The sequence below is a fragment of the Trichosurus vulpecula genome, chromosome 2, assembly GCF_011100635.1.
Source record: "Trichosurus vulpecula isolate mTriVul1 chromosome 2, mTriVul1.pri, whole genome shotgun sequence".
In the NCBI taxonomy this organism is placed as follows: domain Eukaryota; kingdom Metazoa; phylum Chordata; class Mammalia; order Diprotodontia; family Phalangeridae; genus Trichosurus; species Trichosurus vulpecula.
Window position 1 is genome coordinate 434714636 of NC_050574.1, and position 144179 is coordinate 434858814.

The 144179-nt window shown below is 43.7% G+C and overlaps 1 protein-coding gene across 6 annotated transcripts; it reads right to left on the reverse strand.

The window, feature by feature from the left end:
- Positions 1-32124: 32124 nt before the first annotated feature.
- BCOR (BCL6 corepressor) lies at positions 32125-92516 on the reverse strand. 6 transcript variants are annotated; one of them, XM_036744323.1, is made up of 15 exons: positions 92395-92516; positions 67361-67486; positions 65818-65896; positions 61965-64811; positions 61232-61285; positions 60585-60771; positions 51668-51946; positions 50831-51085; positions 49652-49980; positions 48970-49230; positions 42560-42726; positions 37573-37718; positions 36375-36452; positions 35970-36123; positions 32125-33290 (listed from the first exon to the last, which is right to left on the reverse strand). In XM_036744323.1, the coding sequence occupies exons 2-15, from the start codon at positions 67444-67446 to the stop codon at positions 32996-32998; spliced, it is 5217 nt and encodes a 1738-aa protein (XP_036600218.1). In that variant the 5' UTR covers positions 67447-67486; positions 92395-92516; the 3' UTR covers positions 32125-32995. The 6 variants fall into 6 exon arrangements, with proteins under 6 accessions (XP_036600218.1, XP_036600215.1, XP_036600216.1 ...); XM_036744320.1 differs by having other exon boundaries at positions 50831-51187; XM_036744321.1 differs by lacking the exon at positions 92395-92516 and adding an exon at positions 73820-73871 and having other exon boundaries at positions 50831-51187.
- Positions 92517-144179: the final 51663 nt, after the last annotated feature.

Genomic DNA, 144179 nt, shown 5'->3' on the forward strand with positions numbered 1-144179 from the left:
GCTGGTAAGTGTGTCAAGTGTCTGAGGCTGGATTTGAACTCAGGTCCTCCTGACTCCGGGGCCAGTGCTCTACTCACTGCACCACCTAACTGCCCCAGAATGAGACATTTTTAAAAGAGAAGGAGCCAAAACAGGAATTTTTTTTGATGTTTGTAATAGGGGTTTTTGTTCTTTGTTTCTCAGTTAGTGAGAGAAGATATTAGAGGGAGAGTAGACAGATTTTTGCTGACTGAAAAAAAAAATTTTAATTAAAAAAAATGTAGGCTGGCTCTCTGGGAATAGAAAAGAGGGAGAGAAAAATGTAGGTGATGTAAAAAATTTTCAAATTATTTTTCAAAAATTGGATTTCTCTCCTGCAGCACCATATTTCTATTTGGTGGACCAAAACATCCTTGCATGTAATAGGCTTTTAAGAAATGTTTGTTGAGTGAATGAATGAATGTGTACCAAAGTAAGGTTTGAAAACATACTTGTAGAGCATTTGTCATGGTACTGTGATAAACTGTGAGAGTATAAAAATGTAACTAAACAATTAATCATATTTAAGTATCTACTGAAGCACTGTGTTAGAGTTAAAAAGACAAAAGAAAATAGTCCCTAAAACTCAAGGGATTTACATTCAATAATTCAATTAAAGAAACATTTTTAAGTGCTAGGTTCTATGCTTGGTGCTAGAAATACAAATACAAAAGCATTCTACTACCAAAGAAGTAGTTGGAGTGGAACAACTTGTATACCTAACGGTAAATAAAAAAAAAAAAGATAATTTAGCAGGCAACATCTGAGCGGAGGATATAAAGATGAATAGCACAGCTGCAGTGCTCAAGGTATAAAACAGAATAAGAAATAGTAATATGAAAGTACAATTAAATAAATAGTACAAAATTTAGTAAAAGATAAGACGTGCATATATAAAATGGAGCATTAATAATACAAGGTGGTATGTAAGTATAATGATTCAATTCAGCAGAACCATGATTCCTAAACTTGTTGGTCTATTAGGAAGGGGGTTAGTCATATTGGAAATTAAAACATCTCTCTTTCTCCCTCTCTCTCTCTCTGTCTCTCTCTCTTTGTCTGTCTCTGTCTCTTTCTCTCTTTCTATCTCTGTCTCTCTGTCTCTGTCTCTCTGTCTCTGTCTCTCTCTCTCTGTCTCTCTCTTTCTCTCTCTCTCTGTCTCTCTCTCTCTCTCTCTGTCTCTCTCTCTCTCTCTGTCTCTCTCTCTCTGTCTCTCTCTCTCTGTCTCTCTCTTTCTGTCTCCCTCTCTCTCTCCCCTCTCTCTCTCTCTCTGTCTCTCTCTCTCTCTCTCTCTCTCTCTGTCTCTCTCTCTCTCTGTCTCTCTCTCTCTCTCTCTCTGTCTCTCTCTCTGTCTCTCTCTCTCTCTGTCTGTCTCTCTCTGTCTCTGTCTCTGTCTCTCTGTCTCTGTCTCTCTCTGTCTCTCTCTCTCTGTCTCTCTCTCCCTCTCTCTCTCTCTCTCTCTCTGTCTCTCTCTCTCTGTCTCTCTCTCTCTGTCTCTCTCTCTTTGTCTGTCTGTCTCTGTCTCTATCTCTCTGTCTCTGTCTCTCTGTCTCTGTCTCTCTCTTTCTCTGTCTGTCTGTCTCTCTCTGTCTCTCTCTCTGTCTCTCTCTCTTTCTGTCTCTCTCTTTCTGTCTCTCTCTCCCGCTCCTTCTCTCTACCAGTATTTACTTTTCATCATATAATAGATGCTCTTCACAATATCTTTTGTGCCACTTTTCACGTGTAACACAAACATCAGAAAACATATTGTTGCATCTTTGTCTATCAACACTCATGACTGAGAACTTTCAGTCTTCTCAAATGCAATGCGTCTATTATAATTTAAATTTTTTTAAAAAGAAAAAAAGATAGTCCCTGCTCTCAAGAAACAATCCTCCATACATAAAAGAAAGGGCACTATCCCTGTTCCATTTGCTACCTAAAGCATAGATAGGTTATCCCTCATGTCTAGAATGATCTCTTTCCTCACCTCTGTCTCTTGGAGTCACTACTAATTGGGGGTATGAGGTTATCCAATGAGGGTTTCGTCCTTAGAGCATACTCAGGTTTGCCCTTCTCCATGGGTTATACAAGGTTCTTGCAGTTATTTTCTGGTCTACTTCCAAGCCAACCAAATGTGGAGGCTTGGTGAGCCTTTTTATGGCTTTGAGTGACTGGGTGGAGGGGGGGGTGGAGGAGGTTAAGGGAGAGGGGGAAGGTAAGTGCCATATGGTGACAAAGAGTCTTTTGTTTAGTTGGTTGCAAGAGTCAGAGGAGCTGATGGTTCAAGAGGGCTGAGCCAGAACTGAATTGGCGTGCAAAAGGATTGATACCCCCTTTCCCCAAGCTTTTTTGGGTGGTTTTCCTTTCTGGTACCCCAAAAGGAAAGAACTACTGTGAGCTTCTCGGTGTCAAAAGGACAGTAATTTTCCTATCTCTAATTCTGGTGCAATTGTCTCTGAATATGGTACCTGTTTATTTTGTATTAATTTCTTCCTGATCATAGTTGAATGAGTATTCCAAAAAAGGAATTCCCAGTCAACTAATGAGATAGTAAGATCCATCAAGGTGATTAAAGGTTCCCACTAGCACTTGGAGATACAAGCAACAGCAGCCAAACAATCTGTTTGATCCAATCCACCAGTGGACTGACCCATCACCAAGATGCTTCATCTCTTGTTTTGCTAAGCTAAACTTCGTAGGTGCTTTAGAAGTGGCTAGATTGCATAGTAGATAGTGCTCTGGACCTGGAATCAGGAAGACCTGAGTTCAAACCTGTTTGAACAATCCGGCTAGCAGCCGCTGTGAGGGGTGTAAAATCAACAATAGCCAGCTCACAGAACGCTACAAGCCCAGGTCCTTTTGATCTGCTTTACTAAGGAAAGCAACGTTAAGAGGTTAACAGGCTTACTTTAATTCACCATACAAACACCATTCACCTCATTCAGGGAAAAAAGCCGGCATCCTGAACTTCAGAGCAAATACAAACAAATTATAAACATCGACAGACAGGCCAAATGCAATTCATAGTTACCCACATCTAAGTTCAGCCCAGGAGCTCATAACAAGGGCTGGCCCAGTGTCATGCGAAACACCACAGCTGTGGGTCAGAGCTCCAAAAAAGAGAAAGCCAGCCCCTGGTTTTATATCTTTTTCAAGGTCGAGGGTGAGTCACACATTCGACTCACGCACATGACCTAAAATCGTCACAAAGATGAGACTTAAGCCCACATGGTCTAAAAGCCTCTGATGTCACAAACATGTCACTCAAACTCATGTGAACTAGGCTTTCCCTTGAGGCAAGGAGGTCATCAAGGACTCCTAATTTAATCAAGGAAATAAAGGCCAAGCTCTTAAAGGGCACTTGGTTGAACTAAGCGCTAAGAGCCCATTTTGATTGCCAACACAAAACCCAGCCTCAGATACTTACTAGTTGTGTGGCCTTAGTTCTTAGTACAGTGCCTGGCACATAGTAGATACTTAATCAATATTATTAATTTAATCTTAGCCTGCCTCAGTTTCTTTATCTGTAAAATGGGGATAATAATGGTGCCACCCAGGGTTGTTGTGAGGATTAAATGAGATAATATTTGTGAAATACTTAGCACAGTGCCTGGCACATAGTAGATGCCTAATAAATGCTTATTTCCTTCCTTCTTACTCCTAAAAGGGAGGAAAGATCTTATAGGGCCAAGAGTCCTAAAAGACCCCTCAGCCCAACTGTTCTCTGGTATGTGCTTACTCATGACCTTTATGCCCTAAAGCCTGCTTTCCTCAGGGACCATGTGTGCAGAGGGGGCAGTGCATCCCCAGTTTGGGGGGTATTTTGTAGCTTTTTGCTATACCCTTTCAATAAATATCCTTTCTGTAAAAGCTAATTGATAATAACTTTTTGATCCATTTTGGGGAAATTACTAGATGAGGGTTCATTCTTGCCTGACTTTAGGTGAATGAGTATTCCAAAAGAGCCTTGCCCAAGCAATGGGTGTGACAAGGAATTTCATCAAAATCATCTGAGGTCTCACTGGCAGCCAGGTCCAACAGCATCCATAACCACATCTGGTGAGGGACCAGCAAAGCAGCCAAGATATCTGCTTGACCCAACCCATCCCCTAACTTCTCAGGGTTACCAGAAGAATCCTAAGGGGAGAAGAAGTAGTGTCCCCTTTGAGAACCTACCCTGCTAATCCAACATGAGTTGGGAGGTGCTATACCCTATCTCACTTCAAGGTCTGGCTCAAGTTTATCTTCTACACAAGGCCTTTCCTGATCTCCACAATTTAAGTTTATTTACTTTTTTCTCTCTTTTCCCTGTAGAGGAATACATCAAGTACCAACTATTTGAATCACTAGACAAATTTAGAGTGAGAACAGCTGACGTTCATATAGATTGTAAGGTTTGCAAAGGGCTTGGGGCAGTGAGGTGGTACAGTGGATAGAGTGCCTGACCTGGAGTCAGGAAGACTCATCTTCCTGAGTTCAAGTCCAGCCTCAGATATTCACGGGCTGTATGTCACTGAACCCTGTTTGCCTCAGTTTTCTCACTTGTAAAATGAACTGGAGAAGGAAATGGCAAACCACTCTAGCATCTTTGCCAAGAAAACCCCAAATTGGGGTCACAGTGAATTGGACACAAAAAATGCACATTGTTACTTCCTTTTTATTTTCACAACAACTTTGGGAGACAGGTGATGTTATCCCAGATCTGCTTCAGGGCAGACAGAATTTAAGTAATCTGACAAGGGTCCCATAGATCACATCCGAATCAGAATTTGGACTGAGGTCTTCCTCACTCCAAGCCAACTGCTCCATCCACTGCACTACTTCCCTGATACAGTAAGATCTTTCTTGCAAGAGAGATGAATGCCCACTATATTTAAGTCCTTGGCTTCCCTTTTCAAGTGGAAAACATCCATAGGGCATCCCTTTTTACACACATCAATTCAATTGAATGCATTAAAAAATAGCACTTTTCTCCCTACCTCCCCCCACCCCTTAGGTGCTGCCCCTATATAGCAACAGAAACCAATGGGGAATGGAACAGTAAGAAATCAAACCACAAACAGAATGTTTGTCCCGCTTTGTGTTGCATTAACTTTGTATATGCTTTGTTTTTTTTTTAATTTGCGAATATGTTGTATCTCCTTATAAAATGTAAACTTCATGAGGTCAGAGACTGTTTCATTTTTTTAAATCTTTGTATCTTCATTGTCCGCTATAGTTTCTACCCCAGAATAAGTATGCCCTTAATAAAGGCTTCTTGGATTGTATTAAGAACATGAACTGTGCTGGGGGCAGAAGTATTCTTGGGCAAAAAAAAAAAAAGACCAAGTATTCTGTTCAATGGGGTTTCAAGCTCCTTCCCTTGGATTCGTTTTTTTAATGTTAATTTTTATCATGTCACATTCATTTCCCAATAAATTCCTCCCTTTCCCCAGGTTAGCAGGCTGTATCTTTTAAAAAGATTTTAAAAGGGGAAAAAGCAGTTCACCAAAACCTGTCAACGTAGATTCAGTGTCAATGCACTATTCCACACTCATAGATTATGACCTTTGCAAAGAAGGACAGGACACACATTTCTCAATTTTTCTCCAATTTTTGTCATTATAACTATTTATCCTTGAGTTTAGGAGTTTATTCCTTCCGATGTATTGTTGTAGACATTGCACCTATTGTTCTCCTAGTTTTATTTCCTTTGTATCTGTTCATCTAAGTCTTTTTATACTTCTTTGAATTCTTCATATTCATTTTTTACAGAGAAGTAACATTCCATTTCATTTTCACACCACAACTTTTTAGATACTCTCCAAACTATGTTCAATTTTTAAGCAAAATTTGTGTTGTTTTTTTATAATTTGGTGCTTTTTTTTAAAGGGAATGAATAGAATGATAAAGAATTAGTAAGGTGAGGTGTTCTGGATATGGAAAAACAAAATGAACAAAAATGTGGAGAAGGTGGGATCAAGCATTCAAACAGATCTGCTTGCCGAAGAGGATGGCTGGAAAGTAATGACAAGTAAGATCACGAAGGATAGTTGTTTGAAGCACGTTAATGATCTAGCAGATGAATTTGGATTTTATAGAATATGCATGGACAAGTTCTTGTGCAGGGGAAGGACGTTATTAACATAGTACTTACTTAGGTCTATGATTTCACCCGTACAGGCAGTCCTTAACCCTAGTCTGGATTGTATTCAATCCTTCTCATACTATGTAACTCCTGATCATGTCCTTTTCATGTGTAGAAAAGTCTACCCAATGCACCAGAGACCTTTCTTTAGTTCTTTTAATATATTGTGACTAACAGTGCCTTGAGTTCAATCTCTCTCATGATCGTTCACCTTGTTTTTTCATCATATATGTCCTTGGTAATGTCTTTTGTGCCATTCTCCACATAGGATGTTGGATCCAGAACATGCAATATGGTAATACGCAGCTTGTTTATAGAGATGGCCAGGTGGTACAATGTATGGAGCATTGGACCTGGAGACAGGAAGACTTGATCAGCTATGTGACTCTGGGAAAGTCATTTAACCTTTGTCTATCTCAGTTTTCTTATCTGTAAAATGGGGATCATAATAGCACCTACCTTTCAGGGTTGTTGTGATGATAAAACAAAGTATTTGTAAAGAGCCATATAAATGGTGGCTATTATTATCATTTTTATTCTAACTATGCATTTCTTTATTGACCTTTTCCCACTAATATTGTAATATCACCTAATCTGCAGCCATATAGAGCACTTGGGGGAGAATATTGATTCTTAAAGAATGACACAAACATGCGTGTGTGTGAGTACACAGGGGCATGCCAAAGAATAGCTTGGGATCATTGAAAGCACTGAAAAATTTCCTGCATATAAATGAGCACACTCCCTGCTATTCACTTGTAGGTCCTGGTTCATTCTCCATTTACATCTTTTGTCCGAGATTTATGTAGTGATAAACTGGGGAGGTCACTGGATGAAGTTTCATTCTTTCCTGACTTTAGGTGAATCTTACTGAGGATGTTCTTTAAAATTCTGGAAAGCAATAGAATTAGTACATTGACATTCTCAAATCAAAACATCTGGAAAACCTTACTATATTTGAAAAATTCCCCTCCCATTTGGATTTCTATTCAGTATGCCCCCTATGATATTATGAACCACCTTTGACAAACTTATATCTCCCTATTTTATACCTTGCTTGATGTTGATACTTGGAGGATAATTAATCGGTTAAATGACAAGCATTTATTAAGTGCAAACCATGTCTCAGGCACTGTGCTAGGTCCTGGGACAGAAACAGAGCAGTCACTGCTCTCAAGAAGCTTACATTCTATCATGAGAGGCAATGTGTGCATATATAAATACTTACAAAATTTATACAAAATATGTAGGAACTGCATTAAGTTTTCCTTAAATTATATTTTTCCTCAATAAAAAAAAGCCTTCCTTTCTTCCCCACCTAACTCTCACCACATTGAGAAAGAAAAAAAAATAAGCATGTATAGTAAAATAAAATGAATTTCTTCATTGGTCATGTCCAAAACAACTTATGTCTCACTCTGTGCTCTGAGTTTTTCACCTCTCTATCAAGAGATGGAGAGCATGTTTCATCATTAGTCCTTGGGAATCATAATTGGTCATTAAGCTGATCAGAGTTCCTAAGTCTTTCGAAGTTGTTTGCCATCAGTTCATACCAGTCTTTCCAAGCTTCTCTAAAAACATCCTTTTCATCATCTCTTACGGTACAATAGTATTCATCACATTTTATACCATAACTTTTTCAGCCATTCCCCAGTTGATGGGCATCTCTTCAGTTTCCCATTCTTTGTCACCACAAAAGGAGCTGATGTAAATATTTTTGTACTTTCTTAGAGCTTATTTTGCCTAAGACTAATCTCTCGCTTAAGCTACCCTACCTCTATTTCTCCCTTCTGTTGAGTGAAATGTGTTTCTGTACCCAACTCTCACAATTTGTATTCTTTACTCCTATAACCAGTTCAGATGATAATGAGATTAAAGTGTCAGCTGATCCTCCCACCCCTTCCTCCATATTTGTATAGATGTCTGCTTTCCCATTCTGATGATGTGAGGTAATTTTCCTTAACCTTCTATCCCTAACTATTCTTCTCTTACCTTTCAATTCTTCTTTTAAGTCCATCAAGACATACCAAAATCACTCCTAGGTCTTCTTTCCAATTATAGTTCTTCCATGACCCCTCTTAAGATAGGGCTCCAGTGGGACATATGCATTATCTCCCCATATTTGGATGTAAGCAGTTTATCCTTATTTAGTCCTATATGGTTGTTCATTCACATTTACTTTTTCATGTTTCTTGTACTTCAAAGTTCTTCTGTAGCTCTGATCTTTTCATCAAGGATGCTTAGAAGTCCTCTATTTCATTGAAAATCCATAGTCCCTGGAGTTGTCATTTTGGGGTTTCTTTCAGGAGGTAGCAGGTGGATTCTTTCTATTTTCACTTTGTCCTATAGTTCTAAGAGATCTGGACAGTTTTAAGATTTTTTGAAATATGATATCTAGGCTCTCTCTCTCTTTTTGTTTTTGGTTGTGGCATTCAGATAGCTCAACGATTCTCAATTTTTTTCCCTCCTCAATCTGTTTTCCAATTCAGTTGTTTCTGCTATAAGATACTTTATTTCTCCTCCCCCTCCTCCTCCTCTTCCTCCTCCTCCTCCTCTTCCTCCTCCTCCTCCTCCTCCTCCTCCTCCTCCTCCTCCTCCTCCTCCTCCTCCTCCTCCTTCTCTTTTAGTCTTGTTGCCACTGGAGTCATTGGCTTCTATTTGGTACATTCTAATTTTCACAGACTTTGTTGCTTGGGCAAGGTTTTGTGCCTCTTGTGCCAAGCTGTTAATTTCCTTTCCAATTCTTTCTTCCATAGCTCTCATTTCTTTTCCAATTTTTTCTTCCAGCACTCTCATTTATAAAAACATTTTAAACTTAAAAAAATTATTGATTAAACTTCTCTTCCAGGAATTCCAAGCTGTGTTTTTCTTTGAGACTTTGCTTATAGATGTTTTGGAGTCATTCTCTTCTGTGTTTGTGTCATGAGCATCCTTGTCACCATAATAGCTTTTTGTAATGAGATTCTTTTTTTTTTGTTTGTTTGTTCACTCTTTCAGCCTACTTCCTGACTTCAGACTTGATTTTAGGGATATACTCTAAGTACTTCTGGATGAAAGATCTGTGCTGGTTCTTCCACTGCTTTCTTGGGGCATTGAGCATTGTGTTATTTCACAATCTCAAGGGCAGCTCAGCCTGAGTACCTGTGAGTGTTTGGTGTTCCCAAAATGGTCTGATCCAGGGCAAACCAGGATTACTGTCCCCCGGTCTGAAATCTGGGAGTTACTCACCTAAGTTTGGGTCTGAACAACCATAAACTGTTGCTAGACAGCCCATCACCCATCTGGGAAGCTCTGCTGGTTCAGAGTCACAGACTGTAGGTTCTCCTTTGGTCCTGAATTCCTGAGCTGGTTATTCCTCGTCTGATTCCGCTTCTGATTGGGCTAGAAGCTAGAACTGAGACTGTGCTCTGCTGTTGAGATTTGAACCACACTGCTGCTGCTTGTTTCTAAACTTGCTTTTTGCTTTTATGCAGCCTAGGGTCAGTGGCTGCTCCTTAATCAAGAACACTGCCCCTGGACTCCAATCCCTTCCTCTGTCTGCTGAGATCTATGATTAGAACTGGGTAGTGGGCAACAAAGCTGCTAGTTGACATTCGTTCCTGCCTGAGTGCCCTGGTATGAGTCTAGGACATTTTGTTGTCCGTAAGACATGCTCCTGACCAGACCCCTTCCTGAATATCCACAGAGCTCTCTGTCTTTTTCCTCATCCTGCCCTGGGCTAGAAAAAATGATTGTGACTTTGACTTGGATTTTCCCATCCTGATCAGCTTTGCTACATTTTGTAGATCTCTTTGGAGGAGTTTGGGAAGGGAAGTTGATGTACTTTTTCCTGTTACTCCACCATATTGTCTCTGCCTCCAAACTGAACTAACTTTTGAGCTCCTCCAGAGAACAAGGTGGTACAGGGGAGATTATCTCTTTGAGCTGATCAGGTGTAGGAAACATTCATTTGTTTATTCTTGCTATATCTTTGAAGTAAATATCCCTTTTTAAAAGCTGATTGAATTTTAGTGATTAAATAGAAATGGGTGCTGGTTACTAGTCCCTAACAATGGCATGAATGGCATATGGGTGCTCTAGCCTATTGTGGTAGAGAAGCAAGGACAGCACCTTAACCCCTGAGATCACCTCCTGGAATGCTGAAGAAAAGATATAGCAACCTGGTTCTGGAAGAGTGAGCCAAAACATACCTCATTACAGTGATATTTGAGCTTAGCTTTGAAAAAAACCTAGGGATTCTAAGAGAGAGATGAAAAGGCAATACATTTATAATGGGGGTTTGGCACATGCCTAAGTTACCTAAGATGGTATGATCCACATGGAAGATTCTGGGGAGCCTTCTTCTAAGAAACTGGAGATTTGGTACATGCACAGACATTCTGCCTTGGCCTATCATGTGGTGGGAGCAGCCTTTTTCCATCGGCTATATAGCTGGAACTTCCTGATTGAGTGCAGTAAAGATCTTTTCTTATATTCATATCCAAGAGTGGATTCATTCACTCCCAGCCAGTGAGACTTTATAATAAAGGAGAAAAGGCCCTAGAGCAAGGGTGAGGATCCTGGGGCCTTGAAGCCATATGTGGCCCTCTATGTCCTCAAGTGTGGCCCTTTGACTGAATCCAAACTTCACAGAACAAATCCCCTTAATCAAAGGCCTAGAGCCCCATCCATCCACCTTAGGTCATGTGGCCCCAAGAAACAGGCCTGGCATTTTAGCCTTTTATTTCTTTCTTTTTCCTTCTTGGTATAGGTGGTGGAGTCACTGACCTTGGAGAGTCAACATAAGGATCCATGAGCCCAAGTATCTAGTTTAGGTATTGCAGCTAGCCCACTGATGAAGCCCCAAGGAGCAAGGGTCTGGGGACACCAGCCCAGGAGGTCTTTGGAGTTGAACTTGTTGGGATTAGTGCTATTAAATAATTGAGCCAAGGCATGAGGCTGTGTGTGTGTGTGTGTGTGTGTGTGTGTGTAAGGGGTTGGGGGTGGGAAGGGGAGGGATGGTATTATATCAATGAGGTATTAGGGGAAATGTTCATATGTTTGTTATTGGTATATCTTTTCAATTAATATTCTTTTGTAAAAGCTAAATTGATGATATGTGATTGAATGGAAATGGAGTGCTAGTCACTGGACCCCTAAAAATAGGAGGGATGCAATTAGTGGCAAGAAAAGTGGCAGAAGAGAGAGACTCTCCAGTTTCTTCAAGGTACCAGAGAACCCTTTGGGTGGATTAAAATGAAATAGTTCATGAATGTGAGGGAATCATAATGTGCTATAAGAAATTATGAGGGAGGTGGTTTCAGAAAAATCTGGGAAGACTTGTAGGAACTGATACAAAATGAAGTAAATAGAACCGGGAGAACAATTTACACAGTAACAGCAATATTGTAAAGATGATCAATTGTGAAAGAGTTACCGGTCAACACAATGACCCATCACAATTCCAAAGGATTCATAATGAAAAATGGTATCTATCTCCCCCTAGAGAATTGATGGACTTGGTTGCAAATGGAAGTCCCCCCGCCGCCCCACCCCGCACCCCCTTCCTTTCCTTTTCTTTTTGGGACATAACTAATGCAGAAATTTGTTATGCGTAACTTCATATTTGTAATGGGATCTGTATTTCTTGTCTTCTCAATGGGTGGGGGATGGGTTGTGAGTAAAGAGAGAATTTGGAACTGAAAATAAAATAAAATGCAACAGGCCTGGCCCTCAGACAGTGGGACCAGAGTCAATCCATGTTATACATTCCAAGCATAAGTGACAATCTGTGCTGTGTATAATGATTGGGTAGGGAACATTGTGTATGAGGAATAACAAAAAGGCCTGTACGTGAAGATGGAGAATGTATTGGAAGTCTGTTGAGAAATACATCTATATAGGCTTTAAAAGATGAAGCCAAAAGGGAACAATTACTCCCTCCTCCGGCATCCACCTTTGGAATGTGAGTGTTGCTAATTAGGTCCAGCTACACCTTTTTCCCCCCCTTCTCCCTAATCACTTCCCTCAACTCTGTCCCTACTGAGTCTTTCGCCGCACATGAGTGAGGGGAGCAGGAAAGAGTGACTGAGGTCCACATGACTCGATAGCCTAGCCTTGCCCTAGTCAATGAAATGGTGCTCTGATTCATTTTAGCATAGAGGAAAAGAAGAAATTGGTACTCTGATTAATTTTTAGCATAGAGGAAAAGATCCAGTTTACTTCTACTTTGAAATGGAGTTTGTTTTAAAATTGCCAATAAATTAAATTAAAAGAATTTTCTTTCTCAGTTTCAAACAGCCCCTAGACAGGTCTGGCTCTTTTGGATCAGGGCCAAAGCCCTGGTCCTTCATCTATTATTTTATACCAATACCTAAATATGATTCCTTCCTATTACAGCCTCACTATATGCAAAAAAAAAAATACTGATCACCAGCAAGTAGACTAATCATATTTATCTGATCAGCAAAAGAAATTTAAACTACTTAAACAGGAATTAGAAAAGTACCTTTGCAAAATAGGATAAAACTAGCTTTCCCCCCTATTTTTGTTCCTATTCCCCCAAATGGAAAGTCAACAACCTCCATCCCGTTCTGGCCGCTGAAGATGGAGGCACCAGTATAGAGGTCGTTGAGCCAGGAAAGTAGTGCTTTCCTTCCCTGGGGAGAGCAGCAATGGCTGAAATGTGTTTTCTACTCCCAGGCCTGCAGAAAGAAGAGGACATAATGGTAGTGACTGGAGAGATACGCAGACTGTTCTCATTGACATAGGCAGCTTACCTTCCTGGCTGAAGCGCCAGTCCTGACAGACGAAGATGAGGAGGGAGTCCATTCTAGGCTTGGGAATAAGTTATAAGAATTCACTGAGCCAAAATAAATGAATAAATAAATAAATGAATAAAATTTAAAAAATAAAAATAAGTTTAAAAAAAGAATTCACTGAGCCTTGAGGGGGAATGCATTTTAGTTGAAAAAAAATTTTTTTAAAAAAGACCAACCATGATTCTAGAGAATCCAGTAATGAAGAATGTTACCTACCTCCCGACAGAGGTTTGATGGGCTCAAGATGCAAGAATGAGACACAAAGTTTTTGGACATGACCAGTGCAGGAATTTGTTTTATTTGACTGTGCATACATTTTTAAAAGAAGGGTTTTGTTTTGCTTTCTTTTTTCAGGGGTGAGGGGGGAAAGAAAGACAAAAAAAAATGCTTGTTAATTCAGATACACTGAGACCAGGGATGGCATGTCAGGATTTGGGGAAAACTAGTAGTTGAATTGTGCTGGAAAATAGACTACATGGAGAGGAGTAACATGAAATGAGGCTAGGCTGGTAGTTTGGAGTAAATTGTAGAAGGCCTTAAATATAATCTGCATTTTATCCTAGAGACAGTGAGTCACTGAAGGCTTTTCCAAATGAAGGTGACATGATTAGACCTGGTCCTTAAGAAGATTATTTTGGCATCAGTGTGAAGGATAGATTAGAAAGAGGAGAGACTGGAGGCATGGACCAATTAAGAGGTTATTAGTATGGGGGAATGGGAAGAAGTAGTACAGCCCAGACCACTCCACCCCCTTCTCCAATTACTCTAACAAAGATCTAAGAAGCGTGACAGATGAAGCAGTAATTGGGAAATCCCAGATCAGGGAGCAGGAGCCAGAAGTGGACTTAGGAGAGAATCTACAGCTAAGGGGAGGGCTAAGGCCTTGTTCCAGAAAAGTGAGTTGTCATGGATCCAGTAGATCTAACTTAGACCTAGCCTGAGGCTGTGTACTTCTCAAGGAGCAGGAACAGAAGTATACAGGAGTTTTATGGCATTGGTTCTGAAGGCTTCTTGCATGGTCTGAGGCCTCTAGCTACATGACTAGGGCAGAAAGTTCAGATGAGATGGGAGCCTATAATTATTTCACTCTGGACCTGCAGACCCTTCTATCCTTCTAGCCAACTGAAAGGAGCTGGGACTGGCAGCAATCTACTGGCACTCCAACCAGAGATAGGCCTACAGTTGTGTTGCCCACTTTCAAATTTGAGTCAAGGGCTTGCAGATTTCACCCTTGATCAGGTATCTTAGGGCCCACTAAAGTCTGGCAGGTGCTCAGCATGAGCCATCCCTGAGTTCCTTGAAGAGCAAAGCATTTACTAGCCAGATGAAGCAGCAACAGAACCCCAGACAATACAGAACAGTACCAAAGAAGGCCATCATATTCCCCCCAGAAGTAAGCAGAACCTGGCCCTACTACAAAACTCCAATTCTGAAAGTAAGGTCAGAAGAAGGAGTAATTTTTTTTTAAATCTCCATAATAAAAAATCAAAGATTTTTTTTATCATGTTAAAGACCTTCCTGCCCCCACTTTAGGGAGTCCCAACAATCTCAGAAGAGAATAACTCCAAAAATAGCTACATGCCAACTCTCAAAGAAGGGGGCTATTAAAAGGAGTTCATTGAGGAAGTGATGAAGGCCTGGACTTGCATTGTGACAATATAAGTAAGAAGAAGGATTAATGAGGAGGTAGACAAGACTCTAGAGAATTAAACAACTGCTTGGATATGAGGTATAAGGGAAAGAGAAGAGTCATTTTTATTGTGAGGTGTTAAACCAAGGTAACTGAAAGAATAGTAGGCTTCCAGTAATAATAATTATAATAAATAAAAGTAAATAAATACATTGCCAAAAAAACCTAGATGGGGTCACAAAGAGTCAGACACAACTGAAAAATGACTGAACATAGTCATATATTTAGTATGATAGCACAAACTGCCCTTCTTCTCTGTGTTCCCCTTCTGACTTTTTTTCTGTTCTCTTCTGTGTATTTTTAATGCTTTTTTGATGTCAGTTTCTCTCTTTTGTTATTTTGCATTGTTCTCCTACCTACTAACTCTTCTAGCCCCAAATAAAAGCAAATAAGTACAAGTATAATAAATAAAATAAAAGTAATAATAATAATTCAGTAGTAATGAAGTTAGGAAGAGGGACATATTTAGAAGGGCATATTGTGAGTTCAGGTTTGAATATGTTGAATTTTAGGTGAACTGAGTTGCTTTTGGGAAATCTACGTGGAATTACTGAGCAAGTAGTTGGAGATGTGGGTTTGACGTTCAGGAGAGGGATCATTTTACCACATGCTGTTCTTATATCATCCTAGGCACTTTTCTGTAGAAAAGTGTCCTTTCAGTAATATCCTTCATAAAATATGGCACCCTAGGACTCATACATACAAAAATATTTATAGTTTCACTCTTTCTTGTAGCAAAGAAATCTTTAAAAAGGGGGTAACCATCAATTTGGGAATGGCTGCACAAATTTTGCTACATAGATGTAATGGAATATTATTGTGCCGTAAGAAATGATGAATATGACAGATTCAGAGAAACCTCGGAAGACTTGCATGAACTGATGGAGAGTGAAGTGAGCAGAACCAGGAAAACAATTTATACAAGGACTACACTAAGTTAAAGGAAAACAACTTTAAAAGAAAGACCAACATATCAACCCATGATAACTTCAAATGACTGATGATGAGTCACAATTGTCATCCCTTGGCATTGAGGAGATGAAACAGAAAGACATATATTTACAGATAAGACCAATGTGTTGATTTGTTTTACCTGACTCTACTTATAAGGGAAGGCTTTTATTGGGGGTAGAAGAGCTGGTAGGTGGAAGAATGATGCAGAATAACAAAAGAGAGAAATGGACATCAAAAAAGCATTAAAAATACACAGAAGAGAGCAGAAAAAAAAGTCAGAAAGGGAACACAGAGAAGCAGGGAGGTTTGTACTATCATTCTAAATATATGACTATGTTCGGTCATTTTTCAGTTGTGTCTGACTCTTTGTGACCCCATCTGGATTTTTTTTTTGGCAAAGATACTGGAATGGTTTGCCATTTCCTTCTCTAGCTCATTTTACAGATGAGAAAACTGAGGCAGACAGAGGTTAAGTGACTTGCCCAGGGTCACACAGCTAGTAAGTGTCTGAAGCCACATTTGAACTCAGGAAGATGAGTCTTCCTGACTTTAGGCCTGGCATTCTATCCACCACACCACCTAGCTAGTATCTAGTACCATCATGCTAAATGTATAACACACTTTAAAAAACCCAAACTGCGGTTTCTCATATAAGTTTGTAGCTTCTTTTCTCTTTTTTGTTGATTGAAGTGTTCATGTTTATTAAGTTCACTCAAGAAAAGAATACTTAAAACAGGTCATGATAAAGTTACTAATATTCACTACACAATTTGGTTTTAAAAGGAATATGAATAAATAGACACAGACACAAAGAGAGGAGAAAAAAAATGTGTCACCCACCATGAATTTTGGAATGACTAAACAAACGATGGTACGTGGATGTAATGGGATGTAATGTATTGCACCATAAGAAGTAATGAATGTAAGCAATTCAGGAAAAAAAAAACCATAGGAAGACATAAACTGACACAAAGGGAACTTAGCAGAATTAGAAAAAAAAATGTGCTCAGTTACCACAGAATAAATCAAAAGAAAAATAAAATAAAACCAAACAGTACATGATTATTATGACCACATTTGACCCCAGAGAAGAGATGAGAAAACGCGCCTCCCTCCTTACACTGGAGAAGAAGGAGACAATGTGTGGAGAGCAAAGGTTTCCGACTCAAGGCTGACCAGCCAAGTCGCCCAAATTAGATTAAAGTGTAATTGGGAAGTGTTTAACAAAATACATAAAAATAAAGTACATTGTAGAAGATGTGAATTTGTGGTTTTCTAAGTCAGTTTGCAGCCCTGTGGGGAATCTGTTTCTATTTAAATTTGACCTCACTGGTATAGAGTAATGGAATCCTTCCCATCTAGCCAAATTCAGCTGAGCTGATGATGCCAGTGGAGCATCGTATTGGAAGGCAGGTGGCCTGGATTTGGCAATGTTTCATCTTTCCAGGCTTTCCCACACCCTGGGATCCAGCCAATCTGTCCTTCTCCCAGTTTCTCACACACGGCCCTGCATTATCTTTGCAGTGGCTGTCTCCTCCATAACTAAAATGTATTCCTTCCTCTTCTCACTTCACTTCACCCTCTCTTCCCTTCAAGACAACTCAAATACCATCTTCCTTTCTGATCCCTCAAACTGTTGGTTTGTTCCCCCTCAAACAAGCTTAGTTTTAATTTGTTGAGTCATTTTTAGTCATGCCCAACTCATTGTGACCCCATTTGGGGTTTTGTTGGCAAAGATGCTGGAGTAGTTTGCCATTTCCTTCTCCAGCCCATTTTACAGATGAAGAACTGAGGCAAACAGAGGTTAAATGACTTGCCCAGGGTCACACAACTAGTAAGTACCTGAGGCCAGATTTGAATTTAGAAAGCTGAGTCTTCCTGATTCTAAGCCTCATGCTCTACCCATTGTATCACCTTGTTTTTATGTAATTTATATAATAAATATATATTTTATATATAATAAAATAAATAAATATATTATATTATATTATATATACAATATTATATGTAATCTATAATGCATAAAATATATAATAAATCTATATTTTATATAATTTATATAATAAATACTTTGTATTTATTTTCTGTATACTTATTCTGTATGTACTTATACAGAATGCCCCAAAAGTCTTACTACATTTTTCAGCTATAAAGCTTATTGTCGTCTCCCCTGACTATTCCATTTGTGTATAAATTCCTTGGGAATAGGAATTGTTTCATTTACTTTCATGTCTATTTGCAGTGCCTTGCACGTTGTAGGCACAAAATAAAAGCTTGTTGGTTGACTAACTGACTGATCTTTATTTTTGGAGCTGGACCCTAAGCCCATTCTCATCCCTCTCTTGACTCTCCTCCATCTCTTTAAAAAAAAAACCCAACTGAAACAGGGACAGATTTGGAAACCTGGCGAACTCCAGTCTCTTGTGATTCCCCTACATCTTTCCCTTGATTATGTATTTGCCGAGGTCTTCCTTGGTTCCTGTGATCAATGTTAAGCACTATTACTATAATTACTAGGCAGGCCTCCATCCAAAGAAACTTTGAGGGCCACAGTTGACATCACTGTCATTTCTGCTTTCTGTTGAGAACACCCTGCACCCTGCTGCTATTTATGTAAAGTGCCCAAGGATGGTGGACCTCAGGCAGGGAATCAGGCTGTTGTGGACAGTGACGTAGGGGGGCAGTCAGTGGGGGAGGAGGGAAAGGTAGCTTCCCACCCATGGTGCTAAAAAACCCAGAGGAATACTCTACCCAATCACACCAAGACAGAGCAGGACTGTCTACCTTCTGCTTCCCCTTCTCCTCTACTTTTTTTTTTTTGCATCTCTTTCCCCCCCCCCACTATGAAAATGTTGCATAGAAGAGGCCATGTAGAACGATTTGGCAAAGTTTCACATTTCCTCTACACAGCTTCTTCTTCCCTGCCTCCATCAGATCTCAGGCCCCAAGCACCCTAAGTGAAAGTCTCCACCAGGGGTAGTCCCTTTAGTAATGTCTTGGCATGCATGCCTGGAGTGCAGCAGTGCTTTTTACCTTCTGAGCTGAAGGCCAGGGAGCTAGTGACACAAAGCATTCTGATTTCCTCTGTCTTGGCAGGTGTTCTATCCCCAAGACCACAGTTGAACGGGCTTTCTCTGGCCAAAAAAGAAAAAAAAAGATTCCAAAAACTGGAACAGTTACACAGTTTATTTAAGGAAAAGTGAGTTTTTAAATCTCACTTTCTGGGCAACGATCTTGACTCTTTGCTTTTCTCTGCTTCCAGAGACATGGGTTCTATCATAAAGTCCTGTAATGAAGAGAAGCCTTCCAGAGCGAAGCCTGTTGAGGAGATCAAGTACTGGGAAAGTTAAATTTCACATAATCTACTTTAAATTATGCTGAAAATACTGGAGTGAGGATTTCAGAGCTGAGAAAGACCTTAGAAATAATTTAATCCAACTCTGTATACTTATGCTTTTGTTTTTGTATCCCTCATGACTAATATAGTGGCTGACACATAGTAAGTAATAATAATTATTAATTAATATTTTATATAATGAATATTTTTATATTATTAATTAAGCATTAAGAAATGCTTATTGATTGCTGTAGGTGAGGATAGAGTCATTATTAGGAATTCCAGTAATGAGAACAAATTCACTTCAGCTTGGGGCTCAAGTTCACTCTAAGGTATGAGCACTCTTGGGCATAGGGATTTCAGAGAAAAGTCATTGGAGTTGAAGATGCTGAAGAACCAGGAGGCCAGAATGTTTCAAGGGAATAGGGGCTGGGGTAGAGGAGACTATGAAATAGGTCTCAAAAATATTGGGGAGGAGGGAATATGACCTGAGTGTTCATCCATGAAAGTAGCAAGGATCTGGAAAGGAAAAGGTGACTATTAAGGTAGAGAGGGGGTCGCAAAGTGACAGTGATAGAAAGAGGGTCTAAAAGTGGCCATGGAGATGGACTCCTCTTCCTTGTCCTGTGTGAGAAAAGGAACATCAAGGAGCAATTCAGGTCTCAGTGACCACTAGTAGATGGAAAGAAAGTAAGAGAAAGAAATCAAGGACTAAAGATGTAAAGCTACAAGGAGCCTTGAAAGTAATCTATTCTATCCCTCCCATTTTAGGGGTGAGGAAACTGAAGTCCAGAGAGTTGATACTCAAAATCAGTTATTTTAGTAAGTAGAAGGGCTAGGTTTCAGGCTCAGTTTCTCTGACTGCAAATCCAACCATTTGTCACCTGTACCACAAAAAAAAAAAAAGTTCTCAGAAGGTGTAATCAAAAGAGATAGCAATGGAGAAGAGTGATTTGAGGAGGATCAGGGCTGACAGGCCATAGTCACTTCTGCAGCCTTCACCCCAAGCTGCCCCTGGACTGATCTCTTAGTGACTTGCATGATACTTGTCCCCAGACCAGGCACCTGCTTTGAGGTGGGGGAAGAGAAACAAAGTCTGCCTACCCTGGTGAGAAAGCAGGGGTTGGATGGCCCCAGGGGGGTGGGAGTGGGGTTGGAGGAAGGTAGCACCCCATGCTCTAGTAGTAAACTGATTGGGTGGCTGGTGTTGGGAGGGATGAAGGCAGGAAGAATATCTGCTGGGTGAGGAGCAGACAGGGAAAGAATATCTTCCTCCCTAGCCCCAATACCCCACCCCCATCCAGGACACAGCCCCAACCAATGATCTAGGAGTCAGAACCAGGTTTAGTGTTCATTAAACACTAAACCACAGAAGAGGTCTTTTCTTTTTAATATAAATACATTTTTTAAAAAAACCTGCTTCAAGAGGGAAATCATTCCTGGTACCAAGTCCCATTATGAAGACCTATTTTATTTTATAATGGGTGTTATATGAAAAGGGCAATTCCAAACAGCACACCGGGTTCCGGCTGCTTGTCTGCAGGTATTTGCTGGAAGGACTCAGGTTGTGACTAGTCAAACTAATTTGCTCTCAGAAATCCTTGCATTCATCCAAAGCAGATGGGAGCTTTAGTGTTGGAGACACAAAGCAACAACAGTGACAAAAACCCAAACCAACTGAAACAAACCCTTCTTGGTGTTTGGAAAATGGCATTTGTGGATTCCAATGTGATCTCCTGCCTTCAGTTTTTGACAAGGATGTCATCAAATTAACAGATGTTTTAACTCCCCCCCCCCCTTTTTGTTTTTCAGCTGGTTTCAGTCTCCTCTTTTACCAGGAAGTAGAAATAGGAGAGGTTCATGAGGAAAGCCTGAGATTAAAGCTACCAATTTTAACGATTCCTTCCTCTTTTGGCCAATTTTCCCAACGAGATAAGAAAAATAGAAACAGAAATGGAGTTAACCAAAAACCAGCCAAAAGAGCAGAACCAGCCTGTAAAAGCAGGAAGGAGCTAGTTTTCAGAGACCAGCTCAAGACTTTTTTCGTTTAAAAAGTGCTTAATTAAACTTTAAAGAGAGAGAGCTCTGAGAAAGTTGTGTACTGTGCTCAGGTTTCCAGAGGTTGTTTTCACCCTTTCCCAGAGAAGGCTGTTGTCTCCAGTTCAAAGTTGTCTCCACTCTATTAGATGCATGTAAACCAGCAGCACAGAGTGATACCACATTTCAGAACCATACTTCTTGTCTAATGGTTTGACATCAGAAATGATTCTGTAGGAAAAGGAGAAAATTGTGTTTTAAGAGCTCCCACTAGTTCTCTGTCCTAACTTTGCACATACAATCAATCTCTTTTCCTCTTTTTTTTTTAAATTTTGCTCTTAACAAACACCCCCAAAAAACATACAACAGAGGACAGAAAAAGATGATTTTATATCTAAAACTCCAAGTCTCTACTGTGTACAGCTTGCTTTTTAGAAATCTATAATAAACTCAACATGTTACTTTCAAAACTGTCTTCCTTGTCTGGATTTCCTTCTGAACTTCTTTTGCCCTTTTTTGTGTGATTCTTTTGAAATGCTTTAAAACTGACTTTTCTCCCCGGCCCTTTTTGGTGACATTGTCACTAGCTCCTTCTTTCTTCCAACACCGCCCCCCCCCCCCAGTTGGGGGAGGAGAGGGAAGAAAAAGAAAACCTTTATACTCAATAAACATAGTCAAGTAAAACAAATCCATGCATTGGCTATTTTGAAAATAAATGTCTCATTCTGTACCTAGAGTCCATCGCCTCTCTGTTAGGAGATAGGCAACTTCATCATTGGTCTTCTGGAGTTGTGATCAATACATTGATCCAAATTCTTAAGTTTATTTTTCTTTATGTAACAAAACTCTAGACTTACTCTGCTAGATAGAGCTCAGCTAACTGTATCCCCCATCACAATTCTAGGGGATTCCTATAAGGTGTAATGGATGGATGAAGCTCCTGTTTTTGGTGTACTGACTTGTTATTAATTTTTATTAATTATTAATTTTCTATATCATCTAAATTAATAGACTAATAAATTAATGGTATTAATGTTCTATATCATCTAATCCAGTGGTGGGGAACCTGCAGCCTTGAGGCCTAAACTTTTCTACCACTTTGAACCCTAGGAAGAATGGGCTCAAACTTAACGTGGTTACTACAAATCCTTTCACCACTGAGTTCACTTCCGGGCGTGGAATGATAATAGCCAGTGGACAATTCATACCTCTGCTTTTGGGGCATGGCTTCTTAGCTGCTGGATAGATCATTGATAGTCCGATTCGAGTAGATCCCTTGAGTAGGTCAGGGTTGCCCCTTCCCAGGCTAGGCCACTAGACCTCTAGTGGTTCTTTCAACCTTTTGAAACCTCACAAGGCCCTGTACCGAAACAAAGAAGACTCAAACAGGAGGCAGGCCCATCCTAGAAACAGGCTTGCATAGGAGGCTCTGAATTCATGGGTCAGCCCAGTGTGGGGAAGGGCATGATCTCTACCAGCAATCTGGAGCTCAGAGAATCATCTTTATATCTCCTGGCCAGCATGAAAGAAAACTAGAAATTCTTTTCCCCCAAGGGATTTTTCCCTTGGATCTTTTTGTATGTCACTCAGTCACCGCCACTTTTGAATTTTTTTTGAGACCTGATATCCCCAATCTCTCCTGGACTATAAGTACAGGGCCACTCATGGCCCTCAGCCCATGGCTGACCATTTTTGACCTAGGTTGGTCCACCTCTCCTTAGGCAGTCTGATGGCCCTCAGTTCCTGGGGGCCAAACTTGGTATGCCCACCTGATCAGCATTGGACCTACAGTAGCCCAGTACTCCTCAGCTTGAGCAATCTTCAGCTTCAGCCTCCCCAGTAGCAGAAATTGCAAGTGTGGCCTGCCTCTATGGCCAATTAAAAGACTTTTTATCATCGTGTTGTAAGTGGACAGGAAATAGTCACAAAATACTTGTGTATGATCTCAGGTGGCAAGTAGAATCCTCCCAGCAATAGATTTCCCAAGCATCCATGTGGCTTGGCCCTAGGTAGAGCATTGCTGATGCCTCCAGGACTGGGCTGTCACTGGCCAATCTCCCATATGGTGATTGCACAAATGGCTCTCCTGGTTCTATTCACTTTACTCTGCATGAATTCATACAAATCTTCTCAGGTTTCTCCAAAACTTTTCCTTTCATCATTTCCTATTATTATTTCTCATTATTTTAATGAATTTTACAATGCAGCCACAAAGCAGAATGGGTCCTTGTGGAAAGTCTTTTGGAATCCTTCCTTTCTCTATATTCCTTTTTAAAACCTGCTTCAGAAACTCCAAAATTGAACTAACTGGATGCACACCACAGCCATGTTATGGACAATCAATACAATTCTTCCCCTACAGACAAGAGAGCACACACATTAGTCACCCGGTACAGACGCACCAGCAGTCTACCAAGGGATTCCTAACTTTTAAGATGTGCAGCAAATGTACTGTCCCTCCATTCCTACCCCATGTAATATTATTTAAGGGGGGGATGGACTTTTTTTTTTTTTATTGTTTTCTCTTTTAGAATGCTAAAGTAACTGAGTGCCTTTGATTAAGTCTTACTAGGTGCAAAGCCTGAGTCCCACATCTTTTTGCTGATTAGGTGTGAAGGGTATATAAACTCAGAGGTCAACTTTTGTTTGGGACTCTCACTCACTTGAAAAGTGTTGGTGTGGAGACTCTAGGTAGCTGCTGGATCACCCCCACCACCACCTTTGAAAAAAACTAGATGTTTGTACTTCTCTTTTTGGTAACTATGTATGTGATATCTTGATCAGACAAAGCCTGCCTGTTGAATTGTGTTATTTGCTTTGTTTATATTGTCTCTGTTTGTATTTGCTCTGAAGTTCAGGGTGCTGGCTTTCCCCCATGAACTAAGTGAATGATATTATATGCATGTTTGATTGAAGTGAGATTGTTAACCCCTTAAAGATGCATTCCTTAGAAAAGCAGATCAAAGAACCTGTGCTGGCAGCTCTTCTGTGTGGTGGTGTTGTTGGTCTTTCACCCCCACAGCAGCTACTAGCAACATTGTTGTTACACGCCTTCCTACCACTTTTGGGGCTTTAGGTAGGGTTTTCCTACTAAAAATAAGAATGATTATAATTATAGAGCATTAAAAATCCTGATGCTATTCTTAGCTAATTTAATTCAACAAGCCTACTATGTGTGAGGCTCTAGGGTAGATATGGAGGACATGGGGGGGGGAGAAAAAAGAAATGAAGCAAGCCTTGCCCTCAAGTTGCTTATGGGATAGAATCACTTTTCTTTGCAAAGGTGAGTGACTATGATGTAAAATCTTGCATATAATGTAAAATTTTTTTCATTTTGCTAGTTTTACTAAATTGTTTTTCCTCTCTCTTTATAAGTGATGGCTCTCTGGAAAGAGGAGACCTTGGGAAATATAGGTAATATAAAAACATTTTCAAACATTTTAAAGAAAAGAATCCCTTTATAATACAGTGTCTAGCACACAGTAAATTCTCAACAAGTGTTTGTTCAATGACTAAGGCTGCTAACACAGGATGAAGTCACAAATATCTTCTAAAGATGGTTTGTTTTGGAGATCTCGTTGTAAAATACTGTGTGAGTATTTATTCTTCAGAAATCAGCAAATCCTACAAATCAGGGCTTCATTTGTTTTTATCGAGTGCCTAGTTTTTGAAAAGTTAATGATGCAGATTAATCTTAAAAGTGTGCCATTTGTAGGTTTTTGGGTTTTGTTTTGTTTTTTTGGAGAGCCAGTTGTTAAACATTTACCAGGATACCAACAGACGAAGATCTCCCGTCTTCCTAAACACTATATTCAAACTCTTCTTCTAAAGTTCTGTTTTATTGTCCCATTGCAGTGGTGGATTTTGAAAGCTATCTCGATGGAGAGTAAGTTCTGGTAGGTGGCTAAAAAGCTGCAAAAGAAATTTCTGTCCTCTGATCAAAGCATACTATTCTTTCTGTCTTTTGTTTCTTCTTTCTCGTGGTTTTTACCCTTGGTTCTAATTCATCTTTACAACATGACTTATGTGGAAATATGTTTAATATGATCGTACATGTATAGCCTATATTAGATAGCACACCATCTTGGAGAGGGAGGAATGGAGAAAGGGAGAGAAAATTTAGAACTCAAAATCTTATGAGAGTGAATGCTGAAAACTAAAAACAAATAAAGAAATTTCTGTCTCCTGGGCTGTTTGAATAGGTGACCACAGGAAGAGATGAATTTTTGGGGCCATTGCAACTCATAGAGATATCTATGAAGAAGAGGGGTTACAATCTGCATTTATGCATAACAAATCTATGATGTCTGTGCAGAACTATGGGAGGTACAGTTGGAAGAAACTTTCAGATATATATTAGTTCTATTTATTATTCCAGAGAAAGAAACTAAGCGTCAAGAGTTGTGACCTGCCCATGCCCCACTAGGCAGTTGCAGAACCAGGATTAGAAGCCAGTGCTTCCATATCACCATTGCACAGTAAGGAGGGTAGCAAAAAAAAGTTTTCCTCACAGTCAGACCTTTCACAATCCCCCTCACTGCTAGTGCCTTCCCTCTGAAATACCTTCCATCATCTCTGTAGATATCTGCACAAAGTTTGTCCTTCTGGGTTTTATGACCGACAAGATTGAGGACTAGAAATTTCCTCCAATCCTCACAAGCTCTCAGACAATCCCAAGATAGGAATTATGTGCAAGAGATGAAGCAATTTCAACTGTCTGCATGGCCTAGGACACTTTGAACCCAAATGAGGCAACAATGGGGGTGGCTGGTGGCATCGGACCTAAAATTAAGAAGACCTGAGTTCTTTTTTTTTTTTAATTTAAATTTATTTATTTAACATATTTGGTTTTCAGCATTGATTTTCACAAGTTTGAATTACAAATTTTCTCCCCATTTCTGCCCTCCCCCCCACTCCAAGATGGCATATATTCTGGTTGCCCTGTTCCCTAGTCAGCCCTCCTCTCTATCACCCCCCTCCCCTCTCATCCCCTTTTCCCTTCCTTTCCTGTAGGGCAAGATAAATTTCTACGCCCCATTGCCTGTGTATCTTATTTTTTAGTTGCATGCAAAAACTTTTTTTTTGTTTGTTTTTGAACATCTGTTTTTAAAACTTTGAGTTCCAAATTCTCTCCCTTCTTCCCTTCCCACCCACCCTCCCTAAGAAGTCGAGCACTTCAACCTAGGCCACGCATGTATCATTATGTATAACCCTTCCACAATACTCATGTTGTGAAAGGCCAACTACATTTTGCTCCTTCCCAACCCATCCCACTTTATTGAATTTTCTCCCGTGACCCTGTCCCCTTTCCAAAGTGTTTGTTTTGATTACCTCCACCCCTATCTGCCCTCCCCTCCATCTTCCCCCCCCTTTTATTTTTTTTTTAATCTTCCTCCCTCTTCTTTCCTGTGGGGTAAGATACCCAACTGAGTATGTATGGTATTCCCTCCTCAGGCCAAATCTGATGAGAGCAAGGTTCACTCATTCCCCCCTCACCTGCCCTCTCCCCTCCTCACACAGAACTGCTTCCTCTTGCCACCTCTATGTGAGATAATCCACCCCATTCTATCTCTCCCTATCTCCCTCTCTCAGTATGTTGCTCTCTCATCCCTTAATTTCATTTTTTTTCTTTTAGATATCTTCCCTTCATCTTCAACTCACCCTGTGTCTGCTCTCTCTCTTTTACATATATATATATATATATATATATAATATAAAAACACACATATATATACATACATACACATGCATACACATACACATAGATACATACATACATACACATTCACTTATATATATACATAAACATATATATATATATATGCATATTCCCTTCAACTACCCTAATACTGAGGTCTCATGAATCATACACATCATCTTTCCATGTAGGAATGTAAACAAAACAGTTCAACTTTAGTAAGTCCCTTGCAATTTCCGTTTCTTGATTACCTTTTCATGCTTCTCTTGATTCCTGTGTTTGAAAGTGAAATTTTCTATTCAGTTCTGGTCTTTTCACTGAGAAAGCTTGAAAGTCCTCTATTTTATTGAAACTCCATATTTTGCCTTGGAACATGATACTCAGTTTTGCTGGGTAGGTGATTCTAGGTTTTAATCCTAGCTCCATTGAACTCCGGAATATCGCATTCCAAGCCCTTCGATCTCTTAATGTAGAAGCTGCCAGATCTTGGGTTATTCTGATTGGGTTCCCACAATACTCAAATTGTTTCTTTCTGGCTGCTTGCAGTATTTTCTCCTTGATCTGGGAGCTCTGGAATTTGGCGACAATATTCCTAGGAGATTTCTTTTTGTGATCTATTTGAGGAGGTGATCGATGGATTCTTTCAATTTCTATTTTGCCCTGTGGCTCTAGAATATCAGGGCAGTTCTCCTTGATAATTTCTTGAAAGATGGTATCTAGGCTCTTTCTTTGATCATGGCTTTCAGGTAGTCCAATAATTTTTAAATTATCTCTCCTGGATCTATTTTCCAGGTCAGTGGTTTTTCCAAGGAGATATTTCACATTGTCTTCCATTTTTTCATTCCTTTGGTTCTGTTTTATAATATCCTGATTTCTCATAAAGTCACTAGCTTCCACTTGCTCCAATCTAATTTTTAAAGTAGTATTTTCTTCAGTGGTCTTTTGGAACTCCTTTTCCATTTGGCTAATTCTGCCTTTCAAGGCATTCTTCTCCTCATTGGCTTTTTGGAGCTCTTTTGCCATTTGAGTTAGTCCGTTTTTTAAGGTGTTGTTTTCTTCAGTGTATTTTTCAGTATTTTTTTGGGTCTCCTTTAGCAAGTCATTGACTTGTTTTTCATGGTTTTCTCGCATCCTTCTCATTTCTCTTCCCAATTTTTCCTCTACTTCTCTAACTTGCTTTTCCAACTCCTTTTTGAGTTCTTCCACGGCCTGGGACCAGTTCCTGTTTTTCTTGGAGGTTTCTGTTGTAGGCTCTTTGACTTTATTAATTTCTTCTGTCTGTATGTTTTGGTCTTCTTTGTCAGCAAAGAAAGAATGCAAAGTCTGAGACTGAATCTGGGTGTGTTTTCACTGCCTGGCCATATTCCCAGCCAACTAACTTGACCCTTGAGTTTTTCAGTGGGGTATGACTGCTTGTAGATTACAGAGTTCTATGTTCCACGTTTGGGGGGGAGGTGCCAGCTCTGCCACACCAGCACTGCTTGCTCCTTCTCCAACACCCAACCCGAACTGGGCTTAGATCTTCGGCAGGCTGTGCACCCCTGCTCTGATCCGCCGCTTAATTCCTCCCACCAGGTGGGCCTGGAGCCGGAAGTAACAACAGCTGTAGCTGCCCCACCTCCGCTGCCCCCAAAGCTGGAAGCCGAACCGCGAACTCCTTCCACTCCCGCAGCTTTTCCCACTAACCTTCTCCGCAGTCTTTGGTGTTTGTGGGTTGAGAAGTCTCGTAACTGCCGCAGCTCACTGAATCAGGGCGCTAGGGCCCCCTCCACCCGGCTTCTGGTCTGGATGGTCCACACTGCTCAGGCTGGGCTCTGCTCCACTCCGTTCCCAGCTCCCAGCTCCCAGCTCTGAGCTCCGTGTGGAATAGACCTCACCCAGAGACCATCCAGGCTGTCCTGGGCTGGAGCCCTGCTTCCCTCTGCTGTTTTGTGGGTTCTGCCGTTCTAGAATTGGTTCAGAGCCATTTTTTATAAGTTTTTGGAGGGTCTCGGTACCGAGCTCACACTGCTTACCAGCTGCCATCTTGGAAGCAAAATCAGAAGACCTGAGTTCTAATTCAGCCTCCTACACTTGTTAGCTGTGTGACTCTGGACAAGTCACTTAACCTGTTTGCCTCAGTTTCCTCAATTGTAAAACAAGGATAGTAACAACCTGTACATCAAACTGTTGTTGTGAGGATCAAATATTTGTAAAAAGTGTTTAGCACAGTGCTTGCCCCATAGTAGGTGCTACATAACATGCTTGTTTTTCTCCTCCAATAGTGGAGAAAGCTCCTTTCCCCCTTCCACATACAAACAGGGCTATATGTACAAGCTGTCCCACCGGCCTGTAACAGAATTCAGCTCTACCCCCTCTCTCGACACAGAAATCCAAAAGGCAGAACCTTGCTCGGGCTACGACAGCTCACATGCTAGCTCACCATAGAGCCTAACCACAGAACTAAGGAACAGGAAGAAGTGGAGCAGGGTGCATAGATAGCAAGGTTGCTTTCTGCTACCTCTGAATCCAGCTGGGGCCAGAAGTCACTAGGGGCACAGACCAAGGCTGGTGAACTGTGACTTGCCCAGCATGGAAAAGCGCTGAGACAGTTTTGAGGCCCAGCCCTCAGAGGAACCATATTCAAAAGGGGATAAGTCAAAAAGTGAATAATAGAGGACTGTCGGGGGGGGGGGGGGGGGGGGGGGGGGAATGAAATTACCAAAGATCTCCGGAGAAAGAAAACTCAGTTGAACACCTTGAGCTGCTAAGTAATTAGGCCAAAAGAGAAGATATTAATAAAAGAAGGGAATATGGCCTCCAGATCGAGTAAAAGAGTACAGATTTCGATGAAAAAAATATTTTGACAAAGGAAAATTAATCAACACCCAATGAGGCAGTGGACCCTGTGGATTTCTAAGACAGTATAGAACTATAGGCAAGGTTCCTGAATAGTCTAAATGAGAAATAAGCTGAAAGCAGAATTTATGGCCTGCATGGCAGAAATAATGGACAGATTAGGAAAACTTGAATCTACAGTGGCAAGTCTCACCCAAGAAATGGGAGAATAGCCATGTGGGAAAGCAAATATTCTGGGGGAAGAGAACAGAACACAATATTCATCCTGTGGCCCCACAAGGGCAAAGTAAAGGGACAGTCACCTCCCTCTTCCTGGGAGATACGCCATTCTTCATTCAAACAAAGGTGAACGTGGAAGGCCTTGTCTGTCAGGCTAAGGACTTTAGATTTCCTCCTATAATCCATGAAGAATCAATTAGTTTTTTTGAACATGGGAGGGAAATTATTGGACCTGTATTTTAGTCTCATTATGCAGAACAAATTGGAGGCTATCTCCCTGAGACTGATCATAATGGAAGCTTCTGCTGGGTGTGAGGTGAAGAGGGTCTGAATTAGAATGTGAGCTGTGAGAAAGTGTCAGATACAGATGCAAAAAGAGGTGTAAGAGGCACGAGAAAGGAATGGATGTTTCTGAACAAGGGGGTTGCTGCTGTGAAGTAGGAAGATTTTAACTTACAGCTGGGTATGTTCTGGGCCTTCTTTGCTGCTTTGCTTCATCTCACGTCCTCCAGGTTTGGAATGCACTCCCTTGTTTGTGCCCATGCACAACCTGAAGGCTTTCCTGAGCCCCACAACCGCTAATGCACCCTGAAATTGCTGTATATATTCGTGTATGGGATCGACCAAGACATGAAAGCTTGAGGCAGACTGAACAGCACCAGCCACAGAGTAAGTGTTGAATAAAGACTTGATGATTATCAGGCAGGGACCGGAGTCTGCAAAATACCCAATGCTCATCACAAACATCCTATCGCTGAGGTCCCCGTAGCATTGAATTTTGGCAATGAAGGAATTTCATCTGGACTTTGGTCCTCATTTGCCCAGGACCTACAAATAGGAGTGTTCAGTCGGATGACTGACTACATGTTGCCCTAGGGATAAACAAGGGAAGGTTGAACTGTCGATAGACCAGTCTTCACACTGTTTCAAATAACCAACTGGGTGTTGCACAGCCTTCAGGAAAAAGTATGAAAAACTCCACCTTTCAGTGGCCTGCTGAAGCCATTAAGCCAGAAGTCATTGGCTGGTTGGATGCCTGGCCTTGAATTCCGACCAAACTGTCCCCAGAGACAAGTGTGAGCTGGTGTCCAAGATGCCTACTCAGGAATTCTTTTGTTAAGATCTGTTTAAGAAAGAGGTCTTTCTTTTTTAGTAGCAAAGGACCAGAAATTAAAAGGTTGACCATTAGTTGGGGATGATTTACTTAACAAAAAATTGATATATGAATGCTACAGAATATTGTGGTGCTATCAGAAATGACAGAATGGAGTGTTTCAAAGGAACCTGGAAAGGTCTGTAGAACTGAAGCAGAATGAAATGAACAAAATGAGAAATTTCTACCACAATGATAACATGACAAAGAAAAACTTTAAACACTTGAGAACTCTGACCAACGCAATGCTCAACTATGATTCTGAAGGACCTCTGATGAAGCATTTGCTTCCCACCTCTTGATACCCAAGAGTTGCTAGATTCTGGATGCAGAGTAAGATATATTTTCAGACACAGCCAATATAGGAGTTAATATTGCTTGACTATAAATATTTGTTAAAGGCTTGCTTCCTTTTTTCCAATGGGAAATTAAGGGAGGAATGGGAATAAGTCCCCCAAAAGAATTAGGGAAAGAAGAGGGTCATTGAGGCACTTAAAAAAAAAATGCACATAAGATAGACGGCCAGAAAAAAGACAGAGCTTTGAAAGCTAGTTTGAACTTAAATATTCTTAAAAAGAGAAGTTGTATACAATGCTGCAGTTTCACATAGAACCCTCATATTTGGTTCTACTGTGTATGTATACGAAAATACTTATTTGGTGCCGAGAAGAAAATAAAATCTAGAAGAGCATCTGACAGACGTCTTCTATCTCTTCATAGCCACAGGGGCTGAGTTCTAGTTCTACTGTGGCCTTCAGAGTGCCAATAACTTCTCAACTCCACACAGATGGTATGTACTTATTGTGTCATAACCCTTTATAGATTTTTATTTCGTGGCCTTAATAAATGTTTCTGGGACTTGAAGGTGAGCATGCTTATTACTTTTGGATTCAGAGACCAAAATAAAAGTTGACAAATGTAATCACCAACTAACTAGTTTTGTACTGGGCCGATCGCTTAACCTGTCTCTGTTTCCCTTACCTGTAAAACTGGGATAACAGCATCTACCTTCCAGGGCTGTAGTGAGAACAAAAGGAGAAAATATTTATAAAGGGCTATGTAAACCTTAAAGGAATATAAAAAAATGCTGGTGATGTGTTCTGGATTCAGTTCCTTGGAACGTACCAATCATCATGTGAAGAGGCTGGCCTGTAAACTTGTCTCTATTCATTTCACCTTCACTGGTTCCCACCCTCCCCCCACCCTGCTAATAGTAACAATGAAATTTATAGTTCATTTTAGAAACACACCAGACACAAGTTATTTCAATGTTCTCATTTTCTCAACAGTTTTATTGCCTTTTAAGAAAAATTTTGTAAAATATAAATACAAAGGCAGAAGAATTTACTTACAAAGTTAAAACACAGATTTCAAACATAAACACACAATTCAGAAAATTTTAGTTTATGTACATCTCCAAGCAACCTCAACATATTATGTTAGTTTTTTTTTCCAATATTTTACAAGGTACAGAAAAAATAGCTCAAAGTCTTCTTTAAATAAGAGCATAAAATGTTTAAACATATATAAACAATCCGGTTTGATGCGTGAAAACTAATTTCACAGCTTTTAAATTAGGATATAAAAGTTCATACAATTAGTTGCTGTGTATGGATATGGTTTTAATTTATATTACAAACTACTGGATTATACCCAATAGCATTTACCTGGCCAAAGCAGGCAATTCTGTAAACAAAACATAAAAAATAATATCATGAAGTGCCTTTTTTTTTTTTTTTTATCAAATTCATTCTCCCAAACAGGCCACATGACTTCGATCATGTCACTTATAAAAATGACGGTCTGTGTCATCAGTGCTTTGTATGAAACAAAGTCAATGTGTGAATATTTTTCCTTTAAAAAAAAAAAGTGTTCCAAGTAAAAACAAAACTTATTCCAAAGCATGTGTGCATTTAAAAGTAAAGAAACATTATATAACAATTTTCATAAAAACTGATTAAAGTTACTTTAAAAAAAATTCTTTCGAAGTCCTTCCAACTGGAATTCATTTCTTATATAAAGGAAAGATATTTTCATATGTAATAGTGTCCTTTCTTTACAGAAACAATTGTAATATAACACATATACATAAAGCAAAAGAATTAACAATATATGGACTGTACATTAAGCGACCTGTGGGTTTCACCAATGAACTTCAGGGAGAAGATCTTCATCTGGATGTAGCCATTCTATTGAGGACCCAAGCAGATTCTGAAGTTCTGCTGTAAATTCTACTAAGTCCAACAATTCCTTGCTTTCAGGATTGAAGACTTCAAGGTCCTTGGGGCACGAAAACAGCTGACTCAGAGATGTCTGTTTGTAAAACTCTGCCTCTGCAATGGTGACAATTTCCACATTTGGAAAATTGCACCGGAATATTCGGGACGACATCTTCAATTTCTTGACCACATCTGAGAGCAATAACCAGTTTCGGGGCCTAAGGGAAAGGAAGACAAGTGCTTGAAGTTGCTGGCAAAATTAAAAGTGGTTTTAAATAACAGGCAACTGACTAACATGTCAGGTAGCCAGCTCAAAACTGGGTTGGGAAAGTCACTCACTTTTAGAGGTTATTAAAACACTGGTCTAGGTACATTATTTGACTCTGACACTGGGTGGTCTATATCACGCTAGCTTGGTGATCCCTGACTCCAAGCTCAGGGCACTGTACAAATACTCCTCCAGCTGACAAAAAGGTAAAACCAGCAGCCTAACTTTAATGTAAAATAAGGATGACTAATGACACCACCTATACCTTATGTGTCAGTATCATTTCTGTATTCACATAATCCTCTCGTTTGATCAACCTTAATAAGGCTGATAAGAGATATATCATTACTCTCATGCTATAAATCAGGAAACTGAGTCTCAGAGAAGCAAAGTGGCTTGCCTAAAGTCACACTGTCAATCAAACTCAGGACTTTTGTTGCCAAGTTCAATGGTCTTTGTATCAGAGAATTCTCCTAAATGTCTCTACTGGGAATCCTTCATGAAGACCCATTAACTCCATGGGAGTCAAAGGGAAGCTTCAAAGGATGAACTGAGCTAATTATGAAGATGAACAAATTTTCCAGGGGAAAATGGTATTGCTGTTCTTTTTGAAGAGTCAGGTGGAGATCTGAGGAGTGTAGGAGGAGAAAATAGGAATTGCCCCGTGGAACCAGTGAGCAAGCGCTCTACATTTTCCAGACCTTGTAAGGGGGTGGCGTTCCTTAGACAATTCAAATTATGTTACAACTTTAATGGCACTGGATTTTAGACCTTCACCCCCCCCACCCCCCTTTACTATTTGTCTTCAATGACCATTTAATCCCTAGTAACCCCACCTGAGACAAAAAAAAACCAAAAGCCTCCCCTCCCCCCAACCCCAACCCACCAAATAAAGACACACCTTCCTGCCAGTCTTTGAGGGAAGAACTTGTTTTATACCAATAACAGGGCTTCAGTTAGAAGTCCCAAGTTCAAGTCTTGTCTGGCACATACTAGCCATGTGACTGTGGCAAGGCAGCTGTCAGTTCCTTTACATCAATGCAATTATGTTGGGACCAAAAAAAAAAATATTCAATGTCATGTTCTGAAGTAAAAAATTGTCCCAAGTGATCTATTTCTACAACTCACACCAGCACCAACCACATAAACGTGCTGTTCGTTTCATTCTACATCCATATTTAAAATGTTAGGGCAGTTGCTAATGAATATTTCCTAAAATTGTTCAGATGAATTTTCCTTCCCAAGGGGTTTCAAAATGCAAGACATGGAATAGCCAAAAAGGGCAGTCTACCCCTCCAAACGATGCTGAAGTTCTAATAAAAACCTGGATGAGCGGATGAGGGTATTAATAAGTATCCCCATATGTGGATCTAAGCAACTCCACAATTTCCTAAAGCATCAATGGATCCTTCTTGGACGTCCTAAGATTTGCTTCTTTTCAATAAACGCTACCATTAGCTATATAATCCAGGACATAGTTGGGGGGGGGGGGGGGAAGGAGTAAGGTCTGACATCTACTGTGAAATGGTGAGGGAAGCTACAACAGATAAAAAAGAAACAAGTTCATCTTCAGTCTTTCTAGTGAACTAGGTCACCTGCACACTGTAATCACCAACACTCCGGTGGCACACTGACGGGACTTTCCAAACAACTTTGAGGAGACTACACTGTCATTCCTTCAGAAGATTCTTCTGGAAACATAGTCCACACGTAACTTACATCTACTTTAGCTTGTGTCACAAACAATAGTGAAACACTGGCTTTTTACCCCGGATTTAGGGCCTGCAGTTAAGACCCTACGATGACAATGCTCTTGAAAGAGAACAGGTAGTTTTTGGTGCTGAGTTTGTGGGTAGGAGAGTTGAAAGGCAGAGGCAAGAGAAGTTCTTTGAAAATTTTTTTTTACAACTTATACCTTGGAAAGAGGAGTTCCACAAAATTAGGATTTGAGGAAGAAACATTGTTAGGATGGATTAGCATAGAAGCAATGCTGCTCTGCTACACAGGGAAACCCAGTACAAAGCAGGTTCAGGGGTTTACACAGCACAAACTGAGGCCAAGCATAGAGCCAGGCCACCTCCATGCTTAAACTTTACATCCTGTAGATTTTTTAGCCTTCCATCTAACAGAAAGGACAAACTAAGGACTTTCCTCACTTCCAATCTGGCTTTGGAATCATTAGGCCTGGGTTGAATTCTTGCTTCATGTACTTAAGAGCTGTGTGATCCCACACACAAAATCTCCCTGAGGCTCAGTTTCCTCACCTGTAGAATGGGGATAATACTCTGAGGACAAGCGACAATCTCGACACCCCCCCACACACACACACTCATGCTGGAGAACACTCTCTGAACGGTTCACAGAACGGTGTGCTGCCCTCCTCATCTCTGCCCTCTCTAGCCCACTGTATGATGTCCAACCATGAAGCGGATAAAACATTCCAACAAGTGTTTTCTTTCAAAGGTATTTCACTAAGTAATAAAGTCCCCTTAGTAAACTGATGAGCAACTTTTCTGGAGAACACTACTGCACAATGAGAGACCCCACCTGTTTTTAAAGATCTCCATCTAACTCCTGCCACCACAAGCCCTTTTCAATCATTTTTCAATCAAGTAACGTCAGTACTTACCCCTGAGAGAGAGATACTTGGATATTATAACATGGCAAGAGAGGTCCCTCTGAAAATTCAAACTCAAACACATCACTGAAGACATCTTCATCATCGTCATCCTCTGGGCCAGGGGGATTGGCCAGTACGTCAAACCCAGATTCATCACTTGGATCTTTTGTTAAGAAGAGGGGGAGGGGGAGAGAGGGAAGGAGAGCAGGGAAAAGAAAGAATGTATAAGCAACAGGAAAGTTTCACATGTAGCCTAGTAAGTGACAACAAATAAAATCAGAGCCTTTCCCTTCCCCAACAACGCCTGGTAGAGTAAAAGGAGGGTAGGGGGCGGGGAGGAGGTTTTGGATAAGCAAGGAATGTTTTGAAACTCACTTAGATCAGACAAAAAATAAAAGAATAACATTTGCTCACCACACACAGAGCTGCCGTAGAAATCCCAGCAGACACCAGGGTCATCCCCACTTCGACCCTGCAGGTCAGTTAAATACTCTAGGGAGAAAAAGAAAAAATAAAACAAAAACCATGCTGATGAGAACAAAATGTCGGCAGATTTAGTAGGACTGCGTGTCCTGCAAAGTCAAACCAGCCTAGCTCGTCACTTCCTGTCTAAATCCACAACACAGACTTTCAGACTATCTGGGTATATACAATACACACAGCCTGCACTTTTGCACCCACATACATCCTTTTCTGTTCACTTTTATTCCATAAAAGACATAACAATTAATCCTTTGCTCAGTCTCTTTTCCTCCTCCCCGCTCCCCCAAATGTCTTGAAGACAAACAGACATGAAAATTGGCTTGAATTGTGGAAAAGCAGAATTTTAGAAAATATAATTCCATATTTATTTTTCCAGAAGCACAGTAAGTGTTCAGGCAATCTCATTCTCTTTTTTTGGTAAGCATGAAAATCTCAGATCCACCAACTTTGAAGCAGAGTCTGTTAGTTAAGCTATTTGGAATAGTAATAAATTTGGCTATCCACCCACCACAGAGTTTTAAAACTGATTTTAGATCTCAAATTTAAGGATCTTTTAAAGCATGCATTAGGGTACTGAGACAACAATTTAGAAGCCTTCACTATGGAGATACTTGTTTACAACATGTCAAAGAATTTTAAATTCCCAAGGCTAAAATTTTCTAAAATGTGACTACTCTATATGTTGTTCTTTTCTGTGCAAAACTTAAAACTGGGTTTTATTAAAAATAATAAACCAGGTAGTAAACATTTATTAAGTACCCACTATGTCCCAGGCACTTTACTGTGTAAATCTCTCTATAGTACCACCTCCCCAAAAAATAAATAAATGAAAATACTCTTTTTGGTGTCTTAGTGATATTCTTCTCATAGAATCAGAAAAAGAACATGGAAAACATCCCCACATTAAATTATTTTTCAAGAGATTCATAAATAGGCTACGCTATACTGCATTATACTGGAATTCCCAAATAAATAGGATTCTTAAAAATTAAGTTAAAAGTTCTGAAGACTTCTCTCACCCCAATTGTCCTCCATTCAAAAACTGCGCTATCAATTAACCACAACCTGGTAAACTTCAGATAAAAGCATTTCAGTAATGTTCCTTGCCAAACTTTACAGAATTACCAACCTGTTAGAAACAGCTCCATTAGTTCACTGTGTGTCATTTTCACGATGGTTCTACCTGAGTACGTGGCAAGGGTTGGATCAGCACCGTAAGAAAGAAGGAGGCGAACTATTTCCAAATGATCATTTTCTACTGCATCATGGATAGGCCTAGGAGAGACAGCATTTGGTATTCAGCTTGATGAGCACTGCTCTTTTTTGGATCCACTTTAAGGGATGAAAACATTCCTTACTCCCTATCATTTATAATTGCGGGGCTGACCTTTAGCCAGAGTCAATCCTTATCTGGGGTCCAACAATTTCTCAAGAAAAAAGTTTTTAAGTGATTTTAAAACTGGGCATGGGCAGAATAGTGCATAAACCAAATTAGGGATGTCTGTCATTGTTATAAACAAAAACCCAAACAACTCAACACTCTGTACACAAGTGCAGTTACTTTTTAAAGGGCAATAGAGTTAAAATGATGTTAATTAGTTAAGTTATCTGAGAGTTTGACCTTCAGTAACAGGCATCAAACACCCTATACATATCATTCACCAGTCCATTAGCAAAGAAACCAGGGGAAGGAATACGGGAGAAACAGGAAACAGAAAGAACGTCAAGTGTAAAAACCAGGATGATGGAGAATAAATGGATATGGATATGATGGAGAATAAATAGCTCAGTGCGGATAGAGGCCAAGAGACAGGGACAGCTTCGCAGATACCTGCCTGCCTCTACCTAATCACCGGTTTGGAACGAGGCTTTTAATTTAATGGAATCTGGGCTTCGTGCGGTTGCCTATAAAAACCTAAGGAGATACCTAGATCATGACAAGCCACAATGAAATAAAGAATCATAATGCAAACCCTAACACCCCTGACCTAATGAGTTCTGACAATCAACTAACAAGCATTTATTAAACATCTGTCTATAAAACGTAAATCTTTGTCCTCAATGAGCTTACGTTCTCCTGGGGCAAAATGACAGGTATACAGACGTATATAAAGCAAGCATGAAAATGAAGCACATCCATGGTAATGGGCACCAGCAGCTGGGGAGCTGGAAGGGAGGAGAAGGAAAGGTTCCCGACTGATGGGGTTCTTGAGCTGAGCACTGAAGGAAGGAGGGGATGAGGAGGCCTGTTTGCTACACAGGGGACTGATAGCCCCATGCAAAGGCTGACAGGAGATAGAGTGGAACATGTGAGGAATAGCAAGGAGGCTCCTTTGGCCAAACCGGAAACAATTAAAAGGTAGTGAAAACGGCTGCAAGAGACAGGAGTGGAAAGGAGAGGGGAATCTGACACAGAACGAGTTTCGTAGGGTCCCCTCTGAAATGCATTTTTCTTCTTGACCGTTATAAGATTCTGGTCAGGAGGTAAATGTGCTAAAGCAGATTTTCAATCTATACTTTGTGGAGTATACAGAGGTGTTGTCGTCAGTCCATAATGCAAAGCTAAGGCCAAAAATGGTCCCAAGAAAATGGTAGGCTTTAAATTACCACTATTTTAAATTTAAAATTATTCAATGAACTTCAAAAAAAATTTTTTTTATGTTCCTAAGGAATAATCAACTCATTAACTTTTAAAAATATACACAAACAAGTCTATGCACACAGAACGACTGACTGTAAAAATGAAAGAAACCTTGGACATAATTTAGTCCAACTTGCTCACTGTATAGTTAAGGAAACTAAAGAAGTTAAATGACTTGTTTAAGGTCACAAAGAAGAGTAAGTGGCAGAGCAAAGGTTGGAGGCCAGGTCCACCAACTCCCAAGACCAGTGTTGTTTCCAGTACATTTTTAGGCTCTAAAAGCAAATTAACGGGAGCCGGGCAAAAGTCACAATATTCTGAAAGACATAGCTTGAGATGCGGTTTTAAAACTAACCTGTGTCTTTATATTCATAAGACTTACTGGAACTGGCAGAACCTGAGGAGGCATTAGTATGCATTCTCCTGCAGTAACCCCTAGCAACTAGACTTAGGTACAATATGAGAAATTCTGCTAATCTAGTTGAGTGATGAGGATGGGGACCACTGTTGGTTGCTATGATGAAGAATGGTACTTGGGATACTAAAATTAACAAGTAAGATACAGCCAACTTAAGATGCTTCAATCTCCTCTGTGTACACTTGTATAGTAATATATGTGTATTTAGATATATACAAGCATAAAATAGCACCACACAGATCATACTATCTATCCCTAGACAAAAAAATGAGGGGAGGAAGAGAATGGAGAATCATTGCCAGGGTATGGAGTAAGGGAGACACTGACCTAGGGATGAAAAAGGGCCAGGAAAACCACTAAAAACACGAAACATGAGGTAAGCCCTAAACAGTGAGGAACATGAAATGACAAAAAGTAAATACTCAGGAGCTAAGAATATAAGTAAAGATCTGAAATCTTGGGAGAAGCAAGGGGTCAAGACACAGCCTCCCTTCCCCCTTTGTCTCCCTGCTCAGATAAAAAAATATGCAACAAGGCAAAAGAGGAAGCAACAAGAAGAATTTTCCCCTCTAAAATAATAAATGCTAAGGGCATTATGAATGCTGCTGTGGAGAGACCCCTGAGCCTCTGTTGGAAGCCTAGTTTTGATGCTGGCTGAATGACCCTGGCCAAGTCACCTGATTTCTCTGAGCCTCAGTTTCTTACAAAATCCAGGAATTTATTAAGGTTTGTACTGACTAATGGAGTTGTTGTCAACAAATTACTCTGTAAACCTTCTAGAGGTGAAAGGCATCTTTACAGGTCATTTTGGTAATTTTTTTTCTTTTTGTCTTGTAAACTCTATTCATGTCCCTTTAAAAAAAAAACCCTTTTTCTGAATACATTTTGTTTTTCCATACCTATATTTACTATTGTTATCACCTCAAAGTCATTCCTTAAAACGAAGAGGAACAAACAAAATTCAGCAAAACTAATCAACAAAGAACAAAAAGTTTGATGCAAAGTTGTAGATCCATCTCCGCAAAGAAGTGGGGAGGAGCTACCACGCAGGGCTAAGGCTTTACAAAAGCAGATTCCTTTATGTCTGGGATAGGGTCCTACCCACTGTCAGGAAGTTAGATCAATGACTTTTCAAGATGTACTCTCATGCCTATGACAAGCAATCCAAGGAAAGTCAGTAAGTTCCTTCTTGAGGGACAAGCAACGCTCCTACCTCATCAGAGACAAGATTCAAACACTCACCAAGGCCCTTTGAGGGAGGGGACAGACGGGGGAAGGGAGGGAGTAGAGGCAATCTCCTGGATGTTGCACTAAGAATGATTCCGATTTATCAGCTTCCTAAAATAATAACTACGAAACGCTTGTTTCTGTCAGGGCTCACTACGGTGGTTGTTTTCCAACTGAGCCCCAGGAACTCGTATTGCAACAATACTGCTCCTGTGTATGTGCTAGTATGTCTTCCTCAGTCTCCCATTCATATGTGAATCGACTGAATGTACAATGCAAGAGGCTTTCCCCTTTTATCAATTTTAGGAAAACAATGTGAAATGTTTACATTGAAACTTACAGAGCCTCCTCAAACTGAACTCCTATTTAGATCATTTCAGGCAGGGTTAGATCACATGCCTAGAGAGTTGCTGACCTCAAAAAGTTTTGGCCTGAGGTATCTGTTAAAGGCACACTGTTAGCTGTCAGTCCTACTCTGCTGACAGACTGAAAAGACCTGGGCATACTTTACATTTTCTTCCTGTGTTTGCCCCCAATTTATTTGTGTTTTTAATTTTTTAATAACCTAGCTATTTTCATAGCATTCTGAAAACTACGAAACAGCTTCATCCATTCTGCCCCCTGTCCTCTGATTGCCTCCACTCTGTTTATTGAATTTTGTCAAGTATCTTACAAACATAAACTTTCACTCTAATAATTTCATTTGAAACACACCCTTAAAAAAGAATATTTTACCAGGCATGTTATTAATAAGTGTAAGATAAAACGTATCGGTTTTAAATTAAGTTCAAATGAATCTCATACTCAAGACAATTAAAACCTGAGAAAGAAATTAAGGCCATCAGAAATTCTCACCATGTCCTACAATATTTACTAGTACTGGTAGGAATATCTACGAAGTATTTGTTGGAACAGACAACCCTAAAGCCACCCAATAACTGAAAACAAAGGAATTAAAAAGAATTGGAATGGTTCAATGCCCAACTCCTAGAAGGCTGCCTGAGGCACAAAAAGGTTGAGTGGCACAGGAAGTTATCAGAGGTGGATAGGAACTCAGGTTTTCCTGACTTTATCCATGCTATCCACCACAATATGATACCGATTCAAGGCTCTCCAACAAAACATAAAATTTAAAGGGGATGCAATCAAAAGTACACTTAATAAGCTTAACTACAGCATTTCTGAAGATGAAAAAAGTTCACTGAGCTTCTAGAAAAGTAAAGGAAAAGGATGGAAAGTAACCTAGTTTTAGCAAATCAAACGAGATACTTCATTGCAAACAATTAACTTTGTAAACAACAACAAAATAACACAGCAAAAGCAGATGTCAAGACCAGACCATAGGTCAACTGGCCAAAAACAAGGGAATATCAGAAAAATGACCATTTTAAAAACCAAGACCAGTCCTATAAGAGAAACACACTTTGATTGTTTTCCAGCAGACAGAGATCAGAGTGGGAAAGCCATTGAAGAAGCTTTTTATGGTCCTTGATCACCAAATTTGAAGGAAGGAAGGAAGGAAGGGCATCCAAGTCAAACGATGAAAAGAAACCAATAATCTGAATGTTTTAGAAGCCAACATAATAAGCACTTCTGAAGGAACAGGAATTTCACATAATGGTTTTAGTAGATTTAGTGATTTAATATGATATTACTAATTCTCTTTCCAGAGATGGAACCAGTTGCATCCGAAGTTTACTGTGTCAATCATCTGTTCTCTCTAGGACCCTTAACTTTTGGAGAAACAAATCCCTTTACCTCATACATACCCTCCCTCCCACAACTTCCCTTGTCTACATTCAGGATTCCACAGCCTGACACACCACTGACCTGGTTCCATCCTGAGCGCTGCAGTTGACATCTGCTCCATACTCGAGGAGATGCCGAACGATGCTCAGCCACCCCCTGGCACAGGCCTCGTGCAGGGCACAGTAGCCTGCATTATCCCGGTGGTTCACATCACAAACCTTGTTTTCCAAACAGTACAAGACCACTTCCTGGGAAGAGAGAACAGAGCTATTGGTGGCGAGGAACACCTACAGAAGGTAAGCAGTAGTGTTACAGATGTGCTATCCATAGTATCAGGCTTAAAGGCCTGTAGTCCAGAGTACAGCCAATAGAAGGAAGTACAATGATATGCTATGTACACGTTAAATTAAGATGAGTAAATTTATGGACCTCAACATCTCTAGAGATCCAAGCTAAAGGTTCAAAAAAAGGTTCTTGATAAATTTGTGAGTGACAGAGCCATAACAGGCTGTTCAAAGAAGCTAAGACATTTGAGAGAATATGCTTAATAATCGTTAAATATCCCCTTAACTTTTGAGGCAGATGTGAAGGCCCTGAAAGTTGCTGTCAAGAGAAAATACTGGATCAAAGAGAATCACAGTCTTGTTTATAGGTAGTTTGAGGAAATGTGTTGAAAAGTTGAAGATCACTCCGAATTATATCATGAAGTGTAAGTAAAGTTTTTCAGAACACAACACAAGTCAACCAGTTAGTTGTTTTTCTTTACATTCTGGTCCTAGAATTGTGTGATAAAACTCTACCTAAAAACCCTGTCCTTTGTGCCTCACTCAAACCTTTCTTCCACTCCAGTGGTGGAAATGATATAAATATTTCTGCTTATTTAAGGTAATGGCAGGAAATAAAAGATTCAATAACATGACCTACACATTTCAGGACTACATGAAACAAGCTGATTTCCTCCCTGCCCCTCCCTTTCCAGAATTTGTTCTGAGTAAATAGTTTGCCTTAGAATCACTATTATTAATCTTACTTCCTTAGAGTGTTAAAATATTAATATGAAGCGTTCCCCGTAAGCAGAGCAGTAATTTATTCAATGTTTTATTACGTTGATTAAGAAAGTTTTCAAACACATAGAACAATGTTTGCCATCAGAAAACATATTACAATATTTTCCTACAAGTCACACCCAGCAGAGAACTGTCAGTTTTCGAGAGTTCGCTGAAGGCTGGGGAGAACAATGTGGCTTTTTCATAGTTCCAATGACAGTCAAGACTGCTAGGGTCCGGGGAGACAGGCTTCCCCTTAACACCCACTGAAAGGAAATTCTCAGAACTCTTTTATCTTTTCCACCTAATAGCAACTGCTCCATCATATCACTTAAGAAAACAATGAGAAATCTTAAACCAGTTTGTGGCTGATCAATCAAGATGATCATCTAGAAGAAGATGAGGGTGGAGAAGAATGAGACAATTCACAAGGCTCCAAAACCATGAGTCACACGGGCCCACCTTTATTCATTCAGTCTGAGACCTGCCAGAAAGCCCACAATAATCTGCGCTCTTAGTACACCTGACCTGAGAACTGGTATCTAGGATACAGCATGAAGCTGTTCTTTTAGCAGGCCCTCACTAACCAGACTAAAGTGGATTGCAGCAAGCTAATGAGTGGCATGCCCCAGCCAAGGAAAGGAACTTGGTCACATGACATGGGGATCAAGTGCAGGAGCCACTTACTGCTTGTGCACAGATCAATTTAACCAGATCCCAGAAGTCTGTTGTCTCACCAACCAAGTGCTTAATTGTTCCTATTAATAAATCTCAAGGACTCAAATTAGTTTAGCAACTACGGCCTTTACCTGGAATCTCCGCTTCTACCTGGAGTAGCTGGATATAATTAAGGTCCAGGATGGCCTGAAGCGAGCATCTCCTTTAGAAGGCTCATGAACCCAGTTTCCTGTCTCCATCCCTACCCCATGCCCAACTTGCCCCCAGCATTAATACTGATTTAATTCTCTTTGCTTTGGAGATAAAGTTAAACAAACTAAATCAGCAACTAATCGACTTTTTTATTTATGGTTTTTGTTTCCACCAAATAATAAAGTGCTTCACATGCTATTTCAGATGGTTCTCACAAACTTTACTCAGGTCCTCCCCCAATGCTTCCCCCCGGGGCAGGTCTCACTCAAACTAAAAAGGCTTTAGAATGGACTAGAGACAAACTTTCATCCAAGGATTAGTCCACTTAACCAGACAGGAGCTATCACCCAAGGTTTGGCCACGAGGCCCCATGAATCCAAAGGGGTGGGAGAACACTCTCACCTTGGGCTGAGTAAAAATCTGCCCTGGTGGAAAGAATACACCCAATCAATGAAATCATTTTAAGTAATTAAAAAAGATCTGAGAAGATCCTGACAGATATTTGTGAGGGAGGTAGGGAAGTTAATATCTTCTTTTGATAATATTTGTAAAAAGCATTTAGCACAGTCCCTAGCCCAATACCACGGTTTTCTACTGCCTGGGCCAAAACATGCTATTTCAGGAGAGCGTGATAAATTCCACTGTCTGTTAAATTTAGCGACACGGTATTGTTCATTAGGATGAATAAAGTCTATAAAGTAACGCAGCCCTACCTAGGCTGACCATCCCAGTAAGACTATTTACCACGGACCATTTTTAGCCAACTTTAAAAACGAGAAAACTGCTGAGATGATCTGGATTCAAACCCAACTCTGCCACTTCTTACCTGTGACCTTTGCCAAGTGTTTCATACATCTGAGCCTCAATATTCTCACGTGTAAAATTAAGGGGCTGATTATATAACCTCTAAAAAGTCTCCTCCAGTCCTGAAACTATAGGTTAGCCTATGACCCCTATATCAAAACACAAGATATATTTGCCAATTCTGCCTAACTGGAATCTTTAAAATGTTTTTAAGGACAGCATACACACTCCCAAAATGTGGTCAGGTTTTTTTTATTTTGGTTGGACAGTTCAGTGGTAAGCAGCTATAAGTGGAATGCCATTAACCACAAAATATAACCATAAAGACCATAAAACTCAACATTGTTAATTAATTAAATGCCTCATTAACTTTTTTAAAAACATGATTTAATTCATAAAAAATTTAACCATTACCACACTAAATGTACAAGCATGTGGTGACAGGAACATTTTAGATTGAGAAATGTAAGCTTTTATAAACTCAGGAAAAGATTTCATAGCTTTCTATTCAAAGCAGTATCTGAAGACAGGGCGTTTTAGGAATTTAAGAACCAGTTTACACACACAAAATTAGACAATAGCCTATTTACTGCATGTGGCTCCCCCAGCTAAGCAATAAACCACAATAAACTACATGGGTATCTTGCAATAGCCGTCCACTTAAATTGCATCCTCAACAAGAGGGTTAAGTCAATTGCCCTTCAACCAGAGCTCAGATAGTTGAAAGCCTTGTAAGTCCTCCTGTCCCCATTCTCATCCTAAGGACTGGGATAGGATTTCATATGATGCTGAAAGATATTTCAGAAAGTTTGATTAAATGCTCAAAGATTGAATCTTCCAGCTACTTTTTTTTAGCGCCTAAGCTATTGCATCAAAAGTAATAAGCAGTGACATGCATAATTTACATGTAGTATATTCATTTAAGGTAAGAATGCAAGTGACGTGAGAATGAAATTCTAACTCTCCAAGTGGGAGTCAGTGGCTCAAACACATAAAAAGTTGTTTCTCCAACTCAAAGCCCCCGGTAACACCAAGCCCTGCCTGGATCTGTACTTCCGGTGCAGATTCCAGTGGATGGACCACTTTGGTATCATTCCCATGGGTACCTCTGACCAGGCCTTGTCTTTCTAGGGAATTTTCTTCTACTCTTAATGAAGTTAAAGAGACTGTAATGATGATGACATTCTTTAATCAATCAGAACTACTGGATGCCTGAGTTGGAAAGAATCTGAAAGAGTTCCTGGCTAGTTCAACCCCATCATTTTACAAATGAGGAAACCAGGTCCAGACAGGAAGTGATCTGACCAAGGTCACAAAGCTAGTCAGTGGCAAACCTTGTGTACTGTTATCTCCCCTACTACGTGATGTATGATCTCTTCTCCCTGCCCCACCTTCCCTTTTTTTCCTCCTTCTTCCCTCCTTCCCCCACCCTTTCCTGTGCACTGAACACTAGTCTAGTTCAGTGGAGTGTGTCCTGAACAAAAAGACAAACTTCAACCCAAAACTGAAAGTTAACAACAACAAGAGAGAGTACCAAACTTTTGTGTAATTTTACTACTACTTATTGAAGAAAAGGCCAGTGTTAACTAGCTATGTGATTTCGGCCAAAGACATCTCTCTGGGCCTTGGTTACCTCACTTACAAAAAGTCTGTGTGTTAGAGGGGGAGAGAAATAGGCCAAATGTTAGACTGATAGATCCCTTTGAGAACCTCTAGGTCCAATTAGCCACTATAGTCTGTCTGTATCTGGAGGGCAACACTGCTGATTTTTAGGACACTAAATATGAATGCTTCTTTGCCCACCAGTGGTGATATGGCGAGTTACCATTCAATCTCCCACCCAATCCGCTACTGGCTGACATAGTGCCAGACACCTGGTCAGGAGTACATGAAAAGGGTAGTAGTCAGAAGCCTTCAAATATCATGGGGACGACTTTGACTCAATACTGCTATAGTCTAACCAATGGCACTAAGTGGTTAAAACTAATGGATGAGAGAGACTCTGACATGACTCATTTAAGCTACTGCTTTTCCCCCTAAGACACCATGGATCAAATTGATTATCAGAGGGAAAAAAATCGTAAACCATACTAAAAAAAACCTGAAGGCTACTAACTAATATACTAGAACATTCCATGGGAATTTTAGAGCTGGAAGAGACCTTTGAGATCATCTGCTCTTGTATTAATTAAACTAGTTTATAGTCATGGAACACCCTGGGACTCAAAATATATTGATAAGACACATAAAGATGCTTTGGGGGAGGGAGAGAGTTTATAGAAGATTCCCAGAATAGTGAGGAGGAAGGTCTTTAGAAAGCTTTGGAGCAAAATAGAAGCAATTATACAAATTTTCCAACATCAAACTCTTAAGTGATCATACATAATTCTACGTAATAAGGAGAGCATCAAAAATTTCTCAAAGAAACCCTATTTACATTATATGAAAAACAGGGAAATATTGGTCTGGTCCCAACCATCATTTTTATAGACGAGGCACAGAAGTATTTTTCCCAATGTTGAACAGCTAAATTTAGCGGCAGAAACAGACCAGAACCCAAGTTTCTAGCTACCTAGTCTTTCCATACACTCAAATTACAATTTTTTTTTACACACAATCAGTCCTCAGAAATGAATTTCCTGTCAAGTATTCTTATTAAAGAAAGTGAAAGTAACCATGACAAACTAGGCAGAGTTGGTCAAGAAGTAAAAAGTGTATTTCTGCAAAGCATAAAAATTTCAGAGTCAGGGTCTCAGTCTTCAAAGGGCACATGCATCCTTGAAGCCTAGTCATTCAAAAGCTTGGCTTCCAGGAACACTACATTTCATTTCAGCATTCAACTTCCTCGAGGGCTGATGTCGGCCAACATTATAAATGCCTTTGCTCGGTGGGCTGTTTCATCACCATTGAAACTGACAACAGAGAGGGTAGGGGACCAGAGAAGCTAGTGGAATAGAAGATCAACAGGCGAGGCAGCTTGGCAATTTCCGTATTTGGCAGAGGCTCCCAAACCTCACTATTTTGGTTTCCGTGTGCAGAGGACAGAGTAGAAAGGATGGTCAAAGTTATCAGACTGCACATCCTTAGAGGACCAGAGACTAGCCCACAGTGCTGGAAGCAGACAAAACTGCACCAACCAATAAGAAGACCCTATTCTGATAGATCATCTTTATTGGCTACCCAACCCTTCAGAGATACCTTTCTATTTCCGGTCCTATATCTAGGACTAAAAGACAACAAAATTACTGGATTTTTCAGTCATAGTCAAGCTGCTTGTTTTCACCCCACTTTACACCACCAAACTGCTCCACGTCCTGAACACTTTCCACATGCCTCTCCATCTGTAAACATGTTTGCAGGACAGAAACTAAAACAAACAACTTTTCCTCCCTTCACTAATCAAAATCCAACAGGGCTCATTAATATTCCCCTTCAGTTTTCAAGCTCTGAAGCTTCTGGGTTGTGTCAGATTTTGTATCACAGATAAACCAGCAAAACTTGAGGACGCGAAGAGATCCTACCTGCCTCAACATTGGAAAGCCTTTTATTTTGTTGAAGACATTGAATAATTCTTTAAAGAGAAAAAGAGCACAAATGCCCTAATATCCCAGGGAAACCCAACACAGACCTTTGCTAATACCCACTTCTCTGAATCTGAACCATCCATTCTCGCTTGTCGTCTTTTCCCCTAAGACACACCTCCCTTGTGCCCCCATCCCTCTAACCCCTAAAAGTAGAATTTTCATTCAGATGCTCTACAATGAGACTTGCCTCATATCCTAGGCGAGCTGCCCTTTGCAGCAGAGTTTCACCAGCATTCTTATTGACAATCAGCCTTCGGGCTTCGGGCGGCATGGGGCGAGTCGGGGTGGTCTCTTGAGGGGGGCTTGGCAGCTGTGCAGACTGAGAAGAAGGTAACGAGGGAGTTTGTGGCAGGCGATCATACAGCTTCTGATCCTGCAACTTGGATGGCAAAGAGTCGCACTCTGAAGCTGGCTCTGGTCGCTTCCTGAACCTCCTTGTTACCATTACCTGTCCAAAAAAATAGTAAAAAACAAATAAAAGAATCATTTACTGGTTATATTTACTGCTGTCTGTTTCACCGCCCTTCCCCCACACTCCCACCACCTCCCCGATGGGCTATAAACCTCAATAAGGGCAGAAAATAATTCTATCTTTAGGCTTCATGGGGAAAAGCGAATGGAGGGATGGATAATGGGGGGAGGACGGTGGAAAATCTATCAAAGCTAAATTTGTAACTTTACTTTCTCCTGGGAGAATAAGTAGACCTCTGTGTACCTTAAGGACAGGAAAGTTACGTTTTCAGGAGGGGCCAATGAAAACAGGTGCTTTATTACAGCATATTATGACGTAGGCTGGTGGTGACTGTAGGAGGCAAAGTTAGTGTATCACTAGGACCTTAAATAGGGTTTTTTTTTTTTAATAAGGATACCTTGTCTTCGTTGTTTTCTATATCTGTGGTATCATCCCCTGTAAGAGATGACCTCCTCCTCCTCTCCTGTGGAGTCAAGTGTTTGGTTTTACACTGGCGCTTCCCTGATGGCTTCTCACAGTCGGTGTATTTCTGCAGCAGGGATGCAGGCTGGAAATCCTCCTCTTCGTCTGTGCACAGCACATCTGTCTTCCGGCTTTCTTTAATTTTCTGCTGTTTGGCAGCCAGCCTCGAGGCTGGCGTACAGCTTGGCTGAGTCTGCCTTTTGCCGTTCGCATTGGTGGATGAAAGGCTCTTCATGTGCGGAGACACCGGGAATACAGGCAAGCCTAAATGGGGAGAGGGGGGGAAGGGTGGAAAGGAAGAAGGCATTACACCGTTGGAGCGAGCGGGTGCTGAAAGAAAGGCGTATTGTTAACACTTATCACCAAAGCAGCTTCATTTTTTAAAGATATACCAATTATGTTTTCAAAGCATTAATATTTTAATTACCCACATTCAAACAGCAAATAGGTTAACCCACAAAGCCCGAAGCTGGGAAGTCATTTTAAAGGGCCTGACAAGCACACAAATGCAAATTCTCCCTTCTTCCCCTCCCCCCTGCCTATTGTGCCTAGGTGCTGCAGGGATCTAAGAGCAGTAGACGCTCCTATTGCTAGCCTAGGTGCTGCAACATCGAGGCTGGGCAGAGATCGGCTGGGGATGGAGTGATGGAGTTATTAGCTAGCTCCTTGGTGCTGCTTCAACTTTATTTCTGGCATTTACCCAGCCTGTGGACTATCAGCCTACAATGGTTTCCCTCATTCCTTTAAGTTAAGCTGCCACAGAGCTACTGAGTGTCAAAAGGCATCCAAAGAAATGAAGGTTCTTTCCTATATACTCCTAAGTCATAAGATTAAACCAAATCAGTTTGGTTTTTAAAAGGAAAAAAAGGGGGTGGGGTGGGGAGAAGAGAATATATTCTATTTTAATACAGATATATCATTTTTAAAAATTCCCTTGCCTGCACATTTCAGTAGTCAACTTCTTCTAAAGAGGTAAGGTCCTTACAAATGGGGTGGTATAGGTATAGGTAGAGAGATACGGATTGTAGATGATCCATCCATTCACGATAGTGGTGCCAGCATGCATCACTGCTAAGAGTAAGCCAACTCAAGTTCCCTAGTGGCCTCTGCGTACCTTGTACATTGTCACTTGTTCTGAGGGACTCTTCAGACCAGCTTCTATTGCTTTTGACCTCTGACCTTTTCCTGGGGTGCTTTTCTTCGGTGCAGTCTTTAACCTTTGCAGTGACCTCTGGCTGCACAGCCTCAGCTAAATCTTTCCTGCTTTGCCGGCCCAACTTGCTGGGCGGGGATCTCTCTGGTGGTGACACCTGCTGCTCCCACAGTTCCCTAAGATGCTGCAGGTGACGCTGTTTTTTGGGATGGAGCCCTGTTAATTCAATGCACACCTTCAGGTTGGTCACCTCATTACAATGTGGCTCTTCTAAGTGGTTAGAGGAATTGTTTGTCATTTCCCTCTCAGGCCAGTCATCTAATGGAAAAATAACTAAAAATTAATCAAAAAGCCCCCTCAACTAAAGTCTAAAAACAAAATGAGCTACAAGTAACTTGCGGGGAGGAAGGAGGGCATCACTGTCTCTGCTTCAGCACCTCCCTGCACACTGGGGAATGGTTCATTTTTTTCTCTGTGGGTTGTGTGAGGCATTATGGGTTTGTTTTTGTTTGGCTCAGTTGTCAGTTTTAGGCACTAAAGGATTATGTGGACTATGTGTGCCTCACCACCAGTTCTCACTGGGTTCTGCCGGTTCTCTTTTCCCCAATGAAGACAGCATGAATTCAAAGGGCTGAGCACAGGACTGTTTAGGAGGTTTGTAATAAGTAATTCCTTACTATCACAGACTGTATTTGGAGGGGTGAGTGCCTCATATCCATACCCATACATCCACACACATTGCCATAGTCCCATGCATGGAAGCCCAAGGCTGGCCTGGCCTAAGCTAGAGGAGCTCACCTTTAGAGGTCCGTCGCCTCTTGGCTTTCAGTAGGGGATCCTCTTGCAGCTCTTCTGCCACGGCCTCTGGTTGGCTGCCATCAGGCTGCAGACTTTCCCCTGAGAGTTTTCGTTTTCTGTCCAGCCGGGGGCCAGGGCTGTGGGGCATGTCTGGGGTCGGCAGGTCTGCAGTCCTTTCACTTAGAGGCTGCCTCTCCAAGAAACATTTTTCAATGTGAAGATCTTTTTCCTCTGGGGTTTCAAAGTGATCTAGTTTATTCCCTGTATTATTAAAGTCACCTGAAAAAAATCAACAACAAAGCAAAAAACCCCAATAATGACCACATGAAAAAATTACCATTAGGAGACTCAGGGGAAAAATAAAGGAGAGGCAGAGTGGATTTAAAGGCTGTGGGGGTAGCTCTCTCCAAAACCAATCTATTATGAACAGATCTTTGTAGATTGCTTAGAAATACTGGGGGTGGGGGCAAGTGTTACCCCCCCAGGAAGGGATGCTCCTGCAACAGTAGTCATCTAAGAGGAAGAAAGCTGAATCTTCTTTTCTGAAATGGGATAATAATGCATAAACCTCCTCCTATATGTTTTTTTTTTTCCCTTTTGGGGGTGGAGAGATATAGCAATGAATTCTCTAGAATGTTTAAAAGAACCCCTTAGAACTCTTTTGTTCAAATGATAAATACCCATGTCTGCCCTGGAATTTTTCAAGGCAAAAGGTGTAATTTCTCCCTGACTTTAAAGTAAATAGATTAATGCAGATAGAGGAAAAACTCCTACAGCAGGGATATCACAGATAGAGCGTAAGCTTCTTGAGGACAGGGACTGTTTCATTTTGTCTTTGTATCCCCTGTGCCTGCCACACAGCAAACACTTCAAAATGGGTTGACTGATTTCACTGGTCAATATCAATAAGGAGCACTGATGAGAAACAAAGGGAGGCAGTAAAAGGAAGGCTGTGAACAGAGCAAAACTGTACAGTTACCCTGGCTCAGGATTCAGTGGAACTGGGGAACAGCTGTTCCTCCTGTCTGGCCTAAAGAACGGAAGCCTTAGAAAAAAATACCATTTTTCAGGACACAAAAAGGACAGTAGAGTCCCCACAATGAAGTCCAAGTCCTAAAACAGCAGCAGGAGCACAGCAACAGAAGTGGTAGAGGAAGAGAGAAGGAAATATGTGGGACAACAGACCAATTTGATAAAAGTTCTTAGACTGGGGAGGGGTTGGGAGAGGAGAAAGACTGGATGGTACCAACAGAGGAACAAGAGACAGAAAATCAAGGGATGAAGGAGCTCATGTCATCACTCCAGGCTCAAGAGGACATGATTCTGTCACCCCATGTTATCTAGTATGTACACACACACACACACACGCGTGCGCGCGCACTATGGATTGCACAAACAACAATGTACATGTATTCTGTTCAGGCGCTTAAGAGTATGAGGAGAAAGCCCTTCTTGGAACTGACGAATTAAGATGGGTGACTAGTAAGAGCAGGCATATTATTTTGGACCACTTTTCTTTCCCAGAAAATGTGAATGTGACATTCCTATCAAGCTGGACACTGGCACACTATCACCAACCCATTCAGGGAGCAAAAACCTATTTTTATAAGAGCATTCGTTCTCACTCCACATTCCTCAATGTGCTTTTAAATACTGACAATGGTTACTTACTGGCACACAGTACCTAAATTGGAAAGTAAGAGCTATCAGTAGGTATTCTTCTACGGACCAAATAGTCTAATATTCTAAAGAAAGTCAGTCATTCCTACAACTTAAGTGAACTTCACCAGGCCAAGTGGAGGCGTTTCAAGGAAATGCCAGGTTTGGAGGTCCTATGTAATGGCAGCAGCAATTAATCAATAAGCATTTATTAAGTACCTGCTGTATGCCAGGCTTTGTGCTAGGCACTGGGGGTGCAAATACAATGAATAAAATAATCCCTACTGGTAAGAAGCTCGCATTCAAACAGGAGGCCAACAAGTACATACATAAGTATATACAAAATAAAGATAAAGAGAAAAATACAAAGTAGCTGAATACAAGGGAGTTTTGAAGGGAAGTCACTAGCAGTTAAAGGCAGGGGGAGATCAAGAACAACTTCATGCAGAACGGGGCGCTTGAGCTGTATTCTGAAGGCAAAGAAGGATGCTATGAGGCAGAGAAGAGACAGTGCATTCCAAGAGTGAGGACAGCTATCAGAGGGGAGCAGAGAGAAAGCCAGTGTGGCTGTATCTGACAGTACAGGAGGCAGAGCCCAGTGAGTCTGAAGAGAGACTGGCATCAGGTTGTGGAGGGCTTTAAAAACTAAATAGGGGAATTTATAGTAAAGGCATAAGTAGGAGAGTGATGTGGTCAGATCTGCATTTAGGGAAGATGATTTCAGCAGTAATGTGTGGGATAGACAGCAGAGGGGAGAGGCCTGAATTGGGAAAATCGATCAGGAGGAGGCTACTGCTCTAATCCCAGCAAGAGGCAATGGGGGCTTGAACTAAGGTGGTAGCTGTGTTTGTAGATAAAGAGAAGGGGTCAGATACAAGCAGTGTAGAGGGAGAAACACTGAGATGATATGTACAGTGAGCAGTCATGGGGAATGCCATCGTTTGGAATCGGAGCATTCCGTTCTGGATATGTGGAGTCTGAAATGTCTCTGGGACATCCAATTGGAGCTGTATAAATTTAAAAAACCTCCTGAGGCTTCAGGGGAAACAAATACATGAACTAGGCAAATGTTTACACAAGTCATAAAATTATTATGTCAATGGGCTTTGTATTAGACTGGAAAAACCAGAGGGAGTTGTGAATTCTAATCCAGACTCTGTTTTCCTTACCCTAAGTGGTTACTTTGAAAGTGAAAAGTAGAACTAATACTGTTTACCTGGTATCTTCCAAAAACAGCGCCTCACCACCCCCACCAAGACTACTGAATACTTCCAAAAATCCAACTGCCAAGGAAATTTTGTAACAAGATGATGCCAAACACTTGGGCCAACTCTATTTTTAACTCCTTTATATAATTTTTGAGAATGGTATCCATCTTAATTACAATAATTTATTATTCTTTATAGGAATGATCCAACCAGCCACACTTTTTGCCAGTAAGTCTATGTGTGAGGAAACTGAAAAAGCAATACCTTAAAAGTATCAAGTTGGAGGCTTTCAATAATTAAAAAAGTTTAAAATGGGCTTTTGCTAAAAAGAAGACAACGAAACAGAGGTTCTGTAAAATATCCTTTCTGAGGGAGTTTTGAAAATATAATAAAATTATCTGTCAAGTACAGCTTAGATATAACTCCAGTCTAAAGGGACCATGTCTTTTAGAACCAGGATCAAGTGAGAGAAACTTCTTGCTGACCCCACCTTCTTCTTTCCTCTCCTTTCCCTCCCATACAACGACTGACTCCTTCACTTCTGATTACAATCATATGCTTTGTAAAGAGAAAAGCAAATACATATATCTCCAATTGGCAAAGTTCATAAGCCATCTTGGAGGAACTTTTTTCCACACAAGTCCAAAGTGAAAAAACTATCCTTTGCCACAACGCTGTTCTTCTATCTGAGATCTCCATGTAAAAAGAGCTTAAGAGGTCCCATAATGACGCCCCCCATCTTCACCCCATTCAGTCCAACCTGGGTTTCTTGAGGTCAGCTTTCCATAAATTTCCCTATTAATATTTTATCAACAGGTTTCATAACGTCACCTGCATTAATAATGGTCTGAATCTCATCCAACACTTACCTAAAGTTCGAACACGAATTGAAAGGTTGAAGACATCCACAGCACTTTTCCCTCCTGCACAGAAATTGGCAATCTAGAAACTCTCACTAATCAATGAACTGATGAAAACCTTTGTTCTCAACCACCTGACCCCTGGTCAAAACTAATGGTACTTCCCACAGAAGACCAACTTAGATCAGCAACTTCTGAGACCAGGATTTGAATCTCACTCCCAAAGTGCATGCTCAGTGTACTTCTTTGAACAAGAGTACAACACTCCAGGTCAGAGGTACTCATCTTCCCACCTTCTATTTTGAAGCCACCAATTAAAGAATTTTCTCTAGTGTGTGCCTAGTACCTCCAACCTACCTGACAATCACGATCTGATGAAAGCTGCCAAGTTTGGAAGGGATCCCCTTCATATACAACCTACTAACCCAACTCCCCCCTCCCCCCCAAATCCCAAATAGGAAAAGGACCCATATATTAAGTTTGATTTGCTACCTTTTCCCATTTAACTTGAAAAAGCAATAAAGCATTGGATTTAGTCAAAAGACTCAGATTTGAGTAATGTCCTTGCTATGTACTAAAATTTGTATACTAAAGGTAAGGAACTTAACTTTCCCGGGCCTCAGTTTCCTTTTCCATTCTACAACAGGACTGAACTGGATCTAGTCCAGCTTTAAATTCTATTACCTTCAAAATGTCAGCTCCTGTACTGGAGCCAGGAATATCCCATTCTGATTTTCTATATCAACTTCTTGACAGATAAGAGAAGGAAGCTCATCTTGCCCCTTGGTTCGTTACTCTGGGTGAGCCTCTTATTCTACAGATCAAACCAACAGAAGGAACTCTAGAAGGTTCATTTCCGTATTTATCAAAATCATACCCACCCACATGTAATTTATTGGCTTCTTCTGCATCTTTCTTGATCTGCGCCATTTTGCAAATTAGTCTTCCTAACCAAGCCACTTCACTCCCCTTTACTGGTTGTGACAAAATGTAAGGAATCAATTTGCAGTAGTGTTTTTCCCCAGCACCAACAGGATGCTTCCCAGTATGATCTTGGATCACTCTAACACTGGGCCTCCCACACAGAACAATCAGGAAGGTTCCTAAGCTCTGGATCCAGTGCCCACACAACTCAACTTTGACAGCCACCAAAAAGTCATTCATTCATCAAAGACAGATTTATGGCTGAGAGAGAAGAGACACAAAGGGGTAAGGAATGACTGCCTCTGAGATCACGGACCAAGGACGTCCAAAGCCCTTATCATACGCACTTTAGTGTCACTCTAAAAGCCAGATAGATTCCAGTGCGCACTGATCACATGACCTACACAGATGTGAATGCGTCTGCCTGTCACTTGCTTAAATCACTTGCTTGATGCACAATCATATGACTCACAGCACATGCATCCCATAATTTATCATGTTTGTGCTATGGCGGTGCTCCATAGAAGTGTTGCCATGGTAACATTTACAAGTCACCGTGGCAACAAAGCAGCCTCACCACTGTTCTAACAATGCCCAGTGAGTCCTAAACAAGATGGAAGAGTATTAAGACATTTGTGGGTTATCCTTGATTTAAATCTTTCTTTCAGTGGGTGGTCAATCACGTCTACTGGAGGTTAACCTTGTTAAAACTCTACCTTGATAGGGTTGCTATTCCTCTGAATAAGCCAGTGCACAATCTCTCCAAGTAAGTACCCAAAGTAGTTTGTGCACTTGACCAAAAGGAATGGAAAGTTGTAGTTGCTAAGAAGCTATGTGAGAACATTTTATACTAAGTACATCATCCCTACTTATTCAAACTGGGTGGCCCATTCTATCGTCAGGAGCATCCCAGAAAAGCAGCCTATACAAATCAGTAAGTTAAAAGTAACCATATGTGTTCTGACCCATTTTTTCCAACCCAAAGGAAACTGGTAGTTACACTTTCCTTCTAATGGGTTACTGCTTAGTAAAGGCACTAAAGCAGACCTCATTTATCCAGATTTAAATACTTGTCCAAGCCCATCCCACAACCCTTTCACTGTTCTAAGACAACAGGCTCTCATCTAGAAGGCAGAGAGCAAAGCCAAGAATCCTGAAGCTGAAAAGGGTTGTAAAAAGTCCAACCTGTTACACCCCATGTATGAACAGTGTCTATTACATCTCTAACACGCGGTCATCCTGCTTCTGTTAGAAGATTTCTAGTGATGGAAAACAGCCTCAAGGCTGCTCACTCTATTTCCTAGCCTGCTGTAGGTTCAAATTGGTTCAAATTTTTAAAAGAACTCATTCTGCTTTGTTTAGTAGAAGACTGTAAAAATGCAACAAAGTCTCTCTCTCTCTTTCCCTCCTCCCTTTGTATTTAACCAGCTATCAAATTCAAACATTATTTGTACCTCCCCTCCACCAGTTGGTACCATGTCCAGGGGCAGACGTGTCAGGGGTTCATACCTTCAAGTCATGCCAAGTCTCAGTAGACAGTCCTGGAGTTTAAAGCCACAACTGGTAAAAGGAAGAATCCAAGCTTGGAAAATCAAGCTCCTCATAGCTGAAAATGGCTATTATTAGCTTTGTTAAACAATCCTCTTTTAGCCAGGGTAAACCAGTCACTATGCAGTTAGTTTATTGGAAACACCAACTAGTAAAAGAGCCTGACAATTGCATCATTGTAACCCAAAAGACAAATGAGAACCCCAGCTGGCCAATTTTCTTCGCCCTCTGTACTTCTGTTTTGTGCTCTATCAAGAGGGTTCAGAGAGGATGGCTAACAACAGTACAATGCACGCTAACTGGGACAGGAAAGGGGTCTGCTGCTGTTGCTTTCTTCTCCTACCTTACACCCCCGTGCTCTTCTCACCCTGCTTCCCTGGCACATTTGTAAACATTTGTAGAAATTACTGTTGAAAAGACAGTATTGACTAATCAATTCACAGCTGAATGAACCAAAAACCTACTGAATTAGCATGTTCTACCCTAAGGAGGCAGCAGTAGTAACAACAGCAATATAATCTCACTGTCCAGTAAGGACTATCAGACAACAACCATCTGGAGCTGGCAGGCCATTCTACCTCCAGAAGGCAAGTCTGCCTGCATCACCTTCAACAGACCCAAGGAGTGAACTTGAGGAGAGTGAGTCACGGAGTCTCACTGACTCATTACTGAGTCTCTGCTTCCCAGTGAGTCTTTTAAGGTCAAAGACCACTATCACTCAAAGGACAAGTTATGGCTAAAGCGGGCCGATTTCCTTTATTCTCTGTATCTCCTTTAACACCAACTCTTCCCAAAGTAAAGCAGAGTGAGCGAGAGTGCATGTGTGCGTGTGTGTGTGAGAGAGAGAGAGAGAGAAGAAATTTAAAAAAAATTAATCAAGCCCCTTACTCAACTTTTCACATACAGAAAAAAAAATTTTGAATTGACTGAGCCCTACCACTTATCGATAGTTTTTCTCTCTTGTGAAAATAGTTTTCCAAGAACTGATAAAATTTCCAGCTTTGTCATCACTTAAAATGATGTCTCTCTAAGCTTATAGAAACAGTGAAAAACAACTGAGAGAATAACTGAGAGACCCTTTCCTTTAAATTCCTTTCCTTTCCCTTTTCACAGTGAAAGAGGGACTCATCCCTTTGGACAACCAAGCAGAATCCTAATAAAATCTCGCCTCCAAATTAAGCATTCTTTGTGCAACACTATAAACCTTTCCAAAAAATGACACTTTTCTGATGATCCCGCTATCAAGGAAAGCCCTAACAAAGTAAGTCATATTTCTAAACAAGCAAAATTACACATCATTTGATTATTACTTATATGACCCTCAACAAATCCTTAACCATTGTGGGCTTCAGTTTCCTCAATTGTAAAAATGAGGACAGCGAACTGGAGCACCTAAGATGCTCTTTAGCTCTCGATCTATGATCGATTGTTCCTCCTCCTGGATGGACCTGCCACTCTCCTCATTCTCAGGCAGTAAGGCTTGGAGAATGAGAACCCCGGCCCCCTCCCCTCACTCACACGAACGGCTGACACTCTGTCGGTGTGAAGACAAAACACTCTTTTAACTGGTGTCCAGGCAGTGTGCTCTCCTGAGTCTACCATGCCCTTGAAACTGATTTAGCCATTCTATTCTTATTATCAGGACTTGGGGCGAAGGAGGAAGCTTTCCCCCAAACCTGAAAGTATCTTTGAGAAAAAGTTTTATAACAAAACACAGGTATAGAGCGCCCATATACATCCCCTTTCAAATGCACAGACAGCCAACAAATACTCATTTGTAAAAAAATTATCTTACCCTGGCCTCTTATTATCTCAGGAAATAGGACTGTAGTTGTAACATGCTCTAGACAGACACCCTAATATTTTTGCCAAGAGGACTTCAGTAGTATTAACTGGAGCCTAAGAAATCAAGCTTTATGAAATGAGAATAAAGCACTACTCTAGTGGCTTTCTGCCATTTGCACCCACTGCCTAAGAAATAGGTCAAGTCACAACATCCAGGTCTGAGCAGAGTAGCGATGGACAATTTGGCCTTTGGACCCCACCACCACACCAGTATCATCATCACGTCAAGCTATTCTGAATCATGCAGCTTACTCTTAACTGATGGTAAACAGACCGTGGACCAGTAAAATAAATTTTATCTCATTGTCCTTTGCCTTACTCATCTCAATGACACCTGTGCCTCTAGGAGAACAATAGCAGTGCCCATTCATTCCACACCAGAATGTTAATACAGAGATAGGGGAGCGAGAGAAAGAGAACAAAGCATCCTACTATTAACTGACAGCACAAATCATTCCACAGCTACAAACAAAAGGTATCTTGCAAGCATCCCTCTTGGAGAAAGCATTAGTAAAGCAGATGATTACAATAACCCCTCGATATTACGCACTCATCTCACCAGACTAGATTTGTAGGTGAGGGACTAGTTCTTCCCTGAAACATGAGTTGTGTTCCAGGCAATGACTTGTTTTCATAGAAGCTATGTTCCTGGCTGGGAGAAGAATTAAAGCTATAATTTGCCACTCATGTCCGACATCAAAACAAACCCATCCTGAGCATACGCTGATCTGGTTTGTTACAATCGAGCCATTAAACCTTGCCATTCCAATCACAGTTAGCAGGACCAATCGCCAACCTCTCCTTGGATGCTGACTCAGGGCAACAGTGGGCAGTAGGCACGCGCGCACTCTAATAAGCCATGAGGTTACTTACATCTGTCACTATCGTTCTGGTCAGCAACGGCATCTTCCAACGCGACAGACTTTGGCTTCTTTTCACTGCTTCCTTTAGAGCTTTCCCAGTCTGCCTGGCTGAATTTGCAGACCTCTGAGTCTTTGGTTGTTGCATGGCCACCTTCTCTTTCTTTCATCTCCAACTCTGAGAAGCGCATCATTGCACGCTAGAAAGAGAATGGAGATGAAAAAAAAAACTCACAATAAAAACTACTTTATTGACCTTACCTTACAGGAAAGCATTTCCAAAGAAAAGTCTGGTCAAAACCAACCAAAGTTTATGAGATACAGAAATTTTATATATCTGAGTTGCACAAGACAAAACTTAGAGTATCTATATGCAAAATAGCCACACGTTTCTTTATTACAGTTACATGTGTATAGCTCTACAGACGTGTGTGTGTACGTACACACACTGTATTAAAGACAAAAGTGTTCTCTTTTGGAAGTGAACAAAACGAAAACAAAGAAAACAAAAAAAATGAAAAGAAAAAAACAAAGACACAAACAAACTGCACAATGAATAAAGACGACCATGGCCCACAAACTTCCCTTTGTGTATTTGGAAACGAAATTTAACTCAAAGGTTTATGTAAGATTCTAGTAATAAAAATTTGAAGAACTGACCTCACAGTAAGCAGCAGGTAGACATAAAATACTGTCCTCTTGTAATCCTTCCATCTATGTAATTAAAATGGGCACTCAATGGATCATTTAGATAATTTCATCCATTTTTATAAGCATAAACCAATTTTTTCTTAACATTGCAAAACAATTTGGCTATACTCATCTTTTAACTAAAAGTAAAAAAAAACCTTAGGAAATTCCAGTACAATTTCTGTTACAGCTCGCTAACAAGATAAATACAGGTTCTATCTGTTTAAACTAGTCTTTCTGTTGGCAGTCAAAAGTTGCACAAAGCCTTTAGCCATGGAGTGGCTGCCACTGTACTCCACCAAGTAACACCTACTACAGCATACTCATCAGAACTTCTAGGTACATTTGATATCTAAAAGTAAAGGCCAAGAAATCACAGCAACCAATAGGTTAACATCATGCAGTCTCTAGCTATCCTCCACCACACTTAACACTTAAGTTACCAGCATTTCAGTGGAGTTCTTTTAAAGCTATAATTTAAAACAGCCTGGATACATGTATCTCATATAACTACTGGCTACCACTACTCACATTCTCTTAACTGCACAAATTTAACACATACACATTTATTATAAACTTTAAGTTATCAATCTCTGATAGGAGTCCTGACAAGAGCTACTACCACATACCCCCAATACTGTTTAATACAGTTCAGTTTCAAAACTGGCAAATGCTGAAGTAATTGAAGTATTTCAGGACTCACCTGCAGCGCCCTCTGCTCTCTGCTGAGTTGGCTGGAATCTGCATACAGTTCGGTTGTGACACACTTGAATCGGTCACCTACATAACCGGCAGAGTTTGCGATTCTTTTTGCCAACTTAGATGGCTTGGGCTTCAAAAGTTTGCTATCATTAGAATCTAAGTCATCAGATCCATCTTTGGTATATGTGGGGTTGACGTCAATACTTGGGGCATTTCCCACACAGAATGGTTTGGTATCAGCTTGGGCTTTACCAAAAGTTATAGTCGTCCCATCGTTTCCATGAGCCGGCTCCAAGAATGGAGCAGAAGGCTGAACGAGGTTCTCTTTGTTAGGGCTTACTGAAATGTTATCTTTCCTCAAGCTGAACACGGGTGTATTTGAAGCCTGTTTAAAATTATACGATTCGTGGAAATCACTGCTCCGACCATACTCCTCTCTCATCGCGATGAACTCTCTGTGCTGTAGCACCTGCTCAGCCGTGGGTTTGGTGGGGTCATCAGTCTGGTTGCTGCTCTCAGTCACAAAGCCAGGTTTGGTTAAATTTGTTTCATTCTTGGTGTCCTGCTCCTCTCGAAGGAGATCTATGTAGACCAACTTATCACTTTTGACAACAGCTTTACTGTGATTCCAGCTGGTGTGCAATTTGGGGTTCTTCTCAGGAGGTGTCTCGGTATGTAACTTAGTGCTGCTAGCTTCCAACACTTCTGGAAATCGACTCCTGAGAGTTGGATCCTCATAGCGTGGTCTTTCATGAGACCGGGATCTCCTTTCTGGCTTTTCCTCTTTAGCGATTTCTAAAGGTGTATGTGGTAACAGCATGGGATGGACCATGCCCAAGCCCAGGGCATCTTGGTAAGTCACAAATTCAGGCCTACTTGTAGGCAGGGTGTAGGGAATTCCTGGTTTGGGGGCAAGGTGCCCTGGAAACAGACTGCCGCTGGGTAGCAATACTGGATGAGGGTAGACAGGTCCCTTTCCATGTAGAGAAAGAGGACTTATGGCAATGCCTTCAGGAGCTGAATATGGGAGATAACTTCTAGGGTAAGGGATTGGTGGGGACCTGAAGGCCTCATTTGGAGATAAAAATATCGAACCTGGTGGGAGGCCATTCTCATTTGCTTTGAAACTTGGTTCTGGATTACTGGGTTTGGCCACCTTGTTACTGTTACTATGCTTGGCAGAGGCTGCTGTTGTGATAGGAGGCTGACCCACATGCTGTATGACAGACGGTGTCGTATCCAGACTGCTCCTGTTGGTCTTCACGCAGTCCGTATTGGCATTTGGAGCAGGTGACGCGGATGCTGGGCGACCTGCATTTGACAAAGACCCTGAAATGTTATTGACTATGGTATCTGTGGCACCCATTCTAGGACAAGAAGAACTCCTCTGCTGCGGTATAACCCAGTCTAAAGCTTTGTTCTTCAACTGCATGGCTTTGCTACTGTTGTCTTCACTGGGACTTGGACCAGGAACGACCCAGGATGAGGGAGCAGTGCTAATGATTTCAGGTCTATATATAGTACAGCTATTTCCTGAAGGAGAAACTGTTTCTTTCGGAACGTCACTTCCAGATAATACTATCCCACTTCCAGTCCTGCTCTGAACAAGGACTGTGGTGGGAGCAATTTTTTTAACATGGTCAGATTTGGAAGTCTCTGCATCCACAACTTTTGATGACAAGTCTAGTGGCTTATCTGTGACATCTTTGGTGGCTGTCTGTTTTTCTAGAAGAGGAGGTGATCTACCATCCTTTCTCTCATGAGCTGTGGTTTTCCTGGAGTGCCCCGGGGCTGGCTGTGCACTTTCACCCACTTCGTGGGTCTTGGAAAACTTCCCATTGGAGAGCCTAGCTGTGGGGAACTCATTGCTTACATTCATATATGGCTTTGACAGAGTCACTGAAGAAGGAGAAGTAGAGATCCTGGCATAATGCTTGTGGAATTCAGAATAGGTGTCTGCAGGCTGTGTGGGAAGGTGGACTCGGGGTGATGGTCGGGGTGAAGGGGGCAACAAGAGGGCAGGGTCTCCTGGCAGATTGCCGGTAGCTGTCTTGGCAGAAGGGACCCTAGGCTGCTTGTTGTTCTGAATGTGTGGGAAGGCATGTGAATCAACAGGATTCCCAGGACTGACTCCCATCTTCCAAGGTAGGCTTTTGTCTGGGCAGTGAACAAGAGGGGGAATGGCTGGGGAGGCTGAAGCAGTGGAAATCCTCATTGGTGAAGCTAAGGACGAAGGAATGTGGGGACTGACGTAGTGAGGTGGTGGCAGATATAAAAAACGCTCACCGTTGGTGCAGACTGGTGAATAGGCCAAGTGTGGGGGCAAGCTGTAGGACTGCTGAGGTAGCAATGCCTTGTACATATTTAATGAATACTTATTTGGCGAGTCAAGAAAAGGATACATGGCTGGTGTGCCGCCACCCTCCACATAAGGACTTCCCCAGGGGAGCCTTAGGTAACTAGCACCGTTGATGTTAAGAGGACTCTGCTTGTCACTTGCAGTTCTGTCCAGTCCTAAGGTTTCCCCAGTAGGAACTGAACTTTTTTGTATTCCTGGTGGTGTTTTGTATATAGTATTAAAACCATTGGGCGGTTTTCCAGGGACAGCTGCTGTTTCCACTGTCTCAGAAGGATTAGGTTTGAACTGAATCTCTGGATTTCGTTCAGGGGTAAATCCAAGACTAGCTATAGCACTTGGGGCAGCATCCCGTCCTTTCTCTGAGCCAAGTCCACACAAACTGGAATAGACAATGTTACTGGGGACTCTGAGTCCTTCCCGTATAAGTCCAGTCCTGTCCATAGTCAGAGCTGCAAGACTGTCAATGCGCTGTGCTGTAGATGCATCCACCTTTGTAGAATAAGAAATGCAAAAGTTATTTGGAGCTCAGAGACTAAAACCAATCTTAACTTACCACTAGAGATGCATTCTTAACTTTCAAGGGAAACAGTATACACTGGGTCATTGCAATATTGAAACATAAAGGTGTTAACACAAAGCAGGAAGACTCCAAGGTTGTTTTTCCCAATGCCCAATAGGCCTCTCTTAGAATGGTTTGCTGAGAGTCACCTCTCTTCAGCTAGTTTGGAACATATACATTTCTTTATTCTTAGAGCCTGGCCTGTCTTACATTAACTCAATAACATATTATCTGGAAATTTCATCCATTTAGCAGAAACTCTTTGCTACAACTGAGATAGATGACAATAGTTTCAGTATCATCAGAGCAATCCTGATGGGGTATGAGGTCCCTGAGAAAAACAGTAAGCCTCATCATGTCTTCCTTAGAAGTAAAAAGGAGTCATTAAACCTAAAAAGAGACTATTTTATAAGGACTACTAGGGACGGGAAACCTTAAATGCTTATTTCAGAATCAAGAGGGCATGGGTCCAACAGTGTCTCCCACTGAGGATGATTCTATTGTCCGAAGGGATGGCCACTGTAAATTTAAACCCTATAAACCTTAAGTGTCGATTTGAAGACTTCAGAAATTTGTCCAGCTGGAACTGCTAATGTGCCAGTGCTTATCACAGTAAAAGCTGGTGGTCTACCACTAGCCAAAAGGGACCTAAACCATGTACACTTCTCTGGAGATTGAAAGGATCAAAAGATAGCCTAGGAGCTTAGCATGCTCAACAAACTTTCACCTCATCCCTCACTACAGAGATTTCTCAGCAGAAAGAGCTGTGTATGTGCACACGTGTGTGTGTGTGTGTGTGTGTGTGTGTGTGTGTGTGTGTTTTAAAAAGAAACTGTTTCCCATGATAAGGCATTTAAAAAAAAATTCATTTTAAAGCAATATAAGATTGACCACAGAATCAGAAATCATGTCAGTCTGACACCATTCATCTCTTACCACGGTGTGGTTTAAGGGGTTTTCTTCCCTCAGTTCCAGTCTGGCTTTCGGAGCTTCACCATCACTTACTGGAATTTTCCTATTACAAAGGATTATACCAGCTGCATGAAACATTCCTCACTCAGGAAAACATTCTCAGATTTCCCCAGGATAGACCACTTCCTAATAACTCCATTAAAAAAAAAACCTGGTCTACTAACACTTCATGCTAAAGTAAAATATTACCGCTACCTCCATTCCCCCAATGACGGTGATTTCTGGAAGCTAAGTTCTCTTGAAGAGTCCAGTTTCCTTAGTCTATGGTTAAAGGGAGTAGCATCGATACATATTAAATTCATGGACAGACCTTCCGTTTGTAAAAAGCCATTAACTATTCCAACCTCTTTTCCCCTGTATCATTACTCCCTTTTCCTCGTTGGAAAGGCTGCTAGTTTAGGCAGATATGAACTTTCTTATCCTGCCCTTAGACATTTCACCAGAAGGTGGGTTTATCAGGAGTAAAATGGTTCAAAAGGGATGGGAAAAAACTCAACAGCCTAGATAAAACTCACAACTGGATTAATAATCCCTGAATTACCAAGAATTGATTGGCCCACAGAACTAGCTCCCAATAAAGTCTCAATCACCCTCAGAACTTTCCCCAAAGCCAAGTTCTTTGCCATGGACTATGAAAATTAGTTTCCACAGTGATAATAAAGCTATATTTGATTATCCATAAAGAAATAATTAAGAGGGTATGTGTGTAGGGAGATACACACTAACATCATGCAAACGTCAGCTGTTCCATGCCATGTTGGTGCAGTAGCACCGAGATTTGTCACAGAAAGCATTGATAAAGAATATAGCTTGGTGCCAACTTTCAAATCCCAGGAATAAAACTGCTGACATGCGGCAGAAGGAAAGTTCCGTCATTACCCAGAAGAGCAGCTTCAATCATCTAATGCTTAGCTGCCTTTACCCCACTGCTCCAAAATCACTGATTAGAAAGCATAACTGAATCGCTGAAGGACTGAGATCAGGAGATGTGTTCAGAGGAAGGGCAAGCCACAAGGAGGGCAGTAAGGAACCTGAGACTTAAATGAAGAAAAGGGCGGCTGTTTCTCCATTTATTACTGAGCAAACTATTTGTTTTAAACCCATATCCAACGCCAACCCACCTGGGCCCACACTCCTGACATTTAGAGTTAAAGCAGCATATAGACTGGGATTAATTCTCCTTCATAAATATGAAATAATAAATTAAGTATGAAAGTGCATTGAAAGGCCGCTTTAGGGGCTAATCTTTTAAAGGGCGTCAATGCTTCACTGAACCAGGTTGCCTGTTAAAACTGTAAATCAAGGGCTGCTGGCTAGACAGGCAGATCTTTATTCCCCACCCCTTTTGGGAAAGCTATGCTGCTGCAAGGTGTTGGCCAGAGTCCCTTTGTACCTCCCCTCCAGGCAGGACCCAAAGGGATATGGCACAGAGGGCTCAAATCCTCCCTCTTTGGGGGAAAGGAAAGGGAAGGGAAAGGTGTCTCTAGACCTAAACTAGAACATTTACCTCTCTTCATTAATTCCACACATTCGGACCCTTTCATTGTTCATCCAGCTATGAACATTGCCATACAGGGGGGTTGCAGAAAGCATGACGTCTTCTTAAATCGCAGCTTTTCTTCACGGTTTTAGGCTATGAAAATAATATAAAAAAACAACACCACCACAAAGTTGAGATGAAATTCATAGAGGGGGAAGTAGAAAGCAGGACAACATGGCAGGCCTCACTTCAAGTAATTAATAACAAATGCCAAATTGGTGAGGGTAGTACGCTGCCAGCCTTGAAAGGAGGCAGATAACCCAGCAGAAAAGGGGCGAAAGGGAGGGCATTTCTAGGTCAAACAAAAGGAATCTTTCCAATACACAGCAATAAAGTTAAGGCTCCAAAATTAAAGTCCATTCCATCCAAAAATAAAAACTTCTCTTAGTGTATTTCACTTGAATCGGGGAAATGCCAAGGCTGATCAACTTGGGACCACTACATCTTCAACGAATTGAGTGGACTGGGGAAGTCAAGCAAAATTCCAAAACACACCTTTCTCCTCCTCTTAAGGATACAATTAAAGCTTAACATTAATTACTGACCATTTTACAGGAACACAGGGAGGGCAAATCCAAATCATCTTACAGTTTGTGGTGGTTTTTGTTGTCTCATAGAGCTTGCATATTTGGGGCTTGTTTTTTTTTTTTTAAAGTTAAGGAATCATGGAGAGTAAGGCCTTGGGCAAACACAGGCAAACATTGAATGGTACCTCCTGAATAACTTAGGTAACTTAAAGATCTGAGGATTAAACAGAAGTAAGTAGGCTGGTAAAACCTCTATCCCAACTCTAGATTAGATTAAGCACCAAACCTGGGGCTATATCGCCTCGGTGAAGTTGAGGGTGAGAGCAGGGTAAATTCAGTGACGTCTGCTCCCTTGGGGAAAGAAATCATCAGCCAGCAGCACAAGTATTAGCAGTCCTGACCCAACTGAACCGAGGGCAGGAGGAGAGGCACAGACATTCGGCTAAATAGTCAAGTCCAGAGACTGAGGAAGAAGGTAGAAGGGGGAAGGGGAAGACAGGAAAGCCTCTTCACCTTTTATTTCCTCCTGCCATCTCCTACCTGCATTAAATTCTAGTTTGCTGCATGAGTGAAGTGTCAGGACAAGCTGCATTTTATTAACAGGATTATCACAGCACATGATTTATCCCAGTGCAGGATTTTAATTGCTCTTTGGAGGTTGAGTTGTTTCTTTTGACTGAGTTTCTGCCTGAATCCTGCTGCTAAATGCTGGGTTAATAAGTAGGAATCCTTTAATGCTCAGGACATCCCTGGGCTCTTCCTTCCTCCCCATTTTTCCCACAAATGTGTCACCCCCGTGCAATAATCTCTATGTGACCACTGGGGGAACTTTTCTTTCTTCTCTCCCTCACACACACCCACACAGTTTCCGAAAGCCCAAATGCTTAGCAAGTAGACACACTTCCTTTGTTAGCCTGAAAAATATGCAAATGATTGCTTTTACATTTGTACTGAGCAGAGCCGGGGACCAGATTGCATGAGGTCGATTGGAGGCACCACACGTTCCCAGAGTGAAATGAGAGTGTATGTGGGGAGGGGGACAAGAATCCCAAAGCTAGGAAATCCTTTTGCATTTATTTTTCCTAGACAGGCCTTCCATCCAGTCTTCCCACCCGACACCTAGAGCAATGTGTATTAATAGTAGATTAATTGTACTCCACTCCCAGAATAGTGTATCACTCAAAAATGACACTGGGAAAGAAAAAAATCCACTGAGAGGGAGTAGAAATCTGTAGAGATGAGATAGGAGTGTGTTATTCAGGAGTTATTTCACCACGAAGACACTTTCTTAGACAGATTTACTGGTTTCCAGATGCACAGGCTCATGAGGGTGATAGGCCTGTAGCACCAGCCTGGGAAGGTGGATTTAGGGTTTTCCATTAAGACTTAGTAACTGGTTATGTTCTCATATGTATGGAATCAGCTAAGTTTTGGTGTTTGGCGTGATGGTTCTAAAACAGAAGCTACCCCGTAGCCTCTCACCTTTTTTTAGAATTAGGATTTTAGGTAGGACAACGTCCAAAGAACCGTGCTTTTTGTCTTTGCTTTCTTATTACAATGTCATTAATATTAGAGCTGCATTAAGCCTGAACTAAAGTATATTATTCCCCTGAGGCTAAAATGCTGAAAAACTTGTGTTGAGGGCCAGGCCACTCGCTGAACTGGGCATCAAATGGAAACAGTGAAAGCCTTCTAAGCAAATAGTTCACACATTAAAGAAATTTAAATCTTCCCTTTCCTCAACCCTACAATATGTTTAAGGGCAAAGATCGCATGGGAAAAAGACACAATTCAGGTTAAAAAAAAAAACTTACGAAAGAGGGGTCTAAGTGAGGGAGAAGGACTGCTAAAATCATCCGTATCGGTTGTCCATACTGATTAAATTTGCCCCACAACTGCCTTGAATTCCCGCTTCATTAGGACAACATACCGCCTTCTAAACCTTTCCCCCTTTCTCAGAGAACACTTTGAAACAGCTCCCCTGGCCCAACCCCCACCCCCAGCGGAAGGAGCAGTTCCTGCCTCAGAAGAAGAAGCACCTGATTCTAAAGATATTTAAATAGGCCTTTTAAACCAGCTGCAAAGGGAAATGTGCTAGGGTTTTTCAATCATCACACTTATATGCTACTCCTGGCCTCTCCCTACAGGTTGTACAATATTATTACCTTACAGATCACTGACACTCGGCTCCAGGATGGGCTTTCTCCCTCCTCCAAGAGAGGGCCACGGTGGTTTTTCCTTAGTATTTGGGGCACTCTCTGTAAGGTACTAGGTCTGTTGGGGAGAAGGCAAATAGAGGAGGGGGTTTCTGCTATTGTATGGTACTGTGGGAGACAACATGCACATATATTTATAATCTTTCCCGGCCCCCATGAACTTTTTGTGAACTGTTTAAAAGTGGAGGTCTGTTGAACAAACAGCGGCGCCACTGCCAGCCCTAATTTCATTTCAACAAGCAACAGACTTTTAACTCTTGAGGCTCTCCTTTCTTCCCATGTCGATGGAGAAAGCAGAATGGGAAAAGGTCCACTGAAAATAATCCCAACCCCTTCTTACCTTAAGCAAACAAGCTGTATTCTAGCCTAGAGAGATCCTTAGAACAAGCCACTGACTTCCAGACCCTACAGTCATATACCCCCCTCCATGTGTATTTTTTTTCTCTCCCACCTCACTGCTACCCCATCTGTTTCTCCTATTTATGTGTGGCTACAGGGTTATCAAAAGTTATCCTCTCCCTTCACCACTTTCTATGCAATTTCATAACTGATTTTCTTCATCTTGGAATTTTAATCTCTTCACAACCTGGCCCATTCCTACCTTTCCAGTCTTCTTGCACACTATTCCCCTCCACATACTCTGCAATACTGTCACATTGTCCTACTAACCGTTCCAGACACATAATGCTCCAAACTCCCATCCCCCAGCCCAGAGTGCACATCCTCCACCCACCCAACTCCCCAGTTGCTGGTTTCCTTTAAAAAAGCTCAACTGCCACCTTCTATACCAACCTTTTCCTGATACTGCCTAGGTGATAATTCACACCTTCCCCAAACCACCCAAGTATTCACCACGTTGAATATATCATATATATGTTAGAAATTTTGGTTCCTTGAGGGCAAGGGCTTTTCACTTTTGTCTTTGTAGGCCCAGCAATTGGCACATAATAAGCACTTAATAAAGGCTTCTTGACTGATTTATTGATAGTTTGACCTTTGCAAGGAGAATGAGTATGCCCATGGCTAAGAATCAACTTTCTTCTATCAAATACTCCACCACAACAACCAACTGTAGATAATGCTGACTGAAACAGTTAACTAATGACTCTCAAAAACCTTGACATGGAACTTTGGGTAACCTGTGGTAGCAGAGAATTAACGTCGATCAGCAAAAAGTTCTTAAGCAACTAACTACAATATGGCCAGATGCTTTGCTAGGTACTGGGGATTCAAAGATAAAACGAAATACCACCTGCCCTCAAGGAGCTTCTATTATATTTGGGGAGACAACACACAAAGGAAAGATAACTGTGGAGGGGAGGTCATGCATCAGGAAAGGTTTCATGAAAACAGAAGTTTTAAACTTTTTTTTGGTGTCATGACACCCACAAAGGGGTCCCTTCTCAGAATAAGGTTTTAAAATGTATAAAATGATATACATATGATTACAAAAGAAACCATTCAGTTATCAAAATATTTTTAAAGTTCACAGACCCTTAAGTTAAGAAATTCTGATGTAGAAGATGGTTGAATTTTGAAGAGAGAAAAAAGGATTCTACTAACAAACTGGGAAGGGAGTGCATTACAGGCACAGGGAATACTTAGAGCAGGGAGGTGGGAGACAGACTGCCCATTGAAAACTGACATTTATACAGAACTTTAAGGTTTACAAAATGCTTCCCATACTCATCTCACTTTAACCTCACAACAACCTTATGAGGTGATTCAAGTATCCCTCCTATTTTACAGATGAATTGAGGCTCACTGGAGAGGTTAGGGGCCTTGCTCGATGGTCAGAGCCAAAGAGTATCTGAGGCACTATTTGAACCCAAGGCTTCTTGACTACAAGACCCCACATTCTAAGCACTGTCAAGTATGGGATTTCCTTTCTAAGGATAAAGGCCTTTGTTGTTACATACAGAGGCTGATTTATCCTTACAACTCTCAGCCACACTACTCCACAACCTCCTGTTATCAAAAGTCACACATAGGCATCATGGTTTGAACAATAACTGCCAGAATGCCAGTCAGCTAGGTGACAAACATTTATTGAGTGCCTATCGTGTGCCAACCACTGTGCCAATTGATGGGGTTACAAAGAAAGGTAAAAGTTCCTATTCTTGAAGAGCTCACCATCGAATGGAAAAAAAACCATGAAAATTACCATGTACAAACAAGGATAAATGTATACAGGATTATTAAGGATGAACTGGAAGTAATCAACAGAGAAAGGTTAAGGGGAATTCAGAAAAGGTTTCCTGTAGAAGGCAGAGCTTTAGCTGGGACTAGAAGGAAGCCTCCGAAGCCAAGTGGTGGAGGTGAGGAAGGAAAGCATTCCAGGTATGGAAGCCAACTAGTGGAAATGCCTAGTCCAGAGATGGAGGGTCTTCTTGTGTCACTGGATTGCCAAGTTTTGGGGGGAGTTTAAGGTGCATATAGGAAGACAGAAAAGGTGGTGATGGGGGGAGGGAGAAGTTTGAAATGACAGTATTTCATGAAGGTGCAGGATGAAGTTCATAATCAGAAGCCACAAAACTAAGCCCTTGTTTTGGATCTTAGCTGCTTTTCTTTACTTTTTTACTGAGTGAAGAGAAGGAAAGATGGAAGTCGAGCTGGTTTTGTAGGGGTTGGCAGGCGTCTGGTTTCTAAAGAGCAAACTGAAAACATCATAGCCACTGGAGTGTAGAGTGTGGAACACCCGGTTCCCCCAGAAAGTAGTTTGGAAAAATGCAAACACACATACTAGATGTGTTCTTCAAAGTCTTGTGTCTTGCGCGCTCTCTCCTGTTTTGCCAATCCATTAAAAAAAAAAAAAACCAGGGAGATTTTCCCATTTGGGTCTGAAATTTTTGAGGCCTCATGACCTCAAAAAGTGATTCTGACAGAAAAGTTCTGTTAGCACTGAACTGTCTTGGAACCGAAACTCACTAGAAAAATCCAGTTTTGTGAAAATGGGGGGACAGGAACGGCCCTGGAGCTAAGAGAAAAGTATTAAGTACACGAAATTTTATTTGGGATCTGGAGAGATGATGCATGCCATTTAGATATACAGAAGAAATCTTCACAACCCAACTACCACCTCTCCTCTTACTTCCTGGATTGAGTCTTTACTGCTATACATAAAGCAAAAAGAGTGACCATAAGAGGCAAGTAAGAAAAGAACTGGAAGGTAGGATGGGAAAGGAGGGTTACGATGAAGTTACAAGGAGGGAATATAGCAACCAGGTTCCTTTTGGCACCTTAAGTCTCTATTCTATTTCCACCCGATCTTCCTGGCATCTAGCCAACTTCCACTGCCTTAGCCTTGACTGATCATCAGCATGACTGCAGGCTTCCGATGGGTTAAAGTCTTCGAATCATGCCAGTCAAGTGGCACCAACAAAATAAAATGTAGCAAAACCAAACAATCCGGGCTCTCAGAAATAAACAAGGCTACAAATTACCTCGGCTTCCTCACGTTCTCTAATTTTGGTTCAAGGCTCCTTTCCAGATTTGTTAAAAAGCCCCGTGGGGCAGACTAAGCCAAAAAGATAAGGGGGTTTGGGGAAGCATGTGCCTTCTCCCACTAGACAGACCTCTAAATCATTTATCTTTGGTTCAGGATCAAGAGCCAGGAGCATGGACTCAGCGCAGCAGGCCTGGGACCCCTTAGGAACCTCCAATAGATTTGTTGTCACAACTACCTGAACAAGCTCTGGACCCGGAATATTTATTTTAAATGCCCTCTTCTTTCTCAACTGTGGCTTGGGCCGTTAATCTGGTCATGCGTCGGTTTCTTGGCCAGGAGGCAGAGAAGCACAGACTAGAGTCCAGAAGGCTACACAGTAGCCTCTTCCCAGGGACCACGGATGGGCGGACGAGGTTTGACCTTTATCCATCCCTTGGCATCTCCAATGACCATAAAGCCAGCTACAACGAGCAGCCAGAGCTCGCGCCTATCCTCGATCTCGAAAATACATCTTGAGTCATGCACGACAGCGATACGTTTTGGGTGTAAAAAAAAGGAGCAAGTGATGAAGGTTCTATTTTAGGCATTTTTTTTGGTGGGGAGGGTGGAGGGAGCAAAGCTCCCGGCTTCTCCACGCCTCCCTCCCAGGGTCCCGAGGCTCCCATACTGTCACGTGTTGCGCGAGGCTACCCGGACTTTCCACCCGGCAGGCTGGTAAACAAAACGCGGCGGCGGCCGTGCAGCTCCGAGGCAGCTGGAGCCGCCGCCAGCCCCGCCCCACGCCTCCCCCCCCCCCCCGCCGCCCCCGGATGTGCGTGCGTGTATCTGTCTCCGGCTCGCCCACCAGCTCGGCCTCTTACGAGCTCTGTAGAGGCGAGGGAGCGAGCCCGAGGGATACGGACAACGTAGACGTTGCTCGGGCGTCAGAGGGAAGGGGGATGGGGAGAAAGGGAAGGGGCCGAGGGGCCTGGAGAGCGGGCACCGACGAGGCCGTCCGCCTCCCCGTCAGTCACGCCTCCGACCGGAGAAAGTCACACAGCAGCACCCAAACACACGCCCCCCCCCACCCCCCCGCGTGAAAAGTGAGCGGGGGCGAGAGTAGATTTAACAAGAGAAAACGGACAGGTCATTCACGCCTTCACTTAGGGTCAAGCAGGTGAGAGGACCGAGCCAAAACACTTTAATGGGGGGGGGGGGGGTAGAGGGAGAGAGGAACGATCGCAAGGTCCAGAGCGAGACAGCGGTAGCAAGCAGAGGAGCAGTCGGGCGAGGGAGGCCAGCATCCCAAGCCCCGGCCACGCTATTGAACTTCACAGGCGTGACAGCATGTCCTCCCCTTCCCCCAAACAAATCGGAGGTCTGAAGGAGAACCCCCCCCCCCCGTCCCCATCCCCGCCTCGCAGTCGGCAACAAAGAGATTTTCTGCCACGACAAACCCCAGAGTGGAGCTCCCCCTCTCCTCCCTTGTCCCCCGGCTGACTCATCTCCCCCCCACGTCCCCCAGCCGCTGGAAGATATTGAATTGATTAGAGACAAGCAGCAGCTCCAGCCCTGAGGCCCCAGCCAGGACTCGCTGACCCCACCCCTTCCCGGGCTTCCCTGTCCCTCCCCCTCCGCCCCGGATTTCCCTTCTGCTTCTCCCCAAGACTCAGTAGGCCAGGCCTGAGATTAAGCCTTGCAGCGGAGCCTCTCGGGCTGAACCCGGCCGCGCCATTTTACACACACAACACACGAGCGCGCGCACACACGCACACACGAGGTTTCCGCCGCGGCTGCTGCCAAGGACAACAGGCGGCGGCAGCAGCGCCGGGGCTGGCTCGGCGGCGGCTGCTCAGTGGGGGGTGGGGAAGGGATGGAGACCGGGCCGAGAGAGGTGGAGTGATAGAGGCGATGAGCCCGGCACTAATGCGCACTTGAGGTAATTAAGCCAGCGTTTCATACCCGGGGCAAAGTCTCAGGGAGAGACAGGCCTGGGCCTCCCCTACCCCGCCCGCCCCCGTTTAACCCTTTTCTGCCCGCAGCGTCCGAGCCGCCTGGGGCCAGCCCGTAAACTCGCTGGCACACCGGCAGCACCGCGCGCCCTCCCCCTCCACGCTGGTCTGGCCAGCCAAGCCCAGGGCATCGAACAAGCACCGCACAAGCGTGCACTCCCCCACGCGTGCCCGCCCCCCTTTGCTCGTGCCGCAGTCGTGAAGCTTCACGGGGGGAGGAACACACACGATGCCACAGAAAGCTGGGCTACGATTGAAGTTGAAAAGGTGCAGTGACTTCCGCAAGTGGATGGTGGAAGAAAACAGAAAGCAGGTTTGAGGCTGACCCACGCCCTGATACGGGGCGGGGTTGGGTGTCGAGGAGGGCAGCGCACCGCAGACCTCTTTCCCATTCTTCGGGATTTACTCCCTCCCCCTCCTCCTCCTCCCCACTACCACGGAAACCTCTCTACACAAACAAGGAGGCCGGGCCAGAGGCGCGAAGGGGTGGGAGAGGAGGCTCCACCACAGGAGGACGTGGGCGGGCATCGATCCTAGGATCGTACGTTTGCCCAAGTGTGGCAGATACGGCCTGACCCCGGGTCGTCCCCTCCCCTCCCCCCGCAGATAGGAAAGCCCGTTACTAGACGTCAGGAGCTCCCCAGCCCACTTCGTTCACAGAGTCCGGAACGATGATCCGCTACCCCCGCGCCCCCGAGAAGAAAGCAGCTCCCTCGCTATTCAGCAAATGGCCGGCGTGCAGCCCGGCAGACATCAAACTTGGTTCGCTGCCTCTAACAGCTCACCTACGGGGAGAAAGGTCGTGTCATTTTAATGGCTGCCGTTTCACTGAGCCCGGTTTTTTCATCAAAGTTTGTTGGGATATATACTTTAGAGTTTGGACAAGACCACTTGCATAATGCGACGGGGAAATCGGGAAGTTGGTGCTCGGCAACCTAAGCCCTCCTCCCGTCACGGGGCCTTTGTTTGCGGGTAGCTAAACCGGGTACTGGAAAACCCGTCTTAATTAAGTCCGGGCAGGGGCTTCTTTTGCACAGAGCAAGGACCCCCTGCGTTTCAACCCTCCGGGCGGATTCAACTAGTGACCCTTATACAGCAGGGGAATGGAGATGGGGGGAGAAGAGAGATTGCAACACCAATCATCGGCAAGGTTTGTTTTCAAAGGAAAATGCCAAGTGGAAAGCCAGGCCTCCCGATTTCACTTCTTACAGCCAAACTCAACGACAACCTTACTACTGCTGCTGCTACATCCCGATGCGACGCCTGCGTGCCAGAATAAAAATGCCTCACGGTGACGGTTTCATTTCTATTTACCGTGTAGGTCACGGTGGCACTTACAAAGTATTCACATTACTTTGTAAAAACAAAAGTTTTCCACAGCTCCTGCATCTTCCTGTGAGAACACTGGGCCATATATACCAAGTTCAGCAGAGGGGTCCGAGTAGATTCGGAAGGGGTTGTTTTGAAAAGGGAATCCAGTCTTTTTGTCTCTCCTATTTAAAACAAGAATAGTAAGAATCCCAGTCTGGAACTCTTGAGCACCAAAACAAATCCATGGAACAACGGAGACACGGATAGGGCCGATGAATTCTAGTAGCTGTTTAGACTTGAATTATTCGTGTTTGATTCCTGGGACTAAGACCCTACACCGCCAAGGTTAAAATACCCCGAACAGCTACGAGCAGATGTGAGTGAGCTGGCAGACGGGCAAATGAGGTCTGCCTCTAGGTCCGATAACAAGTGACTAATACATTGCATATCGTTGAAAGAAAATTATTTTTCTTAATTTGCATTTGCTTAAAAAAAAGCATGAACGTCCCTCCTCGCAGGCACTAGCATAATCCTGGAAATACTGCTGGGTTGCTTTAAGAGATTTGAAAGGAGAAAAAAAAATTGCGTGTTTTGGAGAGTGAGACTTGTTTATCTGTTTGCCAAGGTGAAACTGGTTTCACAAGCAACATTCCTACAGAGAATGGCACCCGTCTTATATAAAGAGGTTATATTGGGCTAATTTACAGAATTGACACTCATCACTTAAAATGCAAGTTTTAGTCTAATACTTAGAGCCTTGCATATGATAGGTATTTGATGTTAACGGGACTGACTAATTCTGAAAGTCTTCATTTTTAAAACTCTAGGAGCTGAGGAAAGACTCAAGAAGCTGATTTAAAAACATCCTGTTGAAGGCCCAATGACTGAAATCTTAGAGATGGGCAGGATTTTTCTTAATGGAGAGCTCAGAACCTAGAAGATGTTGAACTGCCTAACTCATCTCAGTTCTTTGATACCTGAAATTCATATCTTGTTTGGGAGAAAAGCAACAAAATAGGCATCCCTGGCTACAGCAGAACACTTTCTGGCTTGAGTATCGATATATCTGAACCAACTGCTTTTTCATTTTGACTATTCAACAGTGCTTGGGCTTTGTAGCAGTACTTCTGTGGAAGGTTTGTGACAGTGTGCAGTGTAGTTTTAATGTCACAGAGTGGGTGTTATCCTGTGCAGATTTCAGGATTACACCTTCATTTGAAGACTTTTTTACAAGGGGCTCATGGAGGGGAGGACCCAAGAATTATCAAGAGGGAAAGGGGGGAGACAGAGAAGGGGAAATATTAAGAAAAAGCTATAAACTAAAACCTATGTATCCTCTGTATCCAGAAAGATACACATTTGTATTCACAACTGAGTAAACAATTACTGTCAGGAGTGAAGTTCATAACAGTGCCTAGCTGCCTCCTAGTCCACATCCATACTCACACAACTGCAGGACACTCCTGTTTAGGTATTCACTTGGAGAGAACCTTCCTTAACCTCTACATTCAACTTCCAGAGAACCCATGAGATAAATACAAACACTTTCTTTCCAATAAACTTGCTTGCCTGCAAAAGTTGTTTTAATATTCAAAACTTCATATCATGAAGTGAAAAGCTGTCTCCTCTTTCGTCCCTCCACAGACCAGCAAGCAGCAGTTGAAATCTGGGCCAAGCTAAAGCCTAAGCTCTATTTCCCAATCACACTTGGAAGAATGAATAAGGGTGGGACTTGTAACTCTAAAGTGATATTCAACTCAACTCTCATTCAAAAGACACCTTTCTTTACCTCGGACAAAATGAGTCCCAAATCTGTTAATATATCCATGGGAGCTTCAGAATCTCTCTGTTCAGGGCTCTGACAGACTGGAACCAAGTCCGCTTGTTGCCGCTGTGACCACTGCAGCAGTGGTTGCTTCCCTGCTCCCATAGTGAGAGCTTTGTGTAAGTGCAGAAGAGGAGCAGGGCTGCTAGAGCTCCAACAGCTGTCACATTATTTGCACTAGCTGTAAACAGCCTTCACATTCCCCCCTTACCACATAGTTAAATCCAGACCAACAATCCACAGTTAGAGATCAAACCAACAACAGCAGCATTGTGTCTGCCTTCAGTGCCTTAACACCAACTACTGCAGCTGGCTGGTCCCTCTGGACAAGGGAAGGGACCCCCCTCCCACCTCCCCCACGCCCCATTCTCTACCCAAGGATAAAGACAACCATGTTTACTACAGCTGATTATTCAGGCAACATAGCCATCTCATGTCTCTCTATCTGTAGTATATCACCTCTCTACCTTTTTTCTCCAGGAAAGGGTCCAATCAGACTATCCAACTAAAGGACAGATAAGGGGGGTGGGGGGAGAGGGATTTTGACAAGGAGGTAAAGTTTATTCAACTTAATAAATTTGAGAGTGCACCAAAGTAGGGCAGAAAAAGAATTTTTAAAAGTTCAAGCTTTTCCCTTTTTGTTAAAAAGCCCTTAAGAAGGTAGAGCTTGGAATGAATCCTTTAAGATAGCTTAATGCCTCACCTCTCAGAAATTGCTCATCTCACTGGACACTCAAGTGGTTGCCCCACTGATCAAAATGTCGCCTTTATGATTTTTTGTTAAGTTGAACATTTCCATAATCGGCATTATTAGTGCAAATTACATGCCTAATCGGTCTTTAAATAGATTTTAATTAAATAATCATACAAGGCTCATTTTATGACTTAAGAAAGGCATTAGTTTTCGTTATAAACTTTTCCAGCAAGATAAAAAAGAATAATATTGGGCAAATACTTCCACTCAGAGAATAACCAATACCTTATTGGGAAGAGTATCTTGGAACTCACCCTGCTTCACCTGATAGCTAAGTAAACAAAAACTATACTGCAATATTGCATTTGTTTACACACAGCTTCCTATATCTTTCTTTCTTTATTGGGCATTTTAGAAACTAGTTTGTCCTATCTATGTGTAGCTAGTAGAAACAAGACCTATGATGCCATGGTGACATGTTGTCATTGTCCTTCTGATCTCAGGATGGTTTTTAAACTGGAAACTGAGAATGCCACTACCCTCTCCTGTATTTTGTCATGATGCAAAACAGGCAGGCCGTGCTTGTTAAATACCATGTAAAATGCTGTTAATAAAATAATAAATAAGAAGGACAGAGGCTGCTGGTTCCACTGATGTTTTGACTGGAAATGCCTTGGCTCTTGTAATGTGTTTATGGGAGGGCAGACTACTCTAGGATTTACATAGTTTGGACATTTCTGTACTTCATTTATTCTTTCCTAAATGACGTATGCTCAGAGTTATTTCAAGTTTGCATTGGTACAGAACTGTTAAATGCCTAGGACTTTTATCTAATTAAATTTAGCTTTAAAGTAGACCAAGAGAGGAACATGAATTTTGACTTCCTAACTCCAATTCTGCACTTGAGGGCTGAAAAAAATTAAATGACCCTGATGGTTACGCACCCTTTCTCTTGCCTTGCTTCCCCCCAAAAATCAACCCACAGGTCCAAGAGCACCTAGTGAGTAAAGGTTAAGACTTCTTCAGAAAAGCGAAACTAATAAAGGCCTGAATTGGTTCCCCCACATACAGTGGAAACTATCTGGCTGGGGGCATACTCCTATTTATTGCCTTTAAGAGAGTAACTCTGAGGAAGGGGAAAAACTTCTGGCCTGGTCTAAAACAAACAAACAAATCTAGTGTTCACAAAACAATGTTATCAAAGTCAGCAAAGAAATTCTTTCCAGAGACAGAGAGCCAAGCTATCGGTGCCCACCCAAGTTCTTTGCACACAGAGGCTTTTAGGGAAAAGAAGAGGAAAAGAGTGAAGGGAAAGGGAGAGGTCTCCTGTTTCAGAGCCGCCGTCCCCTGAGAGTCAAGAACCAAGTGTAGCTTGAGTGAAATGCTGACTGCTCCCCTGGGAACTACTTGGGAAATTTGATCATACTGACTTAATTCTACAGCTTCGTTCCACGGGAGCCAGGTCTTTCTTCTAATGTTAGTATTTCTTCCTTCATACATATGGATAGATAGATCAAGAAGAGATCCCTGGAAGAGTTTACTGAAAACCCAAGCTGAGACCTCACACATTAGGACTTCATCACCATCAAACAACAATTATTATCTTCAACTTCTGCTTCCCATCATCTCAACTCTTCTGATGATTTTCTCTAATCTCTTTCCTCTCCCAATTAGTGAAGATAACTTTCCAAAGACTACCTCAATATTTTTGGAGCCATTTCTGAACCATAAAACAGTGACAGGAAAGGCAAGTGTATTTCATAACGAAGGCAAAAAGGAACCCAGGCAGACACACCAGGTACTTGCCCCCAGTAGAATCAGGGATTTGAGCTGTATCTGGAGCTGTGGGTTACCTGTCTGACCTAGGTTAGGGCTACATACACACTGAATAAGCATAGTACTTTTTTCCTATTTAGCTACTGGAGCAAGGCAGGGGCAAGACAGAAACCTGACTGATTCAATTACTCAACTAAGAGGTATTGGGGCCCCTGCTATGTGCAAAACATGCTAGACTTTGGGGAATTAAAAAAGAGAGTCTCCCTTTCCCATCACTGGAGACTGGGGGTGGAGGGTGTGCTGAGGTCAGAGTCACTTTTTGGGAGTAACTTTCCCATTCCACTACTTCTGTACCAACAGCAGAAATCCCAAATCTTATTTATGCTTTTCCGGGAGGTCAGGGTTCTTGAGGCATTATACCCCGAATTAATATCTGCCAGCATACTGTCAGGTTAAGGGAGGGTGGGGGAAGCTATTAGGAGCACATCTCACTTTATAGGCGTGACTATCACACTTCACAGAAAAAGGATAGCTGGATTATTTTCTCCCAAGAAAGCAACAACCCAACACCACTCCACCCCCCCCCCAAGCTGTATTCCCCACAAAGTTTCCTAAGGGAAATATGACCTTGCTTCTTAGCCAGTGAAGTCCTTGAATAGGCAGGAAGTGGAGGAGAGTGAGTGTGAGTGGAGTAGTAGATGGAGCTTCAGGAAGGTATCAATTAAAAAAAAAAAGGTTCTCCCACAGTCACTTTACTTTTCTGAGGTACCAAGCAATAAATGCAGAGTATCTAGAACCAGAGAAGCAAGACCAAAGGACCTTCCCAGAGTCTGTTAGGAATAGAAGATAGACATTCTGCCCTGCCAACCAACAGTGCCACAAACGCTTGAAAGGCTCATTTCCCCCATACACAAACGGTGACAAAGTCTGAAGGCTCTTACTGGAGCACACAAGTTGAAATTTGTCCATTCAGGCCTTCTGATATGTGTACTTATGAAACTCTACCCTACCCAGCTCTCCTCTGCCCTCACCTTTTCTAGGGAGCATCTAGAAACCCAATCTACTTATCAGAGAAAACCTAGGACCTCTACCCAGAACCGGGGATGCTTTTACCAGACGGCTTTTTCCAGGCTGTCTCTAGACTTTCAAGCGCAGACCGAAACAACTACAGAGTCTGACAATCAAATGCGTAAGATCTCACACACACGATTAACACACTACGGCCACTGCTAATGCTTAAACTGAAGGAAAGAAAAAAGCCATCCTGGCTGGTGTGCCTCGGCCGCCGCTGCAACGCAATTGGTTTCCTGAGGCTGTAAGTGCAAAGAGCGGCCCGGGAAGAACAAAAGAGGTGGCGGACCTCACCCAAGGCAAGATCCCTCTCCCCCGAGGTGTGATCTGATGGATCTAGGCGGCACCTCTCCCCCAAATCTCGAAGCTGGGCTTAAAGCTATCCAATGAGGAAGCCGAGTGACACGGGCCATCCTTCCCAGAGAGGAAGGAAGGGGAAGGGAGGGGCAGAGGGGAAGTCCACTTTTCCCGGGCCGGGGAGGGGGTGGCCCATCGTCTGTCCAGTAGGTCTGACTACTGGGAACTTGGCCAGGAAGGAGTTTTCTTCTTTGAAGCAAAACAAACCCCCCCCCCCCACTCCCAAATAAGTTTAGAACTCAGGCTCTTCTTAAAAAGAGACGGAGTGGGAGGGAGGGAGAGGCGAGCAGGCGGAAGGATACGTTTATTGGGCTGGAGAATTTCAAGCAATGCCTCCTTCCACCGCTCCGATCCCTGTCCACCTCTCCCGGAAAGGTGAGACCCGTCATCGTGTTTGGTCAAGGCCGCGCCAGGCCCCTCAGTCAGGCCAAGTTTCTGGCCAACGCCGTGACCTCACCGCAGGACCGAGGAAACCGCGCTTGGGCCGGAGGGGCGGACAAACGTGGTTCCCCGAAGAAGCCCGCCCCGCCCCCACCGCCCGGCTCGAAAGGCGTGAGAAAACGGGCGGCACCTCCGGCTCCTACTTGTTAGACCTCGAAAAAGACGCTTCCTGAAAACGATAAAACGGGCCCGCCGTGGCTGCACTGAGGCAATGCAACTGTGCCCGGGGTATTATTGTGCCACAGAGCGGAACTCGCCCACCTCCTCCGCCCCCTTCCCCAACGGTCCGGTGCCTGCACTCAGCACCGGCAGCGAGCGAGTTTCCAGCCCCAGCTCCGGGGGACTCCCCCATTCTCTCCTTTAATTGTCTTATCAGACTAATAAAGACGGAGAAGGGGGAGGGGAGGCAGGACGGGAAGATTTTAACGTTTAACTCTTCAGGTCCTAGCTTTTATGGTCGGCTGAGGAGCGATTCCTTTTATTAAATTCCTTTTATGTAAAAAAAAAATGGGGAGAGGGGTGAAAACTGTGGAAACCTGGAATGAAATCGTACCTCTAAAGATACCATAATTACAAGCCCTCCTTGCCTTTAACGGAAAAATGTTACCTTTGGCTTCGTCGAAACTGCCTATTTTCATGCATTCTCCTCTCCCTCAAATGTAGAAAAATATTCTTTTAAGGGGTCAAGAAAAAAAAGATTTCTACACTTGTTTAGCGTATCGATCCCCTAAAACTCTCCACAACTTTATCTGCCCCACCCATTGCAGTGCACCCTCACTTCATTCCTTTCTCCCCAGCTTCCCCTCCCCCCCATCCTCCAGTTTTCACCTAGACAATAAATTTAGTTTAATTTAGCTTCCGGTCTTTAATTTTAGCAGGTCTCCTTTTTGCATGCAAATCAATACGGCAATTACCATCTAAAAGCTCGCCCAGCCCCGGGTCAATGTAAATTGATCATTGTCCGCCTTCTACAAAATAACACCGGGAGTCTGGGGTGCATAATGAGATTATACTGGAAACTGTCTTTCAGATCACAAATTATATTTCATGCTGTCAGGATCTTCTCCAAGCCGACTTCCTTGCATGTCTAATCACACGGCACCAAACCCATTAAGGCGCAAGGGAAATCTCGAATGGGGAAGAACAGTACTGAAAAATAAAAGTAAGGTTTCTACTTGAGTCCATGCGCCCAGGAAGCATCTATTGGAAAATTATTACACAACATGATTTCCAAAATGACAAAAGTAGTCTGAAGTGAGCACCCTCTCTCCCTTTTTTCCTTTAAGGGGAAAAACACCCTTCCTATTTCAGATTCTGCACTCCTCCAGCCGTCTACACTCGCTGTGCCTAGTGGTGTCTCCCCTTCCCCCCCCCCCATTATCTATCCGCCACCAACACAAAATAAGAGTAAAATGGTTTCACTAGGAAAGGTTTCTTGGGGAGTTGGTGGCCTCGGATCTTCCCACACAGTGACTAAGACAGTGTACTCATCAGATTCTGGCTGAGGCTGAAGCCCTCCAGAGAAGCCCTTGGTGAAACATTCATTAACTCTGGCCTGGTAAAGAGTGCCAGAGCTACTTGGCCAAAGGTTCAGCTCCTAGACCTTCATGAAGGCAGGTCTAAGAGAAGGTCGGCCAGCCGCAGGCTCTGTAGAAGGATCTCCAGTCTAAATGCTATGACACCTCCATCCAGGGCCTGAGGATTGCTTACCCAGCAAGAAAAGCTCTCAGTCTCCCCAATCCTCTCAGTTCTAGATGCAAAAGATATTTGTTCCCTTCTCTGAACATCAACACCCTCTCCCTTTCAGGCTACATGTCTCTCATACTTAGGTGAGAGTAGTTTTTAAATGGGAAATGCTCATGTTATTTAAGAGGATGTATTGCAGGTAAGAAAAAGAAAAACTCGTAAAGGAAGGGAGTGAGTCCACCTTCTGAGGTGTGGAGCCCAGATTTGCCATAAAGTATCATACTGCCCCCATGCCTCCTTCTCCCCTTCCTCTGAGAGAGACAGAGAGAGAGAGGGACAGAGACGGAGAGAGAGGAGGAGGAGGAAACATCTAGGATTCAATGTTAGAATGGAAAGGGTGACTGAAACCATAAAATCTGGTTCAAACTCTAGTTCTAGTACCTGTGACCTTGGGCGAGTAGGGGCTACAATTTTCTTATCTGTAAAATGGGGGTAGGAGGGTTGGACCTGAGGTCTTCTAAGGCCTCTTCTAGCTTTCAATCAAGCATCCTATCATGATCCTTTTCAAAACCCTATGGAGCGCTCAAGCCTGAAGGCAGCTGTACTATGAAGTCTATAAAGGGGAGGTAAGACCTAGGAAACACAGTCTCTAAACAAACAGCCAGCAGCCCAAGTCCTAGAAGAGCTCAGCACAACAGACTTGAAACACAAGTAAACTCCCCCTAACACCAATGGCTCACAGTCTGTTTTGTCCATCCTATCTCCCACCACAATATAGGCAACGGCATTGGACCCCAGGGCCCAACAAAATATTATGGGATTTCTCATATGGTCACTGAGATGCTTCCTTCACCCCGCCCCCACAAGTGCCAACCCCCATATGTACAAATACCCTTAAGCACTATTTTCCACTAATTTGAAAAGAGGCTCAAAAAATTGATCTGAGTCTATAGAAGACATTGAAAACAGGACAACTTCTCACTGTGCCCTCCAAGCACACCATGGGTCAAAGTTTGCGCAGGAGCAAAATAATAGCATAAACCTACCTCAGCAATGCTCAGAGAATGGCCCTGGGTGAAGCAAGCACCTAGGGGAGCTCCCCGAGACAGGGCTGTATTTTAGTCGGCTAGCTGCTTTCACGCAAAGTCTCCAAAGCCTCATTTCATCCGGGATACCATCAGGAAGAGAATGTTCACTCTGGTAGGACAAAGATGAGTAAAGGGGCAGATGGCTGACTTATTCTCCACTGAGGTTTGGGCACCTGGGTGGCCCAGTGGGTTGAGCCCTGGGTCTGGAGGGAAAAAGACCTGACTTCAAATGCAACCTCAGCACATAGCATGCATTTAATAAATGCTTATTAACTATTAAAAAGTATTTAATTGTAATAGTTACAACTATTGTAATACTGGCTCTATGACCTTGGTCAAGTCATTTACCTATTTGCTTCAGTTTCATTGACTGTAAAATAGGGGTGACTCTCATCCATCTCATAAAAGTGCCTAATACAGTCACTGCCTAGCACATGGTAGGGACTATGTAAATGGTAGCTATTGCTGTTATTAGGGCAGCTAGGTGGCCAGGGCCTGCAGTAAAGAGAATCTGAGTTCTCTGAGACACTTAATAGCTGTGGGATCATGGGCAAGTCCCTTAACCCAGCTGGCCTCAGTTTCTTCCTCTGTAAAACAAGCTGGAGAAGGAAATGGCAAACCACTCTTTAAGTGTATTTGCCAAGCAAACCCCAAATGGGTTCATGAGGAGTCAGACAAGGCTGAACAACAAGCAAATTATTATTATTCAGTTATTAAGTAGGCAACCAATTTGTGTTTCTGGTATGAAGATCTCTAATAACAAGAACCGCCCTGACCCATCACCATATTAAAGGAATACCTAGGGAATTCTCCACATCACATCCCACCAGTTTGTTTTCCTAGACACCATGATATCCAGACACTCATCATTCTGTGCAAGATGGTATCGACTCTAAAACATACCTCCTCGGGTCATTTCTCACCCCAAATACAGGACTCCCTCATGGCCCTAAGCTGTGTAACATTCCTAACCACCCCACTTTTCCAGCTTCTCTTTAAGTGTTTAAGTGTTCCTGCATTAAACTGGAAGCTCTTTGGGGGCAGGGATCATATTATGCCTTTAGGAAGCTCTTAATACATGTTTACTGATGATTAAATATCTTTACTTGTAATCAATAGCACTACCTTGGCTTTCATTGCCCTAACTATTCCTGGCCCCTCCAGACTCCTCGTGAGGACTGTATTCCCAATGAAGTATTGAGGTCTCCCAAGCTCAGACTCAAAGAACACTACACATAATCCATGCTTCAGACAAATTCAACATAAGCCAGATTCCTGTGTGGGCCTCCTGTCTATGGAGGTTCTCACCTCAGGATCTCCACTCTTCTTTTTCCTTCCTCCTTCAACCTTAATCTTCCCAATAGGCTGTACTTGGTTGCCCTCCCATTGGATTAGTTTCTGGCCTCGTATTCTCAGTAAATGTGATTCAAAAGCACACACACCCCTCCTCTGTCCTGCAGAACAAAATCAGAGCTAGTATCCTCTTTAAATCTTTATTAGAGGCTCTGAAATGGGAGGGAAGTTGATTCTATCTGAAAACCTCCAGACAAATTCTCTTTTCACACCCTTAAGACATCTGAAGGATGTATCAAGTATTGACCACTGATTTTCCTCCCTCACCCTTTGGCTAAGCCATTTCCACTTCTCCCTTTAAGTATGTGTGTGGGGTGTCATTTAGAAATCCCTCACTTTTATTATTAACATTAGTAACAACAGCTGGCAATTAGAGCTTTATAGTTTGCAAAGCACTTTATCCGCACTATTTTGAGCTTCACAATAACCCTGAAAGTAGGTGTTATCTCCATTTTGTAGAACAAGAAACTGTGGCTGAATGAGGTTAAATGACTCTCCCAGGGTCACACAGCTCCCAAGCATGAGGCAAAATGTGAACTCAGATCTTCTGGACTCCAGGTCCAACATTCTACCCACTCTGCCACCGAACTGCCTTTTATCCAACAAATGCACCCGTATGTGTTTCCCATGCAGAAGCATATGTATCTATATGTCCAAGTAACTAAGAATCTCTGATAACACCAGATCTTATTTCTGTCTCTCTGAGCAGGAGTGACTTTGCACTGTGTGAATGTGTCCTGTCTGTGTGTTCAAAAAGTACTTATACAAGTCCGTAAGCACTTTCTGTTTCCGAGTGATTCTTTTCATACACTTTTAATGGGTCTTTGTTCCTACTGGTCTCTTCCCTTAAGAATCTGTAACAGTTTCTGTCTGAACATGCATGTGTGTGTCTCTGACTTTGTATGTCTCTCAGTTTGTTTCTGTAAATGTCCGTGTGTATGCCTACCTGTCTTTGCTCACATGAGTATCTTAAGGGGTGCACATGCTCAACTGCTTGCAACTCTTCCTCTTGTGTCTAAATTTTGCCATCTGATTGTGTAAGCCTGTGTCTGAGCGGTCCATGACGGAGGTAGTAGGAAAACTTGGTAGCAGTATAATTAAGAGCTTTCACCTGAAGACATGACCTCTTAGGACACCAAAATAACCAAGGAATCCTCAGTCATCCCCACATCCATCCCACTCTAACAAAGGAAGCTCGTTAGCAAATGATTCCTCCCTTTCTGAATCAATCTCCCATTGGTCCTACACACACACACACCCCACACACACTAGGCTTTTCTCTGAACTTGTTGTGATTATCTCTGCATACACATACCTAGCTCTTCATGTAGTAATTGTGGGTCTGCATTTTCCCATGTTTCCTGTCCACACGTCTCCAAAGAGCATACTCCTACTTACTAGAGAATCACGCCATTGAATCCTAAGGACCCACTCCCACTAGCCTTTCCAGTTGCCCCATGGCTGAATTCTTCCACATGTGTTGTCTCCCTCAATGACTATGTGAGCTCTTTGAGAACAAGGACTGTCTGGCTTTCTGTCTGTCGTCCCCAGCACAGTGTTTGGCACACAGTAAGAGTTTAATAAATGCTTTTCCCTTCAGTTTCATTTCATCCATCTCTGCATCTGACCTATAGAGATCTGATTCTATGACCGCAGGATCGCATCATTCTGTATGTCACCCTATGCCTATACGTGTGTATTAGTTAACTTTTTCTCTGTAAATGTGAAGGTCGATGGACCCATGTACTCATGCCTCAACTCTTGAAATGTGTGTATATGCATACGTATACATAAAAACGTCCTCATTTAAGAGTAGGAAGGAATAAGCTAGATAACTTCGTTTCTGATAAAGAACTTCTGGAAATGAGCATCAGGCGCCAGACTCTTTGGGTTGTCCTCCCGAAAAACCCCAAACAAAAAAGAATGCTACATCCAATCAGCAGAGGACCCAGGAACACGGATACATACAATACATACCGTCCTATCTTCTGTTCCCCTACCTAATCCACACCATTAAAGGGTTAACAGAAGACCCGACTGGCCTTGTGTCTCCTCCCTCATCACCCCCACTCTCCCTTTCTGGGCTCCAATTTACCAGCTCGAAGAGCCTGCACGGCAGTATAAACTGACGTTGCCCAGCCAGAACACCTGAGAACCCAGGAATCTTCAGCTCGGCTTGCTCGATTCACCTTAGTTGTGCCTGGGGTTGAAAATGGGAGTAAGGCTGACCGATGCCTTGTAAACAAGCTTTAGCAATCCCAGGGAAGAATATTCCAATCGAACTGCCGCCCTCCTCCTCCAGTGTTCTGGTCAGCTTGGGCTTTTCCCCCGGAGCTCTAACTCTGGGCAGTCCTATTTTTATCTGTTTAATCCCGAACTGGGCGGGGAGAAAAACCTCGTCCGGCTCTCAGAGAAAAGAGATGGGGGGGGGGGGGGGACGGACAGCGAGGCAGAGACAGGCAGAGACAGAGGTAGTGAGAGGAGAGAGTGTGTTAAAGAGCCAGAGCCAGAGGACAGACAGCGACAGCAAAAGCAGGAAGAAAAATGGATGTCTTGGCTAGCTCTGCTTCCCACACTGAAGGCAATACCCAGGAAAGTTAAATGCCTCTTAATCACACCTCCTTCCTGCCCCTCCCTTCCCCCCTCAGTCAGTTCCCATGTCTACCTACAAACGCCCCCCCCCCTTCTCTAAGGTGGATGCAGCGTGGGAGGCAGAGGCCCAATCCTGCAAAAGGCTGAAGAATAGTTAATGAGTTGTGCAACTCATTGATCCAGAGAATACTTCCTAATTAACTCTCAGTCACCTATTGGTGAAGGCGTCTCCAAGTACTGCACTGGGGATAAACCCAAACCCCCGGCCTTCAAAAGAATAAACCTAATAATCCACACCCCACCCCACCCCCATAGCAATTAGGGTGCTCTGCACACTGCTGGCCACCTTCGAATTAAAAACCAGGCGCAATATTAATAATCCCAATTTTCCCCTCAACGCTCCCAGAAGAACAGTAATTTCAAAGTGCAGACTGAATAATGGCTTGAGGGTGGGGGTGGGGGGGTTAGAGTAGAGAGAGGAGAAGCACATTACAGAACTGCCCACATTCCCGGCCAACAATTAAAATGCCCCACGCACTCGCCATCTTATTAGCAAAGCCGAATCCAACACCAAGAAACCATTGATTTCAGCCGCTAGTGTCTGTTTCCAATGCCACAGGAAGTGTTAAATGGCCAGAAATATCCAAGTTGCTGTCTGTGCCTACCACCCACCACCTTCTGGGGTGGGAGACTTCCTCCTTATCTTTGTTAACCGACCCATTTTAGGTGTTCTCCGAATAGAACCTAGCTAAGGCCTATCTCCGAGACCAAAGACCTCTTCTCCTACCTAACACAACTCTCCCAAAAGAAAGGTTAAAAACCAACGCCGTCTAGACTCCATGAGCCTTTTCCAGCAGTCTGTGTGCATACCAATTCGGGGCTATGACGTTTCTTTGCTGTTGTTTATTTTTAAATACACATAGCTCCCCTCCTCCTCCTCTATACGCACACACTCGAAGCGGCAAGTCAGCTCACTTTCTGGAAAAGACTCATTAGTAGAAAATTAAAGCTTCACCACCTCGGCCCACCATTGGTCAGGTACAGCCCGAGCAGCAGCAGCGTCCTAGACCTCGGAGCAGCGTTAGACTAGACCCGGGGAATCGCGGCGGGAGGGAGGAACGCGGGAGGAGGGACTATTTTTTTTTAAATCCCGAATGCCCCGCAAACGTCGCCTCGGACTCGCTTTAGCCACAGTAAATACGCGTTTCTTCCGCAGCACATCGCCACCGAGGTTGGTAAGGCATTCACCCAGCCTTCCAGGGCAGGAGCGGTCCTTCGACCGGGCCTGCGTCCCCTTCGGCTCGAACCCCGCCCCCCCCCCCGACCCCATCTCCTCCATTGCCGCCCCATTCGCAAGTTCCACTCGCCCCTGGCGTCCCCCCACACCTTTCCACACGCTGGACAGGAGCTTCCTCGGGCGGAATAAAGTTTTCGCCGGCACTGGACAAGGACCCACACCAAAACACAACCGCACACCAGGAAAAGAAACCGAACGGGCAAAGGTTTCCACACATCCAAGGTCTCTCCCCTACAGTCCGCACCTCCTAACGCCTCTCCCCCCAAACACTCAACTCCACTCCCCCACACCCCTCGGTGGCCAGAACTTTCAATTCGGTCCGCAACGCCCCCGTGGGGGGTGGGGGCACTTACTGGTGATGAACTAAACAACATAAAATAACGTTTAAAGAAAGTGCCAGACTAGGAGAGGAAGAGCTTGCCCCCCACCTCCTGCCCCCCGGCGCTTCCCCCCATTTTCCAATCCGCGTGATTCGCCCTCTCGGCCTCGGGAGGAAGGGCGGAGAGCTCCCCTCCGCACCAGCGAACCCCGCTCTCGGGGGCCCCCCACACAACACACGCCCATCTTTTCACGGAAAAGAACGATCGTCATCCGAGAACCAGGCGGCGTGGGGTTTTTTTGTTGTTGTTTTTAAAACAGTTTTTTCCAGACCCAAAAAGCCGACGGCGATCTTCCTCCTCCTCCTCCACCGCCATCTCCCCCTCTCCCTGCTTCGGGGTAACCTGGAGCGATCGGCAGTTTCCCATTTTACCGCGGCCGCCCCCCCCCACCTCCCCCCAAACTCACAGTCGCTGCTGCCAGCTCGCACATACACGAACTGCCTCCAAACTTCCATCCCGATCCTCGGCCGTCTCCCCCCCCTCACACCCCACCCCCGCCGCCCCCCTCCTCCTTCCACCCCCGGCACACCAGGAGGCAGCAAACCCCCCAGGCGGCGGCGGCGGCGGGGGCTGGAGCGCCTCCCCCCTCCCAACCCATCTTCTCCCCCTCCCCCCCACCTTCCTTTCCCTCCCTACTGCCCACGCCGTGCTGCTTTAGGTTTGTTGCATATTTTATAACTTATAGCAACTGAATAAAAAAGAGCGAACGAGGGAGAAGCCAAGTATGAGAGGGGAGGGGGCACAACCAGAACCCGGAAAGCCGCCCCAGGGCACGCGGGAGGGGTCCGGGGGGAAGATCGCTAGGGGAGGAGGGAGGAGGGGGGAAACCCTCGAGTCCCGGCCGGGGAGCCGGAGGGCGGGGGACAGCTCCAGATGGTGCGCCTTCCCTCCTCCCGCCCGCCCGCCCTTCCCTCGGTCTCCCGGGGGAAAGGTGTTCCGGGCACTGACCTTAAATCTCCAGCTGGGAAAAGCTGCGTCGAGTGGCTTGCGAGGGAGAGCCTCCGCTCCGGCGCTTTGAAGTTGTTGTTGTCGGGGCTTTTTTTTCCTTCCCCCCCCCCCAAAGTCCTCGAGAGGAGAGGATGTGGGGTGGGGTAGGGAGGGGGGAGGGCTAGGAAAAAGGGGGGGTGTTAATGAACTGAGGAACCAGTCCGAGGAAGCGGGGCGAGAATCAAAGTTTGCCGTCTCTCTCCCGGTCGCCGCTCGCTCTGCCGCGCGCTCTCCTCCTCCTCCTCCTCCCGGTGTCTGCCTGCCAGCCAGCCGGCTGCCCTCGGGGTCGGGCCGGCCGCGGGGGTGGGCTCTCGGCTCCGAAGGGGGAGGGGACAGGGCGAGGAGGAGGAACAGGGGAGGGGGGACGACGGGACGGGGAGGGCTGGATCCTTCAGGCAGGTGGCGACAGGGGTGGCCCCGCTCCTCCTCTTCTGGCCGCTCGAGCCCGGCCGAGCGCCCCACGCCGCGGCACTGGGAGGGCGCTGAACGGGTGGCTCCCGGGGGCTGCTAGTGGGAGCGCCGGCGCCGCGGCCGCTCGGGCTCGGGCCGGATCCACAGCGCCATGTTGTCCCTAGCTCTGGCTCTGGCTGGGTGTGTTGCCGAACTCGTCCCCTACGCGGAGACGCCGCGGCTTCGTGTCCCCGTCGGGCTCTCCGGCTCCCTCCGTCGAGGTGTCGCCCCTGCCCCCGCCCCCCTCCCGCTCCTCAGTCTGCCCCTCTCCTCGGTGCGCTGCAGCGCCTGCTTCTGCTGTTGTTCAGGCTGCCTCCGTTGTTCCGCGAGGAAAGCGGCTCTTCCTCACCTTGCCGCTGGGAGCCCGGGCTCCGTCTGCTGCACGCTGCGCTCCCAACACAGTTCCCCCCCGCCCTCGTTCCCTCCCTCCCCCCCCGCCTCCTCCTCCACCTCCCTCCTCCCTCCTCCTCCTCCTCCGAGCCGCGGCCTCCCCTCCCCCCCGCCGGCGCTGCGCTCGGGCCACGGCCGTCTCGTTCCTCTCTCCCAAGTTTGGGATTCCCCCCTCCCCCAAACTCGTGACCCCTTCACTAAATGAGATTTGGGATTAAGGTCTGGGGAGAAGTGGGCAGGTATCCACCTTTAAAGGTTTTCCCCACTATTTCTCCCTTTTAATGGATTCTCTCAGTCTCTCTCACCCCGACACCAACACCACTACCACCAGCACTACCACTACCACCAATCCTCTCTGTCCCTCTTGCTCTCCTCCAAGCGTTAGTACTCGCTCTCGGTTCCCTCCGGCTGCCTCCTTTCCTGACTCTGGCTAGCTTGAGTTTGCTGCGCACGCCGGGCCGGAGCACTGCGCCTGGTCTAAGCTGGGGAGACTCCGGCGGCGGCGACGGCCCGCAGAGACTGAGTGGAGGGAGGCGGAGGGAGGGAAGGAGGGACGGAGGAAGAAGAGGGAGGGAGGGGGCGCGGGAGTTAGGGGGAGGAGGGAGAATGGGGGTCTCTCCCAGCCGTTTGCCGAGACTCCCCTCGCTACCCAGAAGGCCAGTGGAGAACCGCAATTACCATAAAGCTCCTCTCACTTCGCTCTGCCAAAGCTGTCAAAACCCTAGCAGCAGCAGCCGCCAGACTCCGCTCCGAGGCTGCTGCTGCTGCTGCTGCCGCCGCTGCTGCTGCTGCTGCTGCTGCCGCCGCCGCCGCCGCCTTTCGCCACCAATCCCTTCTAACTCCCCCCACCCCACCCCCAACCGGTGTAGTTCCCACCTCCCGGCACCGTCGCCAGCCTCTCCACCAAAGGCAGAGAGAGGGTGTTCAAGCTTCGCCCTTCCCATTTTCTCCAACCTACCCACCCCCGTCCCCCACCTCCAACCTATCCCACCCCCACCCTCCTTCCCCCAGTCCCTTTTCTTCTGGGCTCTTTCACATTTATGTGTCAAGGGGCTACATGAAAATGCCATCCTTGTTAGCAGGCTCCTCCGCCCAATCTCCTGGCCCAAGTTTCCTTACACATTTTAATAGTGTGGGAATTGTTTGGAAATGGCAGGTCCCGGAGTAGGGGGAATGGACTGGGGGAGGGGAATGAACAGCTCAGGAGTTATGGGGGCCAAAGAGGGTAGAAACAACCCAATAACCCCTCCCCCACCTTTCCTAGGTAATTTTCTCCCTCAGAACGATCGGAGGGGCCACCTGGACCTTTAACCCCTAGTTACTGAATTATCTATAGCTTTTAATTTTTCTTGGCAATGAGCAACTTTTGGCTCAGGCTCTTCACATAAATTTCCAGTCCATCACTCCCGTCTTGAATAATGCCCCAGTGCGCCAAGCTGCCGCCGCATCCAGATCGCAAGGCCCAGTGACTGAGGTGTTCCTTGTGCCGGAGCCAGCCCTGACTATCCCGGGGTAGGAGAGCCAAGCCCAAGAGGGGCCTGACTAGTCTGAGAAAGCCAGGCACCTGACTCAAAAACCTCCCTAACTATGTGTTTAAAGCTTCTTGGATCTGATATAAATGAGTACTAAGTAAGGGGGGAGAGCTCTAGAAGAAGCCTTAGTTAAAAGGTGCTTTAGACACCGTCAAAAAACCTTCTAGAAATCAATCTGAAATGAATGAGGCATGTAAAACCACAGAAAGAAGTTTCCAAAATTTCCTTCTTCCTATTCTTTAAAAAAAAAACCACATCAATACAGATAAATTTAAGATAAATGAAAATAAAAAGCAAAAACCAAAGTGGCCTATATAGCCAAAGTGAAGGGGGTAAATATTCTATCTACCAGATGTTTTCTTTCTTCTTTTAGTTCAGTTCTGACAATAGGCCTCTGGAATCATTCTATTTAAGTCCTCGGTCTTTCTGTTAAAAAAAAATGCTGGCCCTTTCAAAGCAGAAGTGAAACATATCTACCGTTTGAAACCCGAAACGCTGGGCAGAACTAGATCGTCAAATTCTGGGCGGAACTCAATCTCTAAGCACCAGAACTTCGGGAGCAATTGATGCAAGATGTCAGGCACTAGCACCTTTCACTTACGAGCTTTACCTAGCTAGCTTCTATGGTGAGGCTGCCCGAAGTTCAGCTTTCGAGATGTTTGCATCCTGGATAGCTCCACAACGAAGTTCCAGAATGCGATCCTTGAGAATGGAATGCAGGCTTTTTTCTTACCGGATTTCTGGGGGTATATGTATCTGAAAACTATCCCACACATTTTTTTAATCTCCGGTAACAAGCAGAAAGACACCTGGACTATTACGTTGTAAAGCTATTTTTTATAAAGACATTTTAGGTCCAGACATTAAAAGTTATTAGAGTGAACACACGTGAGTTACAGATGCACAGCTGGAGAAAAGGGCTCTGGTTGTCTGTGCTTTTTTCCTCCAGCCTCACTTTAGGGAAAAAAAAAAACAAAAAACAAACCTCAGTGACATGGTATGGCCCTTTAATTCACAGTCACAAATTATTGGAGGGCTAAAGTTGGGGTGTCCCTAGGCAAAGGGATAAGAAATTATGGGTGAATATGAATCAGAGAGTGAGATGAAGTGTTTTGGTTTTGTGGCTTGCTGGGTCAAAAGGTCAGAGAGCTTTGGGGTAGTAGAGTTGGGCTGGGAGACCCAAGAGCATTGCCAGTTTATTTCTGATTTGCTCGACCCTTGGGGAAGAGGCCCTCCTTGACCAAGTACCCGGTGGGTTTCTCCTCCCTCTCTTCCCCAACCCCCACTCCATGCGCAAGCTTTTCACGGATATCAGTATCAAATGTATAATCCAGAACTTCTGGAAAACCTAAGGGACCAGAGAGTAGTAGGTGGTGAACTGATAGCGTTCAGTTCCCTGGACTTCCTGGGGCCATGTTTGTCTTACTTGAAAAGTCTGCTAGTTAAAATAGAACAAAAAGCTGTAAAAATGAAGTGGCCTGGCAGTGAGGATTGGCACATGGTGGAAATCTGATGCTTGGAGAAAACAAGTCAGTAAATTTACCTTCGACTTAATTTGTCTGTTCATCTTTTTTTTTTTAAATGGGGTCTTTCCTATATTAAGCTGTGTCACTACAATGGGCCTCCGGGCTTGAAGGGTTTTCTGCAATCTAATGAAGAAAAACCCTCAATACGACCAATAATTTATGCTGAATACTTTCCACAATTTAACATAACTCTAAGGGGGATGGGTCACTTCCGTGCTGGATTAAGAATAAAAATGCCTGGTCTGGCTTTCTTTTCCGAGGAACTCCTCCGCACTGCCCTGAGGCCCCGTTTCCAGCTCCTTAAACCCACAACTCGGGGAAGCTGGATGACATTTGGGGCTCAGAAAGGAGGAGATTGGGAATATCTTGCTTCAGCGACCCCAGCCCCTTGCAAACAAAACAAAACACACAAAAACACAAAACAAAATAAAAAACCTAGGTCCTATCGCATTAGGGACTAACAGCCTTAAACTGCATCTGGAGCCCGATGCACTGTCTGACTCCAAGCCGAGAGGGCTGAGAAGGCTTGTTAGTCTAGGAACACACTGGAGCCCGCGGTCTGCGCAGTGCCGTCAGGATCTCCTCCACCCCCCTTCTCCCTGCCCCCCCCTCCTTCTCCTCCCCTCCCACTAGCCCCTCAGGGAGCTGACCCGGGGGTCAGGCCGCTGTACACAGCACTCAGTGAAGGGAGGATTTCAATGAAAGCCAGCGAGCAAGAGGCTGAGAGAGCTAGCCAGTGAGCAAGAGAGGGAGTGAGGAGACGAATGAAGCAAAAAGCCAGGGAGGGAGGAAATTCGAGACAAGATATAAAGAAATATTGAGAGATGGAGGTGAGACTAGCTCTTGGGGGATTCACAATTAACGTCCTCCCCCACCTCCACCTCCCTCATCTCTCCGTAAGTATACAGTATTTATAAAATATGACTAAGCTTCATGCTGGCAGCAACAACTGCTTAACATTCGCTCCAGGATCTCACACTCTCAGGAAATGGGCCAGGTGTTGAGATATGGGGTGGGCTCCAGAAAGCAGGCCCCAGGTCGGAGCTTCCTCTTTACAAACAAGTCCACACCGCAGTGACTCAAGGACCACAGGGAAAAATCAGCACCACCCATCCTTGCCTAGCCCAGGTCTGGCAGCAATTCGAAATCTCCTTGCCCGGAGTGTAAATGTTTAGCGTCTGTCAGCCTCTATGCAAATTGTTCATGTGTCCCTAACAATGTTTATTGTGGTATTTGGTTTTAGTAGTTAGGAACAAAAATACAAAGGCAAGACAATCTTCCATTGTCATCTTGTAGAGACTGCTCTTCATACTTCACAGACTGGAGGTGAGATTTTTCACAAAATGAGAGCTCCTTGCCACCGCAACAGAAAGGATTTGGAGGATTACATTCATTGCACTTTTACTAGGATAAGTTTGTCTATTAATATTAAACACTTGTGAATATCAACTCAAACCCTTCCATCACTCCTACCACCCCTCCCTTGAACTCAATGCCCCAACTCCAACACAGACTTTGTGTCCCATAGTGAAATACCTCTGGGCAGTTACTAAGTGACATAGAGAAAGATTCATCTCATTTTCACCTTCTCTCCTCTCCAGTCTGCCCTCCAACCTTCCACAGATCTTCTAACTAGCTTCCTCCAAGGCACTCCAATGACAACATACATACATACAGACTAAGAAGTTAGTTCAGAAGATGAGACACCTTCCCCCAAACAAGAGCAGTATACTTCAATTATAGAACGATTAAGTTGTTTTGTTTTTTGCTTTTTAATAATGTGACCTGTGGTCAGGGACACAAATCTTCAATATAGCTTTCTAAGGTTGGAGAGCGGGAAAGGAATGGGAATTAAGATGGGGGTAAAGAGTAGAGGAAAGGCTGAGTTGATCTCAACATACCCAGGCTGTTAGTTTCTGTCTCACAAGTTTGTAGAACCCTGGCACAAAACAAGTCTCAGGTTTGTGAAATACCAGCTGCATGGCAGATGACCACTGTTTACCTTTCCCAGCTAATATGTATTTAGACAGCTCAAAGGAAAATAACTGTATATCAGGGTCTTGATTAGCACAGCAGATCTTGGGAGGGCAGAATCTTGCACTCTGGATCAGGTGGGAACAAGTCACGAAGTCACAAAAATGCATAATAGCTCTCAATCTAGACAGGCTGGCCAGATGCTTTTCCTAGATAAACCTGAACACCTCTGATGCTTAGCTTATTTAGGAAGCCCCGCCCCATCCACCCCGTGCATATTTTAAACCCAAGCAGCAGGAGGTGGTAGGTAGAAAGCTAGGAGTGGGATAGAGAGCATAGGAAGAGAATCACAATTCAAAATGCTTGGATCCTCCCGAAAGATAGAAGCTAATACCAGGATCATCCCAATAGTACAACCTTTGCCATTTTGTTTCTGAATTTCCCTATTTGTTGTGTCTCCGCTAAAGGACCAGTATTTAAGAAAGGAGCTGCAAGCATCTTTCCCCTCTCCCCAGCCCCCATCCTGTCTCTATTCTCTTTCCACTCCAAGCCACCGGCAGACCAACTCAATTAGGAAAACTCAGTTGCAAGTATCGGGGATGCTGGCAAGGCAGCACTCAGGAGAAGCAAGGCAGGAGTTGAAAAGACTATCTGGAATTCTATCCTGTCTCCTTGGTTAAATTACAAAGATGCAAGCAAGGCTGGGGGCAGGTCAGGGCAAGGAAAAGGAGGGGGAAAAGGTAATGATGGGGAAGGAAGGAAGGGAAAGGGGAGCTAAATAATGGGAAGTTGAGAGGTGGGGTCAGAGCAAGAAGAATTCAGGAAGGGTAAGGAAAGGCAAGGGGGTACAAAGAGAGGAGCTGGGAATTCAAACAACAGGAATGCAAGTACTGGTGGTTGGGAAGATCTTGAACCTTCTTCAAGGACCGCACCGACATCGATGAACTCAGCAAAGGGGATAGAATTGGCAGAAGTATCTCTCAATGCAGAAGCTCAAACCCGGAGGAAAAAAACACATGGTACTTACACGGAGGAACGGAGATTCCACATAGGCTAAGCGAGCCCGGAGCCAATTTTTATGATTCCCACTTTACACCTCCTTCCACCAACCTAACACTCCCCCCTCCCCCCACCCGGGCCAAGCATTCGCTGCAAAGATATTCCTGAATCTTTTCTTTTTTTAAAGAGGGCTTGAGATGGCCGGTAGTTTGTGCTGGAAAGCCTGAACCTTCAGTGTCTATGTGGTATAGAGGCATAATGCATAATGCACACCGCCTGGAATCCCGGCCATTAGTGGCCTGCCCATGACACAGACAAATGACCGCCAGGAGAAGAAAAATCCAGCTAGATCTAAAGTTTAAATATAACAGCGTGGAAGGAAAGAACGCCATTACTTAAAAGTGTGTTTTTGTAGACACTAGCATATATTTTAATGATTTGAAACAGGCGATGAATCACAGACTCACTAGCCCCTTTTCCCAAAAGAAGTGTATACGTGAAAGGGAAGGATTGTGGAAGTAAAGACAAGATGGTAGTTGATGGGGCTACAGCGGGGGAGGAGGAAGGGGGAATGGGGGGGGGGGTGTACCAGAAATCGGGAGAGGTCAGGAGCAAAGACTTTCCTTGCTCTAAGGTTGCTCCAGGCAATCTGGCTTTTGGTAGATGTGGGTGTTGGATAGATCCAGTGGGGGAAAGTGTGAGCCAAGAGGGTGTCCTTTCATTAGCCAGCTATCTCCAAGAAGCAAAACATTCTGGCTATTCCCCTTCAACGGGGGTGGGGTGGGGTGGTGAGAAGGGATAGCAATTGGGTTTTTGCCCTTAGGTTACACTTGAGCAAGAAATGGCCTGGGGGAGAAAACAAATTTTCCTACACACCCCGAAAGGCCCACATTTTAAACTGTTGAACCTGCCTTTTCCTAGGACACTCCTGAAGACCCCCTCCCCCCCCACGGGGCTTAAGGCCACACAATGTTTCTTAGCAATTAAGGCGAGATGGGGGTGGGTATAAAGATAAGCCACTTTTTTTCCACCATGCAAGCGTGAAAGATAAGATAACACTAAGCTGGGGCAAAGCGGCTGCTTACAACCTCCCCCCAGCGATTTTGATCGGTCACTCCTTATCTCGCAAAAATGCTCTTTTCGAAAGCTGCATCTAAAAGAGCAAGAGAGCGCCAAAGGAAAGCATTTTCCCTTGGAAATGGCATTTAAAATTCACCTTTTTTTCACCGGCAGCTACCTCCGAATCCATGGGGCTCGGAAGGCAAAGAAAGACCTCAAACTCCGGTTTTCAAGCCTGTGCTTTGGGGGCCAGGGTTGTTCCGGTAATTAGGCTAAATAAAACCTGGGACGTGTGAATAGAATTTATTCTGCATCCAACCTCACCCTCTCAGTCATTACCCACAAGTATTCCACCAGGTTTTTCTTCTAGTTAAGGAACGGTGTTTTTATTTTAATAATGAGTGTGTTGAAACTAAACAGGTAGTTGTATTTGGGAGGGTCACCTAACTATGTCAACATGGTGGTGGTTGTTAATGCAAAGTAAGAAACTGTGCTGACTTTTACAGGTCCCAGGAAAAAAAAAAAAAGGAACGGCACCTAACGCCACAGGATGCAGGAGCACCTAGGTAGTCTCCGGGTGGCAGTTTGTCATGGTTTTAAATATAAACTACTTTCTGCACATGAACATTCCGAAAGGATTCCGCTAACTCCTTCACCATGTGAGTTTGGTTCCCCTTGAAGATTTAGATCAAACAGTGGACGATCTCGATGTTAAAAGCCCAGGCCGAGGTGGCTGACTCTAGGCTGCCTGGAGGACCTCAGGGACTCGCATTTCAGAAATCTTGGTTGGGGCATCCCTCCTTGGGTCAATTCCCTACTTACCTTCAGATCCGAGGCCTACCCAAAAAACATCCCTTATATGTCCAACCCTAGGTAGCAGCCTAGGGTTCATCTAGCCAGTCCTCCATCCCGACACATCGGGCCCTGTACAAAATCCCCTTTGATTGCCCCCACCAATCATTTTTACCATCCTTCTCTTAGGTATACTCGAGGATCCCTCTCCACCTAGGTTTCGAATTGACTGGATATCTCACCCTAACGTAGAAGCCCAACTACACTTCCAAAGCAACCCACCCACAGCCCCAATACTTACACATTTCACCCAAGCTCACTCCCGAAGGATGCGTAACTACGCCGTAAAACACACACACACACACACACACACACACACACACACACACACTCACTCACTCACTCACTCACTCTCATTGGCTGGACCCGGATATACTTTCCCAACCCCAAGGATCATATTTGCACCCCCCACGAAAGAGTGCGGGTGCATCCCCCACCCTCTTAAGCAGTTTGCTCGTCCTAGCCCCCTGGGGCCTCCCATCCCGCCGGGCTAGGAGCCTGGCGGCTGGCTTTCCCCCGAGGGAGGAGAGACAGCCGCCGCAGCAGCTGCAGACGACCCGGGAAGCTCCTCCTCTTGCCCTTCTCCGAGAAGCCCGGCCGCAGCGTAGGCTCCGGAGCGAGTGGGCAGCCGATGACAGCATCTGCCTCACGTAAGCCCCACACGAGCACGATTAGTCACCGCCAGAGTTCCCCTCGGGCGATCCGCCTGGCAGAGGCCCAAAACCCAACCCGGGCCGGGAGGGGACCGGGGCGGGAGACTGGGGAGGGAAAGGGAGGGGACGCGGGACCTGGGTGTCCCGGGCCCGGCCCGCTTGGGCTCGGTCCTGCTCGGCCCGGGGGGTGGGGGATGGGGACTGAACTGGAAGCTATGCCGAGCGGGGCCGAGCCGCTCCCTCCCTGGCGCCGCGGCGACCAAGCAGCTTTTCATCTCCCCGGTCATATCAGCAGCCGCGGCGGCGGCGGCGGCGGCGGCGGCGGCAGCAGCAGCAGCTCACGAGGCTCGGCGGCTTCGAGCAGCGCTGCACTGCACAGCCCAGCCCGGCCCAGCCCAGCCCCGCGCTCCCGCCTCCTCCTCCTTCCTCCATCCCCTCCCCCGCCCCGCCCTGCCCGGGCTCAGGGCCTAGGCCCTCGCGGCCCCGCGGCTCTCCCTCCCAACCCGCCACAGGCCCCCGCCTCTTCCCACAGCCTGGCAGCCGAAGCTGGGGGTGGGGGTGGGCTGGGGGTGTGTGTGAGAAGGGCGGGAGGCAGGAAGGAGCAGGAGAGCAAGCGCGCTTTCCTGTGAACTGCGGGAGCTGCCAGAAACTGAGAGGTTTCCCCGGGCGGGCGCCGCTCCGAGAGAGCAACACGGCGGCTGCCGGGGTTCGAACCCGGGAAACCTAACAGTCAGAGCCGCAGCTGCAGTCACGGGGCTCGGAAGCTCACCCCCTCCCTTTGTATGTGGCGCCTTCGGCCACCGGGAGCGTTCCATGCTCCCCCATCGCCAGCTTCCCTCTTCCCCATCTCCACTGGAGGAGCCCCGGCAGACCCAGTGCTGCCTCGGGGACTTCCCCGAGCCTGGGCAGGAGGGAGACTGGAAGCACCAGCAGCAGACCTGGGGCACCGGCCTCCCCACCCCCTTCTCCCACCCTTTTCTCCTCTCCCTTACCCCCCGGGCGGGAACACCTGTTCTCCGGGCCCTACAGCTAGGGGCATGTCTCTCTTGGGAGTGGCTTTTAGCTAGGGTAGTGTGCTGGATCTGACGGGGAAAATGGGCCCCTGCAAAAACGAGGCCAGATAGAGCTGTCTGCTGGCTGATTTGTACTCCCACCTCGGCACATAAGCACAGGAGGTCTAAACTGGATGTCATAAGTTGTTGCTTGGGGGGGGGGGGTGGTAGCGAGCAAACCATGCTAGGATCTATTCGAGGTTTTCCTGCCTTCAAGGTCTAGAGCTGTCCACACGAAAACTATATATAAGAAATGTATGTATATAAAATGTCCTTTTCTCCTGCTTATTTTTCCCACTTCCACCCCAAACTCCAGTTCAGAAAGATAGTCCTTTTGCTTCCAGGATCGAGGGCCCCTAATCTGTCCCCGACGTGGAAAAAGCCCAAAGAAACAACTAATCTTTTAGCGTAAGGGCCTCCAGCCCGAAGTGGTACTAGGCTGACCTCGATGACCTAGTCACACCGTTTTGGAAATTAAGCTGTGAAACACTCTAAGATTGGTAACGCCGTCTCGTCTCCCAAACCTAAAATCCCTCCTCTCTGCGCTTGGGCGTGATGGGGGGGGGTAACGGGGGAGGAAGAGCAAGGGGTGGGGAGCTGACTCAGAGCCTGAGACAACGCTTGACCCCCTTCCCCTCCCCACACACACCTTCTTCGTGATCATCCCGCCCTGTCTCTTCTTAGCTCGGGTCCTGGCTCAGGAAGGCGTTGTTGTGCCAGCGAGAGCTGAGCTAGAGCGCAAAGTGGGGTGGGGGGAGGGAGAAACTCCCTTCTTTAATGAGAGTGCACACAAGGGCTGGCTGCGAGGATTATTACTGCACGGGCTGAGGAAGGCGGAGGGGGTGGGGGGAGGAGGGCTGGGAGGCAGCGCTGCTGCTGCGGGGCCACCGTGTCTCCGCCTGTCTGGCTGCTAATCGCACGTTTTCTACTGTTAAAGAGAGACATTGCGGCCGAACTGAGCGCGACTGTGTGTGTGTGTGTGTGTGTGTGTGTGTGTGTGTGTGTGTGTGTGTGTGTAATGAAAAGATGGCGAAGTATCTCTTTCTCCATTCCCCCCAACCCCCCCTCCCCCAGCACTTTAACTCAGGCCAGATATCACAGTCTGTCTGTCTATTCCTGTCCTTCCACTTCCTCCCCCGCACTCTTTCCGCTGGACACCATTCACGGCCAGCTGCCTCTTGGCGGGTCCATACCATTTTCTACCTTTTGTTTTCCACCGTCTATGCAAAATGTTCGCTTTTGTCTCGATCTCTGGTTAAACTAAACTTCTGGTTTTAATGTAAGGCAGTTCGTGTGGGGAGGGGCCGGGGGATTTTGGCAGTAAAGGAAGGGAGGGACGGAAGGATGGTGGAAACTTCTCCCGCTGCGCTTCCCCGCCACTACCGCCCTTCAACACACAAACACACACATACACACCCTCACCCTATGGGCCCTCACCTCCTATGCAACGCCGCACCACCCCCCCTTTCCTCCCTCCTTCAAGAGGCACCACCAAGCCAGGAAGAGATTTGAACCGGAGGGCCCTAGTGACCACAGGAGCAGGAGGGAACCTTTGGAGGGTATCTGTCTGCTCTGGAGATCGAAACAACGTGACCTACTCACTCTTTCTCGAATCTGCTAAAATCTCCCTCCCTTCCTGGTTATCACTTGGGGCTTTGGGTCTGATCGGGGCGGGGCGGGGGTAGGGGTGGGGGTGGGGGTGGAGAGGAGAGCATTTTTTTGGTGTATCCTCCACCATCTCCAACTTCATTGACTGGGGGGGAAGGGGAGAGAAATACGGAGGGCGGCTTACCCTGAAATGAGAAAGAAGACTGAAGCTCGGGGCCTGAATTTTAGCTGGGAGACTTGCTCCTAAGAGGAATCAGCAAGTGACAAATTTTGCTGGTGTTCTGTTGAGGTGGGGTTGGAGGGCAGTGGGAGTAAAGGTAAGCAAATATAAAATCAAAGGGAGGGAGTGTGGAGTTGGCCACAAAGAGCTTTTATTCGTTCTCTAGACATGCAAGCCCCTAAACTACTCTCCCTAGGCTTACTCAGCTCCCCCCCTTCTCCTAGTCTCCCCCACTGCCAACTACTTTAAAAAAAAAAACCCACCTCCTGAAGGAGGTGGCCTCAGTGCTGAACTCAAGAGCAGGGTTACGCTAGATCTCCCAGGGTCCATACAATCTATCTGTATCGGAGCTGCTCAGCCGGCAATTTTTTTTTTAAGTCTGCAATTAAGCGCGGCGTCGCCATCTCTTCTTTTAGTGTCGATTATGTCAGATGCACATGGCCTTGTGCTCCGGTCCGAGGCCTCTACGATTAGTCACAGGCTCACTTCGCCCCTTTCCTAATCGGGCTTTCCCAGCCAGCGTTTATTTGTGGCTGACTTCAAGGCTCTGGCATAGAGCCACCCTGCTGGGGGGAGAAACCGCAGGGCGCGGGATATGGAGCCTGCACCTATCCCAATACAGTACACCGAGTGCTAGCGAGGAAGGGTTTAGCTTTGGCTCCTCTCCCTTTCTCTCTTCTCTCGCCCCCCCCCCCCACCTCGTCCCTCCCCCAGAGCTGGCGAAATCTATTTGTGTGGTTTCATTTGCATAAAAATAGGACAAGTGTTTCTGGTTTGAACGCAGGAGGCGAAATCCTTATTGATGTGTCTGTGTGGAGCCTTCGGTTGTCGGAGCAGTTTGATTTAAGGTGTTTGTGTTGCCTTCTGCGAGAAATTAGAGGAAATCCTTATCAACGCGGTCTGCCTGACTCCCGCAGAGCATTCATCTTCCCTGCTCCCTCGGTCTGGGCCTGGTCCTGGGCAGCCCCAGTTCATGCCGAACAGGTTGTGTAGGGCAGGCAAGCAGCCCATTATTAGTCATAAAACTGGGCAACCTAATCACCAGCTGCCAAAGCGTTTACGTGTGGCGCTTCCCAATGTTTCCTTTAGACGTCACGGGCCTTCGTCTGTTTCGTGATCCTGAGATCGTGTGTCGCGTGATGTGGTCTAATAAATTGTCCGCTTCTTCATTTCAGCTGCATTGATTTTCTCTCCGGGGTTTCCGCTGCCCCACTCTCTTTAGCTGTGGCTACAGCCGAAGGGAGCTTTTACAGCCTGTCTCCAGTTTAGGCAAATATAAAGGAGACCAGCCCAATGCCTTGAGGCCAATAAATCAATCATTAACTCGGGTGCCTGGCTTATCCCAAAGTAGCTTACAGTGGGGCATGACCCGGTGAGAGGGAGCTAGGAGCAGCTGGAAAGGTCCCTCGGCCTTCCAGTTCGGCAGGCAGGATTGGTAAAGGACGGTGTGGACCCTCAACCCCTTCCCTTCTACCACTCACTCTCCCCCCACCTCCTAAAGCCTTCCTTGGACATGGGGCAGGACAGGTTCCCGTCCTTCAGGTCCACTTTATCTATGGTGAATATTAACTAGAAACTCTTGCTCCCAAAGGCCAGCACAGTCTCAGCCAGGGCCTGCGCTCTGGCAAAGAGCTTACTCTCCCTTCCCCCACTCCCCTGTTCTCCGGGGGTTTAGCAAGGTCTCTCCCCTCTCTCTGTGTTGCCCAAACCAAGTAACCACTACTAGTTACCAAAAACCCCTAGTCCACTATCCCTCTGGCACACGATGGGTTAAAAGCCACAACTCCGCGCTGGCTCCTCCTTGGACTCGTAGGATCAAAGTGCTTACTGGGAAGGAAACACAAACACACTGAGAACTAGGTTTGAAAGAGGCCAAAGTTAAAGTAATTCCTTAGGGACCGTGTCGACTGACTTTTCATACTGGGGGGTGGGGGTGGGTGGGGTGCAGTAGTGGGGGAGGGGGGAGGTGAAGGCCCAAGCGTGATTCCTTTTACCGAGTTTCCCCAGCAGGGAAAGAGCCAGGAGGGCAAGGGGGAGGACAGGGCAAGGCTGCGTGCCAGAGGGCCTGAAGTCGGAGATTAGTCACCGCCAGGCCTCCGGTTCTCACGTGTGAGTTCCGGAACCCGAGAGGGTTGCTCCTCCACTCAGGCCCGGACTAAACCAGGGGAGTAGCCGCAACCTTAGCAGGCTTCCAAAGGCAAGGCGGGCGGGCGGGTCGAGGCTTAGGCTTAGCAGCGCGAAGAAACAGCAGGCCTCCTCCAGTCTGAGCTCTTAGCAACCCAGCTGCGGTGAGCAGACAGCTCTCCCTCCTCCTCCTCCTCCTTCCCTCTCAGCCCAAGCCCTGCGCTGTGTGATTTACTTTCTGCCTGGTTGAGATGCAGATATTCACTTGTCAGTTCAAGGGCAGGACAGAAACTCTGCAAGCAGAGTCTTGTGAACAGGAAATCTCTCTACAAAGTGCTGCCTCCCCTCCCATCCTCACAGCATAAAAAAAGGAAGGCACCAAACCCTAAACAGGCTAATAATGCACGGAGGCTCGGCACCTCACGCTTTCATCCTTCTCTCTGCACAGTCCTGGGCATGCACACGTTTCCGTGGATGCTTTCAGGGCAGTCTTCTCTTCCCCCAGCCCCTCCCCCCTTCCTTATCCAGTCTGGGATCTGGGTGGTTGGTCCTTCGCTAGAAGCTCCAAACGCTGACTTCAGCGGAGACAGAGGCAGCGGCGTCCGCGACTGTGAGAACAGGGCCCAGCCAGACGGGAGAGCCGGGGTGGGGCTCGGAGGCTTTGCACTCTGATGGCGGAGTATTGCTGCTCGGGCACACAGCCCTCGGAGAGAGATCCTGGGGGAACGAGCTGCTTTGGAAAGGGTTACATGTTTTCGTCTGTTGCAAACTAAACAAGAATTGTTTTCTCGAGCCTGGGACAGGAGGAGCCCGAGAAAGCTCCAAGGTCAGTCCTTTCCAGTGTTTGGAGTTGGGGGGGGGTGTTGTGAATACTGGATTAAGAGGAGGGATGGAAACCCGAGATTTGAGTCAAATACGAGGAATATCGTGCTAGGGACTCGAACCAGACTTAACTCAGACTCGCAAAGTTACTACGGAAACTCCATTTTTATTTATTTATTTACTCTCTTACTTATTTATTTGGCTCCTACCCCTTCGCTGGGGGGTTGGTGGGCAAGAGAAATGGAAAACACAAAGGACTCTGAGGTCGGCCTGCTATCCCACATCCATTACTTTTAATTTCTTGATTGGAGGGTGTTTTTTTTTTCCTCCTTACAGACTAATGTAAAACATGTTGGTTTGGGGTGGGTGGATTCTGGTCCTCTTTTTTGGATATGTCTCTCCCTCTCTTTTTTCTCCTCTTAAGAGTTTTGGAAAGCCTATAAAGGCGGGTTTTATTTACTGGAGGCAGGGGATGGGCTGACTTTGGGTTTTGCAGATATCTAGTAAATCAGGTAAAGTTTAATTATTTGCCCATTTATTCCGCATTCTAATAGCTAGCATTTAGCTAACAATGATGCCTTTTTGTGAACCATGATGGTATAAAAGAAAAAGAATATACATGCCCTATACTTTTCTCAACAACTGTGCTGTTTAACAGATCTAAATGGTACTTCAATAAAAGAAAACTTATCTGAGTTTTCTAAAAAGTTTTCAGGGAGTTCTTAAATGAAGTCACCTAGTGATATTTGTTATTTTGAGGTATTTTCATTTGAAGTTGCCTTTCCTCTGGGGACAAGTTCATGCAGTTTAGTCCCGTGGAAATTTTTAGAAGGTAGGTTGGAGATTTGGGTCCCAAGTGATGTCTGATAATAGAACTGGTTTAATGGTAGGGTTTTAAAGGAAATTCTTGACAGTTGGAACAGTGCTGCTCTTCAGCTCAACATGTGGTCCAAAGAACTGATATAGGAAGGACTGCAAGCCTAAAAGCAAAGTCTTCTTATATGCTTCTGTACATGTATAATGTAGATAGGAAATGACTGCTGAAAGGTCTTCATCTTCATGGTTCCATCTAGGGTTATGGCAAAAGGAAATAGGAAAGTGGAGCAGATGCCTTCTAGGGAGGCTGAAGTGTACGACGCTCCATGAATGTTCCATTTAATCCATTTACAGAAGCCCCTTTGCTGTTGCAGTGTCTTTAGTACTAGCATTAGCAAGTCATGGAAGTAACATACTTGTGAAGGGAATATGTGCCACATCTGAAAAAGCAGACACTAGTCCTCTAAAAGAAACAATGGACTGTGGTCACCTGCATACCACACCTCAGCTGTCATCAGCCATTTTCTGTCATTAATTTGTGGTGGTTACTAATGTCAAGAAATTATGATCATACTTTCTGAAAATGGAGAACAGAAGAGAATGTATTTTTATTCTGGGATCATCTATTCAGTACTGGAAGGGACCTCGGTAGTCATTTAGGCTGGAGGTCTCTCTACTTTTTTCAACATATAACCCTCAGTATGTAGCATACCTCTAACCATGACACCACCCCATTCAGTAAATTCCAGTGGCTCCCTTTTACCTCCCAATCTCTGAAAGCCCTTCACAATCCGGTTCCTCTCTGCTTTGCCAGCCTTCTTATAGTTTACTCCCCTCCATGAATTCTATAACCAAGTTCCTTGAGCAAGTCAGTCCAGTTCTGTGCCTTTCTATTGTCTGCTTCTCATCACTGGACTGCGCCTCACCTCCACATCCTGGCTTCCCTGACTTTATTCAAGACATTTCAAATCCCCACCTAATGAAAAAAAAACAAAACTTTCCCAAGGACCCTCCACTGCTGTTGCCTTCTCTCTTCAATTACTTCCTTTTAACACTGTATATATCTTGCATGTATATAGTTGTTTACGGATTTTCTCACCTGCTAGAATGTGAACACCTTGGGAGCTGGGTCTGTGTTTTTGTTTTTCTTTGTATCCCAAGCACTTAACATAATACCTGGCACACAGTAGCTTAATAAATGCTTGTTGGCAAAAGCAACTGATTGACAACATATGTGTGCATGCATAAGTATATGCTATACTTACGCTCATATATGTATACTAAAAATTATGTACATCATGAAACTTAAATTAGAAGTTAAAAGAGGATGAATAAAGATGAAATAGTTTGTTCCTGTAGTTCCTATAGTCAGTAGGGAGCCCCTGGAGTAGGGAGTGACGTGGTTAGATTTATACTTTTGGAAAATGAAATTTGTGAGCAGTGTGAAGGGCTAGACTGGAGGAGGAGAGACTTGTGTAAGAGGACAGTGCTTGGGGCAGCTAGGTGGCTCAGTGAGTATAGCACCAGCCTGGGAGTCAGGAGGACCTGAGTTCAAATCTGGCCTCAGACACTTGACACACTAGCTGTGTGACCTTGGGCAAGTCATTTAACCCCAATTACCCTGCCTTCCCCTCTCCAAAAAAAAAAAAAAAGCACTTGAAATAGGGTGGTAACTATGTGAGTATGGATAAAGGGGTAGATGCCAGAGATATTGTGGAGATAGAAACAAGATTTGGCAAAGATATGTGGGGTGATCGAGGAGAAGCTGAGGATGACAATGAAGTTGTGAACCTAGGGTAACAGAAGAATCTTAGAGCCTTCAACAGAAATGAGAATGTTTGGAAGGGGAGTTGTCCAGTTGGTTTGGGGTGTATACATGGGAAGGTAATATGGTAGATTCCGCAAGGAAGAGCATACCATGTCCATACCTGCTCATTCTATGAAACTCATTCTCTTCCATTCTAGAAGAAAATGGGGGAGGTAGGGCTCTTAAGGCCATGGGAGGGGTTCCTCCATAGCCATGAGGTGAATTTGGAGGCAGGGTATGAGTGTGCTGTGTTAAGAAGGAATTTTCCCAGTGGCACCTACGAGGCTGCCTCTTTAGAAACTACAAGTTAGCTATAACTTCCCTAAAGAACTTAACTCAGAAAGGAGGAGGTTGGCACCTAGCATTCGAGAAGACAGAATAGTTTGGCGTTAGGAATAAGGGTTAAGTTGAAGACAAGCCCTGTAATCAGCGATTGCAAGGCAGGTGGGAGGCCACTCTAATTGGTTGGTTACAGACCTCTTGGGGTCATACCATCTCTTTCATTTTGGAGACTCCTCATCTAGACCAACCACATTGTTCAACAGATAAAAGGTTGTAAGTAGTAGAGCCAAGAGTTGAACCCTTTTACAGCAGATCTTTATACAAAAAACTGTTAATAGTCAACTTTTCAATTAACCAGGGTTCCTTCTTCAACTTCATTTGTTTAAACAAAGCACTTATTATTAATAATAGCATCATAGTATCGTAGATTTAAGGCTCAAAGGAATTTCAGAGCTCACCTGATCTAGCTGTCTTTAAGCTTTATAGAGAGCTCTATTTACATCTTCACACTACCCTACCACACTAATGACAGGTAGTAAAAAGCATTACTATTGCCACTTCGTAGATGAGAACGGTTCAATGACTTACCCAAGGTCACACAGAATTAACTGTTGAATAATCCTAGCACTTGGCTCCAGAGCTTCTCTAAGTTCAATACTCATTCTGCCTATAAAGTATGTTAATTGTCATAAAGCACTTAATTTACTTATGGGGGGAAGAGTATCTATAGTAGCTGCATAGCGCTTCATTTTAGTCACCATCCAGAGTTACAGACCTCAGGTCAGGCTTTTTTAAACTCTTTTCTCACATCCCTCCTCCTCCCAAATCAAACATTTCAGGGACACATCTAGAGATTCTCTTGGTTTGTTTTTTTATCATCTACCATAGCTATTCAACATTGGAACAAATTTTTTTAAGAAGAGTTCACTTCTTCCAGTCATCATCAACGCTGCTAGTGATACTGTGTCCACATTTTTGACTTTGATGTCTGAATAAAAGATCAAGTTTTTTACCATGTGGCCCATAAAGGCTTCTTCCTATATACTGCAGGGATGGAGAATCCAGTGAAGACTTTACACATCTGCAGAACTAAAGATAGAAAACTTCTTGGCCCAACCATGTCCAAACTGTACTTCTTTAGGATTTTTTTTTTTTTTGGTGCTAGATTGTAAATTTGAGATTGGCCTTTTATATCGATGGCGAATGTTTTTCTTTCGCATTTGAATTTTCACAAAGATGACTCTAACCTACTCTCAATTATGCAGCAAAGGTAGTATAAATTGCATAAGTGAAAAACACCCTATCTTCTCATTCCTCTGAAACTTGATAGCAGCACCTGAAAGGTGGGAAGAAGAGGTTCAATAGATTTTCCAGCCCTCATGCCTACTAACCACCTCCAGTTACTACTACTTCAAGCTAGTCAGCTTTAACCATCTTTATCTCCCTGGTGACTCCATGGTTTCATCATAGAAATGTGTTTCAATTGGATGTAAGAGAGAATGGTCTATTTTTTAAGTCCAAATACTGTGGCCTGATTTCATACAGGCAGTGGAATTGCTTCCTTGGTCTTTCTGAGATTTCATATTTCCTTGCATAGCTTTCTAAGGCATAGGAAGCAGAATTGAGATGATATACCCTTTTCTCTATAAGGTAAAACTTGGGATAAGGTATGCCACAAAGAGCTTATAATTGTCACATTCAGCCCAATGCAGACAGTTAAGTTTCTCAGTGGACGATGCCCTTTCTGGGTTTTAGTACCATTATCTGAGCCCCACTGTTTGCATATGACATCCATACGACTTGCCTGCTAGCCCACGCCCCCCCCCCACCTTCCCCACTGAAGATCGATCTATAAAATAACAAAAGCGAAGTCTCCTCAAAATAGCCACTGTTCTTTGCTCCAGATCGGATTGTGATTTATGTAGTACTGAATTTCTTCTTCAGTTGACTTCCTCTTTGTTCATGCATTTGTTTCACAAGATCCACCAGAGTTTCTCAGTCTTGGACATAGTCATCACTGTCACATGAAAAATGTGCAGAAGATAAGTTTCTGGATTTGATTGGTATATTACAGGTTTCCATTTCTAAAAAGAAAACAATAAATCTGAAATGTATTCTTCAATTAAAGCATTGTGGTGTGATGCATGGTGTTGGACGTGGGGGTCAGGAAGACCCTGCCTTACATGCTCACAAGCTGTGGGATGTGAGGAAGTCACTTAAGCTCTTTGCCTCAGTTTCTCTAACATGAATAATACATATGTGGGATCTTACATTTAGAGCTGGGAATTTAGATGTCATATAGTGTAAGCATTTGGTTCTATGGTTGAGGAAATCAAGGCGCAGAGATGAAGTAATTTACTTAAAGACACACAAGTTGAAAGGATTCAAACTTAGGTCCCTGGATCCCAAATCCAGGTCTCACAGCACATATGTTACAGGTTACTGCAAGAACCAGATGTGACAGTATATAATATGGCATTTCTGTACTATATAAAGGCGTCAGAATTGGACTTGAATAAAAGCCTGATGTGCTAGCCAGATGATTCTTGAAATGGTCTACTGTTTGGAATATAAAATCAGCTTTTATTAAGTATTCTAAAAGCACAAAAAACAAGGTCATGGTGTTGTAGGGTAACAGTTATCATGAACTAGAAATATAAAGATGATCCTTATATGTACAATTCAATAAAGCTGAATATAGATTTTTTTTCCCCAAAAGGTGAGACTTGAGTTCCTTCAGTGACAACTCTAGCCTTTTAGAAGACTGGGAAGAGCCTGTTATACTGGAGAGAGCCCTGGACTAGTAGCTAGGAGAGACAAGTTCTAATCTTTACTACCACTAACTAGCTATATAACTTTGGACAAGTCACCTGATCTCCACTGTCTTCAGTTTCTTTACTTATAAAAGAAACAGATTAGACTAGATACTCTCTAGGATCTCATCCAACTCTAAATTCTGTCATTCTCTTTAAATGATATTATTGTTCAGACCTTTTCCAACACTACCTACTTCAATACTTTTTATTTTATTTTATTTTTTGAGGGGGGAAGGCAGGGCAGTTGGGGCTAAGTGACTTGCCCAAGGTCACACAGCTAGTAAGTGTACCTACTTCAATACTTACACTACCTACCTACTTCAATACTTGAAAGATATGCAAACTTTTAAAAAGGAAATTTTACTTTTTCAATTAACAAGCATTTATTTTCTCTGCCTTCTCCCCTCCCCCAAAGAAAAATCAAAGAAGACAATTCCCATATTGTCCATGTCCTCAAATGTATCTTATTCTCCATATTTAGTCCATCACCTATCTTTTAAGAGGTAAGTAGCACAGATTACCATCATCATGATTGTCAGTCCTCTGGAACCTTAGTGATCGTTGAGTTAGAGTTAAGTCTTTTCGAAGGCGTTTGTCTTCACAGTGTTGATGTTACTGCATGAACCCTTTTTTTGGTTCTGCTCGTTTCACTCTGCATCAGTTCATACAAGTGTTCCTAGGTTTCTCTTAAGTTTCTCCCTTCAACATCTTTTCTAATGGCACCATAGTATACCTTTATTTTTATATACCATGATTTGTTCAGCCATTCCTTAATTGATGGCCACTTAAGTTTTCAGTACTTTGCCACCACAAAAAGAACTATAAATATTTTCATATGTATGAATTATTTTCCTCCTTTCTTGAATCTCTTTGTAGCATAGGTCTAATCATGGTAGAAAGATTTGTGACTTCACGTGTGTGGGTACTCTGTCTACTGACATGGGTTGCAGCCCTTTCGGCCCTCATCTTCCTGAGTTGGTGTAATTTTTCCCCCCAAAATACCTCATCTTGGTGACAAGCCTAACCTTGGACAACAGATACTGTACTTTCCACCTTGACAGGACCTGTCAGAACTTGTGCCACACTGACATAGCCTTTGGAAAAAAAAAAAAACCATCATGGGGCAGTTGGTGGTGCAGTCAGTAGAGCATCCACCCTGGAGTCAGGAGTACCTGAGTTCAAATTCAACCTCAGACTCTTGACACACTTACTAGCTGTGTGACTTTGGGCAAGTCACTTAATCTTAACTGCCCTGCCTTCCCCCTTCCCCCCAAAAAAGAAAAAAAAACCATCATCACAGTAGGACTTGAGGCTAGTGGACTATCTTGATGACTCTTGCAATCCCCTACTATCTAGAATTTGGGTTAAGGTATAATGTTTTCTGGAGGTCATTGTTAAATTAAAGATCCACTAAATGAGTGATAATATATTCATATAACCTTCATTCAAACTCCTAGCACCAGATGTTTTGTCAGGGATTAGGTTATCAGATTAAGGAGCCAGAGAGAGCTGGGCTCTGTGTGAATGAGTTTTAGGATAGGTAAATTTTGATAAGATACAGAGACTCACAGTCTCAAAGCTAAATGGAATTTCAGAAGCCAAGTCCAAACCTCACCAGATCCAGAATCCATTCTATGATATCCTCAACAAGTGGTCATAGAGGTTCTATGTAAAGACTTCTAGTTAAAAGAAACCATTATCTCCAGAGGAAACTCACCCCACTTTTGGACAGCTCTGACTGACAAAGTTTCTCCTTGATTATAATCAAGCCTAAACTTGATTTTCTGCAATTTCCACTCATTTCTGCTAGCCCTGACCTCAAGGGTCAGGAGAAATTTGTGAAGCATGGGGTGCCTTGGATGAGGCCAGATGTGAATGGAATAAATACAGTCTTGGGTAGGGAAGGGCAGTAGAAAGGCACCAAGGGAAAAAATGAAAATAACACCTTGGGAAATTTTGCCTGGGGCCAGACAATAATAAACCAGTAATCAATACTTCATTACTCTTGAGGAGTTGGACCATGGTCAAGTTTTAATTTAAATCTCCAAACTAGAGTTGCTCTTTTTAGTCATGGGAACATTTTTTCACCAGCTAGTAAAGGGGCTTGTCTTAGTTAACCACCAAAACTGTTTCAGACCTCAGAGGGTGGGATTAGGTATTATTCTTTTGTTACTACCTGACAATTAGGCAGGATTGAGATTTGCTAGTACTTCAGTTCTACTCTGATTGTAGTACTTTTCAACCCTGGCCAGAGATTGATTTTATTATGAGGCAAGATGGTCTAATGGGTGGAGTGCCCTAGCATCAAGAAACCTAAGTTCTGGTCCTGCTTCAGGTACTTTCTAGCTATGCAAATCTCTCACAGCCTCAGTTTTCCTCATGTGTAAACTGGAGATATTAATACCTCCTACCTCTCTCTCACAGGCTTGTGGTAAAGACTTTACACAGTGCTATATGAATGTGAATAGTTATTGCCCTCAGGTTCTGTTTTTTGAAGGGGGAAGGCAGGGCAGTTGGAGTTAACTGACTTGCCCAAGGTCACACAGATAGTAAGTGTCAAGCCTCTGAGGCTGGATTTGAACTCATGTCCTCCTGACTCCAGGGCTGGTGCTCTAACTCACTGCACCTCCTTCCTAGCTGCCCCTGCCCTCAAAGGGAGTGATGATGACATTGCAACCTCTCTGTGTCTTCTCAACTCTCCATGGAGAAGCAAGGAGAGAGACCAACGTACGTTATACAATGATAAGGGATTCTTCTAAGATGGTCCCACAAAACAACTGCCTCTTGTTGTCCTCACCACTCAGTAATAGAATATTGAGAAGAGAAGACTTGGTGGTCCTGAGGAAGGCTTGAGTTTCCAATTACCAGTGTAAAGAGGGAGGAGGCCAATCAATCTAATCAACAAATATTTATTGAACTCCTACCACGTGTGAGGTCTCTTCTTCTTCCTTCCTTCCTCCTTCACCCCCCCTCATCCCCAAGTCTTCTTTCTAAATTAGTGATCCATTCTCCTTTTCTCCCCCTGTTACGAATGACACTCAGCCACTGGAGAGAAGCCTAGAAGGTATTTGACAGCAGTTCAAACGTGTATTTGGTTACTTTCCCAAAAGCCAAGGAAAAGCAGCTCCTGAGCCTGAAAGGTCTGGTAGAAAGATTTGGAGTCACAGAATCTGGGCCTGAGTCCCAGCTCTCATGCTTACTAGATTTTCAGCCTTGTGCAAACCTTTCTCCTTTCTGACCCTCAGTTCTTCCTATCTGTAAAATGGAAGCAAGTATTCTTACACTACTCACCTCACAAATATGTTGTGGGAAAAGCCCTTTGTAAACCTCACCAAGTTTTAGAAGTGAGTTTCTATTCTTAATTTTAAAAAGGGTTAAAGGGATCAAAAAGAAAGGGTTAGGGCCCAGGAGGCCAAATGATTACTCAGGTATTTAATGATTGCAACTTTGAAAATGCATCTATTTCTCAATGGTAGCTCTGATACTTGATATTCCTTTTAACCTGATTTCGCTCTTATAAAAATTCAAAGTGGAGACAGGAGGGGGAAGGAAAAAGACTACACAGTATAGCAGCTAACTGGACCTCAAGCACCTATCTCAGAGGTAATATATTAGCCCATAATATCCACTATCTCTGTCTTTAGAAAATGAAGTGGGGAATTCTGGGGGAAATTTTACAAGCCTACATTGATGGGTCTCAGTAAGGAGGAATGGGTGTCTTTTAGACTGCCATATGTCTTCCTGGTTTTCAAAGCCTTCAAGAATTTGGCTAAACGCTATCTATGCAAACCTTAATAAGCATCCCTCTCTAAACATGGCTCTTTACCTGGCCAACTCGTCCAACTTACTATGGACATCTGCAGTACATCCCACCAAACCCACCTCAAACTCCACAGATCTGAAACAGAACGCTTTATCTTCTCCTTTATATCTACTTCTCCTGCCCTTTTCTTTTATCTATTTGTAGTACCAGAACCTAGTCCAGGGAAACTCGGGAGTCATGTTTGACTGTTCCATCTTCATTACACCCTTCTTCCCAAATTCAGTCCATCCCCAAGTCCACTCGTCTCTGTCTCCAGAATACTTCTCATCTGTTTTTTCTTCCCCTCCATATTACCATTACTTGTACTACTGTAATTGTCTCCCAGTTGGTCTTCGTGCCCGTGGCCCCTTTTGTCTCCTTCCTCCAATCCATTCTTTACACAGCTACCAAAATATTTTTACTAATGCAGAATGATATGGTCTTCCCAGTTCAATAAAGGTATAACTAGTGTAGTTTGAACAGGGTTTTGCCACAGGACCCTGACATGCTATGGGAGGTTGGGGAAATATGCTCCCTCTCCACGGTGACTGTTATCTCTGTATCTTGTCTTACCAACCTGAGCTGGTTTGTTTCTCTATGCAGTGCACTCATCTACACTGGCACCCTTAGGATCTCATCCTTCTGGTTTCTTTTCTGCCTGCCTTGCTCCAAATTCTACGTGAGATGAGTGCTAAACTTCCTAGGGGGGTGGGCCACCCTGTCTCAGAACCACTACCACTATTCAGCCTTTGTACATTAGAGCAGGCCATCCTTGATACCTAGAAATACACTCCTTCCTCTGCTTTTACTTTACAAATTCTTCCCTTTCTTCAAGGCTCAGTTTATATGTCACTTCTGCTGTGATAGCTTCCCTGCTTCTGGCCTCTGGAAGTGTTCTCTCTCTCTCTCCCTCAGATGTTCCTAGAGCACATTGTCCAGATCTCTCTGTTTCTCCTCTGACACTGCTTTCTGTTAAACTCGGGCGTGTACATCGCCCATCTTTCCTCTAGTGATGTAACCTTCTTGAGGGCAGAGATTTGTGTCATTTCTTATCTGTCATCACTACCTAGCACAGTGCTCTGAACATTTTGGTGGGGAGAGGATATCCTTATCTGTGATTTCATTAATCTGAGGAGCTCCTGGTATACAGAGAAACTACCAGTGCAGATATGCAACTTTGACTGTAATTATAATCCTAGAGCATCATTCTTCACCTTTTTTGTATATTGAACCCTTTTAGCAGTCTGATGAAGCCTTCAGACTCCTACTCAGAATAATGTTTTCAAGTATATAAATGTAAAATATATAGGATTGCTAAGAACACCAACTATATGAAACAAGTTATCAGAATCAAAGGAAAAATTCACAGACACTCTGAAAACTATCCACAGACCCCAGATTAAGATAATCTCTTAGAGAGAATTTCGTGGAGGAACTGGTTGCATGACTTGCCCAGGGGTCACGTAACCAGTTTGTTTCAGTTGAGTTCAGACTTGAACCCACAAATTCCTGACTCCAAGGCCAGCCCAATATCTATTATGACTTGCTGTCTCTTTGCCTTGCACATACTTGACACCTGTCAACTAGTATTTATTAAACCCCTGCTATGTCATGTACTGTGTCAGACACCTAGGACACAAAGAAAAATTTAAGGCCTTGAGAAGCTCACATTCTTATACATATTTGTTGAATAGAATACTTTCTTTTTGTACCCCCTACAAGATAATGCAATGCTGAATACGTAGAAGGCATGTAGTAAATACCTGTTGATTTAAAACACTGCCTGAAAACTCTCAGTATTTTACACTACTTGGAAAATGAATCTTTCTTTACCTAGCACTGAAGTTCTCCATTATGGCTCTAACCTAGACTTCCAGCCTTATGTCTAATATTCCCACTCTGTAGATCAAACTGGACCATCTATTGTCCTCGGAAACAGTTTTTGTTAGTCTGACATTTTGGAGTAGCCCTCATGCTTCTCTCCATCCATTCAAATCCTATCCATCCCCCAAGATTCAGCATCTGATCCATCCCTCAGTGATCTCTGGTATTTATTGCATTGCACATTTGGCAACTAATAGTGGACTGCTTTGTGATATCTCCTTGTTTGGGGGAGTTCTTTAACTCCTTGTTTATTTTTCATCGTCTCAGCTAGACAACAGGTTTGCTGAGGGTAAGGCTCATGCATTATTCTATCACCCCACAAAGCACCTCACAGTGTTCCTCATACGTAGTAGGTATTGAATGTTTCCTAGAGCCCTGGGAGACTTTCAAGGGGATGAATGTGTAGTTATCCCCGGATCATGGTCCGAGCCATGCTTTGTCATGGCATTTAGTCTCATACCCCCAGTATTCAGTTCACAACTACTAATACCTAGATCGCTAACCCCAGAGTAGGGGGATTTAAAACTATTTTCAGTCAAGCAATTTGCACCTCAGAATAAGCAAGCTCAGAGCTTTCAGACAAATTCGCAGCTTCACACTTAACCACCCACAAATCCTGGATTTGTGATCCAATCTTAGTTTGGGGAACACCATACTGATTACTGAAAACCACTCTGCTGTATGTTATTATGGTTAAGAACATAATGATTATTGTATCTGATCTGCACTCTCCAACCTTACTCATCCCCGGTCCTAAACTGCAGCCATTCTATGGGGCACAGCACATTGCTGGGTTAGAAAGAATCCCAATAGGATGACAAGAATATGCTCGAGATCGTTCCATAGGAGGTTTAGATGAAGGATCTGGGGGTGAAAAGAAGACTAGTTTGGAGAAGGGAAGAGCTAGATCGAACTCCCCTTCAAGCACTTGATGGATGATCATGTGGAAGAGAGATTTGGCCCTAGTGAACAGAACTAGGAGCAGTGAGTGTACGTTCTGTTCAGTATAAGCAAACGTAACCAAACAATTACAGCAAGCCAAAAATTGAAAGGACGGCATTGGGAGGGAGGTAATGGGGCTCCCTCCTGCCTTTGCCCACTCCCCTCACTGGAGGTCTTCAGGTAAATGGTGGATTTTCAGGAGATGTCTTGTTCAGGTACAGACAAGCTGGAAAGCCTCCAGTGTCCCTTCCAACTTGGTCAGTATGGGATTCTGTAAACACTTGCTAACTTTCTCTTTGAAGACTTAAAAAACTGTCTTCTGGGGACTCAGCAATACACAGGGAATATGGTATAGAGACTGGAAATACTCATACCTCATTGTTACGCCTCCCTGAGGTCACTGGGCAAATTCTTATTCTGCATAAATCTATAAAATGGAAAACAGCATGTTTGACCTGCTTCCCTGCTGTCTGGGGAAGGACCACTGAGAATGATTTTAGTGTTCCTTCTGCAAATGCTTATAAGGGAGAGTGCTGACTCAGAGAGCTGGGAGATGAGTTTACATCAGTAAAGCCCACTGGAATTCTTTGGGATATAAAGATGTATGTATACACTATATGTTCATCCTTTTATTTATATATACATACGCAAACAAGAGTTTGCAGAGATGGAAATGAAGCCAGATTTCCCATAAGCATTAAAACTCATGGAAACTAGTGTTGGCTTTGCTAACCTTTTGCCGTCCCCCTTCCATCAGTGACACCTCCTTCAAGCTGTGCCTGCATATACTTCAGAGACTGCAAACAATATGGTAGTTGACCTCTTCCAACATCTCTGGTTAGATGCCATTTATTCCTATTCACACCCACTCTTCTGTCCCAAGTTGGGTGTATTTGCAGCTGTGTCTTCCACTTGTCTAAGTAACTGCATGAGCAAAGTCAGAGATTTACTACTGGGAGAAAACACAGCCCTTCAATTTCCTGAGGACTGTCATGGGTGGCTTTTATCAGAGTGGTACCACCACATGTGTAAATGACACAGCTTCTGGGGTGGAACTGGGAGTGGTAAGGGGGAAGAGAAATAAGATATAAAAGGTTGACAGTGTGGACGTACAACTGTCAAAAATATTCCCTATTCTGTTGGCCTCAATACGTAATCAATTCACTCCAGTTTGACAAATAATTATCAAGCACTTACTGCGTCCTAGACCATGTGTTTGGTACAAGCAAATTTATAGGGGTCAGAGTCAGTCTTGGTAGTGGAACTGAGATTAAGTGAACAGCCCAACATAGAGGAGGAAAGGAACAGAGAGAGAGGGAGATGTCTTAAACTATCCCAGATGCCCTCCAAAATGGGAGTCAAACCATCGAGAAACAGGGAAGGTAGGGAGCTGTCATTGAGCTGCCTTCTATTCCAGGCATCCTTTGGAATTTTAGGAAATGGAAAAAGGCAACTCACTCTCATCAGTATTGGTCCTAAGTATGAAATTCTGGGGGTCTGACAACAGGTCTTGTTCCTTCTAGAGGTATACCTAGTCAGGAGGGACACAATTAGGACCCGAAAGCTTCACTCCCCACCCCATAGGAAAGCTTTTCTATCAAGCCCTGCCAACATGAGATATTCTCCAGTCCGATTTGGGGTAATGGAAGATGCGTAGGAACAAATGCAAAAGGAAATAGTTTGATTCCTGATTTTTCACACTGTATGGGAGGCCTCTATAATTTTTAGGTTGAGATGTTAAACGTTGTGAACCCACTGGGGCCAGGGTCCTGGATTCTTTCCAAGAAAAAAAGAGAGATAGACATAGGGGAGGGGAAAAGAGAGCTAAACACGTGTGGATAGCTGAGGGGACACTCAGTTACAGATTAGGTGGGGCTAAGGCACCAGAATTGGGAGCAGATAAGCCAGCAGAACAGGACTTGCCCCCCTCTCTCTGCACCATCGGTCAGTGCTCCATTGTTCCTGTTATAGAAATGCAGCTGGATGGGAAGGAAATATGAAACAGAACAGAAATTCCTCCCATGTTCTGCAGTCCCGGTCGGAAGATTCCGAGAGAAAAGCAAATTAGAGGAAATAAAGACACCCAACCCTGAACTAGGACCTCAGTCTTGTCACACAGGGACTTTCCCCTCTGAACTTGGCTCCCATTCAGTTCAATTCAGCATGCATTTGTGGAGCAACTGAAAGGCTTGCCTCACTCACAAAAACCCTGTGATAGGGGGAGTACGAGCATCCCGATGCTCTTTCTGAGACTGAGGCTTAGAAGTGAAACCGAAGCTGAGACACATTTAAGTGACTTGTTCATAGGGACTTACACAGCTAGTGTCAGAAATGGAGCTCAAACTTGGGTCTTCATCTCTGAGTCTAGGAAAAGCAGAGTTCACTGTAGCTTGTACATTATTTAAACAGCTGTACTTTCTAGCCACATTTCCTCCAGTCCCCTTATAAGCTTAAAAAAGCTTGGTTGAATTTAACAACTTTAGCATCATTTAGTTTGCTTGACTCGTCTTCATTCCAGTTATTTCTCTAAACATCATTACTTTCATAAGATTTGGAACTGGAAGGCACCTTAATGCTTGTAATCCCTGTTCCTGGGGAGGCTGAGGTGGTGGATAACTTTGAATTCAGGAGTTCTGAACTGTATCAGGCTAGAGAACACCTGATGTCCCACACTAGGGTGAGGCCCTGGGAGAAGGGAACCACCAATATGACTTAAGGAAGGCCGAAGTGGAGCAGGTCAAAGCTCCCACTGTGATCTGTAATGGGATTGGGGCTGCTGAGTAACCAATGCATTTTCAGCCTGGGCAAGATAGGGAGACCCAAGTCTCCAAAAAACAGTCATTTCTCCAGGGTCATTTAGACAGCAAGCGTCAGAGCCAGAATTGGAATCCAATCCCTCATTCTGTTTCTACTATGCCACAATGCAGTGGGGTGTCCCACCTTGTCTTATTTTGCATCATGACCAGTTTCCTTGACAGTGGCCCTAGGTCAGTTTATAACCGGTGCTCCACAGAAACTTAATACCAAATACCTGGCACTTCCCTCTTGGCTCAGGAATGCTTTTACTTTCCCCAGATAACTAGAGAGTCTTGTTGACCCTTCTGGCACTGAGCCTCTGAAAAGAACTTCGTCTTTCTCTGATTTCATTCTTGGTGCTAAGTTGAGAGGGACTCTAGAGTGGCCTGAATATCAAGCATATTTAATTTAGTTAATATTTGCCAAGTTAATAATACACTTTAGATCCTTCCCCACTGCCTAGCAGAATTTCTCACTCACAGTAGGTGCTCAAGCAATCTTTGTTGAATCGAATTATCCCCATTTTACAGGTGAGGAAGCTTCACCTCAAAGAATGCTATGAATTACTCAGCCACACAGCTAATAAGTGATGAAACCCTGCTTGGAGCCCGGGCCTTCCCACCTCAAGTCCTCATCACTATGATGCCCCTTTCCCTAATCTTATAGGGAGGCAGGATGGTATAATAAAGAGTAAGAAATCTAGATTTTCATTCAGTGGTAAGTCACGTGCCCATACTTAGGTTTCCTCATTTATAATAAAGGCCATTCCAAAGCTGAAATCCTAAAATTCCATGATCCTCCATTCCCAATGGATGACCCTTAGCAAGGCCCTTACTGTCCCTGGGGTTCATTTTCCTCATGTGTAAGAAGAGAATAAGAACACTTGCCCTTCCAACTACCCAGTGCTGTTATAAAGAAAGAGCTTTGCAAACCTTGAAGGGCCATAGAGACAAGAGCTATAATTATAGAAATGTGTGTGTAAGGGGCAGAGGGGGAGGAGACTCAAAATAGGGAGTAGCATTTCTTACACAGACAATGTCTCTGGATGTAGGCACAGCTCGAAAGCCAGTGACCTCTCAGCTCAGATTTGACATTGGGATGACATACAGTACTTGAACGTTTAACAAAGAAGAAGCTTCGCTTTGCCCTTGTTGCAAGGAAATGAAAAAGATATAGCAGCTCTTAGCTTCTCTGGACTTGCTCCATCTGGAAATTCATCTGGTCAGGCAGTGATCAGGGTATAGCAAGTGGTCTTGGGAACCCACCAAGTCTGAGAAGCTAAGACTGTATGAGGCTGGGACCTTTTATGCCCCCGGAACTGGAAGCTGAAACACGGAAGCAGGGACCAGTAAGATGGGAGAAGGGCAGCTGTGTCAGGGTCAGGAAACCTGATCCTATTACATCGGACTTCCAAGAAATGATAGAACTATGTAGCCTTTTGGAGCCGGAAGAGACCTTGAAAACCGTCTAACCAACCCTTTGCTTTTTCACATAGGGAAATGAAAGCTGGAAATGGTTAGGTGACTGGCTTGAGGCTATGTAGGAATCGATTCAGTGAATGGAGTGCTGGGCCTAAAGTCAGAAAGAGCTGAGTATAAATGTGTTGTCATTTATGATCTGTGTGACCCTGGGCAAACCACTTTCATTCCCTTGCCAGTCCAGTGTTTTTCCCATGTCTCACTCCAAAGGATGCCGCTCATTTGGAACTATGACCAGGAAGTTAACCAACTTCGTATACCCTCTGACTCACGTATACAACCGAGATGGCTCTGGAGGAGAAAGTGAGGCAGGTGACCTTGCATAGCCCTCCCTCACTCAATCAAAGTCAATTGGAAGTCAAGTCATCATTCCTCCGATGTCGTGGTCCTCTTCAAGAACAAAGGACAAACACAACCTTAAGCCTCTCCCTCCCCCTTTCCCAGTTCGTTCTGGAGCTCATAGATTGGACAATAGGTCCCTCCTCTCCTGGCACAGTGTGAATGTAAATACTAGTAACTGTTTGTCTTTTGGCCTGGAACCCTGAGGGTCTTCCCCTCCCAGTTTTGTTTTGTTTTTTTTTTTGATTAAAGGGACCATCCCTAGATTAACTTCTTAAAGAGGCCTATTCACTGAATGGGTGTTGCCTAACTCAAAGTGAGCACCTGAAAAGGCCTTAACCTGAAAGGGCCAGGGTCTCCCACTCCATCCTGGGCCATCTCCAGACTCTGGAGGAGAAAGTGAAGCTGGTGACCTTGCACAGCCCTCCCTCGCTCAAATCAAAGTCAACTGCAAGTCAAGTCATCATTCCCCTGATGTCGTGGTCCTCTTCGAAAACGAAGGACAAACACGACCTATACAACTACTAGACCTATACTCCCAGAAAAATTAAAGAAAGCAAAAAAAGGATTTGTGTTCAAAAATATTTGTAGTAGCACTTCTCCTGGAAAAGAAATATTGGAACTAAAAGGCTATCCTCCTATTAGGAAGTGAATAAACAAACTGTGATATGAGTGTAAATGAATAAGTGATGAAATAGTCTCAGAGGAAACTAGAGAGACCTCCAGGAACTGATGTAGAGTTAAGTGAGGAGAACTAGAGAATGACTTATATAGTAACATTTTAGGGAAAAACAACTTTGAAAAACTTTACAATTCTGATCAACTCAGTGATAAACTACAAATATGACAGAATCAAGGTCCAATTGCCTCCTTACAAAGAAGCGATGAGTGTGTGCGGGTGTGTATATGAATGACGTGGCTACTATGGGAATTCATTTTATTGGACTGCGCAGCTATGACATTCCACATCCATCCTCAGGGGTCTCCACAAGCTGTCTTCTCATGCCTGGAAATCTCTCCTTCCCCATCTCCATCTCCTGGCTTCAAACTCTGGCTTCCTTCAAGTCCCAGCTAAAATCCTACTACATTTTAAAAGCTTCTCGGATTCCCCCTCCTTCTTTGCCTCTGCTAAGTATCTCCAACGTATCCTGTGTGTATCTTCTTAGCATGTTGCTTCTTCTAAATAGACTGTGAACTCTTTGAGGGCAGGAACTGGTTTTTGCGCCTTTTTTGCGTCTCCAGTGCCGAACATAGTGCCTGGTACAGAGTAGGTGCTTAATAAATGTTTATGTATTGAGAGTCTTTACTTGTTTTTTTTTTAATCTGCTCAATGAAGGGGTAGTGGAAGTGATAGACTAATTTTTTAAGTGAATGTTAATTGAAAAAACTATTTTGCAAAGTAAAAAAAGAAAAACGATACTGATCAAGCCATGCTACCTCAAGCTTTGGACCAAGTATCCCTTCCATTTTTTTTGGTATGGTGGAATAAATACTGACTTTAGAATCAGAGGATCTTGGTTCAAATCTGGCTTCTGAGGCTTACTATCTGTAACTCTGGACAAGTCATTGAACTTCCCTGGGACTCATTTTCCATTGGTAAAATTAGCTGGCCTAGAAGAGGTCCTTGCTATTGTTAGATCTATGGTCCTTTTATCCCCTAATTCTTCTCTTAGATCCAGCATGGCTTCAATACAATCTAGACTGCAATTAACTATTTCTATGGCAAGACTTTTCAAAAAATCCCTACCCCACCTGAGTGGTCTTTTTGACCTTCAGATCAGAACTGAGTCCAGATTCAGTGTTGAAGGTTTCCTAAAATCTGTCTTAAAATCTTTTTTTTCCCCCTTTTTGGAGGCAATGGGGGTTAAGTGACTTGCCCAGGGTCACATACCTAGTAAGTATCTAAAGTCAGATTTGAACTTGGGTCCTCCTGACTCTAGGGCCTGTGCTCCATCTACTGTGCCACCTAGCTGCCCCTCGTGTCTCTTAAAGGTCAGATCCAGAGAACCATGCTTAGCCAAGCAGCAGACCATATGCCTCACTATGAAAGCCTCCCATGTTATATGCAATGCTCCTTTTACTTTGAAATCCACTAAATCTTCCACATTACTCAATGCACACCTTGACTGTTGAATCTAGTGCAGGGGTGGGGAACCTATGGCCTCGAGGCCACATGTGTGGCCCTCTGGGTCTTGAAGTTCCGCCCTTTGAATGAATCCAAACTTCACACAAGAACCAGGATTTGTTCTGTGAAGTTTGGATTCAGTCAGAGGGTGGAACTTAAGGACCCAGAGGGCCCTATGTGGTCTCCAGGCTGAAAGTTCTTTACCCTGGTCTAGGGCCTTACAGTACTACATTAGACCTGGGCAGCCATCTACCCCAGTCAAGTCTGCCTGGATCTGATTACTCCTTGTACACAACCATCCAGACTCCCAGGATGGGAGCAGAGGAGGCCACTAGTGTTCATATTGCCTAAAAGAAGCAAGGACTTATCAGAGAGTTCTCCTTTCTTGTATCCACTGCCCAGGAAAGACAGACGTGATAGCAATTAGGAATCCAGAACCCATCAAAAATTTTCTCAATGGTTTCCCGAATTAGCACTTGTTTAATATTACATTATGAAAGCATTTTTTTTACTATAACAATAGGTCCAATATTGGGCAGCTAAGTGGTGCAATGAGTAGAACGCTGGTCCTGGAGTCAGGAGGACCTGAGTTCAAATCCAGCCTCAGACACTTAACACCCATTGCCCTGCCTTCCCCCTCCAAAACCTTTTTTAAAAAGACAAAAATTGCTAAAAAAAAAAAAAATAGGTCCAATAGATCTTTAGGAGATCGTCAGAGGAGAACAGGATATTTACTTTTGAAATATATCTATATTAGATATATTTATTTATTCAGCGCTAACTTTTGCTCATTGTCTCCAACTGTCATGAAGTTATCCTACCACGTGCCCACCTGTAGCCATAAAATCCAAATTAATTGCCATTTGTTCAACATAACTTTTGAAATCAGAGAACTTGGGTTAGATCATCTGTGGCATTTACTGTCCAGGACAAATCGCAAGAAGTATCTCTGAAAAAGGCCTCATTCCTCAATTTCACAGAGAACCAAGGAAAATTTATAAAAATAAGAGTCATTCCCCCAGTTGATAAATAGTCAAAAGGATATGAACAGGCAATTTTCAGAAGAAATTAAAACTATCAATAAATAGTCACATGAAAAAATGCTCTAAATCACTACTGATTAGAGAAATGCAAATTAAAACAACTCTGAGAAACCACACCTATCAATCTGGTGAACATGACAGAAAAAGGAAATGACAAATGCTGGAAGGGATGTGAAAAATTGGGACACTAATACACTGTTAGTGGAGTTGTGAACTAGTCCAACCATTCTGGAGAATAATTTGGAGCTGTAAAACTGCAAACCCTTTGACCCAGCAATTCCAATACTAGGTCAGTATCTGAAAGAGATCAAAGAAAAGGGAAAAGGATCTATTCATGCAAAAGTATTTATAGCAATTCTTTTTGTGGTGGCAAAGAATTGGAACTCAAGGGGATGCCCATATGGCAGAACAAATTGTGGTATATGGTGTGATGGAATACAATTGTGCTATAAGAAATGACAAGCAGTGAGGTTTTTTTGTCTGTGTTTTCTTTCACAACATGATTAATATGGAAATGTGTTTTGCATGACTACACATGTGTAACCTATAAAGAATTGCTTGCCTTCTCAATGAGAGGGGTAGGGAGGGAGGAAGGGAGAGAATCTGGAACTCAAAAGTTTTAAAAACAAATGTTAAAGTTATAAAAGAGGGGAAATAAAATACTAAATAAATTTTAAAAAAGAAATGACAAGCAGGATGGTTTCAGAAAAACCTGGAAGGACTTACATGAACTCATGCAAAATGAAGTGCGCAGAACCAGGAGAACATTGTACATAGTGACAGCATAATGTAAGGATAACCAACTGTAGAAAAATTAGCTACTCTGATCAAAAGAAAGAATCAAGACAATTCCAAAGGACCCAAGATGAGAGAGAACTGACGAATTCTGAATGTAGATTGAAGCATGCTTTTTAAAAACTTTCTCCATTTTTATTGTTTTATTCTGTTCGTGTTTTCTTTTGCACCTGGCTAATATGGAAAATGTTTAGCATGACCTCACACTTATAATCAAAAGGGGGGAAGGAAGAAAGGAGAGAGAGAATTTGGAACTCAATTTTTAAAAAAATGATTGTTAAAACATTTTAATTTAATTGGGAAATATTTAATAAATAGAATTTTTTTTGATGTGGTTCTTGTCCTGAAAGACCTTACAATAAAATTGGGAAGACATTCATATCTGAAACAACAAAATCATGTATTAAGTTCTGGAATGTGTTAGGAATTTGGAGGTCAATGTTGGGTGGAGTAGTCAGACACGACTAAGTAGAGGGGTAAAAGGGCTATGAACAGATGGGGTAGATCTGGACCATAACAAAGAATACTAATACCCAAGGCAAAATATGTTTCAGGGACCCCATGGAAACATGCTCAAATCATGAAAAGTAAGAGTAATGCAAATTAAAGTACCTGAGATTTCACCTTTCATCATATGAGTTTGACAAGGGTGACAAATAAAAGAAATAGCGTTGGAGGGGTTGTGGCGGGACAGCTACTCTGATCCACCGTGGCTGGAGCTGAGAAGTGGTTTGCACCTTCTAAATATCAGTTTAGAATTATTCCAAATGGCCCAGGAATGACACTAGTGGGCATATAGTCCAAGGAAGTGAAAAGACAAACAGAAAAGGTTCAGGATGTACCAGAATAATCATAGCAGCACCCTCTGTGGTAGGAAAGAACTGGAAGCAACGTTACGTGCCCACAGATTGGGGAACAGATGAAAAAGCTATGCTATGTGACATAGTGGATGGTTTGTACAGTAAGAAATGACAAATATGAAGAGTTCAGAGAAACATAGGAGGCCATGATATTCTGTATGAACTGATAACAGGAAAATAAGTAGAACCAAGAGTTCAAAGCATAGTGACTATAATGATGTAAATGAAAAAGAAGTTGAATTAAGAACGAGTAAAACCAGTGATGTCCTGGAAGACAAAATGAAACATAGCTCCCTCCTCACCACTGAATGTCTGGAAACAACCAAGACAGAATAGTGGATACACTTCAGATAACAGTCACTGTATCAATACTTTCTGTGTAATTAATGGTTTTGGGGTTCAGTGAGGTTGGGTTGAAATGACCATAATGTAAAGGTGAAAGCATTTGTTTTAGATCACCTATATTTCCCTCTTCTCCCTACCCCATCCTGGAGATCTTTTACAATAAAGAATATTTTTAAAAGGGGAATAATTTTTTGACAAAACTGATCAATATATCAAAAAAATCTGACATCATATGCAATATTTCACACCTGTGGACCTCCCATCTCTTCAATGAAATTGGGGGAGGAGGGGAGTAATCTTATATTTGTTCTTTGTATGTAGGCATTTTTTGGGTTGCCTTGGGGGGGGGGGGTTGCTTCTTTCTTACATTGTTGTGGTCACTCATTATGTCATTTTCCTGGCTTTGCTTACTTCACTGTGCATCAGTTCATAGGAATCCTTCTATGCTTCTCTGTATTCATGGTATTATTTCTTATAACCTGGTAGTCTCCCATTATATTCATGTACCACAGTTTGTTGAGATTTCTAAACTGTTAAACCCAATGGCTTTCTCTTGGTACTCTTTTTTTTTTTATCCCTCTGCATCATTTGACACTCCTGATAAAATTTGCCCTTTGTTTCTGTTATGCCATGGTTCTTCTACCTGTAAGACAGATTATTCTCAATTCCCTTTTTCTGATCACTATTCTCCTATTCATCAGGTGTTCAGGTGGGACAAAATTCTGCCCTAGGCAGAGCTTATGTCTCTGCATTCTTACCCTTGGTATCCTCACTAGTTCCCATGGGCTTGATTATGATCTTTATGCAGATGACATATGTGTGTACGTATGTTTGTGTGTGTGTGTAACTTCTCTCCTGAATCAGTCTTGTATGGCCAATTATCTCCTGGACATTTCCCGGGATGTTCCATGGCATCTCAAGTTCCATATGTCCAAAAAAAGAAGTTATATCCACCCTTCTCTAGATGTCCCCGTTTCTGTTCAAGGGTACCACCGTCCACCCAGTCACTGATGTGTTCGATGCAGGAGTCATCCTTGACGCTTTGCTCTCATTCAGCTGCTGGATCCAATCAAGTGCTGCCAAGTCTGGCATTTCTGCTTCTGCTCTTGTTCCCTTCTTTAACTTCACGTGCCTGTCCTCCAGTTCAGGGCCCTAATCACCTGTTAACAAGACTATTGCAATAGTCTCCTAATTAAGTCTCCTAATTAAGTCTCCCTGCCTCCAATCTCTTCTTTCTTCAATCTTCTCTATATAATTACAAAGTGACAAATTCAGAAAACACAGATTTGACCACGTCACCCCTTCCTACTTCAAAATCTTCAGTGGCTCCTACTTTCCAAAGGATAAAATCCAAACCCTTCTCGGCCTAGTATTTCAAGCTCTCCACAATCAGACTCCTACCTGCCTTTCCAATATTGTTTCACATTACTTATGTACCATCCTGTATTACTTCCCAGTTCTCCACATATGACATTCTGCCTCAGTAACTATGTCTCTAGTGCCAGGAGTACCCCATGTCCAGAATCGGCTTCCTTTTCACCACCCCTTCTTAGAAACCTAGCAGAGCCGCTACCTACTCTACCTTGCTTGATTCCACCCCCTCCTCCCCCAATGACCAGCACTCTTTCCCTCTAGAACAGGGAATTACAAACCTTTTTGTGTATCATTAACCCTTCTGGCAATCTGGAAGCCTATGGACTCCTTGAGATAATGTTTTTAAACACATGATAAAATATACGGCTAACAAAAGAAACCAATTATTTTGAAATATTGTAAAATATATTTAAACATACATGTTTGTACATATCTTGTATTATATACACACACATTTTTAAAAATTCATGAATCCTATAACAAGAATCCCTATTAGAAACAGTCTCTATTTTGCCACTTGTATACATGTTATATCCCCCAATTAGAATATAAACTCCTTGAGAGTGCGTGCTTTTTCTTATTTGTGTCTCCCAGTCCCTACCAGAGTACCTTCCACATAGCAAGTTCTTATTTTTCATTAAATTGAATTCAACTGAACTGACGGAGTACAGACATTGATAAGAAAATAGAACCACTGAAATATAAAGTGTCATTAAATGAAACTTCCCTTTGACCACGGTGAAATTTGTCTGCCATTATCAAACCTAAATTGTAAGATGAACTTTGATTTAAGCCTGATCTTTAATTTCTCAGTTTTGTACGTCCTGCTAAGAGAGGGAATTTTCCAGAAGCTTACTCCATCATTAAAATCAGGCCAAATCTCAGATTCTATTCAAAATTCAGAACAAATTAGCTTTCAGAAGCCATATCTGCAAAGCCACCAGATGATGGCTTTTGAGTCCTCATTCAGCCCATTAACAAATATTAAATACTAGCTGTGTAGTGAATACTGTGGAGAAATTCAGAGGAAACAAGATAACATTTTTATCATTCAGGAGCCCAAAATCAAGTGGGGAAGGCAAGGGAAAACATAACTAAAACACAAATAACAACAATGTCTATATGTACATCCAGAGGAGTGCCAAAACCAAAATAACAAAGCACAAGCCCTGAGGCTGGATGAATTACTCAAGGCTGACCAAATAGAATTCAACAAAGTTATCAATGAAATCAGTGACTGAGTCGCCCTTCTAGGCATGTACTGAGTGACCTAGTTCTCCATGGAGCAGCTATTCATGCTTCCATTTCTAGTCCATGGATAATCGACAGAGCGTAGGGGACCTCCACTTGACAGCCTCCAAAGATATGTGCCAGAAACCTCCCAAAGAGGAGTTGTCTAAATTCAGATGCAAGCCTTGACTGAAAACATCTACAAAATGGCACATTATTTCTCTTGTAAAGAGGATGGATGCTTCAACCCATTTCATGGTTAGAGGTAATGTCACCTGGTATAGCCTGTGGATTTCTTTGAAGGGAATCACTTTAGGCAATCGTTCTTTGAGTCTCTTAGCCATCAGATTTAATTAAAAGGATATTCTACTTTTTTTTTTTTTAAGAAGAGAGGCTGAGTTCTTAATTGTTGGCTTCATCTCTGAATCCCTGAGGGATTAATTGGGAGAAGCCTTGGTTTAAAAAAAAAAATCATGACTTCAAGAGACCCTTGAGGGTCATTCCCACACTATTGAGGGAGGGGACAAAAAAACTGAAGGCAAGATTAGAAGAAATCCATAAGGGAAAGCTAAAATTTAAATAGAGTCTAGTCCAGCCTTCCTCCATGTTGCAGGTAAAGAACACTGGTGAAGCAACTCTGCACCCAAAAAAGTCCCAGACTAGAACTCAGGAGTCAGAAAACCCCGGTTCTCGTCATGGCTTCTCCACTTATCGGGTGTGTGGCCTTGGGCAGACACTTCATGCCTCACTTTCCTCATCTGTGAGACAGAAGTGATACCTATGTCACTCTGCTCTAACACTTGTGATTCTGTTGCATGACTCTCTGAACCCACGATCCCACAGTCAGAAAATCTGCTGTGTTGATGCTGACGCTCAGAACTTCCAACTGGTGACCTCAATTCCTGAGCTTATGAAAAGATGTAAAGATTTGCACAGTTGAGGGGAAGAGGAGAAGACAGGGTGAAGTTAAAACGATGTTCGTTCCCTTTATCTAGACGTAGCCGGGTGGTGAAATGAACAGAGCTCTGGGCCTGGAGTGAGGAAGACCTGAGTTCAAATCCTGCCTCAGACATTTATTTAGTTGTATTTTTTTGTGGTTCAGTTGTATCTGACCCCATTTGGAGTTTTCTTGGCAAAGACACTAGATTGGTTTCTCATTTCCTTCTCCAGCTCATTTTACAGCTGAGGAAACTGAGGCAAATAGGGTTAAGTGACTTGCCCAGGGTCATACAACCAGGAAATGTCTGAGGCCTGATTTGAACTCACTCTTCCTGACTCTAGGCTCAGCACTCAACCTACTTCACCACCTACCTGCCCCTTAACTGTAATAAGGGGATAATAACTATACCTACCTCCCAGGGCCATGGCCAAGATCAAATGAGATGTTAGTAAAACACTTACCACTGTGCCTGGTGCAAAGCAAGCACTTAATATTTTTTTTAAGTTATCAGTGAAACATGTTTGCTTCCCTTAAGGTACAATGTTTTGAGTCATCATGGCCCTTGGAATAGGTCTCCTTGAGGACAATGAAAATACACCACTTATTGGATCCTATGTGATTAAGACAATGTTCATTCTTTAATAATTTGCTGAGGTTACTAACAGTCATTCTTATGGAAAAGCAGTGTGGTGCTATAGAATGAGGGCTGGATTTGGAGTCAGATGACTTGGGTTTGAATCTCACCTCTCCTACCAACTATCTGTGTGACTATTGGCAAGTCACTTAATTTCTCTGGGCCCATTTCCTCATCTGAAAAAGAAAGGAGTTGTACTATAAGTCTTCTAAAGTCCTTTCCACCTCTGTCTAGGATCCTGGGGAAGGTTGCAAAATAAAACAAGCAGAAAAGAGAATACACTCAATGACAATAACATATGTACATCTTTCCCATATCTAAATCTAGGGTGTTGTGATATTATGAAGGCTACAAGGAAACTGTAATTACAAGTAATTATAAAGACCAATTTTAGTCCTAGAGAAAAGAAAGAGGATGAAACAGCTCTCTCAGTAGATAGGTGGGGGACGAATGCTGAGAAGCATTGCATACACTCATAGGATCACGGAAAATCCCAGATTGAGAGCTGAGAGGGTTATTCCAGTTCCTACCATTATCCAGTCCGACGCCCTCCGTTTACAGACGAGGAAACTGAGGCCTATCGGGGTGCTATATGACTTGTTCAAGGTTATATGAATAGCAGATGGCACTGAGACTGAAACCTAGACTCTCAAATCTGGCCCACTTTCTACACTGTCCTATGTCACTTAGTCTTTATTAACTGTTTTTCTTTGTTTGAAGGGCGGTTTAGGGTTAGGGCTCTGGGGGTTATATCCCAAAAGGCATCAATAAAATTTATTTGAAAAAAGGTAAAAAACACCATTAGCTAGAATTACAATTTAATTTCTGCACACCTGCATCGGGATCTACAACTGTAGGAGGATTATTTGTTGACAGTTTAATCCTGAGGAACTCCTGAGTTCCTGAGGGTGACTCTCTGGGTACAGAATGTTTGAATTTGTAGTACGGGTGACGCATTATCATCACATATTCATGAAATTATAGGAAGTAAACACCTTAGTGGCAAAATCAAACATAATAAAAGCCCAAGCCTCATAGCGTGGTTATTTTATGGCACACTGAATTTATTTAACCAAATACTATTTTTTCATCCTCTCCCTACATTTCCTCCTACACTTCCCCACTGCCCAGTCCGTCTTGATTACTGAAAGTAGGAAGAGGGACTCAAGCAGCCTTTTCTCTTTACAGGGCATTTCATCTGATGTTTTACATCTGCCAGGTGCTCAAAAGGACAGTGACGACTCCAGTAACCAGTTCTCTACTTGTTCTGCCTGACAATGGGTTCAGGCCTGAAATATGGGCTTGAAGGATAGAGATCAGTGAACTAGAAAAAATGCTCTCACAAGGTCAGGTCCCATCTTCCGACATCTATAAAGCGTCTGCCATTCTGCTCTCCAAATACTCCAATATCAACAGGGCAGCAGTCAGTCGGGGTAGAGTAGAAAAAACCAGAATTTGCTCTAAACACCTTTTAAATAAAGCATTGCTGGAAGAGAGTACCCTAAGCCCCGATACTGAGTGGATGTTCACACTTGTACTGCTGCTTGAAAATGAGCCAGTGATAGTTGGCCATCGAAACTAACATGGAGTGATTTAAGAGAAACCTCAGAAGATTTGCATGTTCTGACACAGAGTGAAGTGAGCAGAACTACGAGAAAAACCTGTACTATATAGGGTGTCCCCAAGCTCAAAACCTTGTTAAGACTTCTGGAATATTCTGCATAAACAACACTGTAAAAAAACAAAAGAACTCTTGAAAGACTTCAGAAATCTGATCAACACAGTGACCAACCATGATTCAAGAGGGCTGCTGATGACAGAGAGATGAAGAACCAAATATGCAAAAGGAGAAACACATTTTTGGACATGGTCAGTATGGGAATTTGTTTTCCCTATCGATTATGCATTTTTGTTACATTATGCTTGATTATCCTACAAGGATTTTGTTTCCCCTCAACAAGGGAGAGAAAATAAATGGTTATTAATTGAAACAAAGTTTAATCTTTGAAACAAAAAAAAAAGTAACAAGTGTCACACTCATGATTTGATTGAGGCTTTTCTCTGTTGCCAACGAAGAAGCCAAAGCAATGAACTTGGGGCCTGTGGGCTCACCTGATGTCGATGAAGCAAGGTCTCGACAAGAATAAATCACTTAACCTGATGCTATTTCTATGTCCTGAGTTCCTCCAAGTTTTCCCTTTAAAAGTGATATTCATTTTTAATTTTTCAGAAACATTATATTGTGTCGAAGACATATGCAATATAGGTATTAAAAAGACGGGCCTTTTGTTTCATGGGAAGCTTGGAGTCATTAAAGGAGCTTTCTAATTTTCTGAAGGCAATCTAGCATCTCTCCTCTTACTCAACTTTGGGCCCAAAAGGTTAATTATCTGTATAGTCTGTCCCATATATGTAATGTAGATGTGGGTATATGAATATATGTGTCCACGATAAAGAAAGTGAGAGAGACAGAGAAAGGCAAGCTCTGTTGTCCATCCGAGTCATAAGTAATCCAAGCAATAGGTGGAGACGGTATCAATGAATTATACAATAGGAAGTGAAGATGTGCTGATAGTGTCTTGATGTTGAGGGATGACAAGTAAACATCCAGAGCGCTCCACTAGTATCCTCAAATGTCAGGAGAAATTGAGGCAGGCTTCCACAACACTGCATCATGGATTAATATTGGATGAGGAGGTATTGATGAGATCACATATCCATTTGAATATGTGTGAAACTATCAAAGCTTAAAACTGCACAGAGACTTTCGGGACTATATGTGTGTGTGTGTGTGTGTGTGTGATTTGTGTGTACCTATGTATATGTGTGTGTATACACACAGAGTAACTGATACATAAATATAAACCTTAGCCAATGACAGAAAATATGAAATTAATTCACCTCTTTCAGGGGGACTGGTGGAATGCTACTGTGCTGTAAGAAGTGATAAGCAGGTTAATTTTAGAAAAACATGGAAAGATTTGCATGAAATAATGCAGAGTGAAAGGAGAACCAAGGGAACGTTGTATACAGTCATAGAAATATTTTTCAAAGAGTAAATGAATGACTAAGCTATTCTGAGTAGTGAGTGATATGAACATTCAAATCAATGATGAAGGACTGATGAAGTTAGATGCTATCTACCTGCAGTGAAAGGACTGATGGATAGAAATGTTTTGTATAGATTCACGTACATATTTATATCAAACGTTGGCCTTCTCTAATGCGGGGTTGGGAGAGAGAGAGGGAGACAACTTGGAATTCAAAATGTAACAAAAACAGATAAATATTTACTAAAATTAAATAACGGGGATTGGACTAACTTCCAAGGATATTGAAAAAATATTCTTTCTCTTTTCTTTTGAGCCTTGTTATAGACCTAGGTTTGGTTACTAGACAGGACAAAAAAGGATAGGAACCCAAGTTCCAGATGGATTTTTCAGCCAGTACCAGAAGGGAAGTGGGGATTGAGTCACCACTACTAACAGGAAAGTAAGGAGAAGCTCCCAGGGAAATCTTCCCCCAAATACCAAAAGAAAAGAATCTTCTCCCGGTCTTTCTCCTTGCCTTATTCTGAGTCTGATGAGAACTTTCCATGTACATATGCCTTGTTTTCCCAGCAAGACTGTAAGGTCCTTGAGGACAGGGATCCCATCATACACTTCATTTCCCAAATGGCCTAGAACAATGCTGTCTGCAAATAATACATCCTTACTAAATAATAACTTACTTTCCTCTGAAAGGCTGAAGAAATAGGCATTTATGCTTTAAAATGAAAGAGAAATTCAATGCTCTCATACTTTTATATAGAACATTTGGACTCTGAAGTAATTTACACCTTTGGGAAAAAAAAGACGGGGTGGAGTAACAGCAGTGGCCTGCTACTCCTGGAAACTTTGCCTACTGACTTAAGATTCTGGGAAAACATCCTAACAACAGTCCACTCAAGTAAAAACAAACCCTAACCAACAATTCAACATAGTAGGCAATTAAGAGCCTACTATATGCCAGGCTCAGTACGTTGTTTTAGATATGCTTTGTGGCGGTCATAATACCCTGATGGTAAGATAGAGAAGCCTACTTCAACTACTGGGTATTCTCAGAGACTCTAAGCTAACATGAGGTTACTGGGGTGGTAGGGGTGAAATGGAGAGGCTCTTTCCTTCCTGTGATAGTTTTGCCCAGCAGTGGGGGCCATCGGAAGACAGTCTCAAGGATGAAATAGATCCTCCCCCTTGTCCCTCATGTTTGTAAAGTCTTGAGGAGAATAACCAAGTATCTGTCCGATGAATGCCAGGCCCCTTTCCCAGGGCCTTCCTCTACCACCTTACTAGACAGATCACATGTGATTGGGAAGGGCTTCGTGGGGACCACCTATTATGGGAACCTTTGCCATGGTAGGATACCCAGGAACAGCTCTGACATAGCCCCAAGCCTGGGATTTCTGCCCTAATCCTAATCTCCAACCACATGGGGGGGGGGCAAAATTCCTAAGTCCTATGATGGTAAGTGTGTAAGTGACTTAACCTCAATGGGCTTCAAATTCCTCAGAGCAGCTAGGCGTGGAAGTGTATAGTGTATAGGCAATATAAGTATATTATATAATAATATATAAGTGTAGTAAATGAATAGAGAGCTGGGCCTTAAGTCAGGAAGACTCATCTTCCTGAGTTCAACTTGGCCTCAGATACTAGCTGTGTGACCCTAGGCAAGTAATTTAACTCCGTTTGCCTCAGTTTCCTCCTATGTAAAATGAGCTGGAGAAGGAAATGGTAAACCACTCCAGTATCTCTACCAAGGAAACCCCAAATGGGGTCATAGAGTTAGACACGACTGAACAACAACCACAAAAATAAAAATTGAATGAAATGACCGAACTCTGAAGTCTGTTCCATTGGTAGAATTGTGGCTTTTGTTCCATATGTTTTTGTGCTTACTATAGATTACGCTACATTTCAGACCAGTTCACATTGCTTCAAAACTTCCCTCCATTGAAAGATTTCCTAAACCTTTCCTGATCTCACAAAGCACTTTAATCTCACCTCTGTGACATGCTTGTCTTATTTTATATTAGAGTTACGGGCACCTTACTTAGATAGTAAGTGTCATGAGGACAGGATGTCTCATCTAAATTTTGTAGCCCTTCCAGCAGCCAGCACAACATTCTGAACATAGTAGGTGCTTCAAAGACATTGGTGGATGAAATAGGAAATCTTCCCTTTTCCTGTTAATTGGCAGGAAAAAAATGGAGAAATCGTAGTTTTCGTAATTGGATTTGGCTCCAAAGTACACCTGATCCTTATGTTTTGCACCAATTCAGTCACCCCCTCTCAGTGCAGCTGTTTATACTGTTCTTGCATGAGGCATGTCGGAGGAATGAGAACAGTAACTTCAGGTGCGACAAGGGCACTTAAGTAATTTTTCTCTTGGCTGGCACTGTCTGTTCCGACATGATCCTCTGAGGCGCCATGGGCCCTGTATCCAGAGATGTTCAGGTGATAGATCAGAAGGTAGGGGTGGGTTACACCTCCTCTTTCCCCTACCTCCACGTGTGTTACCATGCGCTGGGGCAAAAAGGTAAGATCAGAAGAGTTCATTTTCTCGGCTCATATGTAAGATTTTCACCCTCTTAATAATGCCTTTTTTCTTTTCTCCCCCACCTCCATTTCTCCCTTGCCCCTCCCCCGCTCTGGCACAGACAGTGTTTATTGCCTAGATGGTGTTTAATTGGGCACCGACGGATCCATAGAGTAGTACTAAAGAATCCCTCCCTGGCTTAGAAAATGGCCTGCCCCCAGTGAGGTAATACTGCTGTCCTCCCTCCCTGGCTGGGTAACTGATGGGTTGCTTGGCAGGTAGAGAATGTTGTCCATTCACAGCTAATGATCGCCTCAGGCATTAACTGATGGAAGATGCAGGAAGTCTGCAGAGCAATAGTGTGCAGCCCAGGATAATTGTATGGACCAGCTTAACGCAGAGATTTTGGAAGGGAAGTGGGGGACGTGCACACACCTATATGCACACACATACATATATGTATAGATAATATACAGTATATGAGCATATTCTATGTATTATGCAATGCATATCTCTTTTCTCTCCCTTTCTTTTTTCTGCTTTCTCCCCCTTATGTTTCTTAGCATCTAATGCTCATGAGTTTGGAATGGGAAAGGGGTTTTAATGTGTTTTAATATTTGTAAAATGTTTATTCGTAGGTCATAAGATTTAGATCTGGACAGGAACTTGGAGATCCTCTAGATCTGCCTCCCCACCCCCTCCCATTTTATGGATGAAAAAAAAACCCAACCCCTAAGGCCCGAAGGGATCACGTGACTTGCTTAGGGTCACAGAGTCAGTAAAGTGTCAGAGCCAACACTTGAACCCAGATGCTCTGACTCCAAGTCCAGTATCACTTATACCACATGTGTTCTGTTTTGACACAATAGACCCTTCTCAACAAATACACAAACAAACCAGACAAAAATACATTGCCTTGAAAAACAATTAAGCACAAGCGGCACAGGTGGAATTTTAAAGCAGCATATTTGCAACAAATGAGCATTAAAACTAGACACTAAGAGAAAGATGAAAAGTCGGTTTACAAGAAACATATAATTAACATGTTCTTCCCATTCCTTGAACCTTTTGTCTGGTTGAGGACAAGACGGAGGAACAATAATAAACTTTAATAAAATGAAAGATGATATCAGGGAGAAACCTTAACCGAAAGAGTTATATGGGAAAACAAAAGGTCAAAGTGCAGACCTCCAGTGCGGTGCTATAAATACGATCAGGCAGCAGCATCTCCTTTGTGGCCTTGTTTTTATAAAGCAGTGCTACCCTTTCCCTTCCTACCTGCGACTCCCAAGTTTGTACCTGTTACCATCAGAAAGCAAGGAGAGTGAGCCTACTGTGGGGGGAGGGGATTCAAGAAAGCACCAGAACTGGGATAACTTCAGGCCAAGGGAAAACTTCAAATTGTGGCCTGACTTCCAACTTAGAGCATTCCCTCCTAGCCCCTTGGAAAAAGTAAAACAAGACATTAGACTTCCAATAATCTCATATTGTGTTGATCAATCAAAACCCAGAAGAGAGGGCCAATTTATAGAAATTGTATCTGCCTCACTGGGCCGCTAAGGAGCTAAAGAGAGCACTACTGCTCGGCTTTGATGTGTGAAGTTGCCGAAAAATGACAAAAGCAAAAAAATATTGTCTATACACATGGGGTCTTTTCAAAGGGAGAGGCTGCACTAGGAGAGTACTCTGTTGTTTCAGTTCAGGGTAAAAAAAAATACAGAAACAAGCATATGTCGAGGCCACATCAAAGCTATTTTTATTATTTTTTGGCTATTTTCAGTTGGAGTTTCCATCGGTTTCTGTTTGATTTGTCCCTGGTGAAGTTTATTTACAGAATCATCCTTTAATGGGCAGTCCTACTTTGTTCTTCAAAGTTGGCTCACAGGACTTCTCCACGTCCTTTCCTTCCCTCCCCCCCCCCAACCCCACTATCAGGGATCTCACCTTTGTCTATTTACCTCTCTCTCACCCACCCCCATCTCACAAAGTCCTTGGGTGAATGGACTCGGCCTTTATGAACCCCTCCCTTGCCAGAGCCTTTCCTTTGTGCCGTACTAATTGTCTCCTTTTGATCATACCCAAGTTTTCAGGTTGAAGGAAGGGGAAAGGACCTCTTGACCACTTTGGCTGGCTTTCCACATGAGCCTGAAAATGTCTACAAATTTGAAACAGCTGCCTGGCTTGCTTGGGTCTGATTGCTAAAATATGCCGACGACTTCTTCCCTCCCTCCCCCCTCCCCCTTTTAATCTGTTTCATATTCACAAATTAAGCATTTAGTCTAGGTAATAAATCAGGAGCAGTTTACAAGGCTTACACGAGACAAACAAGCGGAAAAGGGCAAAACACAATCCCCTGAAAGGAGAAGAAGTGTAGAGGGGAGGACGAGTTTGGAACTCCCCTGGGATTCTGACCAGAAGAGCAAACCCAGAGCCTCCTGACAGGCTGCCAAGAGACACACACTTTCTCCTGTCCCCGTGCCACCATGTGCTTCGGGTCCTAAAGGAAATCCTGAGCGACCAGCCAGGCCTGGTAGGGTCAGGGCTTCAAACTCATTAACCACCAAAGCCCTCAGGCTTAAACCCAAAGAGCCCAGGCCCAGCTGAGCTCCACCCTAGCCACCTCCAGCCCCACCCCTTCTTCCACCACAGACACCACCCAATCTGCACCACCCTCCTTTGGCAGGGGGGATGCAGCCGCTTGGGCAAAAGCCTGTGAACTCCCCAGGCACACTCCGGATAGCCCAGACCAAAGTTAACACCCCCTTCCTGGGACAAAAATCAGTTTTTTCCAATTCTCCCTCGGCCTTCACACCCCACCCAGAAGCCCCAAGCGCACCAATGGGCCAAGCCTGGGGCCTCAATTGCTTTCATCTGCTCTCCCTCGCAGGTACGGCGACCCTCGACTCGGGTTTTAGGGTCCCCCCCAAAACTTCCTCCGGGAGCCAACATTCCTCAGTTAGGCCAAGGGAAGAAATCCGCCCCATTAGGCCGAGCACCGCGGGATGGCCTTTGGGAAGCCGGCCCAGGCCTTAATGGGCAGAATGGCTCCCCGCTGCAGACAGGCGAGTCCCCCAACCTGCAGAATGAGGTCACACAATGACTGCCTTCGAGCTTTCCAGACCGAGCCACCCCTTATTAGACGCTCGTGGGGGAGCCCCCGATTCCTCCTTTTCTCTCTTCGCCCTAAGCTCCGTGGCCTTTTACGACTCGGGGAGCAGTCCGGCTACGGCCAATTTCCCGCCTGGGGGAGGGGGTGAGGGACAGAGCCCGGACGCCGCGGCCACGTCCAGCCCGGTCCTCAGCCCCGAGGCTGCCGCGGGGTCCCGAGTCCCGCCCCGACTCGACCTTGTCCCGGACTCGACCCCGGCTCCTCAAGTTTCCTATCGATTTGCATTCCGCGTTTACTCAGCACGGCCTCTGCCTCGGGGCAGGGGGAGGGAGCAGGCTCGGGGCACACCGCGGCCCGTCCCCGCCGTCCCACCTCCCCTCCCGTCCGGACGCCGGCGGCGGGAGGGTGGGGGGCGTCCCCACCCACCCCACACAGCCCTCCATTCCTCTCCGGCACACACATCCAGACTGCGAAAGCCATTACCGCCGCCGCGCGAGAGACTTTTTAAATATTTACAGCCCCGCTCTCTCTACAGTAGCCAGATCCATCTTGCTGCTGGGAGCGATGTGCAGAGACCGGCGGGGGCGTGAGGAGGGAGGGGGGGGGGCTGCGGGAGGCTGGGGAGGCGGAGGTTAAGAGGGATTTGAATTGAAATGTTGGGGGGCAGAAGCCGCCGCAGACCTCACCTTCTGCACCCATTAACCAGCCTCCCCCTTCCCCCTCCCTGCACACGCGTACACACACACACGCACACACGCAGAGTTTTTCCCCCCGTCCCGAAACCTGCACCTTTGGTCCCCCACCCCCGCCCGGGCCAGATCGCCACGCGGCATTCCGCACAGTGAGCCAGACAGAGCGGCTAGGGAGCTAAGAAGGTGAAGCCGGTTTGCAGCACGCCCAGACCCGAGCAGGGGCAGAAATGGAAACGGGGAGCGGGGGGGTGAGGGGGAGGAATAGGATAGGGACAGGGGATGGAGAAGGGGAGAAGAGGCAGGAGAGAAAGGAGGCCGATTTAAAGATTTTTGCATGAAAGAGCAACACAGACCTGCGACCGCCCGCCTGGTGAAATTTGATGAGATCTCTTGGCGAGGAGGCGCTGTCAGAGACTATTTATCTCTCGCCAGAGTGGAGGCTTCGTTTCCCACTTCGCCTGTGAGTAACAATGGCAGCGATCAGCAGCTTTTCACGCGCTTCAGTGGATGAATGGATTGCGGAAGATGCCTGCGCTCCGCTCAGATGGCTTTCTGATTTGCCCCCTCCTCTCCTCCACTCGCCCACCCCCGCCTTTTGCACCAACCTCCAGCCCCTAAAACCAAACTTCTTCAGGGGACAGCTAGAGCTACTGTCGACCTGCGTCTTTAGACCCCTCTCATAAGGCACACATCTGCCGCCCCCCAGTACAGCTTCCCTCACCTCCACCTCTCTCCTCCCCTGTTTTCCCAGTCCCAGGGCCTTGGCACCCTGCCACCAAATGTCATTAGGGGTTGAAAC

Coding starts and splice junctions, on each gene's coding strand:
- BCOR (XM_036744320.1), bottom strand. CDS start 67,446: ATGCTTTCTGCAACCCCCCTGTATGGCAATGTTCATAGCTGGATGAAC. Junction 42,727..48,969: donor CAGCTCGCCTAGGATATGAG/GCAAGTCTCATT, acceptor CTCTCTTCCCAG/GAAGTGGTCTTGTACTGTTT. Junction 33,291..35,969: donor CAAGTATCTCTCTCTCAGGG/GTAAGTACTGAC, acceptor CCTTTCCCTTAG/GCCCCGAAACTGGTTATTGC.